Source organism: Salvelinus namaycush, chromosome 25 (genome assembly GCF_016432855.1).
Source record: "Salvelinus namaycush isolate Seneca chromosome 25, SaNama_1.0, whole genome shotgun sequence".
Lineage (NCBI taxonomy): Eukaryota > Metazoa > Chordata > Actinopteri > Salmoniformes > Salmonidae > Salvelinus > Salvelinus namaycush.
In genome coordinates, this window is record NC_052331.1 from 27,993,878 (window position 1) to 28,100,917 (window position 107,040).

General features: G+C 42.5%; 1 protein-coding gene across 1 annotated transcript; it reads right to left on the minus strand.

The window, feature by feature from the left end:
* Positions 1–4,540: 4,540 nt before the first annotated feature.
* LOC120020553 (thymocyte selection-associated high mobility group box protein TOX-like) lies at positions 4,541–93,894 on the minus strand. The gene is made up of 10 exons (XM_038964261.1): positions 93,434–93,894; positions 50,848–50,913; positions 38,685–38,792; positions 27,987–28,232; positions 24,742–24,993; positions 19,098–19,325; positions 15,957–16,037; positions 15,397–15,825; positions 6,574–6,716; positions 4,541–6,091 (listed from the first exon to the last, which is right to left on the minus strand). The coding sequence occupies exons 1-10, from the start codon at positions 93,533–93,535 to the stop codon at positions 6,055–6,057; spliced, it is 1,692 nt and encodes a 563-aa protein (XP_038820189.1). The 5' UTR covers positions 93,536–93,894; the 3' UTR covers positions 4,541–6,054.
* Positions 93,895–107,040: the final 13,146 nt, after the last annotated feature.

Below are 107,040 nucleotides of genomic sequence, written 5' to 3' on the forward strand. Positions count from 1 at the left end.
GGGTTGGCAAGGTTATCGGTGGAGATGAAGGGTCTTGCAGGTGTGGAGGAGAGTGGACTGTTCTCCTGGCTGGGTGGTTGGTTTGGTGAGTACACTGTAATGATGGTTACTGGATTTCTGACCCTAGTTGTTGTTTTTCTTACACTCATGTGCTGTGCTGCCTGTATCATACCTTGTTTGAAGAAGTCTGTGACAGATGTGGCAAGGGCCTCTGGTATGATGCTGTTGCTTGATGCTCCAGTTGGAGAGGCTGATACGGAATCAAGCTTTCGCAGGAGAGTGGGCCTGACAGAGGAGGACCCTTGGTTTGCTGTAGTTGATGTTGTCGAATGAATAAAAAGTGATGTTTGTCCTCCCTGTTGTGAAGGTTTGAAGTTCCCGGGTGGCGACGAGCCCACCTGGTACAGGTTGTATAGAGGGATGGACCTGAGGGTTTAACATTTTCTCGTTTTTTGGTTACTAATGTGTGATTGGCCAATCCAGGTGTAGCACTTGGAGTGGTCTCCTTTTTGTCCTTGCTCATTTACCTCGCTTCGCTGCATACTTGAGGGGGCTTCTTGTTTTCGTTATATCCTTATTTTTGTCTCTGCTATAGTTTTCACGTCTTAAAAGACGTGAAGAGGGGGACTCAAAAATTTGGTTTCTACCAAATTGTTTGGTTGCTTTTATTTTTCACGTCTAATAGACGTGAAGAGGGGGATTTGTCATATATACATATATTCAAATACGTGGCCTAGGGCCCTCCGGCTGCTTTACAGCCTGCTTGTGACCATAGGATTAAAAGCTTGCACAACACACCCCATGACTAAAACACAAGACTGCTGTTGCACAGAACAAGGTTCCCCATTGTCACAAGGATGCTAACCGCACAAAACAATTATAGAGCGCCAAACTAATCCGCCTGACTTAAGTAATTGCTCACATCCCTCTAATCAGGAAACCCCCTAGCCCCAGACAGTAACGGCCAGTTACAGTTCCCCTTATCTCATGACTCCTGGACACACAAACATTTCATCATCGCATGAACACACACACCTCACTCCCCTCTCTACTGGTCGGGTGCCAAGAGCAGAGGACTCTGCTGTGCACCAATGGGGCTACTGCTATGGCCAGAGCAGACCCGCCTCCAACTCTTCAGGACCAGTCAGAAGACCAACACGAAGAGACTCTACCTACATTGTTCCATGTATAAAATCTGCTGTAATCTCTGTTTAGGCTACCCTTTTTCAGCTGACTCCTTAAGAGTCATATGATTAGGTCCGTGTCGCGCTAAACTGCAGGACAAGATATCTTTGACTTTAATAAACTGCCTTTTGCTATACTTGATTCCACTCTGTCCAGTGTCCATGATTTGGTCTCACTCTCCAGTAATTGAAACACCAACAGTACACCCTCATGGTCATTGTGAAGCAATGCATTTCCTTCTCCATCCACATTACCTTACATGCATCCTCCACATGCGCCGTTTAGCTAGCTCATCATTTACAATTGGAAAACTTTCTTCTTCTGTCTGTGTCATATTTAAAAAAACAAACTCAATAACTTGGAAGCCCTGATTGCTAAGGTCATTTTAAGATGTCAGGCTTGAAAATCCGTTCAGCCATTTTTACACAGTGAATCCCTACCGAAACCAGACGCAACTGGTTTCAAGTGGCCAAGAGACATCATGTGATCTCCTACTACTATCTAGTGGACGAACTGGGAATAAGACAGAGGATGTACAGTATGTACATCAGTGGATAGGTAGAGACTTCAGCTTTCCCATATGTATATCATTCCTGTAAGACGGAAAATGAAGGTATGCACAAGCCCTGCACTTTTAAGATGTCTGTGTTCCAATGGGAATTTGCGCATGTTTAGAGCGCCACCATTAGGTTAAAGATCTGGTGTGCTGTATCTCGGGTTCTGTAGTAGTCGCATTGTTTCTGACACCTTTATCTGAATTCCACAGTTCTTACATTTCTAACAGTACTAATTTACTTTATGAGGGTAGTATACACTATTATGCCTAAAATGCTACCAGAGGGTGCCAGAGTTTAACAGCGTAAGAAATGTTATCAACAGAATCGGCAGAATGAATACAAATCAAATTAGCAGATGTTAATGCGAGTGTAGCGAAATACTTGTGCTTCGAATTCCGACAGTGCAGTAATATCTAACATGTAATCTAACAATTCCCCAACTACCTAATACACACAAATCTAAAGGGGTGAATGAGAATATGTACATATAAGTATATGGATGAGCGATGGCCGAGCAGCTTAGGCAAGATGCAATAGATGGTATAAGACACAGTATATACATATGAGTAATGTAAGATATGTAAACATTATTAAAGTGGCATTGTTTAAAGTGACTAGTGATCCAATTATTAAAGTGGCCAATGATTTGAGTCTTTATGTAGGCAGCAGCCTCTGTGTTAGTGATGGCTGTTTAGCAGTCTGATGGCCTTGAGATAGAAGCTGTTTTTCAGTCTCTTGGTCCCAGCTTTGATGCACCTGTACTGACCTCTTCTTCTGGATGATAGCGGGGTGAACAGGCAGTGGTTCGGGTGGTTGTTGTCCTTGATGATCTTTATGGCCTTCCTGTGACATCGGGTGCTGTAGGTGTCCTGGAGGGCAGGTAGTTTGCCCCCGGTGATGCGTTGTGTAGACCGCACCACCCTTTGGTGGGAGAGCCTTGCGGTTGAGGGCGGTGCAGTTGCCATACCAGGCGGTGATACAGCCCGACAGGATGCTCTGTGCATCTGTAAAAGTTTGTCAGGGTTTGGGGTGACAAGCCAAATTTCTATAGCCTCCTGAGGTTGAAGAGGCGCTCTTGCGCCTTCTTCACCACACTGTCTGTGTGGGTGGACTATTTCAGTTTGTCTGAGATGTGTACGCCGAGGAACTTAAAACTTTCCACCTTCTCCACTGCTGTCCCTTTGATGTGGATAGGGAGGTGCACCCTCTGCTGTTTCCTGAAGTCCATGATCATCTCCTTTGTTTTGTTGACCTTGCCTGAGAGGTTGTTTTCCTGACACCACACTCCCAGAGCCCTCACCTCCTCCCTGTATGCTGTCTCATTGTTGTTGGTGATCAAGCCCACTACCGTTGTGTCGTCTGCAAACTTGATGATTGAGTTGGAGGCGTGCATGGCCACGCAGTCATGGGTGAACAGGAGGGGGCTGAGCATGCACCCTTGTGGGGCCCCAGTGTTGAGGGTCAGCGAAGTGGAGATGTCTCCTACCTTCACCACCTGGGGGTGGCCCGTCAGAAAGTCCAGGACCCAATTGCACAGGCCGGGGTTGAGAACCAGGGCCTCCAGCTTAATGATGAGCTTGGAGGGTACTATGGTGTTGAATGCTGAGCGGTAGTCGATGAACAGCATTCTTACATACGTAGGTATTCCTCTTGTCCAGATGGGATAGGGCAGTGTGCAGTGTGACGGCGATTGCATCATCTGTGGACCTGTTGGGGCGGTATGCAAACCGAAGTGGGTCTAGGGTGGCCGGTAAGGTGGAGGTGATATGATCCATGACTTGTCACTCAAAGCACTTCATGATGACAGAAGTGAGTGCTACGTGGCGATAGTCATTTAGTTCAGTTATCTTTGCCTTCTTGGGTACAGGAACAATGGTGGCCGTCTTGAAGCATGTGGGAACAGCAGACTGGGATAGGGAACAATTTAATATGTCTGTAAATGCACCAGCCAGCTGCTTTGCGCATGCTCTGAGGATGCGGCAAGGGACACCCCTGATCACTCACAAACACAGTTCACTTTCATAGCAGCCACATACAAACAGCATAAACACTTTGCTCGTTGTATAATTTCTTCTCGCATCTACGCGCTCTCCTCCTCTCACCTTTTCCCTTCGCAATTACTCAACACATTTTCTGCACTGCAGTGCTAGCTAACTGTAGCTTATGCTTTCAGTACTAGATTAATTATCTGATTCTTTGATTGGGTGGACAACATGTCAGTTCATGCTGCAAGAGCTCTGATTGGTTGGAGGACATCCTTCGGAAGTTGTCATAATTACTGGGTGAGAACCATGAGCCTCCAAGGTATTGTATTGAAGTCAATGTACCCAGGGGAGGACGGAAGCTAGCTGTCCTCTGGCTACACCATGGTGCTACCCCAGAGAGTGCTGTTGAGGCTGCTGTAGAACTTCATTGCAAAACAGTGTTTTAATTATTTGGTGACATTTGAATATATTTAGTATAGTTTAATCAAAAAAGGTTAACTTTTTAATGTTTCACTATTTAAATTTTTATGAAATTCACTGAGGAGGATGGTCCTCCCCTTCCTCCTCTGAGGAGCCTCCACTGGTAGAGACACTGAATTTAAAAGTATTTTTCTTCCCTGAAATTACCATAACTTCTAGTTTACAGTACCAAAACATCTTTGTAGGAATATTTTTATCTTCAAGATAAAGCTGAAATTGTTACTTCCAGTCAACACATTCCCACGGACTTCTTACAGAATTAGGACTCAGTTGTCTGTTCTCCCAATCCATCAGGCACTTCAGGTTGAAATAAAAACACAGGGAATCAAAAAGTGAGTGATTACTGCACAAAAATGCAGGTTTGACTTTATTTCTTTCAAACACATTAGAAACTAAAAATAAGAACACAATTCTTCACATTGTTGTTGCCTGGAGACGTTTTTCTGCCAAAGAGAAAGGAACCCAGATGGAACAGAGAAGACAGCCATCATCAACGCTATTAAACATAAGGACTTTATAAAAACACCTACAGTTATTGTTTCATAAATAGGCGCAGCATGATGAAGAGACTTGGAGAAAGAGAGATGGGAGTGATCAGAAGAGTGACGACGAGCCAGATGTCAGGGTTGTATATATTGCCACTCTACCAATCTGTCTCTACCATTCTCATTCTGACGCTTTCTACTTCCTAAAGAGGAACAACCTCAGACACAGGATTGGGATGTTTTCCAGGTAAAGGGCAGCCAAAGTTTACGACTTTATTTCAGAGAATGGAAACTACTGATTTAGCAAGTTTTATCTTACAAATATCATGATATTGAAAATGTTTACGCCCCAATAAAATCCAAACAACTATAACAGCCGTTTAATCAATTTCCCTTCTTTGATAGTTAAATTAAAACCAGTGTGATCCAATTCAAAATCACACTGCACTTGAAAAAAGCATTTGTTGTTATACCCAATGAGCAAGAGTAACACAAAATTCTATGTACAGCTTGAGGGGATGTCTATACTAACCAGCCTCGACATAGTCCACAGAGGATCCTATGAACATGATCAGCATCAGTTTAGAAAGAGCAACACAACACTGCTCAAAGACACACAACAGTCTCTAAGGCAGTCCAGTAGCAGAGAGAGAGAGCCAGAGATTAAGAGAAAGAGGAAAGAGGTATAGAAATATAATAGGTGTTCTTTATTTATTTTTTCAAATGATAAAGATCTTGTTTTTCCTTTCAAAATAAAAGTAATTTTGGGGTTTTGGTTGACATCTTGCTATGTGTGGAAAAAAAAGACCCAAGAGCCCCTAAGTGCTAAATTAACTTCTGGGATTTGAACAATGGTCTTAACATAACGCTTTTACGTCACCAGCTTGTCTTCCTCAAAACACAACCCAGTGACATATCAGTAACGATCCAATGACACGTCAGTAGAGAGGACAGTACTGCCTATTCTTTCACATCTCTGAACACATTTATTTGTGCCTTTATGGGCATACATTGCAAAGTCCAAAAACATTAACTTGACATTTGTATCTAATATCAGGTGAGGGTAGAGTGTGGGTCACAAAGAATCCAAAACCCACTCATGACATCAGTATGATTATTTTCAAAGTAGATCACAAAGAACCAAAACATATCAAAATATGGATGTTTTGGAAAATGTGCTTCTGCCTTTCTTGTTTGAGTGACGGTCAGATGGTTTGGCCAGAGTGGGGGGTGGTGGTCAAGGAGTTTCTGCTGGGGTTGAGGGCAATGCCTTGGTCCAGTGAACGCAGAGTGGGACCGAATGTGGACCGGGTCAGGTTGCAGTCTGTTCCGGGGGTGGTTTTGTGGAGGTTAGAGGTCAGATCAGGTCAGGAACAGAGGCTTGTCTCTCTGAAGAGCTCTGAAAGAAGAGGAGATGGAGGAACCATGAGGAATAATAATAAAATAATAATCAATCAATAATAATCAATGTCTCTTAACATGTGTTGAGACCCTTGCATTTGTGTTGTGAAATACAATTAAAATAGAGTTTGATTGATTGCAACTTGGGTTCAGACTGGAAGAGTGAAACAAAATCACCTACTCCTGGAATACAGAGCTTGCTCAATGGAGATTCTCCATTCAAAGTACTTCTTAGTTCATAATTGGACCTCATCTATTTCTGGGAAACCTGCCCTAAAGGTCACACAGAGTATAAACTCTGTTCATACTCTCATATCTGCTGTGTTTCTCTATTGTCATACTATATAATAATGATGAGTATTCTGAGTGTTTGTGTGAATAGAATAATGGGTGTGTGTAGAGCTGTGGTGGTCATGAAATCTTGCCAGCCAGTAACTGTCATGGAAATAACTGCCCGAGTGAGTGAGAGTGAATTCCTACCCGTTGCCGCAGTATTCGCTGGTCCAGTCGAGGTGCTGGCTGGGCCCATTCCGACACACCTGTCTGTAGTCCATGGATGGGGACAGTCCCTGCCCACCGGACGAGTTGATCATGTTCTGGAATTCTGACTGGAGAGGAAATCCCTGGAAAAGAGAAGTCTAGCATTAGAGTCCATGTTTTCCAGTGTTATCCTACTCGGAGATACATTCAATTACTAGAGTGGCCTAGGTCATAGATTCTAGAATGTGCCGCTAATGGCCGCCATCTTGTTCATGGATACATTTCAATTCACACTAATTGGAATGAATGGCAGAAGAGGCACAGGAGTTGCATCCAACCTTGGGAGCATGTATTGCAGTGCCAAAGTGCATCTTAGTAGCATGTACAGTACATAGTACTTTCCATGACATTAACTGACCAGGTGAATCCAGGTGAAAGCTATGATCCCTTATTGATGTTACTTGTTAAATCCACTTCAATCAGTGTAGATGAAGGGGAGGAGACAGGTTAAAGAAGGATTTTTAAGACTTGAGACAACTGAGACATGCATTGTGTCATTTAGAGGGTGAATGGGCAAGACAAAAGATTTACGTGACTTTGAATGGGGTATGGTAGTAGCTGCCAGGCGCCCCAGTTTGAGTGTGTCAAGAACTGCAACGCTGATGGGTTTTTCACGCTCAACAGTTTCCTGTGTGTATCAAGAATGCATTGGAGTCAACATGGGCCAGCTCTCTGTGGAATGCTTTCGACACCTTGTCGAGTCCATGCACCGACGAATTGAGGCTGTTCTGAGGGCAAAAAGGGGTGCAACTCAATATTAGGAAGGTGTTTTGTACACTCAGTGTACAGTCGTTGCGAAAAGTTTTGAGAATGACACATATTAATTTTCACAAAGTTTGCTGCTTCAGTGTCTTTAGATATTTTTGTCAGATGTTACTATGGACTACTGAAGTATAATTACAAGCATTTCATAAGTGTCAAAGGCTTTTATTGACAATTACATGAAGTTGATGCAAAGAGTCAATATTTGCAGTGTTTTTGCACTGTTGACCCTTCTTTTTCAAGACCTCTGCAGTCTGCCCTGGCATGCTGTCAATTAACTTCTGGGCCACATCCTGACTGATGGCAGCCCATTCTTGCATAATCAATGCTTGGAGTTTGTCAGAATTTGTGGGTTTTTGTTTGTCCACCCGCCTCTTGAGGATTGACCACAAGTTCTCAATGGGATTAAGGTCTGGGGAGTTTCCTGGCCATGGACCCAAAATATTGATGTTTTGTTCCCAGAGCCACTTAGTTATCACTTTGCCTTATGGCAAGGTGCTCCATCATGCTGGAAAAGGCATTGTTCGTCACCAAACTGTTCCTGGATGGTTGGGAGAAGTTGCTCTTGGAGGATGTGTTGGTACCATTCTTTATTCATGGCTGTGTTCTTAGGCAAAATTGTGAGTGCGCCCACTCCCTTGGCTGAGAAGCAACCCCATACATGAATGTTCTCAGGATGCTTTACTGTTGGCATGACACAGGACTGATGGTAGCGCTCACCTTCTTCTCCGGAAAAGCTTTTTCCCCAATCGGAAAGGGGATTCATCAGAGAAAACGACTTTACCCCCGTCCTCAGCAGTCCAATCCCTGTAACTTTTGCAGAATATCCGTCTGTCCCTGATGTTTTTCCTGGAGAGAAGTGGCTTCTTTGCTGCCCTTCTTGACACCAGGCCATCCTCCAAAAGTTTTCGCCTCACTGTGCGTGCAGATGCACTCACACCTGCCTGCTGCCATTCCTGAGCAAGCTCTGTACTGGTGGTGCCCCGATCCCACAGCTGAATCAACTTTAGGAGACGGTCCTGGCGCTTGCTGGACTTTCTTGGGCGCCCTGAAGCCTTCTTCCCAACAATTGAACCGCTCTCCTTGTAGTTGTTGATGATCCGATAAATGGTTGATTTAGGTGCAATCTTACTGGCAGCAATATCCTTGCCTGTGAAGCCCTTTTTGTGCAAAGCAATGATGATGGCACGTGTTTCCTTGCAGGTAACCATGGTTGACAGAGGAAGAACAATGATTCCAAGCACCACCCTCCTTTTGAAGCTTCCAGTCTGTTATTCGAACTCAATCAGCATGACAGAGTGATCTCCAGCCTTGTCCTCGTCAACACTCACACCTGTGTTAACGAGAGAATCACTGACATGATGTCAGCTGGTCCTTTTGTGGCAGGGCTGAAATGCAGTGGAAATGTTTTTGGGGGATTCAGTTCATTTACATGGCAAAGGGGGACTTTGCAATTAATTGCAATTCATCTGATCACTCTTCATAACATTCTGGAGTATATGCAAATTGCCATCATACAAACTGAGGCAGCAGACTTTGTGAAAATACATTTTTGTGTCATTCTCAAAACTTTTGGCCACGACTGTATACTGTATGTGCACATATCATGTGAAATAAGCCAGACTTAGTTAGACACTTATCCCTCAGAAGAAGATGAGCACCTTGCATTTACAGTGCATTCAGAAAGAATTCAGACCCCTTGACTTTTTCCACATTTTGTTACATTACAGAACATTATTCTAAAACGTATTACCCCATAATGACAAAGCAAAAACAGGTTTTTAGATTTTTTTGCAAATTTATAAATAAAACCCCCCGGGAATATCACATTTACACAAGTATTCTGACCCTTTGCTATGAGACTCGAAATGGAGGTGTCTCAGGTGCATCCTGTTTCCAATGATCATCCTTGAGATGTTTCTACAACTTGATTAGAGTCCACCTGTGGTAAATTCAATTGATTGGACATGATTTGGAAAGGCACACCTCCCTATATAAGGTCCCTCAGTTGACAGTGCATGTCAGAGCAAAAACCAAGCCATGAGGTTGAACGAATTGTCCATAGAGCTCCAAGACAGGATTGTGTCGAGGCACAGATCTGGGGAAAGGTACCAAAACATGTCTGCAGCATTGTAGGTCCCCAAGAACACAGTGACCTCCATCATCTTGGTTTTTATTTTTAATACATAACAAAAAAAAAATATAATAATGTTTTTGCTTTGTCATTATGGGTATTGTGTGTAGATTGATGAGGAAAAAAATGTATTTAATCAATTTTATAATGAGGCTGTAACGCAACAAAATGTGGAAAAAGTCATGGGGTCAACAACCTTCGGAAAGTCTGAATACTTTTCTGAATGCACTGTACATACAGATGGTTAGAATCTCACAAGTTGTTATGGAGTCTGAGTCCACAGCACGCAATTCCCATGACACTGATGTCTCTTACAAAACCTATAACAGCCAAATCAAGTCACGTGCAGGGATGTGTAAGAACATCAGACCATCTCAGGATGGTAAGTTGGTGGTTGAAGATATCCCTCTAGTGGTGTGGGGGCTGTGCTTTAGCAAAGTGGGTGGGGTTATATCCTGCCTGTTTGGCCCTGTCCGGGGGTATCGTCGGATGGGGCCACGGTGTCTCCCAACCCCTCCTGTCTCAGCTTCCAGTATTTATGCTGCAGTAGTTTGTGTCGGGGGGCTAGGGTCAGTCTGTTATATCTGGAGTATTTCTCCTGTCTTATCTGGTGTCCTGTGTGAATTTAAGTATGCTCTCTCTAATTCTCCATCTCTTTCTCTCTTTTTCTCTCTTTCTTACTTTCTTTCTTTCTTTCTTTCTTTCTTTCTTTCTTTCTTTCTTTCTTTCTTTCTCTCTCTCTCTCTCTCTCTCTCTCTCTCTCTCTCTCTCTCTCTCTCTCTCTCTCTCTCTCTCTCTCTCTCTCTCTCTCTCTCTCTCTCTCTCTCTCTCTCTCTCTCTCTCTCTCTCTCTCTCTCTCTCTCTCTCTCTCTCTCTCTCTCTCTCTCTCTCTCTCTCTCTCTCTCTCTCTCTCTCTCTCTCTCTCTCTCTCTCTCTCTCTCTCTCTCTCTCTCTCTCTCTCTCTCTCTCTCTCTCTCTCTCTCTCTCTCTCTCTCTCTCTCTCTCTCTCTCTCTCTCTCTCTCTCTCTCTCTCTCTCTCTCTCTCTCTCTGAGGACCTGAGCCCTAGGACCATGCCTCAGAACTACCTGGCCTGATGACTCCTTGCTGTCCCCAGTCCACCTGGCCGTGCTGCTGCTCCAGTTTCAACTGTTCGGCCTGCGGCTATGGAATCCTGACCTGTTCACCAGACGTGCTACCTGTCCCAGACCTGCTGTTTTCAACTCTCTGGAGACAGCAGGAGCAGTAGAGATACTCTGAATGATCGGCTATGAAAAGCCAACTGACATTTTACTCCTGAGGTGCTGACCTGCTGCACCCTCTACAACCACTGTGATTATTATTATTTGACCCTGCTGGTCATCTATGAACATTTGAACATCTTGGCCATGTTCTGTTATAATCTCCACCCGGCACAGCCAGAAGAGGACTGGTCACCCCTCATAGCCTGGTTCCTCTCTAGGTTTCTTCCTAGGTTCTGGCCTTTCTAGGGAGTTTTTCCTAGCCACCGTGCTTCTACACCTGCATTGCTTGCTGTTTGGGGTTTTAGGCTGGGTTTCTGTACAGCACTTTGTGACATCAGCTGATGTAAGAAGGGCTTCATAAATACATTTGATTGATTGATATAACTTGGATAACTGATCCGTGGATACTATGGATGGGAAAGTATTGTAGAATTCTCTATAGCAGTACTGTACACAGATACACTATATAAGAATCTGTGAATTAAATATTCACCACCCATATTAAGTTATAGTATGACACAAATAGGCTCTGATAGACATGAGTGCATCCTAAGTGCTCCTGGGGTGCTGCTCTGCCGTAGTCCCTGTGCTGCACCCAGCCTGTGTGTGTCAGGTTGGATACTGCAACTACAAAAAATTAAGAATATCCATGCAAATGGACCAATAAAGCAAGTATTGTAGTATCCTCAATGTACGAGTTGGTTTTTGGACGGAGCTGCCCTGTAGAGAGTCCATGGTAGAACTGAGTGTACTCTGAGGAGGTGGACCCTAGCTAGCTGGGGTAGGGGGAGAGACAGAAGGTGGGAAGTAAGAAAGTAGTTATTTTAATTATGGGAGCAGATATTTTAATGTTGGGGTTTCTTGAAGAGTTTTTCTTTTTTCTTTTGTGGGAGAAAGGGAGGAGTGGGACAGATAGAGGAGAGAGAGAGAGAGAGAGAGAGAGAGAGAGAGAGAGAGAGAGAGAGAGAGAGAGAGAGAGAGAGAGAGAGAGAGAGAGAGAGAGAGAGAGAGAGAGAGAGAGAGAGAGAGAGAGAGAGAGAGAGAGAGAGAGAGAGAGAGAGAGAGAGAGAGAGAGAGAGAGAGAGAGAGAGAGAGAGAGAGAGAGAGAGAGAGAGAGAGAGAGAGAGAGAGAGAGAGAGAGAGAGAGAGACAGCGCGTATGAAAGGGAAGTTAATCTGGGCGCTACGCTACAAACCCTTCTCTAAAAGAGAGGGGACAGAGAGGGGACAGCAGGTGGCTGAGTTCTCTTCCCCCTCCTCAGACTCTCACCTATTCAGGCATTGTTCCACAAATTCTTCTCCTTCACTCCATCACAAAGGCCCCATCTGCCCCTTTTGTATCTCTCTCTTTCCCTCCCTCTCCCCCTTTCCCCCACCTCCTCATACCCCCCTTCCCCTACTCTCTTAGCTCAGGGGAAAAGTTTGAGCCCTGATGTTTTTTTTTGTTTGCGCTCTCTCCCTAACAAAATATGCAAAATTGAGTGAGGAAGGATTATTACTCCCCGCGGGATTTAAAAGTCCCCAATAAAAGAGGGATCTGAGCGCTGGGGGCTTAGTGGCAACCAAACCCAAACCTCCGTTTAACCATTCTTCCCCTATTTTCTCCACGGACTGACACAGCCATACAGGCAGCCCCATACAGGCAGCCCCATACAGGCAGCTCATCTCAAATTGGACTTCAGACAAATTCATATTCTAATCCGTATGAAGACTTAGGCACCCCTCCACAACCTCCTCCCCCTCTCCTCAAATAAATGTTCGATCAGCCACAGCAACAGTTCATTTGCCTGCTGAGCAGAGATAAAGAGACAAATGGCAGTTCCTCTCTTTAAAAAAAACAACAACGATTCCCACAATGCTTACTGAATACCTAGAGTCCACAATCTCAAAGCTACAGCATAAAGACACTATCTTTCCGTTATGTTCTTCTAAGAAGGTTAAGTCATCTAACACATTGGACAGGTGAGTGGTAGGACACAGTCTAATCTCTCGTGGACACTGGACAGACTACGTAAACATAACCAAATTCCGTGAGCTTTTAGTTCTGGGTTAACCGAGATTAGACACAGTCAAACTACCAGGATAGGTTGAGTAGCCTTTTCTATATTGATATAACTCGTCTAGGACGTGAGTGGCATAGAGAGTTAGGCTTGAAAGCCACATCACAGTAAAAAATGATAATTCACCCCATCGCCTTTACCTAGAATCTCCCACAAACCCTCCCCCGGGTCCTGTGTTGCTCAGTTGAGCATGGCGCTTGCAACGGCAGGGTTTGGGTTTGAATCCCACAGGGGACCAGTATGAAAATGTATGCACTCACTACTGTAAGTTGCTCTGGATAAGAGCGTCTGCTAAATGACTCAAACGTAAATGTTGTTTTGTTGTTCATTCTAGGTAACACGGACAGGAAATCAGAAGGTATGTTTCTTTCTCACTGAAGAGGTCTGTCACCTGTTCCCCTGGATAGATTTTTCCATAACGACCTGGTCCCCTTATCAAACTAATGTCCGTCTCAAACGACACCAACCTATTGAGCTCTGGCCAAAAGTAGTACACTATAGGGAATAGACAGTGGGGTATGTTAGATGTGTCCCTCCCACAGTCCTCTCTCTAACACAACTGTTCTGTGGTTGTTGATTGGTATATTCATTATTTTCTTTGTTTGTTGGTGTGTTTGTATTTTATTTCCAGGACAATGCACAACTTCTCTGTTGCATTAGTGAGGAAATTAGCCCATTGAGCTCCATTTTGTATTCTTGTATGTATTCTCTATATATATGAGAGAGAGAGAGAGAGAGATGCTCTTCCAATCTGTGTTGTTGACTAGCCTCTACAGAGAACTCATCTCATTTCCTGTGTGTGTGTCCTGTCCTGTCTGCTAGACTGGCTTCATCAGATAGCCCTGCCTGCCTGGCGTTTTGTCTCCACCACTGATGCATTCATCAATCTCAATGTGCTGCTGTTGGCGTCCTTATATCACATCATCAGCCTAATGCATTTGTTTATTACTGGGAGAAAATGGGAAATGGGGGATTGTGTGTGTGTGTTAGGGATGGATAACCTACGGTTATGGATAAAGACCGTCATGAAAATAAAACAACCTTCAGAACCATTTCAAAATATACCCAACAACATTTTGTGAAGATGGGAGGAACAGCTGACTGAAGATGGGAGGAACAGCTGACTGAAGATGGGAGGAACAGCTGACTGAAGATGGGAGGAACAGCTGACTGAAGATGGGACAGCTGACTGAAGATGGGAGGAACAGCTGACTGAAGATGGGAGGAACAGCTGACTGAAGATGGGAGGAACAGCTGACTGAAGATGGGAGGAACAGCTGACTGAAGATGGGAGGAACAGCTGACTGAAGATGGGAGGAACAGCTGACTGAAGATGGGACAGCTGACTGAAGATGGGAGGAACAGCTGACTGAAGATGGGAGGAACAGCTGACTGAAGATGGGAGGAACAGCTGACTGAAGATGGGAGGAACAGCTGACTGAAGATGGGAGGAACAGCTGACTGAAGATGGGAGGAACAGCTGACTGAAGATGGGAGGAACAGCTGACTGAAGATGGGACAGCTGACTGAAGATGGGACAGCTGACTGAAGATGGGACAGCCGGGCATCTGTGTGGTTGACTCCATTTCTGGTATAACATGGACTCTTAACAACATGATGAAACTTTGTTGCCCCTTGCTGAAAAATGCAAGGTGTTGTAGCAAGCGATGAATAGAATGGAATAAACTCATGGGTACACTTGCAATGGCTGCCTGATATTGTGATGGAATAATTTCCTTGGTAATTGTTAACTGATGTGGCTCATGCAATGGAATGTATTTTTTGTCATGTCAGTTGAGTTGAATCAACAAATAACAGCATAGATTGATGGGTACACTTCCTGCTTTTACTTCCTGCTTTGCTCCTATGGGTACACTCGCAATGGCCGCCAGTCCACCCATTATGCCATCATTGACTTGAATGGGATTCCCATTCTATTTCTATGGCAGCACATGCGGTCAGAAGCGGAGGAAAGGAGAAAATGTGAAGAAGAAAATAATTGCTATTCTAAAGGTTATTATGTAGACCACGGTCATTTACCGTCATCCAAAATTCCATGACCGTGTGTGTGTGTGTGTGTGTGTGTGCGCGTGTGTGTGTGTGTGTGTGTGTGTGTGTGTGTGCGTGCGTGCGTGCGTGCGTGCGTGCGTGCGTGCGTGCGTGCGTGCGTGCGTGCGTGCGTGCGCGCGCGCGCGCGCGTGTGTGTGTGTGTGTGTGTGTGTGTGTGTGTGTGTGTGTGTGTGTGTGTGTACAGTATCAGGCTGGCAGATATGAATACATCCTGGCTTGCCCTCAATCTCTGGCCCTGAGGGAACATGAAGGGACCGGATGTGATTGTAAATACCATGAATCATATACAGTATAACATCCTCATCAACCCATAAAACACACACACACCACTTACACTCTCCATTTGATGTGGTTGCATCACGTATGCATGTTTATGTGAGTGTGTGTAACTGTACATGGTAGGTGACCATGTTTAAGCGTATTACCGCAATATGCATAATATGTACAGTGTGGAACTCACCTGGGCCATGAGTGTGTGTTTGTGTGTTGAACTCACCTGGGCCATGGAGGGTGAGTGCAGAGACAGCGGGTGTCCACCGAGCTGTTGCTGGTGGTGCATTCCTAGATGAGAGTGGGAGTGGAGGGGTGGGCTGATCTGGAGGGGAGGGGTTGTCGCCGCCGCCATGCTGCCCAGAGACACTCCTCCTGGATGGGGTCCACTGGCCCGGGGGGCCACCCCCCTGGAGAGACCCTGGAGGGGGGACAGGTGGGGGCTGAGGCCGGCCTGGTGCTGCTGGGACTGCTGTTGCTGGTGGTGGGGGTGGGGGTGGTGGCTCTGGTGGTGGTAGGGGTGGCTCATGTAGAGGCTGGGGTGGGAGTGATGGGGGTGGGGGTGCTGCTGGCCTGATCCGGGGAACACGGGGGGCTTGGGACCCAGCATAGAGGAGGCCTGGGACACCTTGACATCACCTGGATCATTGTAACTCTGGAAGGAGGGGAGAGAGAGAGAGAGAGAGAGAGAACAGGAAAGACAGAGTTGGAAGAGGGTAAAAGAGTGTAACAGTGTTACCTTATCAGAGTCATACAGTCATAGAGAATCAATGTCTGGGTCCCTACCTGTGAGACCAGGCTTGCTCTGTATGCAGCCAGCTGCTTCAGGTACTCCTTCTTGGCAGTCTCCGTCTTCTTTTTGTACACCTATAAAAACACCAAGAAAGAACAGTAAACATTTGCACTTTGGTTGCCCATTTTTTTTTTTTAAATGGGGTTAGTGTTTTTGTCATATGAATGTGTTATAATGTTTCATAAAGCATAATAGCTGTAGTTGGGGCATCTGGATAATACTCAAAAGGTTCCAATTTTATACAGGACTAGATTGTTCCTCTTCACTATCCATCCATCTGTTCGTCTTTGCCTGTCTGTCTGGGTGTCATTATTTACCGATAATAAATCTGGTCTCTCTCCAGGAAGAACATTGTCCTGTCCTCAGACAGACATCCACCCTCATTCCTCCACCCTCACACACCCCTCTGGAGGTGTGTGCGTGTTTGCATAAGAATGTGTTTCTGTGTGTGCGCGTGTGTGTAATAGGACAATAGCACAGCGCTTATTACAATAGAATAAATATGTAAAAGCTTGCTCTTCTATTTTCTTATGTCAAGAGGTCATTTGTTAGTCGAAACACACAGTAGCATGATTCACAGTAGCAGAGCCACAGGACCAGGGAGAGCCAATGACTTCTACTGTGAAACTGTGAAAAGGTTTGAAATTCCAAATTAAAACAAATAGCATTTTTGTGAGGACAATAAAGTTTTATTCTAATCTAATTAATATATTCTAATCTATTCTATAGCATCAGTGTTTAATGAAGTCGAACAAGGAAATGTACAGTACAGTCTCGCATTTTGGCCCTTTGTTCTGCAACCAAACAATCATGTTCTGCACTTTACCAACAACTTCAAACACCACTAATTTAGAAAAAAAGGTTGATTTGTCCTGTATTTCAGTCAGACATGACAACCAGTCACGTTGCGCTAATGAAAAGATATACACTGCCTTCAGAAAGTACTTACAAACTCTTGACATTCCCACATGTTGTTGTGTTACAGCCTGAAATTAACATGGATTACATTGAGATATTTTGTCACTGGCCTACACACAATACCCCATAATGTCAAAGTGGAATGATGTTTTTCGAAATTTTTCAAATTCTTAAAAAATGCAGGGCTGAAATGTCTTGAGTCAACAAGTATTCAATCCCTTTTATAGCAAGCCTACATAAGTTCAGAAGTAAACACAAGTCACATAATAAGTTGCATGGACTCACTCTGTGTGCAATAAGTGTTTAACATGATTTTTGAATGACTACGTCATCTCTGTACCCCACACATACAATTATCTGTAAGGTCTCTCAGTTGTGCAGTGAATTTCAAACACATTCAACCACAAAGACCAGGGAGGTTTTCCAATGCCTCGCAAAGAAGGGCACCTATTGGTAGATGGGTTAAAAAAAGGAGACATTGAACATACCTTTGAGCATGGTGAAGCTATTAATTACACTTTGATCAATACACCCAGTCACAACAAAGATAGAGGCGTCCTTCCTAACTCAGCTGCAGGAGAGGAAGGAAACCGCTCAGGGATTTCACCATGAGGCCAATGGTGACTTTAAAACAGTTACAGAGTTTAATGGCTTTGATAAGAGAAAACTGAGGATGGATCAACAACATTGTATTTACTCCTCAATACTAACATCATTGACAGTGTTAGGGGTGTGTACGGGAGGCGAAGTCAGGTGCAGGAGAGCAGAGTGTAGTAAACAGACGCACTTTAATTCCGGTCCAAAAACAACAGCACATAAAAACATAAACGTGCCAAAAACACGGAACATAACAAAAGTGTGGCGCCTGACAATATCCACATAACAATAAACAATTACACACAAAGACATGGAGGGGAACAAAGGACTAAATACATGCAGTGTGATTATGGAATGAAAACCAGGTGTGTATGTAACAAGACAAAACAAATGGACATATGAGAAATGGAGCGGCGATGGCTAGAAAGCCGTTGACGTCGATCGTCGAACGCCGCCCGAACAAGGAGAGGAGTCGTGACAGACAGAGTGAAAAGCAGGAAGCCTGTACAACAAGGCGCTGAAGTAATACTGCAAAAAATGTGGCAAAGCAATTCACTTTTAGTTCTGAATACAGTGTTATGTTTGGGGCAAATCCAATACAACACTTTACAGAGCAGCACTCTCCATATTTTCAAGCATCATGGTGGCTGCATCAGTTTATACTTGTAATCATTAAGGACTGCAGAGTTTTTCAGTAACTAAAATAAATGGAATAGAGCTAAGCACAGGCAAAATCCTAGAGGAAAACCTGGTTCAGTCTGCTTTCCACCAGACACTGGGCGATGAATTCACCTTTCAGCAGGACAATAACCTAAAACACAAGGCCAAATCTACACTGGAGTTAATTACCAAGAAGACATTGAATGTTCCTGTTTTGACTTAAGTCTACTTGAAAATCTATTGCAAGACATGAAAATGGTTGTCTTGTAATCATCAACAACCAATTTGACAGAGCTTGAAGAATTTTGAAAAGAATAATGGGCAAATGTTGCACAATCCAGGTTTGGAAAGCTCTTTTGAGACTTACCCAGAAAGACACAGCTGTAATCACTTTGTCAATATGCGGTATTGTGTGTAGATGGGTGAGAAAAACAATCAATTTAATCCTTTTATAATTCAGGCTGTAACACAACAAAATGTGGAATAAGTCAAGGGGTATGAATACTTTGTGAAGGCCCAGTATGTCATAAGGATGTAGTAGCCTACTGGTGATGTAAACACTTCTCCAATAGTTGCTGAGATTTGATATTTTGCACAGCCAAGACGAGACGTAGGCCAATGTCATAGGCCTATGGTCAACCAATCATATTTCTCAAATCCTTCCAGGCTAAATTCCAGCTAGAACAATGGGCCACCTACTTTAAAAAAAGTGTGCTTTTGATGAAAAGCTACAAAATTAAATAGCTGTATTAGACTGATAGATGGTCATTTTGTCAAATTTGTGAGGATCTCCATGCTCATTAGTTGCTCATTCAACATTTTCTGCTACTTCAATCAAGCCTGTTTTAAATGTTTTTATTCATGTAGGCTACACTGTCCTGCAAATGTACCGCTAAATCCTCCTTTTGTCCCACATTTAGGTATTTTAAATGTGGTCACCCTAACTATAGGTGTTATACCTGTTTCTGTTCCTCTCCAAGGCCGTCCCACATGGAGGCCACTATCTTGGATACCTCTCCAAAAGTAGCATTGGGGTTGGATCCCTTGATGGCTGCCTGGGTGTCTCTGAAGAACAGAGCGTAGGCAGAAACTGGCTTCGAGGGTTCGTTGGGATCCTTCTTCTTCTTCTTCTTGGGGGTCTTGGGTTTTTTGGGCGTCTCGACCGCTGCCGGTCGCTTCTCTGCCTGCTGGGAGGAGAGATAGAAATGGTCAGACTAAATGGGTTTCTGGAGAGAGAAGAATTAGTGTGGAATCGGTGTAATTGATTGATTAGATGATGGAACAGGATGGAAATGAAGGGTGAATATGCTAAACATACTGTAGGGGCCCAGACTTTTCCTGACAATAGGAGCTGAGCAGGAAAATGTAAAACTCATACTGTATGCTACCTAACGTACACTGAACATATAACTAGACACTTTTCTGGAACACTTTTTAAACGCGGCAAGGCATTTAGTACTTCAATGAAAATGCGTCACAGTGTTTAGATTGTAAAAAAATGTAAGATTCTAGCTTTAATATCTCAAATATTTTTCATTGTGCTCCTAAATGTCTTTGTGTGCGCACATGTGCTCCTTGTAAAAAAGGTCAGCGTAGAGCCCTGCGATTGAAAATATATATATTTTTCCTGTTCAGCTGAAATTTAGGTAAGGTGACAGACAACACTGATCTGAATAAAAGGCATGTAAAGTCACATCAATTTATATTGACTAAATGCACTCTAAACGGGACCATAGGAAGGTAAACAGTAGTGTTTAAAATCTGAACATTTAGGAGATACAGGTGTTCTCCTGGTTGGAAACTGACCGGAAAAAGTTGACTATCATGTTTAATCTTGGATTCTAAACGCCTGTGCTTAAGATGAGAAGACTTAATGGCAAGTCTAAATGCCTTATGTTTAAACACTGATGTTTGGTTATAAATGTGTGACATATTTCATGGTTTTACAGTGTATATACCAAAAATATTGCGTTACATTCTGAAACATTTCTCTCAATTTACATGATCTTGGTCAATAGGAATGTACTGTTTGAAACAATTTGCTTTTATTGTGAGATAGTCAATATGACCCTGAGTGTGAGAGTTTGGAAACAGATAAAGAAATAGTATCTGTATGAAAGCACCTTGACAGATGGTAGTACCGGTAGTTACAATCATGCCAGACTTTTCCTTCTCCATCACTGTGTTGAATATGTTTGTTTTATACTGATAACACAAAAATAGCCATCCAGCTGAATAGCGCACTGCACATTTCTGAAATGTTGACCTCATTCGATTTTATATTCCACTAAATTAAACATGATCATTTTCCCAGATAGTTTCATTTTCTAAAGGATTGTTATTTGCAGTTAAAACATACGGTGAAAATATGGGTGTGCAATATGGCAAAGGTGTTTGGGAAAAGTACCCTTTGGATTGATTTACATAGTATTGCATACGCGTGGCAAATGGCACCATTATATTAGCAATCACATAAGCATTAAGATAACATCTCTCCACGGTGACTTTTTTCTCCAGGGAAGAGGGTAAACAAATGCAATGGCGCAAAGGTTACAGATGACTCACCCATATACAAATGTGTGTGTGTGTGTGTGTGTGTGTGCGTGCGTGCGTGCGTGCGTGCGTGCGCGTGTGTGTTTGTGTTTGAATAGAATAGTGGGTGTGTGTGTGTGCGTGTGCGTGTGTGTTTGAATAGAATAGTGGGTGTGTGTAGGGCTGTGGCAGTCATGAACTTTTGTCAGCCGGTAACTGTCATCCAAATAACTGTTGGTCTCACATTAATTGACCTTTAATTAACATAAACACGTTTAGCATCTCCGACTTCCACACACAGCCTACAAGCCACTGATGCGGACCTTTGGAAGATCTACTTTTTAAAAGTCAAATAAATCCATTTAATATAGCCTACACCATCACACTAAATCCATTTAATATAGCCTACACCATCACAATAAATCCATTATTTATCTTAGGCCGGTCTAAAGAAACATTATGATATGAAGAAAATGTTTTTCAGAATATTCTGAGTCGTCCTTATGTTAAGGCCTTGATCTAGGCCGTATGGCTATGGGCTACATTTGTTTATTAGCGGACAAGATTTGCTAATAATTCCCGTGGCATTATTTTATATTCTTTTATAGTAAGAAGATTTCCAAGGGAGTGTGCACATGCGGCTATTCTGTGTTGAACGGTTAACAAAGTGATAATTTGAAACAGGTCCTACTAAATGCTTAGTTTAGAGTTATTTATGCAACTTTAGTTGGGATACAAACCTTAGAAAGTATTAGAAATGAAATAATATAGCCTAAGACTGCATGAGCGACTCTAATGATGACAGGCATGATGACACTCTGCTCTGTTTCATGTGCAGACTGCACACACTTCATCAGTCTCTAATTCACAATTTGACAAGCACTTGATAATATTCTCAGACTATTCTCAATTTAATCTGGTCTTTACAAATAGCCTACTAATATATGTGTGGAATTATTTTCTATTTAGAATGGCCCACAAAAAAAACGTCATCCGTAGCCTGCACTCTAATCGCAAATGGAGGAAGCGCTTCCCGCGGTGAGGTTTTTAATATGCCAGGTAGTAAAGCGGATTAAAGTGCTTAATTTTAAGAATTGAGCCATAAATATAGCAGACGAGAAAGATGGGATCCTCTTTTAAATAGTGGCCAGTCAAAACTCTGCCTTATAAAAACATGTTTCACTAGGGTCTGTAGGCTATGGGCTCTCCAACCGTGTTCCAGGTGTCCTAGGCCTATAGGCTAGGCTTAGAGATATTTGGCCACTTTAGTTGTGATACAAACCTTATCAAAACATAAAGGCCTATGGGCCAGGCTACATGATGCAAGCAACTATGATTTGAAAAAGTAACAAAAAAATGCAAGCAATGTTTCTTGCCTTAGACTGCACACGCTGGGCCTCATTCACAATTGATACTATTCTCTCAACTTCATCTTGTCTTTACATAAACTACATAATATATGTGAAATTAGTTTTGACTTAGAATAGGCCATTTTCATGCACCTGTCAGAACAGGGGCAAGGTGAAAAACTAATGGGAAAAAAATAGAATGGAGGACGCTTTTCCAGCTGTTCCTTTTCATGCCAGCCAGGTAGGCTACTCTGGTTGGAAAGCGAAAGCAATGTGTTTAATATTAGGAAAGGTGAGAAATAAATATAGTAGGCCTAGCCTATTGAAAGCTGATTGGATCCTCCTCTTTTTAATAGAGGCCATCAAAACTCTATTTTCTCACGCAATTGCATACCATAGCCCAGTGGTTCCCAACCAGGAGTACTAGGACCCCTGGGGGTACTCTGCCCATCCACAGGGGTACTTGAGAAGACTCATGAGACCATAGGGCTACTGGTAAAATACACATGAGGAGTTACTTTAGGGGAACTCTGGGCAGAGCAAAATTCAGTTGGTGGTACAGTAACCGAAAAAGTTTGGGAACCACTGGCATAGCCTATAACACTTATTTCATTCCATGCATCAACCAGGTATGAGGAGCTGGCTCTCACTGCCCAACAGGTGATCTATTCCACTCAAACCCTGAATGCCAGGGCTCTCATGAAGTGTTTGATTTGATTTACGACTGCATTTGCATTGATGTCAGAGTAGTTTGAGGGACAATACAGCGCTGAGTACCAGACCATTAGGACCTGATGGAGGAACAATAGAGTACATTAGTGACCGGCCGTCAGCAAGTTTGGTAAGCTACTAATGAGCATCAGAGCGCAGTTTTGAAGGAGCCTAGTTACCGTGACTCAACGGTCACATGGAATTTGACTGCGGTCATGACTGCTGGTGTGGTGGTAATACGGTCACCGTAACAGCCCTAGGTGTGTGTGGGTGTCTGTATTATAAAGAAGTAAAAAAATGTTGGTGCTTGTGTATGTGTGCATATTTGTGTATGCGCGCGTGTGAGGGCGTCAACATCGGTGTGTGTGTGTACGAGGGCGTCAACATAGGTGTTTGTGTGTGAGGGCGTAGACATCAGTGTGTGTGAGTGTGTGTGTGAGGGCGTCGACATCAGTGTGTGTTTGTGTGTGTGTGTGTGTACGAGGGCGACAACATAAGTGTGTGTATGTGAGGGCGTCGACATCAGTGTGTGTGTGTGAGGGCGTCGACATCAGTGTGTGTGTGTGTGTGTGAGAGAGTCGTCGACATCAGTGTGTGTGTGTGAGGGCGTCAACATCAGTGTGTGTGTGTGAGGCGTCGACATCAGTGTGTGTGTGTGAGGACGTCGACATCAGTGTGCGTGTGTGTGTGTGTGTGTGTGTGTGTGTGTGTGTGTGTGTGTGTGTGTGTGTGTGTGAGAGAGGCGTCGACATCAGTGTGTGTGTGTGAGGACGTCGACATCAGTGTGTGTGTGTGAGGCGTCGACATCAGTGTGCGTGTGTGAGGACGTCAACATCAGTGTGTGTGTGTGAGGCGTCGACATCAGTGTGTGTGTGTGAGGACGTCGACATCAGTGTGTGTGTGAGGGCGTCGACATCAGTGTGTGTGTGTGTGTGTGTGTGTGTGTGTGTGTGTGTGTGTGTGAGAGAGTCGTCGACATCAGTGTGTGTGTGTGAGGACGTCGACATCAGTGTGCGTGCGTGTGTGTGTGTGTGTGTATGTGTGTGTGTGTGTGTGTGTGTGTGTGTGTGTATGTGTGTGTGTGTGTGAGAGAGGCGTCGACATCAGTGTGTGTGCGTGTGTGTGTGTGTGTGTGTGTGTGTGTGTGTGTGTGTGTGTGTGTGTGTGTGTGTGTGTGTGTGTGTGTGTGTGTGTGTGAGAGAGGCGTCGACATCAGTGTGTGTGTGTGAGGACGTCGACATCAGTGTGTGTGTGTGTGTGTGTGTATGTGTGTGTGTGAGAGAGGCGTCGACATCAGTGTGTGTGTGTGTGTGTGTATGTGTGTGTGTGAGAGAGGCGTCGACATCAGTGTGTGTGTGTGAGGACGTCGACATCAGTGTGTGTGTGTGAGGCGTCGACATCAGTGTGTGTGTGTGTGTATGTGTGTGTGTGAGAGAGGCGTCGACATCAGTGTGTGTGTGTGAGGACGTCGACATCAGTGTGTGTGTGTGAGGCGTCGACATCAGTGTGTGTGTGTGTGAGGACGTCGACATCAGTGTGTGTGTGTGTGTGTGTGTGTGTGTGTGTGTGTGTGTGTGTGTGTGTGTGTGTGTGTGTGTGTGTGTGTGTGTGTGAGAGAGGCGTCGACATCAGTGTGTGTGTGTGGGAGAGGCGTCGACATCAGTGTGTGTGTGTGAGGACGTCGACATCAGTGTGTGTGTGTGAGGCGTCGACATCAGTGTGTGTGTGTGTGTGTGTGTGTGTGTGTGTGTGTGTGTGTGTGTGTGTGTGTGTGTGTGTGTGTGTGTGTGTGTGTATGTGTGTGTGTGAGAGAGGCGTTGACATCAGTGTGTGTGTGTGTGTGTGTGTCTGTGTGTGTGTGTGTGTGTGTGTGTGTGTGTGTGTGTGTGTGTGTGTGTGTGTGTGTGTGTGTGTGTGTGTGTGTATGTGTGTGTGTGAGAGAGGCGTTGACATCAGTGTGTGGGTGTGTGAGGGCGTCGACATCAGTGTGTGTGCCAATCACTCTTCTCACCTTTATTGACTCTTCATTGTCATCCTCATGAACAGAGCTAGAAGGAGAGGGTGTGGCCGACTTGCTCCCAGGAGGAGATGGGGAATTATGGGTAACGTTGTTTCCGCTCAGTCCCAACTGGGTGTTGAGTTGTGATTGGTTGATGGTGGTCAGTTGACTCTGATGTCCCATGCCTGATTGGCTCCTGGATCTGAGTGCTTCCATTGGCTGATGGCTGCTGTACCGGGAATCGGAGTTGACCATTTGTTGCATCTGGGGGGAAAAAATGTAGAGTTGTTTTTAAATGACATTAAAATAGCATACAATAATGCTACTTTTAACTCTCTTTAACACACTCCTAGAAACGCTCTTGAAACAGCTCTGCTCAGTCACACTCACTCACATATACACTCACTAATGGTTCTTCACACACATCTTTGTTTCAACCATGACTGAAATCCTAACTAACATTCTTCAGCACAAGAACAATGTCATTTTTGTCTTTCCACAGGAAACACGGTTGTAGGTTTTGATTGAATAGCCTCTTCAGTGTGGCCCTCTGCCCCCCACCCCAGAGTGTGGCCCTCTGCCCCCCACCCCAGAGTGTGGCCAGGTCACCTGATGCCACAGGGACTGACAGGTGACCTGGGCGACGCCTCACACCTGATATTGTCCCCGACACAATGTCACACACAATGTCCCCAACACCATGTCATACACAATGTCCCCGACACCATGTCATACACAATATCCCCGACACCATGTCATACACAATATCCCCGACACCATGTCATACACAATGTCCCCGACACAATGTCTCCGACACAATGTCATACACAATATCCCCGACACCATGTCATACACAATGTCCCCGACAGGTGAGGCTTGGGAGGAGAGGCTCACCTCAACACCAGGACAGGTGAGGCTTGGGAGGAGAGGCTCACCTCAACACCAGGACAGGTGACTCCTGTTAACTCTATAATCTACAGAGATTAGCTCCTACCATCCATCCCCTCCACCTTCACCCCTTATATCACCAACGACCCCATGACCTCTTCTGCCTCTTCTCTCCTCTTTTTGAAGAACAGGTTAATAACACACTCTCTTTTTTCCTACAGGCTACTTCCTGTGCCCAACCACTGAACACCTCCTCTCCTTATACAGATGTGTGACTGTTGGTACCGCCAGATAGAGCACATCATCGCAAAAGTTTAGCAACTGTCGGTTACCGTGGAAAACAGCCTAATCCCCATGGTGACGTGAGGGAACTTTCCGAAGTATCGGAGAGGTGAGTCACAAGCCAGGTCATCATTATGACACTAATATGAATGGATACCAAAGATTCTTTTATCTTTGTCTGACTAACAATCCTACCTTATGGTATCAATAACGTGGGTGGATTTCATTGGGGGGAAAAAATGCAAACTAGTGCATTACGAACAGGAAATTGGCGGTAGTGGAATGCTGGTAAAAAGCTAGATGTTTAGTTTTTTTTTATATAAAAGAGATTGGGGTAGTTGGGCTCATGACTGGCTATGTGACATATCAGGAATTATTCTTTTTACAGCATCCCACCATCTCCCCCCTCTGCTTAGTACATTTTAAATTAAGGAAAAAGTAAACTACTTATCTCTAGACCTACATCATTTAAAAAATATATCTTCTCAATTAAAAAGGTTAAAAGATACACTGCTTTTATCCCCAGTTTCTGTGAAAAAAATCACATCCCAGAACTGAATTTCTCTTCGACAATTTCCCTATTAATCGAACACATACTCAAATGGAGTTGATTATAATCCCCTATCGGTGGTTAATAACAATATGGCCAGAGACTGAGAGAATGAAGGCTAAACGTATAGAAGACATGGTTCCATCAGTCCAGCCTCTTTCATTCCTTGCCGCGGCAACAAGCTCTCAGCCTCGTTGCCTGGCAACCATAATTCATAGCCACTCTAAATGGATGTTCTGTGAGAACATTAAGGTGAATGGGAACAAAATACCCTTTGTCAATCTGGGGAGTCTTTCAGCCAGCAGGTCATCCAACCCAGCTCCTTTTCCCTTCTTGCAAAAAACAACAACAACAATTTACGAATGTTGAGCAATAGAAAACTCTAATGTTTAAGTTACTTAGTGAATGTGAAACATAATATTTTTTTATTTTTTTATTTGACCTTTAGTTAACTAGGCAAGAACTAGAACAAATTCTTATTTTCAATGACGGCCTAAGAACAGTGGGTTAACTGCCTTGTTCAGGGGCAGAACGACAGATTTTTACCTTGTCAGCTCGGGGATTCGAGCCAAGATGTTTTAGCTACTTAGTGAATGTGAAACATAATATGGTCGTAGCCAAGATGTTTTAGCTACTTAGTGAATGTGAAACATAATATGGTCGTAGCCAAGATGTTTTAGCTACTTAGTGAATGTGAAACATAATATGGTCGTAGCCAAGATGTTTGGCCTAAAGTGGAAAATAAGCTGATATGTCCAGCCTTGGAAATCATGAAGTCCCACATTGAAAAGGGAAATTGGGTTATATGGTTTAAGAGTGGGGCTATGAGGTTCAATATCCCTGGCTAGTAGAACCCGGGGGCTAAACACACACAGCTACACAGGTCATGATTCATGGAAATAAATATGCACTAGGGAAAATCATAAAGACCATGTAGACCGCATACGGTGAAACCATGTAGCTCCTCAGTGGTGGAGGTGCTGATGACGCATAATATTGAATATGGTGAACATGGCCAAAGGCAGAAAGAATAATGGCTGAGAGCGGGAGGTGAGAAGTTTCACTTTGACAAGAATGGGAGATGATCTCCAATACCTATGCAGAGTAGTTAACCACGGTTAGTCATGACACCTATCACATTGTCAGGTTTCTGCAAGGAAAGACAAATCTAAAAGTTTAAGTTTCGTTTCTTCACTTTTTGAAAAGTGAAGACTTGCATTAAGTGTATTTCTTCTGAATGTCACCCCACCAGATTGTTTTCGATTTCTAGTGAATAAATATCAGGGGAAAACTCCCCATCAACCATCTAAAAACAAATGGATCATCCATTAGTACAGCGGAGACCCAATGGGGTGTCCAGGATTTTGTTCTATCCCAGCACCAACACACCTGATTGAACCAACCAACCACTCGTCAAGCCCTCGATTACTTGGATCAGGTGTGTTGTTGCTGGGATGGAACATATGCCTGCACCCACAGCTGCCCTCCAGAGCAGAAAATCGCACACTGCTTGCTAGTGGCATCAGGCTAGACTCACCACAGACAGGGTGCTGGACATCAGGCTGCCATTTTGGCTCAACAGCCCTCCATCCTGGCCCATCATGTCCATTCCCTGCAGGTGGAAGGGGTGTAGGCCACTCTGGGAGTGAACGGGAGCCAGCGGGTGGTAGGAGCCAGACTCCGACTCTGGTAGGTGGGGGTGCAGCATGTGTTCTGGGATGGTGGGAGGTGTGATGGGGGGAATGTTGAAGTCTTCATCCCCCAAACTGGGCACTGGGTAGGACTGCAACATAAGAGGAGCGGAAGAAACAGAATATGTTAGAGAAATAATAATATAACAATATTATCATTTAGGAGAAATGTTTTAGTGGATGCAAGTCCAACCAAACTGAGCACTCAAACACATTAGGCCTAAGAGCACAGTAGAGGTGGATGCTACACATTGGTAGTAGTGGAGTAGGTGAGTTTCCCTGTACAATGTAAAGCTCTTCGAGCATCTGAAAATCAATCTAATTCATTATTACTACAGTATTATATTACAGCTCAGCTACAGCACTGCGATGCAGAACATGCAGATGGCATCAGATAATTATAGTAGTCATTAATAGACTACTATAGTTCCATGAGTCTTTATTAAGACTGCAGTGGGACTTCTGTAAATACCTCCTAAATTAGTTATATTATTAGAAGGCAATTAGGATTAATGATGTACACTGCCTTGAACGATTCTTATGATCAACAATACCAAACAATGAGGATTAATCATCATCGTTAATGCAATCACGATGACTTGACTTAATTCATGCATACATGATCAACTACACATAGGAAACATATAAGTTAATTTCACATGTAAACAAATGTGTGTAAATGCATTAGGCATGTTTTTGAATGATTCAGGCTAAATAAAAGGGGGTTTGAGGGTATGTAAATGTATGTAAAAAAAGTCGCTCATTAAAGTCTAATTAAAAGGCTTATTTTATTCGTCTCCACAGTCAGTTCCACTTGGCTGTGCAGGATGATCTGTCTCCCTCTCAATCTCTTTGGACCCCTTTTTAGCTCGAAAAATGTATAGTAGACAAGGTAGATGAAAGGCAGTAAAAATCTGAAGCAAACCATAAATTATTCTGTAAACACTGCAAAAAACTGCACTCACCTCGAATCAACAGGACAATGTGTGTTAAGGTCTACATCTGTACCTCTCTCACGTAATGGCTAGAATGGAGTAAATGGAATGGAGTAAAACATGGTTTCCATATGTTTGATGTGTTTGATACCGTTCCATTCATTCCATTCCTGCCATTACAATGAGCCCATCCTCCTATAGCTCCTCCCACCAACCTCCTCTGATCTATACAGCTCTGAAATAGGAAGCATTTCCATAAAGAGAAAAATAACTATTCAACACATCAACTTGCTCTTGATCAATTAGACCTGCACAATTTATTTTTACTCGGTGAAGGTTTCCAAAAGACGACAGCACAACAAATCACACTTCTGATACAAGTTAAAATGTTTTATTTTTCTCTCTACCCCAGAAGTGTCTTTTTCCCAGTTTCATCAGAGGGCTCAGGAGTTACATTCTGCCGCTACTACCTCCTCGTTGATTCCCTCCAAGATTTTCATTACCACTAATTTACAGCTTTTATTTGCTGAAAACAAAATGGAGCTGACAGACAGCCAACTCCAGGCAATTAGGCAGAGAATCAGTTCCAAAACCCATCTCTACTGAAATACCAGAGAATCAGTTCCAAAACCCATCTCTACTGAAATACCAGCCCAACTGTTCTTTTAAAAGACGGTAATAATCGTTTTAATGAGCTTCCTTCAGCTCTCTCTCTCTCTCTCTCTCTCTCTCTTGCTCTCTCTCTGCTAAAAGCCAACATTTTGCATTCATTTGCATATTTGATTGTGTTTCCTCTCACAGATGTCGAAGTTGGTTGGTTGGTAGAAAATATGTTGGCACAATTCATACAGTAAGGTTTTCAGGAACGCAAAATGATTTTGCTGTCATAAAAAAAAAAAGATTGTCATAATGGTTGTTGCCTGGGGGTTACTTGATGATATTGATATTGCTTCAAATTTGACAAATGATTTTGTTTTGCTTATCACTTCTCTATACATAGGCCTACAGACAGACCTTACATTGGGACTTAAAAGGCCAAGTCAATGTTGTGTCAAAGGCGTTTCAAAGTATGGACATAAAACATTGATAATTACATAACAACAACAAAAATGACAGTTACATAACTAACTTCCTGTGCAGAGTTCTAATGTAGTTGTTGTTTTTAAACTCTGTGGCCCTCCTAGAAAAACACTCAATATACAGTATGCACCCATCTACTCTGGTTTTCTAATAACTCACACTGAAGAGAGTCATGGGAGAACTTGAGTCGAGGCCAGACACACAGCAATGTTACATGTGTAACATGAGAGTGATGGTTACCACGTGATCAAGAGGAGAGAAGAGAGACAAACCATCAATGGATAGAGAGAGAGACAGACAGAGAGAAAGAGATGTGCTGTATTGTAAACCTGTAAATCAGGGATGGGCAACTTTGACGGGTGTGGGGGCCACAAAAAATCTGAACTCTTTACCCACATCCATACTCACACATCCGGTCAGAGCCGGCCCTAGCCTTTTGGGGGGCCTAAGTGAAATTTCGTTGGAGGCCCACCCCCCAACCAAATTACTATTCTAACTCTCAACAGTAAGTTGAAACCCCAACTGAGTTCCAACATTTTAAAATGTTTTATTGGGAAATTAAAAAGTCTACAAAAGTGGAGCCCGGGCCGCCAGTTGCTCATCCCTGTTATAAATCATCCTGTCTATTAGTGACTTCATCATCTGTAATAAAGGTGAGGAATTGGATGTCCAGGGTGTCACGTTCTGACCTTAGTTCCTTTGTTATGTCTTTATTTTAGTTTGGTCAGGGTGTGAGTTGGGGTGGGCATTCTATGTTTTGTAGTCTCGTTTTGTATTTCTGTGTTTGGCCTGGTATGGTTCTCAATCAGAGGCAGCTGTCGATCGTTGTCTCTGATTGAGAATCATACTTAGGTAGCCTGTTTTCCCACTATGGGTTGTGGGTAGTTGTTTTCTGTGTCTGTGTTTTTTCCATACAGAACTGTTTCAGTCTCGTTCATTCTCTTTTGTTGTTTTGTCATTCAGTGTTCATGTTCAGTTGCATTTCATTAAAATGGACACTTACCACGCTGCACCTTGGTCCGATCTTTCATACTCGTCATCAGACGAGGACGAGTACCGTTACAGAACTACCCACCAAAAAAGGACCAAGCAGCGTGGTAACCAGGAGCAGAGGGTTCTGGACTCCTGGACTTGGGAGGAGATACTGGAAGGCAAGGGACCCTGGGCACAGGCTGGGGAATATCGCCGCCCCAAGGAAGAACTGGAGGCAGCGAAAGCTGAGCGGTGGCGACATGAGGTGAGGCAGCGCCACAGGCACGAGTGGCACGAGAGGCAGCGGGGAGATTGGCGGTGTCAGGCGATAGACCTGAGCCAACTCCCTGTGCTTACCGAAAGCAGCGTTGTACTGGTCAAGCACCGTGTTATGCGGTGGAGCGCACGGTGTCACCAGTACGCGCTCATAGCCCGGAGCGCTATAGGCCAGCCCCCCGCAAGTGCCATGCGAGAGTGGGCATCCAGCCAGGGCGTGTTGTGCCGGCTCAGCGTGTCTGGTCTCCGGTACGCCGTTTCGGCCCAGGGTATCCTGCGCCAGCTCTGCATGCTGTGTTTCCGGGGCGCTGGGAGGGTGCAGTGCGTCCTATGCCTGCGCTCCGCTCGTGCCGGGCGAATGTGGGCATTGAGCCTAAGGGAGAGGTGCGAGTGGTATGCACCAGATCTCCAGTGCTCACCCACAGCCCGGTTCAACCTGTGCCTGCACTCTGGAAGGTCTGGGCTAAAGTGGTCATCCAGCCTGGAGGAGTGGTGCCAAGGCTGCGCACCAGAGCTCCAGTGCTCCCCCACAGCCCTGTCCATCCGGTGCCTCCTCTACGCACCAGGCCTCCTGTAGGTCTCCCCAGCCTGGTGGGTCCTGTGGCAGCCCCACGCACCAGGCTGTCTCTCCGTCTCCTCCCTCCAGGTTCTCCCTCCAGTCAGGAGCTGCCAGAGCCACCCGTCAGTCAGGAGCTGCCAGAGCCACCCGTCAGTCAGGAGCTGCCAGAGTCGCCCTTCACTCCGGAGCTGCCAGAGTCGCCCTTCACTCCGGCGCTGCCAGAGTCTCCCGTCTATTCGGGGCCCGCTGCAAGGGTCCCCAGTCCAGGGTCGGTGGCGAGGGTCGCCGCTCCAAAGGCGCCACCTAAGTGGGCCAAGACTATGGTAGAGCGGGGTCCACGTCCCGCACCAGAGCCGCCACCGCGGTGAAATGCCCACAAAGACCCTCCCCTATAGGTTCAGGTTTTGCGGCCGGAGTCCGCACCTTTGGGGGGGGGGGGGTACTGTCACGTTCTGACCTTAGTTCCTTTTTTATCTTTATTTTAGTTTGGTCAGGGCGTGAGTTGGGGTGGGCATTCTATGTTTTGTAGTCTAGGTTTTGTATTTCTGTGTTTGGCCTGGTATGGTTCTCAATCAGAGGCAGCTGTCGATCGTTGTCTCTGATTGAGAATCATACTTAGGTAGCCTGTTTTCCCACTATGGGTTGTGGGTAGTTGTTTTCTGTGTCTGTGTTTTTTCCATACAGAACTGTTTCAGTCTCGTGCATTCTCTTTTGTTGTTTTGTCATTCAGTGTTCATGTTCAGTTGGATTTCATTAAAATGGACAATTAACATGCTGCACATTGGTCCGATCTTTCATACTCGTCATCAGACGAGGACGAGTATCGTTACACAGGGTCACAGCATCAGGGGGTAAGATGTCAATACAGCGACACTTGTTACTGTTCAGTCTATTTGATCTCGGAGACTATGATGAAGACAAACACAGTGTGTTGTTTCATGTTGTCCTCACTTTCTAACACATCTACACCATCTGCAGTGAATAAAAATAGAAAGATAAGTAACATATTGTACCTTTTAGTGTTACAAAAGCGACACAAAAGGCTCTTCGAATTTTTTGTAGTCAAGAAGGTGTTAATTAAGTTAAGAACCCTACAGTAAAGATACAGTATGCCCACACAGCAGTAGCCTTGTGATTAGGGGTACACATTTTGGGGAATATTCAGAGGTGGAAACTTTCCGTGTGAATTAACGGGAATATATGGGAATATATGGGAATTAATGGAAATATATGCTAATGAATATTAATACCATTTAAATGTAGATGTTTTTTGCATTGGATATATTTACCATATCATATGGAGACAGAAACATAAACCTTTAACCTTATCATATCAGGAATCAAGGTAAGACCCAGATGCAGACTGTCGAAGTAACAATGTTTATTGTAGAAACAGGGGCAGGCAAAGACAGGTCAAGGCAGGCAGAGGTTGATAATCTAGGGTAAGGCAAAGGTACAGGATGGCAGGCAGACTCAGAGTCAGGCAGAGTTCAGTAATCCAGAGGTGGAGCAAAGGTACAGGACAGGAGGCAGGCTCAGGGTCAGGGACAGGCAGAGAGGTCAGGCGGGTGGGTACAGGGTCACGACAGGCAAAGGTCAAAAACAAGGAGGACAAGAAAAGAGAGGCTGGGAAAGATAGGAGCTGACAGGAAAATGCTGGCAAGCTTGAACAAACAAGACAAACTGGCAACAAACAGACAGAGAACACAGGTATAAATACACAAGGGATAATTAGGAAGATGGGTGACACCTGGAGGTGGGTGGAGGACAGGTGAAACAGATCAGGGCATGACATATCATAAGTAGACATAATTGCAAACGATTAAATCCTTCCAATAGAAATTTAAAAAACAATTTAGTTACGAATTTAACTTTAATTAAATGAGTTGACTCTTCACATGGGATGATTACACTGAACAACAAAATAAAGGGAATATTGAAAAGATCCCCAATGATCCATCGCATCTCCCAATAATGTTTTCAACATACATCTGTAAAATGATGAGTCTAGAAACTAAAGCTTTGGTTGTCTTCCTCTCAGGCATCCATGTCTTCTCCCTGGACCTCCTCAATGTCCACCTCTTAAACATCCGACTCTGAGGCCTCATCTTCACTGTCACTTTCCAACCTGGTTGAGGATGGCTCGTTGTCAGGCTCAGAAAGCCTCAAATTTGCCCGGACAGCCACCAATTTTGAACCCTTGTATTGGTCAGCCTGTTGCGTGCTTTGGTGTGTGTGTTCCCAAACAAGGACCAGTTGTGCTCTGAGGCGGCTGATGTTGGTGGGATCTGGAGGATGATGGGGGAAACAGGGGAAAGAGCCTCAGATCCACAAAGTCCCTTCCACCAGGTGGCTGATGAGATATGTTGGCACGACTGCCATATTGCATCTCCATCCCAAAGCCCTTGCTTGGAAGTGTACTTCACCAGACTGCCAAGAACCTTGCCCTCATCCAGGCCAAGGTGGCGAGACACAGCAGTAATGACACCATAGGCCTTGTTGATCTCTGCACCAGACAGGATGCTCTTGCCAGCATACTTGGGGTCCAACATGTATGCTGCGGTGTGTATGGGCTTCAGGCAGAAGTCTTCACGCTTTTTGATGTATTTCAGAACTGCAGTTTCCTCTGCTTGTAGCAACAGTGAAGTGGGCAGGGTAGTATGGATTTCTTCTCTTACATCTGCAAGCAAAGTCTGAACATCAGACAGGATGGCATTGTCTCCCTCAATCAGTGCAATGGTTACTGCTATAGGTTTTAGGAGTTTCACGCTGCTTACCACTCTCTCCCAAAATACATCATCCAGGAGGATCCTCTTGATGGGGCTGTCCATATCGGCAGACTGTGATATGGCCATTTCTTGGAGCGACTCCTTCCCCTCCAGGAGACAAAAATGATGACAACACCACCCAAATGGGTGTTGCTGGGCAGCTTCAATGTGGTGCTCTTATTCTTCACACTTTGCTTGGTGAGTTAGATTGCTGCTATAACTTGATGACCCTTTACATACCTAACCATTTCCTTGGCTTTCTTGTAGAGTGTAACCATTGTTTTCAGTGCCATGATGTCCTTGGGGAGCAGATTCAATACTTGAGCAGCACAGCCAATGGGTTTGATTGGAGGGTAGGACTCCTCCACTTTAGACCACGCAGCCTTCGTGTTCGCAGCATTGTCTGTCACGAGTGCAAATACCTTTTGTGGTCCAAGGTCATTGATGACTGCCTTCAGCTCATCTGCAATGTAGAGACCGGTGTGTCTGTTGTCCCTTGTGTCTGTGCTCTTGTAGAATATTGGTCGAGGGGTGGAGGTGATGTAGTTAATTATTCCTTGCCCACGAACATTCGACCACCCATCAGAGATGATTGCAATACAGTCTGCTTTCTCTATGATTTGCTTGACCTTCACTTGAACTCTGCATCCAGCAAATGAGTAGATGAAGCATGTCTGGTTGGAGGGGTGTATGCTGAGTGAAGAACATTCAAAAATCTCTTCCAATACACATTTCCTATGAGCATCAGATGTGAACCAGTTGCATACACAGCTCGAGCAAAACATTCATCAGCATTTCTATGACTACGTTCCTACATTGAGCCAAAAGAACTTCTGATTCCAGGAGGACCATGAGCTGTTGCTATCAATAAGGTGTCTGATTCATAATTTTCACCTCAAATAGAAGTAGAGGGACTTTTGTCAGAGGTTGCTTGTTGTGAGAGCTGAGGGAACTTTATGCACTTGGCCAGATGATTCTGCATCTTTGTTGCATTCTTCACATATGATTCACATTAGCTGCAGTGAAATGTCTCCACACATTAGATAGTGTCCATGGCGTTTTCCTGTAAAGATTGAGATTTTTTTTGTAAAAAACCCCAAATACAATTGCATGTACAGATAAATAGTTAAGCAGTTAGATTAAATAACTCCTGTGTAAGATAAATGTTTTGAAATGAAACATGTATGGAAACAGGTGAATTAACACTCCTCAGTTAGCAGGCTCAAGCAAGCTAAAACCCACATGGTAGCAGAAACTGTTAACAAGTTATAAATTATTTTAAAACACTTTGCTGTAGGCTACTATTTACTAGTTAACAAAAAATAATGTATGTCATATAAAATATATTCACCCCACCCAGTACTGTAATCAAAACTTACCAGAAAGCATGTGGTCCTTGGCTCAGACAGTGTAGTAGTGTGGCCTCAATAGCATCTCATTAGTGTGCAAGATCTTGAGAATCAGCTTTACATGCGATAGAAGAGTGCACTGCACAGGTGATGGAAGCATGAACTGTGCATGCAGAGGGTTGCAATTCCATTGAATTGGGGATAGTTTAAACAAAATATGCCACAAGACCTAGAATTGCCTTATGTGTATCCCACAAAAAAAGTTTCACTGTTATAAGCTACATTTTTTGATGAATTTAAGCAAAATTCCCCAAATTCCTGGGCTTAACTTCACATGGAAAATATCCGGAATCATTCCGGAAATTTACCAAAAAGTTTCTGACCCTTTGCAACCCTACTTGTGATAATTAGCACTCTAAAGTAAAACAGTTTTTAAACTAACATTATCTGAAGGTCTTATTACAAAGTAGTTGTTTTTCATGCTGCCATTCATTTGTCCTTTAGAAACAAAGGCACATTGCCTCGTGAGCATATTTTCTAATATCAAGCCTTGTCCTGAATAAATTAGATTTTCTTCTTTCTGTCATTCTCTTCAATCGCCCATTGTCCCTTTCAGTTGAGAACAATGGTAAGTCCCTTTCTGCTCAGAACTATGCAAATGCCTGCTAGTGGGCCTATTTTGATTAACCCCATTCAAATATATTGTATTCTTATTACAAATGCACCATTCAAATGAAAATGTTCTCCTAACATTAGCCTCTAGAATGACAATGATTAGCAACAGTTTTCAGAGCCTTCACCTTAGTTGGAAAAAAAGACTAATGACTTATAAGTCAACTTCAACCAACATCAAATTATGAAATGGTTTTTCTATTTAAAAATGTGTAACAACTGATGGGTGCAGTGCAGACCAGCCATCTTCAAAATAATTTGATCATATTGAGATATTTCTCTCCTTTCATTTCACTCATATCTAGTTAACATATCATTATGAATGCTGTAAGATGTAGTGTGTGGTAGAGGGGTGGGAGATGGGGAATTCCCTCCAACCAAGTTAAGGCCCCCACACCGCCTACACATACAGTTTTTATGATGAATAATTCTTGTTTTATTTTGCCTAAAAATGTTCCACATCACTTGACCTACCCATAAACCATTGGCCCAATCTGGAAAGGTACTCTCTTATTACAGAAATATTTTTTTATCAGGGATCAACTGTTTCATTGTTTGAGATAAAAGTTGAGATAAATACAAAAAAACAAATGAAAATAGCTATTTTAGATTTGTCTAAGATAAGCCTGAGTAAAATAATCAACATGGACTAAAAAGCAACAAATAAATACAAATTAAATACTCAATATTTATTGTTTTAACAAAATGAGATCATTTTGCCTCAACAGCATAAAAAGCTTCCATATGAAACAGTCCCCCTCCCTTTCAATTCACATTGAAATATGATTTATTGGCATGACAATCTGCGAGCTGCAATGTTGCCAACGCAATTAATAATGAAACAACTTCTTTCTGCCTCTCTATTTTTCCTTCTATAATACTCTCACCAAATACTACAGAGCACAGACCTAAAAGATGTGAGACTAGTTCAGGTTTCACAATAAGAAGAAATCCACCCAACACCTACTGAACCAATGAAGGGGACATGCAGAATCAAACATACTGTACCTAGTGCTGGGACAGGGTTTCAAACATTCAAACATTTTGGATTCTACATTGAAATGTGTTTGAGTCATAACTCTATAACACCTTTGATTTTAGACTCGGATAGATGTTAGGGCTTTATACTCTATTCTGTGTTGTTTTTCTGCCTCGCCTGTTTGAGAGCAGCGCTGAGAGCAGTTGCTTAACCCTGTCTGCTGCCGAGATGTTCAAGGTGAACAGAACTGTTGCTGCCAATAAAACGAATTACCTGATCCCAAAGGTGTGGATCAGGTATGTGTGTGTGTGTGTGTGTGTGTGTGTGTGTGTGTGTGTGTGTGTGTGTGTGTGTGTGTGTGTGTGTGTGTAAACAGTGTGTGTGTGTGTGTGTGTGTGTGTGTGTGTGTGTGTGTGTGTGTGTGTGTGTGTGTGTGTGTGTGTGTGTGTGTGTGTGTAAACAGTATGTGTGTGATGTGAGTCTGAGTGTAAAGGAAAGAGAGATGAGAAAGGAAGGAAGGGAAAAACAGATATATGGATGGACAGACTGGGAGAAGGGGGAGTATTGAGGGAAAGAGAGTGGGTGTAGAAAAAAGCATTGTGCAAAGGTACTGTGTATGTGTGTGTGTGTGTGTGTGTGTGTGTGTGTGTGTGTGTGTGTGTGTGTGTGTGTGTGTGTGTGTGTGTGTGTGTTACAGTATCTTTCATAATGAATAACTCTTCAACTTCATCATCAATATGCCAAAGTAAAGTAATAAGGGATTTTGATTTGCAGTATGATGCAGGCCTGGGTCGAAACGTTGTCATAACAAACACACTTTGGAGAGATTAGATCGAAGTGTGTAGTCTTTCTTTTTATATGAGTGAGGATTTGAACTTTCATCAACTGACAAGTGCCTGCCTTGTGTCTGAGCCCTGAAACCCACTGGTGGTGAATTTGTTGTTGTGTATTTACCCAGGGTAGCCGGGGTCCATCGGAGTGAGCGGGGCCATCTCGTTTCCACAGGGGTCCAGTCTGTTTGGCGCTGAGATGCGTCTGGTGGGGGTTGGGAGGCACACGGAACTACCAGAGGGAACAGAAAGTTCAAGGGTCACCACAGGGTCATAGAAGGATGGAAGGAAGAACCCTTAGGCACAGATCTTGGATCAGCGCAGCATCCTCAAACTAGGCCATTAACCATCTGGGTGGGAATGTAAAACTAACCTTAGATTAGCTTCTAGAGAACAATGACAAACATGTTCTCTGGACAATCAGGATGCTTTACCTAACCATCATATATACAGGTTAGCCTCATTGAGATATTTTTCAAGAGACCTGAATGGTAAGACATTTACTATTGCAGAAATTAGGGATGATGGGCACGGTTAATCGAATATTCAAGTATCCGAATGGACATTACTATTTGATCATTTTTACATTTTAGTCATTTAGCAATGCTTATTTAGCAATTTAGCGACTTACACGATCACTTGCGAGTTTTAAATAAAAATACAATTATAGGCCTATTTTAACAATGAAAAGGCTTTTTAAATCAAATTACATTATCTAGATGACATTGCTACACACAAGGATATACCATGACATTTGAAATTCCTAATTTAATAAAACAAACTTTTGAATTGAGTTTTTATGACGTGCACCCCATAAAAAAGACATACAACAGGGAATGTGAATTACTGTGTGGATTATAATTCATGGACATTTTTGTATGGGTTGATACATTTCTTAGGGAAAATCAGGTCTGAAATGTCAAAGTGGAAATTACAAACTTCAGAAGCCTTTTTAAACCTCAAATCCACTAAACATTTTACACTTGCTTTGCAGGAAAGTTCTCCACCAAAAGGGTGACCAAATTAAGATCCTACATCTGTATGTCTTCACACCCCAGAGGTAAATATATGGGTGAAGCACCTTTGGCAGCCATTACAGCTGTGAATTATTTTAAATAAGATTCTACCAACTTTGCACAACTCTTAGGGCAACATATATCCATTGTTTTTGTCAAAATTGCTCAAACTCAGTAAATTTGGTTGGGAATCAAAGATGGATAGCAATATTCAAACATTGTCTCTGATTTTCAAGCAAATTTAAGTCAGGACTGCGACTGGACCACTCAGGATCACTCAACACATCTGGACCACTAAAGAAACACAACACCTCTTGGAAAGCCATTCTGGGGTGTTTTTAGCATTAAGATTTGTGTAATTGTCCCGCTGAAAAATAAAACTATTATATAATTAGGTTTTCAGAAGACTGAATGAAGCGGGTTTTCCTCTAAGTTTTACCACAGTCCTAATGAAAGGATTCTAAGTAAACCAGTATCAATATTTTCAGTAAATAAAATAACCGTTGTCATGGATATGGGAGACTGTGTGAGTGGCATGCAGTAGATTAAATGATGTCCAATCACAATTGATAGAAATTATGCAAATTGCTGATGTAGAATGGCATAGCAATGGTGGGCCATAACAGATGTATACAGCCATCATTCATTTTCATTAATTATTCACACTGACTGAGATAGTTTTGTAAGATATTGTGGTGATTGACTTCAGCATATTACTCTGATAACATGACTATGAAAAACATTAGAGAAAAAAAGACAAAAGTACCAGGCATGCTGTGCACACCTCAGTAAATGTGTTTCTGACTATAGTGAAGGTGAAGACACTTTCATATATGTGTGCAAAGGGTGTGAATTGCTCTGAAACGACACGTTCACACATTTATATGAGTCAGAACAGAAACCAAAAACAATCGTTCCCCAGCCCAATATTTTAGGAGCCTGACCGAAATGTTTATTTTTTGGATAAACGTAATTTTCTGTTGTATAACTAATTCATGACACTTCTACTTCGTAATGACAAGAAATGAAACCAAGTGAAAAAGGGTTAACTGCAACGTAAGCAATAGAATATGTGTTGCTACATATGATGCTTATTAGCTAAATTACCATTCCTTTCAGTGAGATTTGACCCATTTGCAGACAGTAAATATGGGATTGAAGAAGTTGAGCTTTAATGGAACAATTTGTCATTGTTGTAAATAAATTATTGGTATAATGTTCTTGAATAACATTCATATTGAGTGATATAGCATAGCGCAACTTGTTGTTAGACTGCACAATCATCCCTTGAAAATGCATGGGTACAGTCTCCAATTCGTTAGCTCCATCACCCTACAGCCCCGAGACTAAGGGAAGGGAGGGAAGCTATGGCTAATTAACACAAAGCCTTTAGTTAATTAATAAAGTAAGTTAATTACCCATTTCCTACAGACAGGAACACTGTGTTTGAACAAAAACACAATAAAGGTGAAATTAAAACATGAAATAATATTTTCATCTGGCCATGATGACTGCCTCAGGAACATACAATTCTTTAGAAATATTTGATTGTGTTATGTCCCTTAAAGCTAGAGTCCTTAACTGAAACACTAACAAAGCATCTCCCCGCTTCTTTTTTGGTAAAAAGCTGATGGAACTAGCTGCAGTAACCCATGAGGAAGGGGTCACACTCGGACAATCAGACTCGGACAATCGGCCCTGGTGGCACAAAATAATAAAAAGGTCTGACTGCACAGAGATGCTTGGGAAAATGGTCATAACAGGGGACCAGTGTGTGTTTCAGGGTGGGGGGGTATCTGAGCGCCTTCAGCTAGGACTTTGGGGACATTAGGGAGATTCAAATAGCTACAAAAGTCTTCTCTTGAGTTGGGCTCGGGGATGGAACAGCTGTTGAACATCTGAGCTTGTGGTTGTTTGTGGGGGAAAGGTGGGGAGTGTGTGTGTGTGTGTGTGTGTGTGTGTGTGTGTGTGTGTGTGTGTGTGTGTGTGTGTGTGTGTGTGTGTGTGTGTGTGTGTGTGTGTGTGTGTGTGTGTGTGTGTGTGTGTGTGTATGTATCCCACATCTGTTGATATGGGGTAAGGATGTTAGGGACAATACAGGTTGAATCACAATAATTGTTTGCCAAAAATGTAATTTTGTAATGCCAATCCTTTGTATGAACTGCCAACATTATTACACATATTATTATTTAATTGTGGAAATAAATAAAGATATATAATTTTAAATAACTGTATACATTACAATGGAGGTGAGGGCGTTGGAAATGCTTTTGTCAGTTAATCTGCTTCTGTTCTGTGGGTGGCACTGTGTGCTCTTTATAAAGAATGGGTCCCAATCTCTCAAAGGCCCTAGGATATAAGTGGACTAGAGTGGTCTGCCAGTCACTCAAGTGTAATATATTATAAAAAATTAAGTGAACTGGATGGAATATGGGGACTTTTTTAAATCTTCAACATAGAAATGCTACCAAAAAAAAAGAATTTACTGAAACTTGTTACAAATGACAAAGTAACCCATGATTCACCAAATGATATTTTGAAAGAGGAAGCAAAGTACTTTAAGCATATGTTTTCATTTAGGTCTCCCCCATCTCCGCTAACCGAAGTCAATTGTAAGGATTTTTCCCCTATTAATAATGTAAAATTAACAGCTGTACAGAAAGGCTCATGTGAAGGCCAAATTACAGAGGAGGAACTTCTTGGTGCAATTAAAGCCTTTAAGTCTAGGAAAACTCCTGGGCTGGATGGCATACCAGTTGAGGTATAGCACACCTTTCTTGATGTACTCAGGGGAGCTTTATAAGCATGTTTTAACCACTGCTATAAAAATGGTAGATTATCAGATACTCAACAAGGTGGTCTGAGTTCATTATTACTGAAACAGGACCCAAGTGGTAAATATAAAGATCTAGTTCATTTAAAAAATTGGAATCCCCTTAAACTTCAGTGTTGTGATGCAAAAATTCTAGCAAGGTGCAGAGCGCATAGAATTAAAAAAGTATTGTTGGATATTATTCATACTAATCAGACAGGTTTTTTACATGGATGATACATTGGAGATAATATAAGATAAGTACTGGAAACAATAGAACACTATGAAAAATCTGGGAAACCAGGCCTGGTATTCATAGCTGAATTTGAAAAGGCTTTTGATAAAGTACAACTGGAATTTATATATAAATGCCTGGAATATTTCAATTTTGGAGAATCTCTTTTACAATGAGTAAAAGTTATGTATAGTAACCCTAGGTGTAAAATAGTAAATAATGGCTACTTCTCAGAAAGTATTAAACTGTCAAGAGGAGTAAAATAAGGTTGTCCACTATCGGCATATCTATTTATTATAACCATCAAAATGTTAGCTATTAAAATCAGATCCAACAATTATATCAAGGTTCTAGAAATCCAAGTGTACTACATTACGTATTGGATCACAAAAAAATACAACTTTTACATTACCGTGTAGTTTACCAATAAAATGGTCTGATGGGGAAGTGGACATACTCGGTATTCATATCTCAAAAGAAAGAAATGATCTCAATACAATACATTTTAATAGAAAGTTGGCAAAAATAGATTAACTCTTTAGTTAACCCTAACCCTAACCCTGATTAACTCTTTAGTCATATCCCAGTTGACCTATTTGCTTAAGTCCTCGCCTACACCTAGCAACATGTTTTTAAATTATATGAGCAAAAAATATTCCATTTTATTTGGAACGGCAAGCCAGACAAAATGAAATGGGCCTATTAATATAATGAATATTAATTCAGAGATCATAAATTATTAAATATTAAAGCATTAGACCATTAGATTAAAGGCTTCCGTCATACAAAAGTTACACTTGAATCCGGACTGGTTCTCCAGCAGATTAGTAAGAATGTCTCACCCCATGTTAAAAAATGGCCTTTTCCCCTTTATTCAGATTACAACCTCTCACTTTTGGTTATTTGAAAATGAAATCAAATATAGCTATTTTTAAAACATGACATAGAAAGTTGGTTGCAATTTCAGTTTAATCCACCAGAAAAGACAATAACAAATATTACAACAAATATTATGGTTAAACTCAAATATACTAATTGATCAAAATATATACATTTTTGGAAAAAAGGTTTAAAAAAGGTATAATCTTTGTAAATTATATCATACATAGGACTAGTGGAGTTATGTCTCACATGCAGCTGACAGAAATATATGGAAATGTCTGCTCTACTCAAAATTACAAACAACTAATTTCAGCATTACCGCAAAAAAATGGAAGAGGCAAGTGGAACGGGGAGAAAGTAAGAACTTGACTGTCGGCCCTGCATTAAAGACCAAAATTGGCTAAAGAACATTGTGATAAATAGAAAAGTATACCAGTTTCATTTAAGGACCAAAACATTGACAGCTGTGCCATATAGATTGCAAAATAGTTGGGAAGAGATTTTCGATGTACCGCTTCCTTGGCACATGGTTTATGAACTGATACACAAAACAAAGCTGGATTCAAAACTAAGGGTTTTCCAATTAACATTTATATAAAAAAATGATTGCAACCAATAGAATGTTATATATGGGGGATACAACCATCCCATCTTTGCTAATAAGAGACAGAATCATTAGATCATTTATTTTGGTACTGTCGCTTGTTTTTGGTCGCAGGATCATGAATGGCTGAAAAATTGCAACATTTGCCTGCAGCATATAGCACTGCTGGGTGATTTAAAAAGTAATTGTCAATCGATAAATAATATAATAATACTATTAGCAAAAATGTTATCTTTAATTTACAATATGTAGAATCTATGAGAATATAAAGGTTCAGAACTTTTGTGAAACATCACAGCACTGTTGAAAAATATATGGCAAATAAACTGGATGGTGTTCAGAGATAGTTGGGAGCGGTTGAGTGGAGCTGAAGGATGGGACTAAAAACAAACAAAAGACAACTATTGTAAAATATACTGTGTCCGTAAAATATATATAGTATGTATAAGCTGGAAGTAGAAACCTAAGTGTTGTTGTCCATTAGTTTACTCCAATTAGGGGAGGGATGGTAGGGTTACGGGAAAATAATAAAGGAAAATAGATTTTATATACAGTATCAGTCAAAAGTTTGGAAATACCTACTCATTCAAGGGTTTTTCTTTATTTTTACTATTTTCTACATTGTAGAATAATAGTGAAGATATCAGAACTATGAAATAACACATATGGAATCATGTAGTAACCAAAAAAGTGTTAAACAAATCCAAATATATTTTAGTGTTGAGATTCTTCAAAGTAGCCACCCTTTACCTTGAGTAAAGTACTTCAACAGCTGCAGCCTGAATAATTGGTCTTTAGTTTGTAGATTTCTTAGCCATTTCGACGTGGGAACTCCCGTCCCGGCGTTTTTTACTCATTGTAAATTTTGTCATGGGTCCTTTTATTAACTCTGTGGAAAGGGGCGTTCCATGACGTTTGGGTATAGTGCCTGTGCTCACGGGGGCGTGGCCACTGACCGATCATAAGTTACTATGAAAAACAACTCTCATTTAGAAGACTAAGATCACATTGTTATCTTTCCAAAAGTATTCTTATGCCTAATCATTTATTTTATACAACATTCAGATGCAAACCCCATAATTGAGAAGTGTATACAAACAAAGACACAGTAATGTGTGTCTCCTGTCCTTCATGAGGTCACCAAATGAAACAAACTCGATATGACTGTTCCTTAAGTGTCCACGGACCACTCCAACTGCTTATCCTCTTGTCAATATAGGGGGTGCTGTTTCAACTTAGTAAAATATCGTTCTCAAATTAAACTGCCTCGTACTCAATTCTTGCTCGTACAATATGCATATTATTATTACTATTGGATAGAAAACACTCTCTAGTTTCTAAAACCGCTTGAATTATTTCTCTGAGTGAAACAGAACTCATTCTGTAGCACATTTCCTGTCAGGGAGTGAGATTTCAGAAATCGAGGTCCCTGTTCTGAGGTCAGTTTATAAGTCCCCATGTAAGCCATCGGGCTACATGCACTGCATACGTCTTCCTCTAGATGTCAGTAAGCGGGGAGAATTTGAATGGAGTGGATTGCGCAATCTGGGACCTTATATAAGACCGTGGAGCGGAAGTACCGTCCTTTTCAACGGTGCGCCTGACGCATGAAGACATCACAATGGCGTCCTGCAAACGCTTTCGTTTTAGTAGTTCTATATCTCCGGTCATGTTTTTATTCGTTATAGGTGTTAAAGACATCATAAGGTAGTTAATTTAAACCGACTTAGCAGTTTATAGCAGTTTATTGCGATTTTCTGGGATTTCTTTGCCATGCGCTTTCACGAGTTGGACACCTCTCCAGTTGGCGGCTAACATTAGCGGCTATTTCGACCGGACAAGAGGACATCTTTCAACCCAAAGACGATTGTTCTGGAGAAAGGACACCTTGCCCAAGATTCTGATGGAAGCTCAGCTAATAGTAAGCAGTCTTTATGCTGTTAATTCGTACTTATGTTGACAAATGTAAAATAATAATTCCGCCATGAATTATGGGGCGGTCTCGCTTTAGCGCACACTGTATTGCGCAGTAACGTTAATTTTAAAAATCTAACTCAGCGATTGCATTAAGAACTAATTTATCTTTCATTTGCTGTCCAACTTGTATTTTTTAGTCAAGTTTATGAATAGTTTTCGATTAGAATAGGTGCCTCTCCAAGATGGCGCCGGACAGATTGCTTGAATTTTTGGCCACTATTCTCATTGTATAACCACGATTTGTGCCGCTAAATATGCACATTTTCGAACAAACTCTATATGCATTGTGTAATATGATGTTACAGGACTGTCATCTGATGAAGAATATCAAGGTTAGTCAAAAATTATATATCTTTTGCCTGTTTGTTACGATCGCTAACCTTTGCTGCTGGTAAATGGTGTTGTGTTTCTGGCTATTGTGGTAAGCTAATATAATGCTATATTGTGTTTTCGCTGTAAAACACTTAGAAAATCTGAAATATTGGCTGGATTCACAAGATCTGTGTCTTTCATTTGCTGTGCGCTGTGTATTTTTAAGAAATGTTTTATGATGAGTAATTAGGTAATACACGATGGTCTCTGTAGTTATTCTAGTCGCTTTGGTGAGATTTGTGATGGTGGCTGCAATGGTAAACTATGATTTATACCTGAAATATGCACATTCTTCTAACAAAACATATGCTATACAATAAATATGTTATCAGACTGTCATCTGATGAAGTTGTTTCTTGGTTAGTGGCTATTTATATCTTTATTTGGTCGAATTTGTGACAGCTACTGATGGAGTAAAAAAATGGTGGAGTAAGAAAGTGGTGTCTTTTGCTAACGTGGATAGCTAATAGATTTACATATTGTGTCTTCCCTGTAAAACATTTAAAAAATCAGAAATGATGGCTGGATTCACAAGATGTGTATCTTTCATCTGGTGTCTTGGACTTGTGATTTAATGATATTTAGATGCTAGTATTTACTTGTGACGCTATGCTAGGCTATGCTAGTCAGCTTTTTTACTGATGGGGGTGCTCCCGGATCCGGGTTTGGGAGGAACTAGAAGTTAAAGTAATGATGGACTGTCATTTCTCTTTGCTCATTTGAGCTGTTCTTGCCAAAATATGGACTTGGTCTTTTACCAAATAGAGCTATCTTCTGTATACCAACCCTACTTTGTCACAACTTTTAACAAGGTACACCTGTTATTTGAAATGCATTCCAGGTGACTACCTCATGAAGCTGGTTGAGAGAATACCAAGAGTGTGCAAAGCTGTCATCAAGGCAAAGGGTGGCTACTTTGAAGAACCTCAAATATTAAATATATTTTGATTTGTTTTAACACTTCTTTGGTTATTACATGATTACAAATGTTTTATTACATAGTTTTGATATCTTCACTATTATTCTACAATGTAGAAAATAGTTTAAAAAAAATTAAAATATAGGGGATTGGAAATGATGCAGACAATGACATTGATGGAAGCCACAATCTATCTGCAATATTAAAGCTAATTAACCCGCTAAAAAATGTTTTCATTCAAAATAACAAAAATGTAATAAAATGAAAAGCTGATGGATGGACCTGGAGAAATGTCACCACTCTCAAATTAATAGACAGAGCAATGGATGTAAGGACTGGCCATCCATGATATCAAAATGATAGTTTTAACCATATTATGAGGCTATAGAGTGTTTGTTTACATTTACATCGTTTACAGACATTGCAGTAAAGAAGCTTATATTTTGGGTTCTGATGGAGTACGACAGTTGAACTAATCTCAAGAAGCATTTATAAGTTATATTCTTCAAGAATCAATGGGTACATATCATTCATTTAGATTAAATGAATGTAGCAACTGCTGATTGCCCCTTTAAGTTATATTCTTTAAGAATCTGTGGGTATACTATATTATATAATTCATTCATAAGTCCAAAAATGTATGTAGCAACTAAGGATTCTAGCTTTAAGGGCTTAGCACTAACCCCCCTCACACACGCACGCACGCGCACACACACACACACGTGCACACACATGTGCACACGCATGCTCATGCACACACAAACACAGTTAGTCTACACCTGTTGTCTACAAAGCATGTGACAAATAACATTTCATTTTATTTGACACACACACACACACACACACACACACTTCCAATCCCTTTGCTAACCATTAACTTGTGCACTGGGCCATATCTAAGTGGTATTTACACTTATCACACGGCCCACTGTTACACGCTCCCTGCTGAAAATGTGATTCACCTGAGGCCAACCCCAACAATAACAGAGACACACCACCAGTATCCTGAAATAATCTACCATCCTTCTAGGGCAGATACACTACATGACCAAAAGTATGTGGACACCTGCTCGTTGAACATCTCATTCCAAAATCATGGGCATTAATATGGAGTTGGTCCCCCCTTTGCTGCTATAACAGCCTCCACTCTTTTGGGAAGGCTTTCCACTAGATGTTGAAACATTCTTGCTCAGCCACAAGAGCATTAGTGATGTTGGGCGATTAGGCCTGGCTCGCAGTTGGCATTCCAATTCATCCCAAAGATGTTAGATGGGGTTGAGGTCAGGGCTCTGTGCAGGCCAGTCAAGTTCTTCCACACCGATCTCGATAAACCATTTCTGTATGGACCTCGCTTTGTGCACGGGGGCATTGTCATGCTGAAACAGGAAAGGTCCTTCCCCAAACTGTTGCCACAAAGTTCGTCTAGAATGCCATTGTATACTGTAGAGTAAAGATTTCCCTTCACTGGAACAAAGAGGCTTAGCCCGAACCATGAAAAACAGCTCCAGACCATTATTCCTCCTCCTCCAAACTATACAGTTGGCACTATGCATTGGGGCAGGTAGCGTTCACCTGGCATCAACAAAACCCAGATTCGTCCATCGGACTGCCAGATGGTGTAGCGTGATTCATCACTCCAGAGAACGCATTTCCACTGCTCCAGAGTCCAATGGCGGCGAGCTTTACATCACTCCAGCCGCTTGGCATTGCGTATGGTGATCTTAGGCTTGTGTGCAGCTGCTCGCCCATGGAAACCCATTTCATGAAGCTCCCGACGAACAGTTGTTGTGCTGACTTTGCTTCCAGAGGCAGTTTGGAACTCAGTAGTGAGTGTTGCAACCGAGGACAGACGAGTTTTACGTACTACACGCTTCAGCACTTGACGGTCCCGTTCTGTGAGCTTGTGTGGCCTACCACCAGTGGTGGAAAAAGTACCCAACTGTCATACTTGAGTAAAAGTAAAGATACCTTAATAGAAAAAAACTCAAGTAAAAGTAAAAGTCACCCAGTAAAATTCTACTTGAGTAAAAGTCTAAAAAGTATTTTGTTTAAAATATACTTAAGTATCAAAAGTAGAAGTATAAATCGTTTCAAATTCCTTATATTAAGCAAACTAGATGACATCATTTACAAACGAAGCAGGTGTGTTTAATAAGTCCGCCAGATCAGAGGCAGTAGGGATGACCAGGGACGTTCGGTTGAAAAGTGCGTGAATTTGACTATTTTCCTGTCCTGCTAAGCATTCAAAATGTAACAAGTACTTTTGGGTGTCAAGGAAAATGTACGGAGTAAAAAGTAAAATATTTTCTTAAGGAATAAAAGTAAAAAGTAAAAGTAGTCAAAAATATAAATAGTAAAGTATAGATACCCCAAAAAAACTACTTAAGTAGTAATTTAAAGTATTTTTACTTAAGTACTTTACACCACTGCCTACCACTTCGCGGCTGAGCCGATGTTGCTCCTAGACATTTCCACTTCACAACAACAGCACTTACAGTTGATCGGGGCAGCTCTATCAGGGCAGACATTTGATGAACTGACTTGTTGGAAAGGTGGCGTTGTATGACGGTGCCACATTGAAAGTCACTGAGCTCTTCAGTAAGGCCATTCTACTGCCAATGTTTGTCTATGGAGATTGCATGGCTGTGTGCTCAATTTTATACACCTGTCAGCAACAAGTATGGCTGAAACAGCCGAATCCACTAATTTGAAGGGGAGTCCACATACTTTTGGTGATGTATTATAGTTAACACTCCCAATAGAATACATGGAGAAACAGCCCTGCAAACATGTACACATGAAAGCTAAATGCCCCTCTGTTCAGTGATAAATGTTAATTTATAGGCCTTTTGAAGCTGGAATCCCTAATGGTGAATCTGCCATGTTTGTTTGGGATATTAAAACAACCTCAAGACACCGCAAACAATGAACACTGTTTTTTTCCCCTCGGACATCAGTGCACACGCAATGGAACAGCAGAATATGTTCCGCAAAATGTTTTTACCCCGCTGCTCACCTCCGTTTGGACGCTCCTCAACTCTGTTTCGTATAACAATAACAAAGGGACTGGGGGGAACAGTGGCGCTGGTTCCCCTAATGCGGATTCCATCTTTAAGCAGCTGTATACTCTACCAGAACTGGGTTCAGGTACTATTTGATCGTTTACAGTTTTGGGACTATTCTATTAGCTCATTAAACCAGGCAAGCTCAAACAGGCACAGCTTGGCTGTAGCTAGGTAGAACTAAGTTGAACTGGAAATAAAATAAAATCTCTCTAACAACAAAACAACTGTGCAGTTAGTGGCTTTATTTGATTAGGCTGCAACGAGGTTTAAATGCACTGTTTACATGTTATAATAGTCCCTGATTATGGTGGCGACTGATAGATGGCGCTAATTTAGCGATGCGTCAGCTTAAATGTGTCTAATTAGGATTTAAAACAAAAGCACAGGGAAGAAAAATTAACCCACCTGGTTGGTTGGCACAAAGTCCAGGCCAGCCTCTGGCATGCCCAGGAACATGGCCTCACTGTCGTACTGCAAACACACAGAGAACACAACAAGAGCACAGTTAGAATGGTGTTCACTTTACTTAGGAAAATGAGACGGAGACAGAGATGGAGGGGGAAGACAGAGAGGGGAGCGAGAGAGGGAGACAGAGATAGAGGGGGAAGACAGAGAGGGGGAGAGGGAGACAGAGATGGAGGGGGAAGACAGAGAGGGGGAGAGGGAGACAGAGATAGAGGGGGAAGACAGAGAGGAGGAGAGGGAGACAGAGATCGAGGGGGAAGACAGAGAGGGGAGTGAGAGAGGGAGACAGAGATAGAGGGGGAGAGGGAGACAGAGATGGAGGTGGAAGACAGAGAGGGGGAGAGGGAGACAGAGATAGAGGGGGAAGACAGAGAGGAGGAGAGGGAGACAGAGATAGAGGGGGAAGACAGAGAGGGGAGTGAGAGAGGGAGACAGAGATAGAGGGGGAAGAGGGAGACAGAGATAGAGGGGGAAGACAAAGAGGGGAGAGAGAGAGGGAGACAGAGATAGAGGGGGAAGACAGAGAGGAGAGAGAGAGAGAGAGGGAGACAGAGATAGAGGGGGAAGACAGAGAGGAGAGAGAGAGAGAGAGGGAGACAGAGATAGAGGGGGAAGACAGAGAGGAGAGAGAGAGAGGGAGACAGAGATAGAGGGGGAAGACAGAGAGGAGAGAGAGAGAGAGAGGGAGACAGAGATAGGGGGGGAGAGGGAGACAGAGATAGAGGGGGAAGACAGAGAGGAGAGAGAGAGAGAGAGGGAGACAGAGATAGGGGGGGAGAGGGAGACAGAGATAGAGGGGGAAGACAGAGAGGAGAGAGAGAGAGAGAGAGAGAGGGAGACAGAGATAGGGGGGGAGAGGGAGACAGAGATATATAAAGGTGAGTGCAATGTTTACTGTTAATTCCTAATCCTTTTTGTTGATGTTGTTAAATTCGTTTCTTCTCAGTTTTGTTTATTGTTTATTTCACTTATTTAGGCAATGTAAACATACATTTCCCATGCCAATAAAGCTCATTTGAATTGAATTGAGAGATAAAAAAGAAAGAAGAACATTACAAAAAAGAGGGGTAGAAGTAGAGAGAGAGAGTATTATATTAGTCATGCAAACTGATGTTTTCCTTTTGTTGTTGTCTTTGTTCAGGGTTATTGTCTTTCCCTTTTCGGACAACTTCCCTTTGAAGGCCTTGTTCTCATCCTTATCGACTCGAGATGTCAGCAATTTAAAGCAATTAGCACACTAGTAATTACAAGCCACAAAGGAAAGGCTTGAATGCAATCCTTTCATGTGCAATCTGTTATAAAACAGAAAAGCCCCTCTGTCTGTCTGTCTGTCTGTCTGTCCATGCTGCATCCCCACTTACACTATACTGCTTTGAGTTAGGCCTATAGTGATTCGCCAAACACGCGCGCGCGCGCGCGCGCACACACACACACACACACACACACACACACACACACACACACACACACACACACACACACACACACACACACACACACACACACACACACACACACACACACACACACACACTTTCTAAGCAACGGAAATGGAGATTTACGAGTATAGCTAAAATGCACATTCAAGTCTTAACATGAAAATGGACTGTAAGTGAAGGATGCTATATAACCGGTTAATGTACATTCCATACAGTGAGGCAAGCATCTGACATTCATGGATACACATACACTACACAGACACTACACAGACTACACACAGACTACACACAGACTACACATAGCCCTTATATCAGGTTGTAAGGAGACAATAGAATAAGACCAAGTGATCTGTGTTAAAATACTTGAGTGCAATTGATTCAAAGTACAATACATTCAAAGTCAATGTTTCTTGTGATTCCGTGCATATGTCCAGTATGATTTCATTCAGCCAATTGTTCTTGAATAAACACTGAGCCCCATGGTTTTGGCAGTGTTCCAGTTTAAATGTACGTAATGCATTGCCTTTTCCCCCTCTACCCTCTTAACATCTGCGATCTCTTAGTTCAGGGTGGCTTGCTCCACTTCTAACACATTATTAGTCTCAAAACAAATAAGCTACTTTTCTTTTGATGCCAGTATGTATTAGTGAAATGGGTCTGTAGTAGGGAACTGTTTTGAATCCCCAGCCCAACTTGTGGAGTGTTCAAAGAATTCTCTCCCTTTCTTTAAAGTGTGTTTTAGATGAGTCAATGGTAAAGGAGTCGTCCACCAGTCTTGCTATAACCTCACTCACTTAGTGTGAGAGTAGAACTAAACTGAGCCTGACCACAAATGGCTTCCAACAGACTGACATTTCCATAGGGTAATTTAACAAATATCATCTCCTTATAAGGGATTTGTTCATATCTGCATTGGATACAAGATACAGAGTTATGATTGGTGCTAGGACAGTTTTAGTTACGAGCTGATTGGACAAAGAGCTCTGTCTCAACCTCAGCAGTAGCATCCTGTTCTAACCATCCCATGCACCTGTCCTGTCCTACAAGGGACCACACTGTCCGTAAAAGACGCAACCTTTAGAAAAAGCTAAGCCCATCCACACAGGTAGACACTGGACAAACGACTGCTCACCATTCGCCAGCTGTCACACCAATGCAAATGAGTGATCGGATGACTAAATCAACAAAAAGCCAAAACAGGGTGTCATGGCTGACCTCTTGTAAGACAATCCCCCCCCCCCCCCCCCCCCCCCCCCTCTCTCTCTCTCTCTCTCTCTCTACACAGAGTTTGGAATGGAGCATCTGCCTGGCAGTCCAAGGAAAGGGGAGGCTGTAGGGTTAGTAACACAGACACTCATTCCTCCAAATGAACCAACACCTCTGCATTATTAATGATTACATGGAACAGACTCACAACAGCAGCACTGGAAAAACAATCTATAGAAGTTCTATGAGACCTGACTCTCTTGCACAGTATAACATGTGGTCTCAACAGTGTTTTTCTCTCTCTCTCTCTGAATTCAATTCAAAGCGCTTTATTGGCATGGGAAACATATGTTTACATTGCCAAAGTAAGTGAAATAGATAATAAACAAAAGTTAAATAAACAATATAAAATTAACAGTAAACATTACACTCATAAAAGTTCCAAAGAAATAGAGACATTTCAAATGTCATATTATGGCTATATACAGTGTTATAACGATGTACAAATAGTTAAAGTACGAAAGAGAAAATAAATAAACATAAATATGGGTTGTATTTACAATGTTGTTTGTTCTTCACTGGTTTCCCTTTTCTTGTGGCAACAGGTCACACATCTTGCTGCTGTGATGACACACTGTGGTATTTCACCCAATAGATATGGAAGTTTATCAAAATTGGATTTGTTTTCAAAATCTTTGTGGGTCTGTCTAATCTGAGGGAAATATGTGTCTCTAATATGGTCATACATTTGGCAGGAGGTTAGGAAGTGCAGCTCAGTTTTCACCTCATTTTGTGGGCAGTGTGCACATAGTCTGTCTTCTCTTGAGAGCCAGGTCCGTACATAGTCAAAGCTTAATATTGGGTCAGTCACAGTGGCAGAAGTACTCTCTGTTTTTGTTGTTGATTCTTTCCAATGTGTCAAGTCTAATTGTGTTGCTGTCCTGGGGCTCTGTGGGGTGTGTTTGTGTTTGTGAACAGAGCCCCAGGACCAGCTTGCTTAGGGGACTCTTCTCCAGGTTCATCTCTCTGTTGGTGATGGCTTTGTTATGGAAGGTTTGGGAATCTCTTCTTTTTAGGTGGTTGTAGAATTTAACAGCTCTTTTTGGATTTTGATAATTAGCGGGTATCGGCCTAATTCTGCTCTGCATGCATTATTTGGTGTTTTACGTTGTACACAGAGGATATTTTTGCAGAATTCTGCATGCAGAGTCTCAATTTGGTGTTTGTCCCATTTTGTAAATTATTGGTTGGTGAGCAGACCCCAGACCTCACAACCATAAAGGGCAATGGGTTTTATAACTGATTCAAGTATTGGTATGTTGAATTTTATGTTCCCTTTGATGGGGTAGAAGGCCCTTCTTGGCTTGTCTCTCAGATTGTTCACAGCTTTGTGGAAGTTACCTGTGGAGCTGATATTTAGGCCGAGGTATGTGTAGTTTTTTGTGTGCTCTAGGGCAACGGTGTCTAGATGGAATTTGTATGTGGTACTGGCAACTGGACCTGTTTTGGAACACCATTCATTTTGTCTTACTGAGATTTACTGTCAGGGCCCAGGTCTGACAGAATCTGTGCAGAAGATCTAGGTGCTGCTGTAGGACCTCCTTGGCTGGGGACAGAAGCACCAGATCATCAGCAAACAGTAGACATTTGACTTCAGATTCTAGTAGGGTGAGGCCGGGTGCTGCAGACTGTTCTAGTGCCCTTACGAATTTGTTTATATATATGTTGAAGAGGGTGGGGCTCAAACTGCATCCCTGTCTCACCACACGGCCCTGTGGAAAGAAATGTGTCTGTTGTTTGCCAATTGTAACAGCACACTTGTTGTTTCTGTACATGGATTTTTCCCCCAACACCTGTCATACGATAGTTTGGTAAAAAGCCAACTTGACATTTGCTAAGTATATTGTTTTCACTGAGGAAATGTACGAGTCTGCTGTTAACGATAATGCAGAGGATTTTCGAGAGGTTGCTGTTGACACATATCCCACGGTAGTTATTGGGGTCAAATTTGACTCTACTTTTGTGGATTGGGGTGATCAGTCGTTGGTTCCAAATATTGGGGAAGATGCCAGAGCTGAGGATGATGTTAAAGAGTTGAAGTATAGCCAATTGTAATTTGTGGTCGGTATATTTTATCATTTCACTTAGGATACCATCAAACCATAGGCCTTTTTGGGTTGGAGGGTTTGTATGTTGTCCTCTAGTTCATTCAATGTAATTGGAGAATCCAGTGGGTTCTGGTAGTCTTTAATAGTTGATTCGAAGATTTGTATTTGATCATTCTTCATCAAACCATTTCTCTCTCTCTCACTCACTCCCCCCTCTTCTTCTATAAAGTTGCATAAGGATGGGAATAAACTGTAAACTGTAGAGCAAAGCCAACATAAACACCCAAGCTAATAAACCAATACATTGACATGCTGTGAGAAAAAACAAACACATGGGGGAGTGCTACTTTTGTTAGCCTCAGTGACTTATGCTAGTGTTAGATAAAGCCCAAATGTGTTCTGCTTTTGATAAATATAGGCTAACAGCCATATCATGTAATAAGTAGGGCATATAGAAACTCTGACCCCTATAATGATTGGAGTCATCTGACCCCGCCCAGTCACTCAAATATACCAATAGATGCTCTTTGCTGTCAACTATAAAGAGTGTCAGTGCACGAGACAGCATCCCATTGTTTGGTTCAGGAGTTCCTCCCAACAGTAATAGTCAGTCAGTCAAAGTGGTCGTTGTGACAACAGTTTCTCCCGCTGCCTTTTTTCAATATACTAAACACTGTTGCGCTGTGGGTGTGGCATCTTCCTCATCAAATATACAGTAAACATTGTAAAAGGCAAAACTAGAGAATAACCCAAGCAGACTAGACTAGACCAATGAGAGAGAACCCATTTGATCTGAATGTATTTCTGTTGAACAGTTGGGTCATTACCGTGATGTTTATAGCCCCTGACAGGTCTTGTAGATTCCATTTTTTATTGGATGGTGTATATTGACCCCTTTGTCAAATTGGCTTTATCCATTTGCTTTTCCTGGCGCGGGATGATATGTGCCGAACTGACAGATCTCCTGCTCGCTGATACATACTGTAATGAAATAGAGTGAGTTCTATTTTTTGCCTCTGCACCTGTGCTCTTTCCTTTATTGCTTGGTTGTACTCGATAGGCTCCTATGACGCAGATGGGCATCTCCTTCATTGTTATAGTCTTTTTGGTCATAGAGGTGTAGAGGGTGATTAAATGTTGTGACATACACACAGTGTCGTACCATGGAAGCTATGCTAACTTGCTAGCTTGCTAAGGCTAGTTTTCAGTGCAGTCTCTTCAATGTCTGCAAACAGACCGACGCAGAGGACGTACCTGTCTAGAATATCAGTCTGACAGAGTCCAAAAAAAGAAGTGGAAATTGTGATGATTTTTGTCATTTTCTTTCCATCTTACGCGTTCAGATGTGAATCAGACGGCGGAACCTATTTCACTCTTCATCGGTTTTTCTCGGAGAGGCCGGAGAAGAGGAACATAAGAGGCTCCTATATTCTGGGAGCTTTTTATGTTGCAACCAAAGGCTTATTTTAATAAAGTATGTCTCTATATGCAGTGGGTAACATTGAATTTTCACTACCGACATACCCAAAATAAAAATTAGGCCCAAATACTACTACAGGTTACTTTGTGTGGACTGCAACTCAAGATCTAAAACACTAATACATTGCTTGATAACACTTTATTTTGCTGTATGCACACATCCTCATATCTCAAATGTATCATCCCACTGCTGGCTTGCTTCTGAAGCTAAGCAGGGTTGGTCCTGGTCGGTCCCTAGATTGGAGACCAGATACCGCTGGAAGTGGTGTTGGAGGGAAATTAGGAGGCACTCTTTCCTCAGGTCTAAATCAAATACCCCAATGCCCCAGGGCAGTGATTGGGGACACTGATTGGGCTGTCTTTTGGATGGGACGTTAAACGGGTGTCCTGACTCTCTGTAGTCACTAAAGATCCCATGGCACTTCTCGTAAGAGTAGGGGTGTTAACCCTGGTGTCCTGGCTAAATTCCCAATCTGATCCTCATACCATCATGGTCACCTAATAATCCCCAGTTTACAATTGGCTCATTCATCCCCCTCCTCTCCCCTGTAACTATTTCCCAGGTCGTTGCTGTAAATGAGAACGTGTTCTCAGTCAACTTACCTGGTTAAATAACGGTAAAATAAAATAAATAAAATTAAGTATTAGTGTCTTCACATACTATTGCAGCATGTTAGCATCCCCCCCAGCACCATGTGCAGTGCTACGTCAAGATCCTATCCATCACCATTACCGTCCATTCATTCTCTATCTACAACACTGCACATCTCTGTGGTCTTTCTCTCTATCACTCTAACATCACAGTGGGTCTGATCTGATAGTGTTTCATTTCCAGCATCACATGTGGCTGTGTGGGGAGGGCTGTTGATATCAGGCAGCCCTACCCTGTGAGGAGCATGACTGGGTTTGTTGTCAAACCAAATTACACACACTCTCTCCGTGGATAAACCCTAGTCTGAATAACAAGCAGCTAGCTAAGTGGGTCAGGGTCGCCATGGAGAGAGAGAGAGAGAGGAGGGGAGTGGGGGGAAGGGGGGAAGAAAGGAGGGGAGTGGGGGGAAGAGGAGAGAGAGAGAGAGAGGAGGGGAGTGGGGGGAAGGGAAGAGAGAGGGGGAAGGGAGGGAGAGGGGGAATAGAGATGAGGGAGGGGAAATAGAGAGAGGAATAAGGGTAGAGTGAGAAATAAAAGAGGAAAGGGAAGAGAGAGGGGAGAAACAAGAGAGGAAGGAATGGGGTAGAGTGAGCGAACAAGGGGGAGAAAGAGCAAAAGGGGGGATGAAAAAGAGAGAGGGGTGAGAGAGGGGGAAGGGGGAGGAGTGTGGATCTCAGTTTCTGCTCCCCCAGTATTCAATATCAAGTGTGGCATTAATCTTGGACTCCAAATCATAGCCTTGATGAACAACCTCTGTCTGTGGCACATTACATCTCCAAGTGATTCTCTCTCTCGCTCTCTCTTTCTGTCTCTCTCCCTCCCTTCTTTTTTCCCAAATGCCAATTTGGTGAGGGTCTGGAGTAAGGCTGAGTGTGTCTTCTTCTATGTCCCAGCACTGTAATTGATGACTATAACAGCCATGCCACTTTCATGACTACATATCTGACTATAACAGCCAGGCCACTTTCATGACTACATATCTGACTATAACAGCCAGGCCACTTTCATGACTACATATCTGACTATAACAGCCATGCCACTTTCATGACTACATATCTGACTATAACAGCCATGCCACTTTCATGACTACATATCTGACTATAACAGCCAGGCCACTTTCATGACTACATATCTGACTATAACAGCCAGGCCACTTTCATGACTACCTATCTGACTACAACAGCCAGGCCACTTTCATGACTACCTATCTGACTTTAACGGCCAGGCCACTTTCATGACTACATATCTGACTATAACAGCCAGGCCACTTTCATGACTACATATCTGACTACAACAGCCAGGCCACTTTCATGACTACATATCTGACTACAACAGCCAGGCCACTTTCATGACTACCTATCTGACTTTAACGGCCAGGCAACTTTCATGACTACATATCTGACTACAACAGCCAGGCCACTTTCATGACTACCTATCTGACTTTAACGGCCAGGCCACTTTCATGACTACATATCTGACTACAACAGCCAGGCCACTTTCATGACTACATATCTGACTTTAACGGCCAGGCCACTTTCATGACTACATATCTGACTACAACAGCCAGGCCACTTTCATGACTACATATCTGACTACAACAGCCAGGCCACTTTCATGACTACTTATCAAGCCCTGCTGTGGCTCATATCACTGGGTAGAGGGAGAGAGTGAGTGAGAGAGGGAGTAGGGATTCAGGCCTATATAAATCATAGTCTGGTAGCATTTCACTCTCTCTGGCACTGCCTCGTAAAGACAGGAGTGAGTGCTGTAAGGAGCTGTAATTCATAGTGGTAAAAATGTGAGTTTATAACGACAGAGGATAAGGGGGGTTTAATGGCAAAAACGATAACGATGTTTCATATAATCAAAACATTATGATGATTTAACACCAGTGTTTGAGTTATACCCTCAATCAGGATTTGACACTTTCCTTTTAATCTGTGAAGAAAATTAGGTTTGATATCACCTTTCAATTTCATGAACGTTTCTCAGACCCTGCATAATCTAAGATACATTTTTGATTTGCTTGTTTGATCTTGTAAGTACAGTACATGTATTTCCTATTTTGTGATTGTACCTGCTGTAGTGTGAGGGACCACACTGTGCAGCGTGTTTAGACCAAGGTAAAGTTGATCAGTTTATCTCAGGATCCTACAGCTGAAAGTTGATCAGTTTATCTCAGGATGCTACAGCTGAAAGTTACATCAGTTTATCTCAGGATGCTACAGCTGAAAGTTACATCAGTTTATCTCAGGATGCTACAGCTGAAAGTTACATCAGTTTATCTCAGGATGCTACAGCTGAAAGTTACATCAGTTTATCTCAGGATGCTACAGCTGAAAGTTACATCAGTTTATCTCAGGATCCTACAGCTGAAAGTTACATCAGTTTATCTCAGGATGCTACAGCTGAAAGTTACATCAGTTTATCTCAGGATGCTACAGCTGAAAGTTACATCAGTTTATCTCAGGATCCTACAGCTGAAAGTTACATCAGTTTATCTCAGGATGCTACAGCTGAAAGTTACATCAGTTTATCTCAGGATGCTACAGCTGAAAGTTACATCAGTTTATCTCAGGATGCTACAGCTGAAAGTTACATCAGTTTATCTCAGGATGCTACAGCTGAAAGTTACATCAGTTTATCTCAGGATGCTACAGCTGAAAGTTACATCAGTTTATCTCAGGATGCTACAGCTGAAAGTTACATCAGTTTATCTCAGGATGCTACAGCTGAATGTTACATCAGTTTATCTCAGGATGCTACAGCTGAATGTTACATCAGTTTATCTCAGGATGCTACAGCTGAAAGTTACATCAGTTTATCTCAGGATGCTACAGCTGAAAGTTACATCAGTTTATCTCAGGATGCTACAGTTGAAAGTTAGATCAGTTTATCTCAGGATGCTACAGCTGAATGTTACATCAGTTTATCTCAGGATGCTACAGCTGAATGTTACATCAGTTTATCTCAGGATGCTACAGCTGAAAGTTACATCAGTTTATCTCAGGATGCTACAGCTGAAAGTTACATCAGTTTATCTCAGGATGCTACAGCTGAAAGTTAGATCAGTTTATCTCAGGATGCTACAGCTGAAAGTTACATCAGTTTATCTCAGGATGCTACAGCTGAAAGTTACATCAGTTTATCTCAGGATGCTACAGCTGAAAGTTAGATCAGTTTATCTCAGGATGCTACAGCTGAAAGTTACATCAGTTTATCTCAGGATGCTACAGCTGAAAGTTACATCAGTTTATCTCAGGATGCTACAGCTGAATGTTACATCAGTTTATCTCAGGATGCTACAGCTGTAAGTTACATCAGTTTATCTCAGGATGCTACAGCTGAATGTTAGATCGGTTGATTTCTAGTGCTCTTTTGTTATGCTTCTTTGAAGTGGTGGGGGTGGTTTCTGTGCTGCTTTATGCCAAGGCACAATGTGGAGCAATATGGCGATATACCTTGTGCTAAAAGATAACCTGCATACTATATGTCGGATCTTCATTTGAGCCAGTTTGCAGCAACAGGTAATGTGAATTATTATGTGGATTATAATAATGGACATTTTTGTAGGGGTTGATACATTTTATGTAAAGGAAAATCAAGTCTTAAACTTCAAAGTGGAAGTTAAACATCTGTAGGGGCTGCCAGAGATAACAGATGAAAACACAAACACACAGACACACAATCAGAAATAACAAAAAAAAGTACATTTAATCACTTACAGTATGATGACACACACGGGATATTACAAAACTATTTATACAGAATACCAACTATGACCAACCACACTGCGCAAACACACAATCACTACTTGGTACAATGGACAAATACCAACCCAGGGACATGATAACAGGCTGGTAACTAAGTTCTCATTTCAGCCATTATGCTTCCCCAACATAACCCTTTGTCAATGTCCCATTAAATTAATCTAAAATCTAACTTCCAGCCCAATTAATTCAGATGTTGGGTGAATCATTCTCTTAGCAAAACACCCTTGCACAGTGCCTCATTAAAATATGAATCAGCATCCCTTTCAATTTAGATGCCCTCTCTTTCTCTCCACATCTCTCTCTCTCTTCACCTCTTGTGACACCTGCTTAACGCAACAGGTAAAATGCTTATTAGATCATTAACACACATTTTTTTCCGTCCCCAATGCAACAAACTGACAGACCCCACATTTCCATCTTCTCAAGTCTGATTTACAGAATCTGAATTCTGAATAGAAAATAATTCCACCATCTGTTATGAAGATCAAAACTGACTTCGGGAGTCTTGTTCAGTCATTAAGCTTTTAATCAGGAAATCACCATGGGACAATTATAAACACATCTCCACCAGAATTAAGCAACTGATACATCATTTAACCTGAGACCATACTGACAGACAGTTGCTGATATGTATAATCTTTATGATTATATTTTCTAGTACAGCGGGAGACAGGTAGTAGGGGCATAGACAAAGGTTTGGAAGGGGGTATATGTCACGGACACCGGCGTCACGCTTCCAGACAAACTAAACGCCTTCTTTGCCCGCTTTGAGGATAATACAGTGCCAACGATGCGGCTCGCTAACAAGGACTGCGCCCTCCTTCTCCGAGGCCGACGTGAGTGAAACATTTAAACGTGTTAACCCTCGCAAGGCTGCTGGCCCAGATGGCATCCCTAGCCGGGTCCTCAGAGCATGCGCAGACCAGCTGGCTGGTGTGTTTACGGACATATTCAACCAATCCCTATCCCAGTCTGTTGTCCCCACATGATTCAAGATGGCTACCATTGTTCCTGTACCCAAGAAGGCAAAGATAACTGAACTAAATGACTACCGTCCCGTAGCACTCACTTCTGTCATCATGAAGTGCTTTGAGAGGCTAGTCAAGGATCATAGGGAGCACCCCCATATCCACATCGAAGGGACAGCAGTGGAGAAAGTGGAAAGTTTTAAGTTCCTGGGCGTACACATCACAGACAAACTGAAATGGTCCACCCACACAGACAGTGTGGTGAAGAAGGCACAACAGCGCCTCTTCAACCTCAGGAGGCTGAAGAAATTTGGCTTGTCACCCAAAACCCTGACAAACTTTTACAGATGCACAATCAAGAGCATCCTGTCGGGCTGTATCACAGCCTGGTATGGCAACTGCACCGCCCTCAACCACAAAGCTCTCCAGAGGGTGGTGCGGACTGCACAACGCATCACCGGGGACAAACTACCTGCCCTCCATGACACCTACCGATGTCACAGGAAGGCAAAAAAGATCATCAAGGACAACAACCACCCAAGCCACTGTCTGTTCACACTGCTATCATCCAGAAGAAGAGGTCAGTACAGGTGCATCAAAGCTGGGACCAGGAGACTGAAGAACAGCTTCTATCTCAAGGCCATCAGACTGCTAAACAGCAATCACTAACTCAGAGAGGCTGCTGCCTACATTGACACCCAATCACTGGATACTTTAATAAATGGATCACTATTCACTTTAAACAATGCCACTTTAATAATGTTTACATATCTTACATTACTAATATCACATATAAATACTGTATTTTATACCATCTATTACACCTTCCCTATGCCGCTCGGCCATCGCCCATCCATATACTTATATGTACATATTCTCATTCACCCCTTTAGATTTGTGTGTATTAGGTAGTTGTTGGGGAATTGTTAGATTACTTGTTAGATATTACTGCACTGTCCGAACTAGAAGCACAAGCATTTCGCAATACTCGCATTAACATCTGCTAACCATGTGTATGTGACCAATAAAATGTGATTTGATTTGATTTGATGTGGTCTGGAGTCGGGAGCTTAGACTGCTACTCCATTCCCGGGCACTGATATGTACAATCAACTGTCTGTCTGTTGGAACCATCATAAATGAAGGAGAATTGGGATAGTCTCATAGTGTTCTGTAACATGTACAGTATTAACTACTCATATGTGCCACTTCGACAAAGACAAAGGGGTCTCTACTAACAAGAAGTGACATCATTCCAAAAGGATCCGTTACAGAAGGATATGAGACCTCGTCATTGAGGTTACTGCTAAAAGCTATTCTTGAATCCGATTTAACTTGGGATGATCTTCATATGTGGTTCAGCCTCACTTACTTTAGTTGAATTGACTTATCATAAGTCCATCAGTATAGCTAAATGACTAGAAGACAAATGTAATACATTAGCTACAATGAAGCCTTAGCTAGCTAGTACCACCATAGTTTCACATGTACATTTTTTTACATGGGATTTTCCCTCATGTGAATTGTTTTTGTAATTGTTAACAACAAAAAAGATCATGTTTATTTTTCACCACTGTCAGCTACACCTGGTCTCCTATCCAGGACCAACCCTGCTTAGCTTCAGAAATAAACCAGCAGTGGGATGCAGGGTGTTATTTTGCTGTAATAAATGTGTCAAAACATGCAACTGGAAAAAAGGCAGAGAAAGCAAAGGCCAGGGTAACATAACCAAAGATAGGGAAAATTGCAGGAAAGAGGGAGGTGTTTTATTTAATTGCACAATCATAAAAAAAAACATTTTTTTACCGTCCATTTACAATTCATTTGCACTCGCATTTAAAAAATATTACCTTGCAATATTTTGTTTTACTATCAATACTTTTGGGTTTATGTTTTGCTTTCAATATCATTATTTTTGTTTGTAATAATAAGAATTTTGGTTATCGATTTCAGGCGTTTTCCTTGATATTAATGGCACAAAAGTAAGTCACACTAAAGGATTGCATCATATAATAACACTATTACTGGAACGCTTGAATCCTTCATTGAAATATTAACAAGGCAACAGTAAACATGTTGTTCCCCACAAATTATGCAGACACAATTAGTGACAACAATTCAAGCTCAAACAGGACAGGAGATTTGCTTGTTCAAAGTTTGGAATTTCAATTCATTACTATAGCACCTCCCTTGGGCCTATCAGTGTCATTTTGTAAATGCCTGATCTCTATGGCAAGACGCATTATTCACCCAAGTTTAGTCAAAATCAGGCCAGTGCTGACTGAGATATTTTTAGGCTATACAGTGCTTACTTTGTTTACAAACATTGGAGTAAATGTGGAGTTTTCATACATGTGAAACTACAAATTAGATTTTCACTTTCACATGTGAAAAACGTTTGTATGACTGCTAACCATGATTTAAAAAGGCAACAGTAAACATGTAGTCTCCCACAAATGATGTAGCGCCCCCCTTGGGCCAATCAGCTTATGGCAAGATGCATCATTCAACCAAGTTTCTTAAAAATCGGGCCAGTGGTGTCTGAGATATTGCTTGTGACTAACGTATGTACAGTTCATTATTATAATGCCCCCCTTGGGCCAATCAGTGTCATTATGTAAATGCCGGATCTCTATGGCAAGACGCTTCATTCACCCAAGAGATTTTCACATGTGAAACGACAAATCTGATTTTCACATGTGAATACTGCTCAATTCCGGTCTTGGAAGGCTGAAACACCTCGGTTTTTTGTTTCTACGTGGAAGTTAATTGCACTCACCTGGTGTCCAAGGTCTGAATAAGTCCCTGGTTAGAACGAGACGATGAAAACCGGAAGAGTTATGACGTTTTGTTCCTTTTGGTTTTTGTACATTTTTTTTTAGGCTGTTCGCGCACACAATTTTCTTTGTTTGAGGCAAGTCAAAGTTAGATAGCTGAAGTCTACGCCCCTTCGTCTGTGATTGGTCAACAGTACTACTCCTGGTAGGATTGGGAGCTATGGACAGGATTCTTCAACGAAGCTAGACATGTTGTCATTCAATAAGCGATGACTAGTTTTCATGCTATTTTTTTTACTTGAGAAATACTGCACCAAACATCTTAGTTAATTAATTACAGATTTCTTCATTAATCATAGATTCATTCTATCTATTCTGAGTAACACTGGCTATGTTGTTGCTATGGCGTCTCAAGAGGGACAAACAGTAATATTGCCACTTCTTTCTCATTTTTCAAGCAAAGAACTTTTAAGGGAGTATGCGAGGCATAGACATTTGCCGGGAGAAAACCGAACCTAGTATGCGGACGCCTTTAGTCCCTATCGCTATACGAACTGCATCATACCTAGTGTTTCATGCTTACATTTACATATAGATTAACATGTAGATGTAGATTAACATATAGACAGGTGTAATATAAACAGGAACGCATACAGATGTGATACGACTCAGTAGGGGTGTGAGACAGTGAGGAAAACAAACCCAGAGAGAGTCATATGCATCTGGGATAGCCTAGGCTACAATCACAGAGCTGGACTACAGCAAAATAACTAGACAATGCAAGGGCAGAACTTTCACTGGGGACAGGGGGGACATGTCCCCCCACAAATTCAGAAATTGCATTTTTGTCCCCCCCCAGTTTCATCATTGAAATGTGATACAAAACAAGGCGGATGCCTCCGAGCGGTCGGGTAGGCTGTCCCCCACACTTCTAAAACCAAAGTTGCGCCCCTGCTTTGATGTATAGCAGTCAAACTACTTAGTCTAAACTGAATCTGAGTCTTTTTAGATCCCAATCCCTTTAAACAAAGAGAACTAGGAAAAGGGAAAAAGCATACAGAACACCATAGCCACAGATCTAGAATTAGCTTTATCTTACTCGTGCACTAATCAGTAATTTTTGTAATATTTGCAAATCAAGCATTTTGCCCTGGAAATTCTGACATTTTGCATGGCAATTTGCGATGATTCTGTCCAATTTGTTGCAAAAATGCACTGACGAGGTAAAAGGTTTGCTGACGTGTGGCTTGATTGAACCATATTATGCAGTAAATGTGCGGTGATTGGTTGAAATACAGAGCCCTCTTTTTGTACTGTGATGGGTCAGTTTTATATGATAATGCTATTATTTGACAGTTTTATGCAGAAATAGTGCGGTGATTGATAAAATTTGCAAGTCCCCGTGCAATATGCAGAGAATTGTTGATTTAGAAAAATATGTGGTATCATGGAATGCTGGAGGGACTGAATAATGCAAAACTGACTTGTGCTCAGTGTCTTATTTGGGAAACTACATCCTATCAATTCACTCGTGAGCTTCAATAGACCTAATCTCTCCCTACACCTCAGGATCTGCCACTACAGTATAGTAACCAGACTCCTTTGTTTGTACGGGGTTCTCTCTTTTTAACCTGTGTTTAATTACAATAGTGCAGCTGTTGCTGGTTTACACAAAGAGGTAATATATCTGTCATGTCACCCTGCCTCCATGGCGCCTGCTGTTTATACAGAACAGAGTACAGGACAGAACCCATTACCCACGCTACAGCCATAGTCCCCGTTACCATGGCTACTGTACAGTAGACTACTGCAGGGGTTCCAAAAGTTTTTCACTCTGGGCCCCCCCCCCTTTGCACACTCACAACGTCTATTTCTATGGGCACAAGTTCATGACACAAACTGTTCACACCCCTCGTTGGTGGAGAGAATTCAGCACGTTTAAAGCTTATTTTCCTGCAATTCTATACATTTTGCCATGTCTAATGTGTATTCATGTGTTATTTGAGTGACAAAAAAATTACAACAAATCTAAGGGGCTAAAAAACCTACATTAAAAAATGTTAGCTGACATGGGCTAGTTGATCTGGACATGTCTGACAAGTTATAAATAGTTCTCTAAGGTATGCAATGACTAACATGACAATAGTAACTGATGATGACATGGGCTAGTTGATCTGGACATGTCTGACAAGTTATAAATAGTTCTCTAAGGTATGCAATGACTAACATGACAATAGTAACTGATGATGACATGGGCTAGTTGATCTGGACATGTCTGACAAGTTATAAATAGTTCTCTAAGGTATGCAATGACTAACATGACAATAGTAACTGATGATGACATGGGCTAGTTGATCTGGACATGTCTGACAAGTTATAAATAGTTCTCTAAGGTATGCAATGACTAACATGACAATAGTAACTGATGATGACATGGGCTAGTTGATCTGGACATGTCTGACAAGTTATAAATAGTTCTCTAAGGTATGCAATGACTAACATGACAATAGTAACTGATGATGACATGGGCTAGTTGATCTGGACATGTCTGACAAGTTATAAATAGTTCTCTAAGGTATGCAATGACTAACATGACAATAGGAACTGATGATGACATGGGCTAGTTGATCTGGACATGTCTGACAAGTTATAAATAGTTCTCTAAGGTATGCAATGACTAACATGACAATAGGAACTGATGATGACATGGGCTAGTTGATCTGGACATGTCTGACAAGTTATAAATAGTTCTCTAAGGTATGCAATGACTAACATGACAATAGGAACTGATGATGACATGGGCTAGTTGATCTGGACATGTCTGACAAGTTATAAATAGTTCTCTAAGGTATGCAATGACTAACATGACAATAGGAACTGATGATGACATGGGCTAGTTGATCTGGACATGTCTGACAAGTTATAAATAGTTCTCTAAGGTATGCAATGACTAACATGACAATAGTAACTGATGATGACATGGGCTAGTTGATCTGGACATGTCTGACAAGTTATAAATAGTTCTCTAAGGTATGCAATGACTAACATGACAATAGGAACTGATGATGACATGGGCTAGTTGATCTGGACATGTCTGACAAGTTATAAATAGTTCTCTAAGGTATGCAATGACTAACATGACAATAGGAACTGATGATGACATGGGCTAGTTGATCTGGACATGTCTGACAAGTTATAAATAGTTCTCTAAGGTATGCAATGACTAACATGACAATAGGAACTGATGATGACATGGGCTAGTTGATCTGGACATGTCTGACAAGTTATAAATAGTTCTCTAAGGTATGCAATGACTAACATGACAATAGGAACTGATGATGACATGGGCTAGTTGATCTGGACATGTCTGACAAGTTATAAATAGTTCTCTAAGGTATGCAATGACTAACATGACAATAGGAACTGATGATGACATGGGCTAGTTGATCTGGACATGTCTGACAAGTTATAAATAGTTCTCTAAGGTATGCAATGACTAACATGACAATAGTAACTGATGATGACATGGGCTAGTTGATCTGGACATGTCTGACAAGTTATAAATAGTTCTCTAAGGTATGCAATGACTAACATGACAATAGTAACTGATGATGACATGGGCTAGTTGATCTGGACATGTCTGACAAGTTATAAATAGTTCTCTAAGGTATGCAATGACTAACATGACAATAGGAACTGATGATGACATGGGCTAGTTGATCTGGACATGTCTGACAAGTTATAAATAGTTCTCTAAGGTATGCAATGACTAACATGACAATAGGAACTGATGATGACATGGGCTAGTTGATCTGGACATGTCTGACAAGTTATAAATAGTTCTCTAAGGTATGCAATGACTAACATGACAATAGGAACTGATGATGACATGGGCTAGTTGATCTGGACATGTCTGACAAGTTATAAATAGTTCTCTAAGGTATGCAATGACTAACATGACAATAGTAACTGATGATGACATGGGCTAGTTGATCTTGTCACGTTCCTGACCTGTTTTCTCTTGTTTTGTATGTGTTTAGTTGGTCAGGACGTGAGCTGGGTGGGAATTCTATGTTGTGTGTCTAGTTTGTCTGTTTCTATGTCAGCCTAGTGTGGGTTCTCAATCAGAGGCAGATGGTAGTCGTTGTCTCTGATTGAGACTCATATATAGGAGGCTTGTTTTGTGTTGGGATTTTGTGGGTGTTTATTTCCTGTCTCTGTGTTTGTGTTCTGCACCAGATAGGACTGTCTCGACTTTCACATTTGTTGTTTTTGTATTGTTGTAAGTGTTTCACCGTTTATGTTCAATTAAACATGTTGAACACTAACCGCGCTGCATTTTGGTCCTCTCCTTCACCCCTGGAAGAAAGCCTTTACAGAAACACCCACCAAACCCGGACCAAGCAGCGTGGCAACGGGCAGCAGCAACAGCAGCAGCGGTACCAGGAGGAATGGTCATGGGAGGAAATCATAAACGGAAAAGGACCCTGGGCAAAGGTGGGAGAGAATCGCTGCTCTCGGGAGGAGAAGGAGGCAGCCACAGCCCAGGAGCGGTGGATTGAGGAGGCAGCACGTAAGAGAGGCTGGAAGCCCGAGAGGCTCACCCAAAAATTTCTTGGGGGGGGGCTAAAGGGGAGTGTGGCGAAGCCAGGTTGGATACCTGAGCCAACTCCCCGGGCTTACCGTGGAGTGAGAGGGCGTCGTACTGGTCAGACACCGTGTTATGCGGTAAAGCGCACGGTGTCCCCAGTACGCGTGCTTAGCCCAGTGCGGGCTATTCCACCTTGCCACACTGGGAGGGCTAGGTTGGGCATCGAGCTGGATGTCATGAAGCCGGCCCAACGTATCTGGCCTCCAGTACGTCTCCTCGGGCCGGCGTACATGGCACCAGCCTTACAGGTGGTGTCCCCGGTTCGCCTGCATAGCCCAGTGCGGGTTGTTCCACCTCGCCGCACTGGCAGGGCTACGGGGACCATTCAACCTGGTAAGGTTGGAGAGGCTCGGTGCTCAAGAGCGCGTGTCCTCCTTCACGGTCCGGTATATCCGGCGCCACCTTCCCGCCCCAGCCCAGTACCACCAGTGCCTACACCACGCACCAGGCTTCCAGTGCATCGCCAGAGCCCTGTTCCTCCTCCCCGCACTCGCCCTGAGGTGCGTGCCCTCAGCCCGGTACCTCCAGTTCCGGCACCACGCATCAGGCCTATAGTGCGTCTCAGCCGGCCAGAGTCTGCCGTCTGCCCAGCGGTGCCTGAACTGCCCGTCTGCCCAGCGGCGCCTGAACTGCCCGTCTGCCCAACGCCGTCTGAACTGTCCGTCTGCCCAGCGCCGTCTGAGCCGTCCGTCTGCCCAGCGCCATCGGAGCCATCCGTCTCCCCAGCGCCATCTGAGCCATACGTCTGCCCAGCGCCGTCTGAGCCATCCGTCTGCCCAGCGCCGTCTGAGCCATCCGTCTGCCCAGCGCCGTCTGAGCCATCCGTCTGCCCAGCGCCATCTGAGTCATCCGTCTGCCACGAGCCATTAGAGCCGCCCGTCTGTCCCGAGCCATTAGAGCCGTCCGTCAGTCAGGAGCCGCCCGTCAGTCAGGAGCTGCCAGAGACGCCAGCCAGTCAGGAGCTGCCAGAGATGCCAGCCAGTCAGGAGCTGCCAGAGACGCCAGCCAGTCAGGAGCTGCCAGAGACGCCAGCCAGTCAGGAGCTGCCAGAGACGCCAGCCAGTCAGGAGCTGCCAGAGCTGCCCTACAGTCATGAGCTGCCCTACAGTCATGAGCTGCCCTTCAGTCATGAGCTGCCCTTCAGTCATGAGCTGCCCTTCAGTCATGAGCTGCCCTTCAGTCATGAGCTGCCCTTCAGTCATGAGCTGCCCTTCAGTCATGAGCTGCCCTTCAGTCATGAGCTGCCCTCCAGTCATGAGCTGCCCTCCAGTCATGAGCTGCCCTCCAGTCATGAGCTGCCCTCCAGTCATGAGCTGCCTTCCAGTCATGAGCTGCCTTCCAGTCCGGAGCTGCCACTAGTCCGGAGTTGTCCCTCTGTCCTGAGCTACCTCTCTGTCCTGAGCTACCTCTCTGTCCTGAGCTACCTCTTTGTCCTGAACTACCTCTCTGTCCTGAGTTGTCTCCTCTATTGTAGAGGGGAGTTGGTGAAGGTTCCTGGACCATGGTCGGGGGCGAGGGTCGCCACTCAAGGGACGCTAAGGAGGTGGACAAAGACAATGGTGGAGTGGTGCCCTCGTCCACCGCCGGAGCCGCCACCGCGGACAGATGCCCACCCAGACCCTCCCCTTGAGTTTTTAGGGGTGCGCCCGGAGTTCGCACCTTGAGGGGGGGGTTCTGTCACGTTCCTGACCTGTTTTCTCTTGTTTTGTATGTGTTTAGTTGGTCAGGACGTGAGCTGGGTGGGAATTATATGTTGTGTGTCTAGTTTGTCTGTTTCTATGTCAGCCTAGTGTGGGTTCTCAATCAGAGGCAGATGGTAGTCGTTGTCTCTGATTGAGACTCATATATAGGAGGCTTGTTTTGTGTTGGGATTTTGTGGGTGTTTGTTTCCTGTCTCTGTGTTTGTGTTCTGCACCAGATAGGACTGTCTCGACTTTCACATTTGTTGTTTTTGTATTGTTGTAAGTGTTTCACCGTTTATGTTCAATTAAACATGTTGAACACTAACCGCGCTGCATTTTGGTCCTCTCCTTCACCCCTGGAAGAAAGCCTTTACAGATCTGGACATGTCTGACAAGTTATAAATAGTTCTCTAAGGTATGCAATGACTAACATGACAATAGTAACTGATGATGACATGGGCTAGTTGATCTGGACATGTCTGACAAGTTATAAATAGTTCTCTAAGGTATGCAATGACTAACATGACAATAGTAACTGATGATGACATGGGCTAGTTGATCTGGACATGTCTGACAAGTTATAAATAGTTCTCTAAGGTATGCAATGACTAACATGACAATAGTAACTGATGATGACATGGGCTAGTTGATCTGGACATGTCTGACAAGTTATAAATAGTTCTCTAAGGTATGCAATGACTAACATGACAATAGTAACTGATGATGACATGGGCTAGTTGATCTGGACATGTCTGACAAGTTATAAATAGTTCTCTAAGGTATGCAATGACTAACATGACAATAGGAACTGATGATGACATGGGCTAGTTGATCTGGACATGTCTGACAAGTTATAAATAGTTCTCTAAGGTATGCAATGACTAACATGACAATAGGAACTGATGATGACATGGGCTAGTTGATCTGGACATGTCTGACAAGTTATAAATAGTTCTCTAAGGTATGCAATGACTAACATGACAATAGGAACTGATGATGACATGGGCTAGTTGATCTGGACATGTCTGACAAGTTATAAATAGTTCTCTAAGGTATGCAATGACTAACATGACAATAGTAACTGATGATGACATGGGCTAGTTGATCTGGACATGTCTGACAAGTTATAAATAGTTCTCTAAGGTATGCAATGACTAACATGACAATAGTAACTGATGATGACATGGGCTAGTTGATCTGGACATGTCTGACAAGTTATAAATAGTTCTCTAAGGTATGCAATGACTAACATGACAATAGTAACTGATGATGCGCTACCAAATATCGAAATTCCACCTTGTGCATTCTACTACTACAACTTTTAAGAGTACGTTTAAAGCTGGACTGAGTTCCTTTAAAAAAAAATGTTTTTGTGGGAGTAGGGAGAAATAGCCCCTCTTGTTCCGAGACACTGCTTTAAGGATTTGGGGAAGGTGAGCTGATACTAGGTCAGTGCCGAACTGCAACTTCAGACCGATGTGTGTCAGTGTGGAACAGAACTGACATGAGCAGGGTACAGGCCTTGTTGTTACTATGGAAATGGGATGGACAGTGTTATAAGGATGAAAGGCAGATGTTATCATCAGATAGCCCAGAGACCATAGGGCCAGGAGTTTTCCCTGACCACAGCCATATACACTGAGTATACAAAACATTAAGAACACCTGCTCTTTTCATGACATAGACTAACCAGGTGAATCCAGGTGAAAGCTATGATCCCTTATTGATGTCACCTGTTAAATCCACTTCAATCAATGTAGATGAAATGGAGGAGACTGTTTAAAGAAGGATTTTTAAGCCTTGAGACATGGATTGTGTATGTGTGCCATTCAGGGGTTGAATGGGCAAGACAAAATATTTAAGTGCCTTTGAATGGGGTATAGTATTATGTGCCAGCCGCACTGGTTTGTGTCAAGAACGGACACACTGCTGGGTTTTTCACGTTCAACAGTTTCCCGTGTGTATCAAGAATGGTCCACCACCCAAAAGACATCCAGCCAACTTGACAACTGTGGGAAGCATTGGAGTCAACATGGGCCAGCATCCCTATGGAACGTGTCCATGCCCTGACGAACTGAGGCTGTTCTGAGGGCAAATGGGGGTGCAACTCAATATTAGGTGTTCCTAATGTCTAGTATAGTCAGTGTAGATAGATGTCTTTTCAGGAAAAACTCCAGGCACTCGTTATAACCTAAAGAGTAGATATGGGCAGGCCACAGACATGGGTGGGTACATGTCATTTCAGGTCAGGCAGGGAAAATTTCACCAGAAAATGTGATTCTCTTTAAACCCCAAAATATAATTTCCCTCAACATTTAGCTACATTTAAAATGTCCAAAAACCCTAAAAGCAGTCCCATATAAAAAGTAAAAGCTATTTCATAAACAGTGAGCAAGAGCCCTATACTTATGCATGGATAAGCATCTTTCTTATGGAAGATTATCTTGTGTAGGTTAAGCCACAAGGTTCCTTTTTAAAGCAGCCTGGTTAGGAAGCCTTTTTCAGGCCCGGCTCTCGCCCTCCATACTAAACCACTGAGAGCCTCTGACTAATGCAAAACTAAATTGGATATGACTCTCAGCTGGTTTCCTAGTGAAATGCCCTATATGTTAGTCCTCTCTCTCTGTTTCCTCTTATCTTCATCTCCTTTCTAGTTCTTCTCATGATAATATAGAACATCATTATATATTATATTATTATTATAGCACACATTATTATCAAATCCTATCCTTTTCTATATTGCATAGTCACAGCATATAAATCCTTGCTTATTTGATTATGGCTGTAAATTGATATTGATGATGCCGTTTACATAATGCATAGAGAACAACATGGCAACCCAGTAAAAGGACTACCATACGTTGTTATCAGGTAACTATTGTATATAATACGGAAACAACCAGTTATACAGTGGTGCCACAGTAGGCAGTACTGTAGTAAATTCAGAAATATGTACCAATATATCAAGAAAAAACCTATTGACTGATCTTCTGGCTTTTGAAATTAAAGCGCATGGGTGCCTGACGCTTCGGAGCAGTGAACTCCACCATGAGCTCTGAATTACTGCAGTTTCCCTCAAAGTCAAACATGCAATTACTCTCTCAACGACTGCTATTCTGGCTCGATGTTAAGTTCAAATACAGCTGTTCAAAGGCCACATACTGTATATAGTAGACTAAAAACACAGAACGACAGCACACTTCAGAGAATTACAACTGTTCAGAATGAATGAGGATAGGGAAACAGATATAAGGGTAACTGTTCAGAATGAAGGAGGATAGGGAAACAGATATAAGGATAACTGTTCAGAATGAATGAGGATAGGGAAACAGATATAAGGGTAACTGTTCAGAATGAATGAGGATAGGGAAACAGATATAAGGGTAACTGTTCAGAATGAAGGAGGATAGGGAAACAGATATAAGGATAACTGTTCAGAATGAAGGAGGATAGGGAAACAGATATAAGGATAACTGTTCAGAATGAATGAGGATAGGGAAACAGATATAAGGGTAACTGTTCAGAATGAATGAGGATAGGGAAACAGATATATGGATAACTGTTCAGAATGAATGAGGATAGGGAAACAGATATAAGGGTAACTGTTCAGAATGAAGGAGGATAGGGAAACAGATATATGGATAACTGTTCAGAATGAAGGAGGATAGGGAAACAGATAGAAGGGTAACTGTTCAGAATGAAGGAGGATAGGGAAACAGATATAAGGGTAACTGTTCAGAATGAAGGAGGATAGGGAAACAGATATAAGGGTAACTGTTCAGAATGAATGAGGATAGGGAAACAGATATAAGGATAACTGTTCAGAATGAAGGAGGATAGGGAAACAGATATATGGATAACTGTTCAGAATGAAGGAGGATAGGGAAACAGATATATGGATAACTGTTCAGAATGAAGGAGGATAGGGAAACAGATATAAGGGTAACTGTTCAGAATGAAGGAGGATAGGGAAACAGATATAAGGGTAACTGTTCAGAATGAAGGAGGATAGGGAAACAGATATATGGATAACTGTTCAGAATGAAGGAGGATAGGGAAACAGATATATGGATAACTTTTCAGAATGAAGGAGGATAGGGAAACAGATATAAGGATAACTGTTCAGAATGAAGGAGGATAGGGAAACAGATATATGGATAACTGTTCAGAATGAAGGAGGATAGGGAAACAGATATAAGGATAACTGTTCAGAATGAATGAGGATAGGGAAACAGATATAAGGATAACTGTTCAGAATGAAGGAGGATTGGGAAACAGATATATGGATAACTGTTCAGAATGAAGGAGGATAGGGAAACAGATATAAGGATAACTGTTCAGAATGAAGGAGGATAGGGAAACAGATACATGGATAACTGTTCAGAATGAAGGAGGATAGGGAAACAGATATAAGGATAACTGTTCAGAATGAAGGAGGATAGGGAAACAGATATATGGATAGAGGCCCAACTCATCTTCTGACCTATATAATGTGTAAGTATGGGTAGATCATTCAATAAAGATCTGGAGTTCAAACAATAACAAAGCGGTCACCCAGCCACTGAATTTGGTCAACGACTGAGGGTTGGCACAGGTGGAAATATAACATCTCTCAAAGTCATAGACATAGATGCAAGTACTGACCATCCATGAGATCAAATGTATAGTTTCAGCCATGTTTTGAGGCTTTACAGTGTTTGTTTACAAACAATGGAGGTAAAAAAGCGTATATTTGGGGTTCTGAACAGGTACGACAGTTAAACTAAGTTCATGAGGTTTTCATAAGTTATATTCTCGAAAAATCAATGGGTAAACAACATTAATATAAAATTCAAAAAATTTATGTAGCAATGGCAGATAAAATGTAGTATGTACAGTATAAAGGACTGCTATATCTTTATCTCTATGTCTTTAGAATTGCAAAGAGAACGGCTCTGCTCTGTAGTATACTCTGTAACAGTAGTCAATACACTGAGCGTACAAAACATTAAGAACACCTTCCTAATATTGAGTTGCAATCTCCCCCCCTAGCCTCAACTAGTCGGGGCATGGACTGGCCCATGTTGGGAGATCCATGTTGACTTCAATGCTTGCCACAGTTGTGTCAAGTTGGCTGGATGTCCTTTGAGTGGTGGACCTTTCTTGATACACACGGGAAACTGTTCAGCGTGAAAAATCCAGCAGTGTTGCAGTTCTTGACACAAACGGGTGTGCCTGGCACCTACTACCATACCCCTTTCAAAGGCACTTAAATCTTTTGTCTTGCCCAATCACCCTCTGAATGACACACATACACAATCCATGTCTCAATTATCTCAAGGATTACAAATCCTTCTTTAACCTGTCTCCTCCTCTTTAACTACACTGATTGAAGTGGATTTAACAAGTTACATCAAAAAGGGATCATAGCTTTCACCTGGATTCACCTGGTCAGTCTGTCATGGAAAGAGCACAGCCTGTAGATGTACTGTATCTGGGTGTCGTTGCTATAGGACTATATGACAGAGAGCATAATATACAGTATGAGAGTAGTAGATAGTACTATAGTATGATAACGATTGGCAGGTGCATGCACGAACACACACACAAACGCACACAACATATATACACACACACAGCAGACACACACACACACACAAAGAACACATACAAAGGTAGTAATTTGACAGAAACACCAGCTAAGACAATGTCTAAGAAGAAATACAATATATAAATCATGGTTATGGCAAAGACAGTCTAAACACACAACACATGAATGTAGTCAGTAATGTTAACCATAGTAGTCAATAATGTTAACCATAGTAGTCAATAATGTTAACCATAGTAGTCAGTAATGTTAACCATAGTAGTCAGTAATGTTAACCATAGTAGTCAGTAATGTTAACCATAGTAGTCAATAATGTTAATCATAGTAGTCAATAATGTTAACCATAGTAGTCAGTAATGTTAACCATAGTAGTCAATCATGTTAACCATAGTAGTCAGTAATGTTAACCATAGTAGTCAGTAATGTTAACCATAGTAGTCAATAATGTTAACCATAGTAGTCAGTAATGTTAACCATAGTAGTCAGTAATGTTAACCATAGTAGTCAGTAATGTTAACCATAGTAGTCAGTAATGTTAACCATAGTAGTCAGTAATGTTAACCATAGTAGTCAGTAATGTTAACCATAGCAGTCAGTAATGTTAACCATAGCAGTCAGTAATGTTAACCATAGTAGTCAATCATGTTAACCATAGTAGTCAGTAATGTTCACCATTGTAGTCAGTAATGTTAACCATAGTAATCAGTAATGTTAACCATAGCAGTCAGTAATGTTAACCATAGTAGTCAATCATGTTAACCATAGTAGTCAGTAATGTTCACCATAGTAGTCAGTAATGTTAACCATAGTAGTCAGTAATGTTAACCATAGTAGTCAGTAATGTTAACCATAGTAGTCAGTAATGTTAACCATAGCAGTCAGTAATGTTAACCATAGTAGTCAGTAATGTTAACCATAGTAGTCAGTAATGTTAACCATAGTAGTCAGTAATGTTAACCATAGTAGTCAGTAATGTTAACCATAGCAGTCAGTAATGTTAACCATAGTAGTCAATCATGTTAAGCATAGTAGTCAGTAATGTTCACCATTGTAGTCAGTAATGTTAACCATAGTAGTCAATCATGTTAACCATAGTAGTCAGTAATGTTCACCATTGTAGTCAATCATGTTAATACTATAATAAAGCCATTCTTAAAATCTCTCCAAAAGCTCCAGTCACCACAAAAAGTCACTTAATCCAAACACTAAGAAAACAGAGGGAAGAATTATCTTCATGTGAAAATGATGGCAATATGTTTTGCTTGGAGATTAAACCAAACAATTAGGCTATTCTGGATCCGTTATTCACGCCCCATCTGTTTGGACTGTATTCTCAAACCAGGAGCCTAATCACTCTTTCATGTCTTTGGGCACACTCAAGCCAGGGAAGTGTGTGTGTGAGTGTGTGTCATCGCTCTGTGTGTGTGTGTGTGTGTGTGCATGCATGATTGTGCGTTTGCGTTCCCGCGCGTGTGCGGGTGCGTCCGCCTTTGTCGGACGGATCCCAATCACCATTCAGTGCCAGAGATTCTAAGTGTGCGATACGGACAGGGTGAAACACGGATAACCGCGCCAAACTGGAACCAACAGACGTCCAGATTTTATGATCATTATGTTCAGCGACTTAATTAGCTGATCCTTTGGCTTTGTCTATGCAACACTACATCCACCACAATGCCAGGGAGAAGTAGCTAATTATATAGGATTGAGGCTGTGTGTTTTGTATCACATCTTACAGAAGTTGGAAGTTGTCTTTGTGTTAGCGTCATACAGATAGATGTAAGATCTGAATCTGATCACCCTGTTGCAGGAGAACTTATATTTTATTTGTAGGTTTAAAAAGTCTTCTAAAGTTTGTAATTTCCAGACTTGATTTGCCCTTACGAAAAATGTATCAACCGCTAGAAAAATGTCCATAATTATAATTCACACTTTCCTTTGCTGCAGGTTTATTTTCCTGCTGTAGGAGACTGGATCAAATGAAGATCTGACACCTGAATGGTTGACAAAACGATATTAGAATCATTGTTGACATATTTAACATAGTCACAAAGATGGTAAACACACACAGGTGATTTTGACGGCTGACTTTTCAATGCAGGGATGCTGAATTTATGAATGCCACACTGTGCCATATCATCCATTCACTGTCATTTTCCAAATGTTCTGACACTCATTGACCAGAACGATCTAACTCTATCTCTGCTAACGTGCTCAAGATCACAGACACAGTAAAAAACTATTCTACAGTTACCTCAGCCAAAAGGAAATTCCTTTGACCATTAAAAAAGTCAGTTCCAGTTTCATTTGTAGTACTTAAAGCTAGAATCCTTAATTGAAACAATAACAAAGCAAATCAAATCAAAATGGCATTGACAAAAAAAGGCATTGACAAAAAATACAGTAGAATAGAATACAGTATATACAGCTGAAGTCGGAAGTTTACATACACTTAGGTTGGAGTCATTAAAACTCGTTTTTCAACCACTCCACAAATTTCTTATTAAAAAAACAATCTACTATCTACTTTAATGCATGACACAAGTCATTTTTCCAACAATTGTTTACAGACATAATATTTCACTTATAATTCACTGTATCACAATTCCATTGGGTCAGAATTTTACATACACTAAGTTGACTGTGCCTTTAAACAGCTTGGAAAAATCCAGAAAATTACGTCATGACTTTAGAAGCTTCTGATAGGCTAATTGACATCATTTGAGTCAATTTGTGTACCTGTGGATGTATTTCAAGGTCTATCTTCAAACTCAGTGCCTCTTTGCTTGACATCATGGGAAAATCAAAAGAAATCAGCCAAGACCTCAGAAAAATTATTGTAGACCTCCACAAGTCTGGTTCATCCTTGGGAGCAACTTCCAAACGCCTGAAGGTACGTTCATCTGTACAAACAATAGTACGCAAGTATAAACACCATGGGACCATGCAACCGTCATACCGCTCAGAAAGGAGACACGTTCTGTCTCCTAGAGATGAACGTACTTTGGTGCGAAAAGTGCAAATCATTCCCAGAACAACAGCAAAGGACGTTGTGAAGATGCTGGAGCAAACAGGTACAAAAGTATCTATATCCACAGTAAAATGAGTTCTATATCGGCATAACCTGAAAGGCCGCTCAGCAAGGAAGAAGCCACTGCTCCAAAACCGCCATAAAAAAGCCAGGCTACGGTTTGCAACTGCACATGGGGACAAAGATCGTACTTTTTGGAGAAATGTCCTCTGGTCTGATGAAACAAAAATAGAACTGTTTGGCCATAATGACCATCGTTATGTTTGGAGGAAAAAGGGGGAGGCTTGCAAGCACAAGAACACCATCCCAACCGTGAAGCACGGGGGTGGCAGCATCATGTTGTAGGGGTGCTTTGCTGCAGGAGGGACTAGTGCACTTCACAAAACAGGTGGCATCATGAGGAGGGAAAATTATGTGGATATATTGAAGCAACATCTCAAGACATCAGTCAGGAAGTTAAAGCTTGGTCGCAAATGGTTCTTCCAAATGGACAATGACCCCAAGCATACTTCAAAAGTTGTGGCAAAATGGCTCAAGGACAACAAAGTCCAGGTATTGGAGTGGCCATCACAAAGCCCTGACCTCAATCCCATAGAAAATATGTGGGCAGAACTGAAAAAGCGTGTGCGAGCAAGGAGGCCTACAAACCTGACTCAGTTACACCAGCTCTGTCAGGAGGAATGGGCCAAAATTCACCCAACTTATTGTGGGAAGCTTGTGGATGGCTACCCGAAACGTTTGACCCAATGTCTAGTTTCTTTATTTCTATGTTTTCTGTTTCTATGTTTTGGCCGGGTATGGTTCTCAATCAGGGACAGCTGTCTATCGTTGTCTCTGATTGGGAATCATACTTAGGCAGCCTGTTTTGCCACCTTAGTTGTGGGTAGTTGTCTGTGTTAGTGGCCTGTATAGCCCTAGTCAGCTTCACATTCGTTTTTGTTGTTTCTTGTTTTTGTCGGCGACATTTAAAATAAAGAGAAATGTACGCTTACAACGTTGCACCTTGGTCCGGTCATTTCCCTGACAACGTTCGTGGCACCCAAGTTAAACAATTTAAAGGCAATGCTACCAAATACTAATTGAGTGCATGTAAACTTCTGACCCACTGGGAATGTGATGAAAGAAATAAAATCTGAAATAAATCATTCTCTCTACTATTATTCTGACATTTCACATTCTTAAAATTAAGTGGTGATCCTAATTGACCTAAGATGGGGAATATTTACAAGGATTAATTGTCAGGAATTGTGAAAAACTGAGTTTAAATGTATTTGGCTAAGGTGTATGTAAACTTCCGACTTCAACTGTACATATGAGATGAGTAAAGCAGTATGTAAACATTATTAAAGTGACGAGTGTTCCATTATTAAAGTGGCCAGTGATTCAATGTCTATGGGCAGCAGCCTCTAAGGTGCAGGGTTGAGTAACCGGGTGGTAGCCGGCTAGTGATGGCTATTTAACAGTCTGATGGCCTTGAGATAGAAGCTGTTTTTCAGTCTCTTGTTCCCAGCTTTGATACACCTGTACTGACCTCGCCTTCTGGATGATAGTTGGGTGAACAGGCTGTGGCTTTGGGTGGTTGATGTCCTTGACGATCTTTTTGGCCTTCCTGTGACATCGGGTGCTGTAGGTGTCCTGGAGGGCAGACAGTGTGTCCCCAGTGATGCGTTGTGCAGACCTCCCTACCGTCTGGAGAGCCCTGCGGTTGCGGGCGGCGCAGTTACCGTACCTGGTGGTGATACAGCCTGACAGGATGCACTCCATTGTGCATCTGAAATAGTTAGAGGCCAAGCCTAATATCTTCAGCTTCCTGAGGTTGAAGAGGCGCTGTTGTGCCTTCTTCACCACACTGTCTGTGTGGGTGGACCATTTCAGATTGTCAGTGATGTGTACACAGAGGAACTTGAAGCTTTCCACCTTCTTCACTGTAGTCCTGTTGATGTTGATAGGGGTGTGCTCCCTCTGCTGTTTCCTGAAGTCCACGATCAGCTCCTTCATTTTGTTGACGTTGAGGCAGAGGTTATTTTCCTGGCACCACTCCCCCAGGGCCCTCACCTCCTCCCTGCAGGTTGTCTCGTCATTGCTGGTAATTAGGCCTACTACTGTTGTGTCGTCTGCAAACTTGATGATTGAGTTGGAGGCGTGCGTGGCCACACAGTCATGGGTGAACAGGGAGTACAGGAGGGGGCTGAGCACGCACCCTTGTGGGGCCCTAGTGCTGAGGATCAGCGATGTGGAGGTGTTGTTTCCTACCTTCACCACCTGGGGGCGGCCCGTCAGGAAGTCCAGGAGCCAGTTGCACAGGGCGGACCCAGGGCACCAAGCTTAATGATGAGTTTGGAGGGTACAATGGTGTTGAAGGCTGAACTATAGTCAATGAACAGCATTCTAACATAGGTATTCCTCTTGTCCAGATGGGATAGGGAAGTGTGCAGTGCGATGGCGATAGCATCGTCTGTAGATCTATTGGGCGTTAGGCAAATTGAAGTGGGTCGCGGATGTCAGGTAAGGTGGAGGTGATATGATATGATCCTTAACTAGCCTCTCAAACCACTTCATGATGACAGAAGTGAGTGCTACGGCAGTCACACCGCCTCTCTTTTAGTAAAAAGCTGAAGAATGAGCCTGGAGAAATGTAACCACTGATGAGGCATTCATATGTAATATTCTTCAAGAATCAAAAATGGATGTAGCAACTAAGGATTCTAGCTTCAAAACATGAGAAATTCATAACATCCCAAATCCGCATCTAACCTGGTATGACATCATCAGGTGATGATTCAGCTCAGTTCCATTCTATGGCATGTTGTTCCATGAGTCAATCATCAAACAACAATCAGAAACAGGCTGTCTTCCTATTGTAATGCTTAGTGGAAAAACTCAGCAATACGTCAAGCCAAAAACGGATATGGATAAACAACGCAATAACCTCTGATATGAATCATGTCCTTTTTAATCTTAATGACTACTCAGAATCAGATCAACTTCTGATAGCAACCTGTGTGTGTGTGTGTGTGTGTGTGTGTGTGTGTGTGTGTGTGTGTGTGTGTGTGTGTGTGTGTGTGTGTGTTTGTGCTTACAGTAGCACCACAGTACCATCATAGCTAGCCCTCTGAGTTTCTCTATCTGTCGATAGGCACACATGATGCGCAATTAAATCCTTCATTGCTGTTGGGCTGAAACTGTCAATCAGAGGGCCCTGCCTTCCGACAGCGCCCAGTGAACCGTGGACCGCTGGCCGCAGCACAGGGACACACAGCGTCCCTGCTATTGTTACCAGCAAGCACGAATTCAGACGCAATTAGGCCCGGCTTTTTAGGAAGCCCTCAGCATAGTGAGCCTCGCGCTCTGCTCTGTGGTAGCTTGTTGAAAAAGAGTGAAAGAGAGAGATAGAGACAGACAGACAGACAGACAGACAGACAGACAGACAGACAGAGAGACAGACAGACAGACAGACAGAGAGAGAGACAGACAGACAGACAGACAGACAGACAGACAGACAGACAGACAGACAGACAGACAGACAGACAGACAGACAGACAGACAGACAGACAGACAGACAGACAGACAGACAGACAGACAGACAGACAGACAGACAGACAGACAGACAGAGAAACAAATACACAATGAGATAGAGAGACAGACAGACTTAGAGAGAGACAAACACACAAAGAGACAGAAAGACAGAGAGAGACAGAGAGAGAGAGAGAAATGTCTCTAATCTTTTGAAACTTGTGAGAGTAATGTTTAATGTTAATTTCTGATTGTTTATTTGACTTTTGTTTATTATCTATTTCACTTGCTTTGGCAATGTAAACATATGTTTCCAATGCCAATAAAGCCCTTAAACTGAAATTGAATTGCGAGAGAGAAGAAGACTATATAATACTATATAACCAGGCACAAGACTTGTGTAACCAGGCTCATTATATTTTCTATTCTAGTATATCCTATGGATTGAATGATGGTAATACATAAATAAACACTTTCGAAGCATACTACATTCAGGAAAGTAACGTGAAGTAATAATGTGTCAGAGTTGACCTGATATCAAGCATTACTCATGACGTTAGTAGACAGGAAAAGCATCTAAGCAGAAGGAGCAGCCATAGTGGGCTATTTGTCATGTGTGGATTCTGTACCATTACTTAAGTGTGAATAGTATGCATAGCACCCAATGTAGGTTAAGTGAGAGCATTGCACTTACACTTACAGTGCTTAGCAACCAACACAACATGCATGTTGATTACGTATGTGGAGCAATACAACCCAGGTTTGATTGAGAGGGTGTGACTAAAGACTTTAACATACAACACATGTTACTTGCATAAACCCTGCACATATCAAATCAAATCAAATTGGTCACATACATATATTTAGCAGATGTTATTGTGGGTGTATACAAATGTATTTTATTCCTAGCTCCAACAGAGTAGTAGTATCTAACAACACATAAATCTAAAGTAAAAGAATGGAATTAAGAAATGTATCAATATCAGGACGAGCAATGTCGGAGTGGCATTGACTAGAATACAGTAGAATAGAATAAAGTATATACAGTTGAAGTCTGAAGTTTACATACACCTTAGCCAAATACATTTAAACTCAGTTTTTCAATTCCTGACATTTAATCCTAGTAAAAATTCCCTGTTTTAGGTCAGTTAGGATCACCACTTTATTTTAAGAATGTGAAATGTCAGAATAATAGTAGAGAATGATTTATTTCAGCTTTTATTTCTTTCATCACATTCCCAGTGGGTCAAAAGTTTACATACACTCAATTAGTATTTGGTAGCATTGCCTTTATATTGTTTAACTTGGGTCAAACGTTTCAGGTAGCCATCCACAAGCTTCCCACAAAAAGTTGGGTGAAATTTGGCCCATTCCTCCTGACAGAGCTGGTGTAACTGAGTCAGGTTTGTAGGCCTCCTTGCTCGCACACGCTTTTTCAGTTCTGCCCACATATTTTCTATGGGATTGAGGTCAGGGCTTTGTGATGGCCACTCCAATACCTGGACTTTGTTGTCCTTAAGCCATTTTGCCACAACTTTTGAAGTATGCTTGGGGTCATTGTCTATTTGGAAGACCCATTTGCGACCAAGCTTTAACTTCCTGACTGATGTCTTGAGATGTTGCTTCAATGTATCCACATCATTTTCCTTTCTCATGATGCCACCTATTTTGTGAAGTGCACTAGTCCCTCCTGCAGCAAAGCACCCCCACAACATGATTCTGCCACCCCCGTGCTTCACGGTTGGGATGGTGTTCTTGTGCTTGCAAGCCTCCCCCTTTTTCCTCCAAACATAACGATGGTCATTATGGCCAAACAGTTCTATTTTTGTTTCATCAGACCAGAGAAACAATTCTCCAAAAAGTACGATCTTTGTCCCCATGTGCAGTTGCAAACCGTAGCCTGGCTTTTTTATGGCGGTTTTGGAGCAGTGGCTTCTTCCTTGCTGAGCGGCCGTTCAGGTTATGTCGATGTAGGACTCGTTTTACTGTGGATACAGATACTTTTGTGCCTGTTTCCTCCAGCATCTTCACAAGGTCCTTTGCTGTTGTTCTGGGATTGATTTGCACTTTTCACACCAAAGTATGTTCATCTCTAGGAGACAGAACGTGTGTCCTTCCTGAGCGGTATGACGGCTCCGTGGTCCCATGGTGTTTATACTTGCGTACTATTGTTTGTACAGATGAATGTGGTACCTTCAGGCATTTGGAAATTGCTCCCAAGGATGAATCAGACTTGTGGATGTCTACAATAATTTTTCTGAGGTCTTGGCTGATTTCTTTGATTTTCCCATGATGTCAAGCAAGGAGGCACTGAGTTTGAAGGTAGGCCTTGAAATACATCCACAGGTACACCTCCAATTGACTCAAATGATGTCAATTAGCCTATCAGAAGCTTCTAAAGCCATGACATAATTTTCTGGATTTTTCCAAGCTGTTTAAAGGCACAGTCAACTTAGTGTATGTAAACTTCTGACCCACTGGAATTGTGATACAGTGAATTATAAGTAAAATAATCTGTCTGTAAACAATTGTTGGAAAAATGACTTGTGTCATGCACAAAATAGATGTCCTAACCGACTTGCTAAAACTATAGTTTGTTAGCAAGAAATTTGTGGAGTGGTTGAAAAACGAGTTTTAGTGACTCCAACCTAAGTGTATGTAAACTTCCGACTTCAACTGTGCATCTGAGATGAGTAAAGCAGTATGTTAACATTATTAAAGTGACGAGTGTTCCATTATTAAAGTGGCCAGTGATTCAATGTCTATGTACACGGGGCAGCAGCCTCTAAGGTGGAGGGTTGAGTAACCGGGTGGTAGCCGGCTAGTGACGGCTATTTAACAGTCTGATGGCCTTGAGATAGAAGCTGTTTTTCAGTCTCTCGGTCCCAGCTTTGATACACCTGTCCTGACCTCGCCTTCTGAATGGTAGCGAGGTGAACAGGCCATGGCTCGGGTAGTTGATGTCCTTGATGATCTTTTTGGCCTTCCCGTGACATCGGGTGCTGTAGGTGTCCTGGAGGGCAGGCAGTGTGCACCCGGTGATGCATTGGGCAGACCGCACCACCCTCTGGAGAGCCCTGCGGTTGCAGTGGTGAGGTTGCCGTACCAGGCGGTGATACAGCCCGACAGGATGCTCTCAATTGTGCATCTGTAAAACTTTCAGAGAGTCTTAGGGTCCAAGCCTAATTTCATCAGCCTCCTGAGGTTGAAGAGGCACTTTTGCGCCTTCTTCACCACACTATCTGTGTGGGTGGACCATTTCAGATTGTCAGTGATGTGTACGCCGAGGAACTTGAAGCATTCCACCTCCACTGCTGTCTTGTCGATGTGGATAGGGGCGTGCTCCCTCTGCTGTTTCCTGAAGTCCAGGATCAGCTCCTTTGTTTTGTTGATGTTGAGGGAGAGGTTATTTTCCTGGCACCACTCTGGCTGGGCCATCACCTCCTCCCTGTAGGCTGTCTACTACTGTTGTGTCGTCTGCAAACTTGATGATTGAGTTGGAGGTGTGCGTGGCCACACAGTCATGGGTGAACAGGCAGTACAGGAGGGGGCTGAGTACGCACCCTTGTGGATCAGTGAAGTGGAGGTGTTGTTTCCTACCTTCACCACCTGGGGGCGGCCCGTCAGGAAGTCCAGGACCCAGTTGCACAGGCCGGGGTTTAGACCCAGGGCCCCAAGCTTAATGATGAGATTGGAGGGTACTATTTTGAAGGCTGAGCTATAGTCAATGAACAGAATTCTTACATAGGTATTCATCTTTGTTCAAATGGGATAGGGTCGTGTGCAGTGTGATGGCGATTGCATCGTCTGTGGATCTGTTGGGGTGGTATGCAAACTGAAGTGGGTCTAGGGAGTCAGGTAAGGTGGAGGTGATATGATCCTTAACTAGCCTCTCAAAGCACTTCATGATGACGTAAGTGAGTGCTATGGGGCGATAGTCATTGAGGTCAGTTACCTTTGCTATCTTGGTTACAGGAACAATGGTGGACATCTTGAAGCAAGTGGGGACAGCAGACTGGGATAGGGAAAGATTTATTATGTCCGTAAACACTCCAGCCAGCTGGTCTGCACATGCTCTGAGGACACGGCTAGGGATCCCGTCTGGGCCGGCAGCCTTGTGAGGGTTAACATGCTTAAATGTCTTACTCACGTCGGTCACGGAGAAAGGGAGCCCACAGTCCTTGGGAGCAGGCGAAGAAGGTGTTTAGCTTGTCCTGAAGCAAGACGTTGTGGTCCGCGACGTGGCTGGTTTTCCCTTTGTAATCCGTGATAGTCTGTAGACCCTGCCTCGTCTCGTGTCTGAGGCGTTGAATTGCAACTCCACTTTGTCTCTTTACTGACGTTATTTCTGTTTGATAACTACACTGTTTGTATTGACCATATTCCCAGTCACCTTGCCATGGTTAAATACGGGGGTTCGCTCTTTCATTTTTTTGCGAATGCTGCCGTCTAGCCACGGTTTCTGGTTCGGGTAGGTTTTAATAGTCACAGTGGGAACAACATCGCTTATGCATTTCCTGATGAACTCAGTCACCGTGTCCGTGTATACATCAAAACAATCTTGAAGCATGGATTCCGATTGGTCAGACCAGTGTTGCATAGACCTTAGCACGGGTACTTCCTGTTTGAGTTTCTACCTACAGGAAGGGAGGAGCAAAATGGAGTCGTGAACTGATTTGCCCTGAGGGAGGGCGGGGGAGAGCCTTGTAGGCATCCCGGAGGGGGGAGTAGCAGTGATCAAGCGTTTTAGCAGTGTGAGTACTACAGTCAATGTGTTGATAGAACTTCGGTAGCGTTTTCCTCAAATTTGCTTTGTTAAAATCCCCAGCTGCAATAAATGCGGCCTCAGGATATGTGGTTTCCAGTTTGCACAAAGTCCAGTGTAGCTCCTTGAGTGTATCGGCTTGAGGAGGAATATACACGGCTGTGAATATAACCGAAGAGAATTATCTTGGGAGGTAATATGGTCGGCATTTGATTGTGAGATATTCTAGGTCGGGTGAATAAAAGAACTTGAGTTGCTGTACGTTATCACAATCACACCATGAGTAGTTAATCATGAAACATACACCCCTGCCTTTCTTCTTCCTGGAGAGTTCTTTATTCCTGTCTGCGCGATGTACTGAGAACCCAGCTTGCTGTATGGACGGGGACAGTGTATCCGGAGAGAGCCATGATTCCGTGAAACAGAGTATGTTACAGTCCCTGATGTCTCTCTGGAAGGAGAATGTATCAACCGAGAGGGATAGGCTACTCCATGACCCGTGTTCATGAGGCGTCTCAAAGTAAGAGTGCTGATCTAGGATCAGGTTCACCCTGTCCATATAATCTTATTCATTATGATCTAAACTGCAACACTGATCCTAGATCAGCACTTCTACCCTGATATGCTTTATGAATCTGGCCCTAGGACTGAGGATTCCCTCAAAGACAACTGCTGTCTTACTTTACATGTGTGCCTACAATGCCTCCTTTAAAACCACTGTGCATCCCTGGGCAGAGTTTTTAGTTTACGCGTTGGTGAAGATCATTCAATCCCTTCCAGCTTTACAACCAAAGGTCTGTTTGAGGATTGACCCAACCATAGGAGTTTACAAACTGATGACTATGGCAAACAACATAAAGAAGACTAACTGGGCTCCATCTACAGTTGGAGTTAGTAGTCAAGCATTCTGACGTATGAAATGTTGTTGATGTTTCCAATCTCTGTCAATGTCATTGCCTAAAGACAAAGGCACATTTCCACAATGTGTGGATTAGAATCTGTCGATAGTATGTTGATCCACACACCTGAGTTTGTTGTTGACATAAGCTGTTGACTCTAGCCATAACCAGGTAGATATTCCTCAGTGTAATGTCACAGCTTATGAAGCCTTAAAAAGGTTTATAACAGGCTTCTGAAGCTTTATAACATGCTTATGAATCACAAAGTAACATTCATACAGCAATTTACTGTTCACAAAAGACGACAGGGTTATCTTGTGAATGTATCCATGTTGTACAGTAAATATATCTTAGTTGGGATCTGGATTCTGTGATTGGCAGATTTACAGCATTGCTTTGAAGTAGTGAAAAGAACAAACCAGATTGATATCTGGATATGTAGTCGGGTTTACATTCATCTTCCTCTCAACACATTTAGAACAGTGCAGTACACACATCTTAGGCAGTGCCTCCAGGTAAGTGTAAATGGAATGTAAGGTTTCTCCTGCATAGGAAACTGAGGCACCACCTAAGCCCTTTTTTGAGTCAGGAAAAAACCTGGAATGTTACTGTAGTATAACTTAATTGAATCAGAGACTACTGCTGCCACAGCGATGTACAGTGCCGTGAAAGAGAATTTGTCCCCTTTCTGATATTTTTGTTACTGAAGATCTTCAACCAAAACATAATGTTACATACCTGAGTTTACAAATAACAAAAAAATGGATACTTATTTTATTTATTTAATTAACAAAGTTATGCAACACTCAGTTCCCCCGTGTGAAAAAGTAATTGCCCCATTACACTCAATAACTGGTTGTTGTGCCACCTTTAGCTGCAATGACTGCAACCAAATGCTTCCTGTAGTTGTTGATCAGTCTCTCACATCGCTGTGGGGGAATGCAGAACTGCTTTAACTCAGGGACATTTGTGGGTTTTCAAGCATGAACTGCTTGTTTCAAGTCCTGACACAACATTTCAATTGGGATTAGGTCTGGACTTTGACTAGGCCATTCTAAAACTTCAAATGTGTTGCTTTTTAACCATTTTCATGTAGACTTGATTGTGTGTTGTGGATCATTGTCAAAAATATGCAAAAAAACTAAACAAGTAGAAATACTTTTTCATTGCAAGTTAAACAAGGAGGTCTGGAACTGTTGTCCTACATCAATCAGTAAGTTGCCTTACAAAGATTACTATGCTTGACAGCTACTAGGAGCTCAACATTCTCTCTGTAGGTAGGATGAGAAATGTCAATGCCATAAATGGACCAGAAATGTAAATATAGATGCAGATAATATTCAAAACGTGAGCCAGCTCTCTGTGGATGAGGCTGACAATGAGCCTAACTGCTGTGCTGCTGTGCTCCCTGCCTGTTCTAGGCCTGTGCTGTGCAGACCTGGGTTCAAATACAATTTGAAATCATGTCAAATACTTTATCTGTGCTCGACTGAACTTGCCTGGCTTAATGGACCAATAGAATAGTCCCACAACTGTAAACATTGCCCATCTGGCACTCCAAGCAAGCTAGAGCAAACGCTCAAAGATATCAAAGAGTATTTGAACCCAGGTCTGTGGCGCTGTGTGTGCTTGGTTAGTAAACACAAAGGACAGAGTATTAATGTCGGGGTCGACTTCCCAGAGCCCCTCAGAGTTCCAGGACCACCAAAGAGCTCAGTAATTTGGACTTAATTTAAAATGCCTGAGGCTAAGACAAACGCACAGACACACACGTAGAGAAATGACACACACGCACACACACAGAGCAATGATACAAACACTCACACTCATACAGAACGATGACACACACACGGACACAAACACACAGACAGACAAAGACACCACAGTGTCAGTACAACTGAGTAAAGTCCATGACAAGAATGCAGAACTGACATATCAGATTTATCATCTTAGATGAGAACCAGGAAGCAAAATGGCTGCACCCAGGGCACGTTGTAGAGTGTTACATGAAGCCACATTTCTTCAACCATCTCGGAATCAATGAAAACTGTCACAAAAACAAAAGTTACCCAGCCATCAATAAAAGCTCTGAAGTGTCATTCAGTCTTTCTGCAATTCTAGAAAATAAGAACAAACAACCCCATCTCCCATAGCAACTACGATTTGATGATGTTATTACATTACAGTAACATAATCATAACAAGACATCAAATTATGGACCACTCTCTCTTTCCTCAATTACTTTGCATCAACTAAATGGCAAGTGATCGTGAACTGATGTTCATGAATAACGTTTTAGACGAGGGAGTCGAACAGAATAGCTAATCAAACAGCCAATCTACTGTCAAGAGAAATGGGCCTGAATCAAACCATGATTCTGAATTAAACTAGAGGTGAATAAAACCTCTGCTTAGACATAGCAGCAGTCACAACAGTGATCCCCGGACAGAAATATTTGAAGTATTAGATGAATTGTTGCCGATAACAGTGCAGTCAGTATAGGACTGCCTCCATCTCTGGGTATTCACACATACAGATACCTCAAACAGCAGCACACAGGCCATCTCTGTCTGTTTGCACTGGACATACCTCACTCCCCTCTCACAATCACATCTCTCTTTCACCCCCTCTCTCTCTCTCTCTCTCTCTCTCTCTCTACCACACAGATTTATATCTCACTCTCTTTCATTCCCTCTGTCTGTATTTATCTTGCTCTGCACCCTCACTCTCTCCCTCTCTCTACCACACCCTCTCTCTCATTCCCTCTGATTCTCTCACTTTCCTCTCTCGTTCTCTCTCTCCCTCTCTGGATATAGCACACTTCTCTTTTCTCTCCTTTTCTGCCAGTCCATCTCTTTCTCTCTCTCTACCTCTATGAACCTCCCTACCCCCCATCTCATTACTCTGAATGCTAAAATGGAAAATCTTGGATAGTGTTTACACTACATGGACTTTCTCAACCAGTACAATTCAATATTTCGGATTATATCTATAGGACTTCCTCCATCTCTCTCTCTATCTCCCTCTCTTACATTTTCATTGCAGATACTTATGAGATCTTATATAAAAAAGACAGAGCAGTGAATCAAAAGGCATAGTACAACCCCCACTCTGCTCTAACCCTCCCACCCTCCCTTCAACATCCCTACCCCCATACGTCTCTCTCTCTCTTTCGCTCTCTCTCTCTCTTTCGCTCTCTCTCTCTCTTTCGCACGCACGCACGCACGCACACACACACACACACACACACACACTCAGGCGCAAATACACAAGCGCATATACATTCAAGCACGGTCTAACACACACACACACACACACACACACACACACACACACACACACACACACACACACACACACACACACAGATTAGTATTATTATGCAGGACAGGCCTTCTTCTGACAATCTTAACGTGAAAGTCAATTTAAACTGTGTGTTTGAAAGCAGACTGTAAATAACAATGGTTTTATTATAGTGAGATGATGTGTATAAACAAGACAAGGGTTCAGTTACAGTGCGTAATAGAGGCACAACTACTTCATATAACCAGAGGTATAGGATTGCATTGAACATAAGGCATTTTTGTAATGGTTATTATATCCTAAACCCTGTAAGTGATGCAATCACATAGAAACATCAGCCCATGTTGTCATCAACTGAGATAAAAAACTAAGTTGAGCACTTTGAAAGCAACTTCACTGACAGTGATGCGCTGCGTTCATCACCAGTTTATACGTACTGACAAAGGATAAACAAGCAATCATTTTTTTATATAACATATGACATTAAATAACTATACATTTTGAGCATGAGTGTTTGTTCCTGTTATCACTGCTTTGAAATGAATGGACAGAAAGTCATTTTATTTCAGGGCAATGCGTAACGGCTATAAACAGTGTTCACTTTCTGAACAGCGTTTTTACGCATCTCCATAACATTGTGAACAATGAAACCAATAACCTAGGTTTCTATAACCTTGTCCAGATGCGACTCACCTTATTGCAGTACGGGGAATCGGGATACTGCAAGGGTCCCAATCGGGAAGAATCTGTTGCTGATAAAGACTGTGGTGGAGGTGGATATACTCTCACGTCCATTTCAGTAAAACATCAATCTCCACACAAGCTTTTCCACTCAGGCTTCTACTTTCGATTCCTCAAAAGTTGAAGGCTCTTTAAAGACTGATGGACGAAGTCGGAAAGAGTGTAGGGTTTGAATCTGAAAATGGCAAACTATTATGCTCTCACATGCGTTCGCGGTTTTTCAGGAGAAAGAAAAACTTATATTATCAACGCACTATGAACGACGGACTTGGTAAACGGGTAAACGCAGTTAAAATGTTGTAACTTTCAAAATATGTAAGCTATCACTCTATTGTTGAAGGAGTTATTGCGCGTCTTTCTCTTTCTGACAGATGCATTTGCAGCGACAGTAGTTGTTTCTATCCAGCGGCTACCGTCATCTGCAAGCGAATGGGGCATGGTAGGATTGCCTGTTCACTTGTGATTCATACAAAGGACTTTACAGACGGGGCAGGGGCAAGAGTGCGGTTATGGCGACGTGCTCCACCTAGGGGGTGCAATGGGGAATGCAGCGCCTGCGTCGGTTGCATGCCGCAGTACATTTGTTTTCAGTTTGGATAGGCTATTGGTTTGCTCCTCAATACCTCTTCGACGGAAGGTCCTATCATGATTATCGTGATATATCTAAAAACAGATGACGATAGAGAGCAAGGTACAGCCTTTTTTGTGCCTTTTTTCCCATTCTGTTTTCAAAAAGTGACTTTCAGTTGGTTTCAAGGGGAGAATACTATGTGGCTGCTGCCAAGGGAGCGTCTTAAAAGTGCAATCAGCTGAACATGGTGGTAACAGAAAAACCTTCAATTACATTAAAAAATGTGATCTTGTTTACCCCTTTTTCGTGATATCCAATTGGTTGTTACAGTCGTGTCCCATCGCTGCAACTCCAGTACTGACTCGGGAGAGGAGAAGGTCGAGAGCCATGCGACCTCTGAAGCACAACCCTGCCAGGCCGCACTGCTTCTTGACACACTTCTCACTTAACCCTGAAGCCAGTCACTCCAATGGGTCGGAGGAAACACCGTACAACTGGCGACTGAAGTCAGCGTGCATGCGCCCAGCCCGCCACAAGGAGTCGCAAGTGCACGATGGGACAAGGACATCCCGGCAGGCCAAACCCTCCCCTAACCCAGACGACGCTGGGACAATTGTGCGCCTCCTCACGAGTTTCCCAGTCGCGGTTGGCTGCGACACAGCCTGGGATCAAACCCAGGTCTGTAGTGATGCCTCAAACACTGCGATGCAGTGGCTTAGACCGCTGCGCCACTCGGGAGGCTCCAATATTGTTTATTCTTGATGTATTTTTTGTAAAAAATACTTGCACAAAAAACATGAATAGGCCTGTTATCTTTCTCATTCATACAAAACCTACTGTAGCTTACTTGCATGACTTACAGAGCTAAAATTACTTGTAGCAAAGTCACTGATGTCCCTAATCACTAAAGTCCCCCTCCTGTAATCCCAGTTCACCTACAACTGCGTGGCCACGCACAACTCCAACATCCTCATTAAGTGTTGGAGCTGATCATGGATCATGGACTACAGGAAAAGGAGGGCTGAGTACGCCTCCATTCACATCGATGAGGCTGTACAGGAGCGGGTCGAGAGCTTTAAGTTCCTCTGTGTCCACATCACTAAGGACTTATAATGTACCAAACACACTAACAAAGTCGTGAAAATGGATGACAACACCTCTTCCCCCTCAGGAGATTGAAAAGAGTTGTCATGGGCCCTCAGATCCTCAAAAGTTCTACAGCTGCACCATTGAGAGCATCTTGACAGGAGCAATCCAAGATGGCGTAGCAGTCAGACGTCTTTGTCTTTGTCCTGTCGTGTCCCTTGTATATATCTTTTTACATATTTTTCTTCGCATATCTTTTAAAAATATTTTCCTAAACCTCAACTTCTAAATACTCTCCTGCAACCCGCCTCACCCAATGTTTTTTCTAAAGTATTTCTATTTACTTCGGACCTGGAATCCCTCAACTTAAGCTAGCCAGCTAACTACCTACCAGCTATCAGTTAGCAAACCATTGCTAGAGGTCATCAGCTAACCTTTAGCTCGGAAAGCTCTCGCCAGTTCGAACAACGTGACTCAAACCAGAGCATAACGGACCTATTTCTCTCCATATCCCTGGATTCCTACCGCAAACTCTGAACACTTTCATCTTTTCATCTTCGCAACTAGCTAACCGCAATCCCGGGTGACCACTCCTGGCTAGCGTTTCCATCCCGGAGCAAGCACCAATTATCCTGAAGCTAGCCCAGCCAGGGCTCCTGTGCTACCACTGAAGCCCACTCCTGGGCTACAATATCCGGACCCCTTCTACTGCCGGTACGGGGCACGGAACCCCGCCGATCCTCTACGACTGGAATACCGACATAATCTGCACGAGGACTCCAACAGGCCCCTCAGGCGCGACGCCCGCTGAAGGTCCATTCTGCTAACCTGCTAGGCCTGCTAGCTACCTAGAGCTACCTGGAACCCTACTAATTCCACGACTGGTCTATCGACGTCACCGCACAAAGAGGCAAAAACAGACTTACCCCCATCGCGATGTCCCCCAAAGGCTAACTTGCTAGCCCCAGTCTGCTAACTGCTAGCTTGGCTGCCCCGGTCTGCTAACTGCTAGCTTGCCTGCCCTGGTTTGCTAACTGCTAGCTTGCCTGCCCCGGTCTGCTAACTGCTAGCCCCTGCTAACTGCTTGCTTGCTAACCCGGTCTGCTAACTGCTAGCTTGCCAGCCCCAGTCTGCTAACTGCTAGCTTGTTTAGCCCCGGCCTACTAACTGTTAGCTTGTTAGCATCGGCCTGCTAACTGTCTGAATCGCCATGTCCCCAGTCAGCCCAACCACTCACTGGACCCATATGTTCACTTGGCTATGCATGCCTCTCTCTAATATCAATATGCCTCGTCCATTACTGTCCTGGTTAGTGATTACTGTCTTATTTCACTGTAGAGCCTCTAGCCCTGCTCAATATGCCTTAACCAACCATGTTGTTCCACCTCCTACATATGCGATGACATCACCTGGTTTGAACGTCTCCAGAGACTATATCTCTCTCATCATTACTCAATGCCTAGGTTTACCTCCAATGTACTCACATCCTACCTTACCTTTGTCTGTACACTATGCCTTGAATCTATGCTATCGAGCCCAGAAACCTGCTCCTTTTACTTTTTGTTCCGAACGTGCGAGACGGCCAGTTCGTATAGCATTTAGCTGTACCCTTATCCTACTTCTCCTCTGTTCCTCTGGTGATGTAGAAGTTAATCCAGGTTCTGCAGTGCCTAGCCCCACTCCCACTCCCCAGGTGCTCTCATTTGTTGACTTCTGTAACCGTAAAAGCCTTGGTTTAACGCATGTTAAAAGAAGCCCATTAGAAGCCTACTCCCTAAGTTTGTTTTACTCACTGCTTTAGCACACTCTGCCAACCCGGATGTCTTAGCCGTGTCTGAATCCTGGCTTAGGAAAACCACCAAAAACCCTGAAATCTCCATCGCTAACTACAACATTTTCCGTCAAGATAGAACTGCCAAAGGGTGCGGTGTTGCAATCTACTGCACAGATAGCCTGCAGAGTTCTGTATTACTATCCAAGTCTGTACCCAAACAATTCGAGCTTCTACTTCTAAAAATGCACCTTTCCAGAAACAAGTCTTTCACTGTTGCCGCTTGCTATAGGCCTCCCTCTGCCCCCGGCTGTGCCCTCGATACCATATGTGAATTGATTGTCCCCCATCTATCTTCTGAGCTTGTGCTACTAGGTGACCTAACTGGGACATGCTTAACACCCCGGCCATCTTACAATCTAAGCTTGATGCCCTCAATCTCCCACAAATTATCAATGAACCTACCAGGTACAACTCCAAACACGGGCACCCTCATCGATGTCATCCTAACTAACTCACCCTCCAAATACACCTCTGCTGTTTTCAATCAAGATCTCAGCGATCACTGCCTCATTGCCTGCATCCGTAATGGGTCTGCGACCAAACGACCACCCCTCATCACTGTCAAACGCTCCCTAAAACACTTCTGCGAGCAGGCCTTTCTAATCGACCTGGCCGGGATATCCTGGAATGACATTGATCTCATCCCGTCAGTACATGATGTCTGGCTAATCTTTAAAAGTGCCTTCCTCACCATCTTAAATAAGCATGCCCCATTCAAAAAATGTAGAACTAGGAATAGATATAGTCCTTGGTTCACTCCAGACCTGTCTGCCCTTGACCAGCACAAAAACACCCTGTGGCATTCTGCATTAGCATCGAATAGCCCCCGTGATATGCAACTTTTCAGGGAAGTTAGGAACAAATATACAGTGGGGCAAAAAAATATACAGTGGGGCCACCAATTGTGCAAGTTCTCCCACTTAAAAAGATGAGAGAGGCCTGTAATTTTCATCATAGGTAGAGTTCAACTATGACAGACAAAATGAGAAAAAAAAATCCAGAAAATCACATTGTAGGATTTTTAATGAATTTATTTGCAAATTATGGTGGAAAATAAGTATTTGGTCACCTACAAACAAGCAAGATTTCTGGCTCTCACAGACCTGTAACTTCTTCTTTAAGAGGCTCCTCTGTCCTCCACTCGTTACCTGTATTAATGGCACCTGTTTGAACTTGTTATCAGTATAAAAGACACCTGTCCACAACCTCAAACAGTCACACTCCAAACTCCACTATGGCCAAGACCAAAGAGCTGTCAAAGGACACCAGAAACAAAATTGTAGACCTGCATCAGGCTGGGAAGACTGAATCTGCAATAGGTACGCTGCTTGGTTTGAAGAAATCAACTGTGGGAGCAATTATTAGGAAATGGAAGACATACAAGACCACTGATAATCTCCCTCGATCTGGGGCTCCACGCAAGATCTCACCCCGTGGGGTCAAAATGATCACAAGAACGGTGAGCAAAAATCCCAGAACCACACGGGGGGACCTAGTGAATGACCTGCAGAGAGCTGGGACCAAAGTAACAAAGCCTACCATCAGTAACACACTACGCCGCCAGGGACTCAAATCCTGCAGTGCCAGACGTGTCCCCCTGCTTAAGCAGTACATGTCCAGGCCCGTCTGAAGTTTGCTAGAGAGCATTTGGATGATCCAGAAGAAGATTGGGAGAATGTCATATGGTCAGATGAAACCAAAATAGAACGTTTTGGTAAAAACTCAACTCGTCGTGTTTGGAGGACAAAGAATGCTGAGTTGCATCCAAAGAACACCATACCTACTGTGAAGCATGGGGGTGGAAACATCATGCTTTGGGGCTGTTTTTCTGCAAAGGGACCAGGACGACTGATCCGTGTAAAGGACAGAATGAATGGGGCCATGTATCGTGAGATTTTGAGTGAAAACCTCCTTCCATCAGCAAGGGCATTGAAGATGAAACGTGGCTGGGTCTTTCAGCATGACAATGATCCCAAACACACCGCACGGGCAACGAAGGAGTGGCTTCGTAAGAAGCATTTCAAGGTCCTGGAGTGGCCTAGCCAGTCTCCAGATCTCAACCCCATAGAAAATCTTTGGAGGGAGTTGAAAGTCCGTGTTGCCCAGCAACAGCCCCAAAACATCACTGCTCTAGAGGAGATCTGCATGGAGGAATGGGCCAAAATACCAGCAACAGTGTGTGAAAACCTTGTGAAGACTTACAGAAAACGTTTGACCTCTGTCATTGCCAACAAAGGGTATATAACAAAGTATTGAGATAAACTTTTGTTATTGACCAAATACTTATTTTCCACCATAATTTGCAAATAAATTCATTAAAAATCCTACAATGTGATTTTCTGGAATTTTTTTCTCATTTTGTCTGTCATAGTTGAAGTGTACCTATGATGAAAATTACAGGCCTCTCTCATCTTTTTAAGTGGGAGAACTTGCACAATTTGTGGCTGACTAAATACTTTTTTGCCCCACTGTACACAGGCAGTTAGGAAAGCTAAGGCTAGCTTTTTCAAACAGAAATTTGCATCCTGTAGTACTAACTCAAAAAAGTTCTGGGACACTGTAAAGTCTATGGAGAATAAGAGCACCTCCTCCCAGCTGCCCACTGCTCTGAGGCTAGGAAACACTGTCACCACCGATAAATCCACTATAATTGAGAATTTCAATAAGCATTTCTCTTCGTCTGGCCATGCTTTCCACCTGGCTACCTCTACCCCGGTCAATTGCCCGGCAACCTCCACAGCAACCCGCCAAAGCCCCCACCATTTCTCCTTCACCAAAATCCAGATAGCTGATGTTCTGAAAGAGCTGCAAAATCTGGACCCCTACAAATCAGCCGGGCTAGACAATCTGGACCCTCTCTTTCTAAAATTATCTGCCGAAATTGTTGCAACCCCTATTACTAGCCTGTTCAACCTCTCTTTCGTATCGTCTGAGATTCCCAAAGATTGGAAAGCTGCCGCGGTCATCCCCCTCTTCAAAGGGGGTGACACTCTAGACCCAAACTGCTACAGACCTATATCTATCCTACCCTGTCTTTCTAAGGTCTTCGAAAGCCAAGTTAACAAACAGATTACCGACCATTTCGAATCACACCGTACCTTCTCCGCTATGCAATCTGGTTTCCGAGCTGGTCATGGGTGCACCTCAGCCACGCTCAAGGTCCTAAACGACATCATAACCACCATCGATAAGAGACATTACTGTGCAGCCGTATTCATCGACCTGGCCAAGGCTTTCGACTCTGTCAATCACCACATTCTTATTGGCAGACTCGACAACCTTGGTTTCTCAAATGATTGCCTCGCCTGGTTTACCAACTACTTCTCTGATAGAGTTCAGTGTGTCAAATCGGAGGGCCTGTTGTCCGGACCTCTGGCAGTCTCTATGGGGGTGCCACAGGGTTCAATCCTCGGGCCGGCACTTTTCTCTGTATACATCAATGATGTCGCTCTTGCTGCTGGTGATTCTCTGATCCACCTCTATGCAGACGACACCATTCTGTATACATCTGGCCCCTCTTTGGACACTGTGTTAACAAACCTCCAGACGAGCTTCAATGCCATACAACTCTCCTTCTGTGCCCTCCAACTGCTCTTAAACGCAAGTAAAACTAAATGCATGCTATTCAACCGATTGCTGCCCGCACCTGCTCGCCCGTCCAGCATCACTACTCTGGACGGTTCTGACTTAGAATATGTGGACAACTACAAATACCTAGGTGTCTGGTTAGACTGTAAACTCTCCTTCCAGACTCACATTAAGCATCTCCAATCCAAAATGAAATCTAGAATCGGCTTCCTATTTCGCAACAAAGCATCCTTCACTCATGCTGCCAAACATACCCTCGTAAAACTGACCATCCTACCGATCCTCGACTTCGGTGATGTCATCTATAAAATAGCCTCCAACACTCTACTCAACAAACTGGATGCAGTCTATCACAGTGCCATCCGTTTTGTCACCAAAGCCCCATACACTACCCACCATTGCGACCTGTACGCTCTCGTTGGTTGGCCCTCGCTTCATACTCGTCGCCAAACCCACTGGCTACAGGTTATCTAAAAGTCTCTGCTAGGTAAAGCACCGCCTTATCTCAGCTCACTGGTCACCATAGCAGCACCCACTCGTAGCACGCGCTCCAGCAGATATATCTCACTGGTCACCCCCAAAGCCAATTCCACCTTTGGTCGTCTTTCCTTCCAGTTCTCTGCTGCCAATGATTGGAACGAACTGCAAAAATCTCTGAAGCTGGAAACACTTATCTCCCTCACTAGCTTTAAGCACCAGCTGTCAGAGCAGCTCACAGATTACTGCACCTGTACATAGCCCATCTATAATTTAGCCCAAACAACTACCTCTTCCCCTACTGTATTTATTTATTTAGCTCCTTTGCACCCCATTATTTCTATTTCTAGTTGCACATTCTTCCATTGCAAATCTACCATTCCAGTGTTTTACTTGCTATATTGTATATACCTCGCCACCGTGGCCTTTTTTTTGCCTTTACCTCCCTTATCTCACCTCATTTGCTCACATTGTATATAGACTTATTTTTCTACTGTATTATTGACTGTATGTTTTGTTTATTCCATGTGTAACTCTGTGTTGTTGTATGTGTCGAATTGCTATGCTTTATCTTGGCCAGGTCGCAGTTGCAAATGAGAACTTGTTCTCAACTAGTCTACCTGGTTAAATAAAGGTGAAATAAAAAAATTGAAATAAAATTGACTGGCTGCAACACTGCTTGGTATGGTAATTGCTTGTCATCTGACTGCAAGACGCTACAGAGGGTAATGTGTACGGCCCAGTACATCACTGGGGCCGAGCTCCATGCCATCCAGGACCTCTATACAAGGCGGTGTCAGAGGCGTGACTTGACCAGGGTGGTTCATTGTCATTCAGCTGTCGGTCGACATTCTACTGTAAAATCCAAAATGCTCTTCTTCTCTCCTCTTGCTCTCTCTTGGTGGGATTTTCCAAAGATAAGACCTCTGTTGTGGTCCATTTTAATGACAAAGGACATCCAGCCAACTTGAAACAACTGTGGGAAGCGTTAGAGTCAAAATGGGCTAGCATCCCTGTGGAAAGCTGCCCCGACGAATTGAGGCTGTTCTGAGGGCAAAGGGGTGTAACTCAGTATTAGGAAGGTGTTCCTGATGTTTGGTATACTCAATGTATATACAGGCTTTAAAGAAACAGAAAAAGAGCGAGAGACAGAGCGAGTCAGAGAGAGAGAAATTGAATTGTGTGTGAGAGAGAGAGGAAAGTAATAAGATAGATCTGTCTTCTGCTCATTGTAAAGATTATATAAAGAGGCAGAGAGGTCAATATGACCTTTGTACAGTAAGCACCAGCTTAACTCCGTAGTGTAGACTTCCTCTTAGATCTTACCCATAATGCATTGGTTTATATATTGTGTTGTGTAATTGCCCCATTTCGGTCATTTCGGTCCTTATACTCATCTGAAGATACACATTCATACTACATAAAACACTTAAGTAGTGGTTGAGGCAGAGGGACCACGGAGTGACATATGAGTAGATAGATAAAGATTATGATATTGGTCAATGACTGTCAGATAAGATCTTCTAACATTTCCAACAGCATTACTACACAACACAGGACTGACATACATTTTTTTTAAATCATCACTTTGGTACTATTTTCACAAGTATGTAGTGAATTTTACAAAACTCCAAACTGGTACCACTTGTAACACAGCCAGTTTTACATTCAAAACCTTTCACTGTGCATTCATTTTGTTAGTAGACATCTTTCACCACATAACCATTGATCCGAAACATGAGTTTACTGTGAAATATAATGAGAACATTGGTTTAATCCCCAAAACACAAAATACTGTAATATCTTCCTGAATTTAGTTATTTTAACAACCAGTTAATCCAATCGCAAAATTTTTTAAATACGTGTTTCAAAATTGGCCTTTGAATGTAGTATGCTACAGTACTGTAAATTACAGTACATTGCACTGTTTTCACATTAGGCCATTAAAATTGACTGAATATAAAATGTCCATAATATCTACAGTATGCCATGTGTGATCATTGAAGACATATTTCACAATGTAATAATCTTATATTTTAGCAAACGCTATTATCCAGAGCAACTTTCAGTAGTGAGCGTATACATTTTTCATACTGGTCCCCTGTGGGATTCAAACCCACTACCCCGGTGTTGAAAGTGCCATGCTCTACCAACTGAGCTATACGGTACTACAGTTTATTTAAATGAAACATCATGTTTAGCAGGCACTAGTTTGCATCAAGCCTGTCTTGAGCATTTGGCTATAGGTTCTCATCAAAATCACAGTAAATATTCCCATTGTTCATGCACCTGGTGGTAAAGGCTGTTGGCATGGCGAATCCAAACCTGGCATAGGTCTGAATTTAAATCATTGCATGGCCTGAAGGAGGATGGTACGCTCATGGGGATGGGAATAATACATCTTTCACCTTTATTGTAATAGTGTATTGTATTTTACAGTATTGTATTGTACTTGTGTATTGTAGTGGTCCTGTACTTGGCTCAGTTCATAAGAGCATGGCACTAGCAATACCAGAGGGGTTGGTTTGATTCCCACTGCGGTCACATACCAAGATGTGTGGACTGTCGTCACATATAAGTGTCTGCTGCGTAATGGCATCTATTACGGTATTACAGTATTGTAATACCCTCCTGCCATCAATAAGACCCCAGCAACTTCATTTTGGATACATATGTACTGTATAGAGGATGCATTTTTCTTGTTTTGGACTTAATGGATTATTTGCGTATTGGTATTGTATTGATAGTGTATCACTGCACTGCTAGAAACACAAGCATTTCGTTGTACCTGCTGTAACATTCAGTAGTGTAAAGTACTTAAGTAAAAATACTTTAAAGTACTACTTAAGTTGTTTTTTGGGGGTATCTGTACTTTACTTTACTATTTATATTTTTGCCAACTTTTACTTTTACTTCACTACATTCCTAAAGAAAATAATGTACTTTTTACTCCAAACATTTTTCCTGGCACCCACAAGTACTTGTTACATTTTGACCGTAAAATGGTCCAATTCACACATATCAAGAGAACATCCCTGGTCATCTCTACTGCCTCTGATCTGGCGGGCTCACTAAACACAAATTCTTTGTTTGTAAATTACTGTCTGAGTGTTGGAGTGTGCCACTGGCTATCCGTTAATAAAATTTAAAAAAGACAATTGTGCGGTCTGGTTTGCTTAATATGGTTTGCTTAAAGGAACTTTTACTTTTACTGTTGAGTACATTTGAGCAATTCCATTTACTTTTGATACTTAAGTATATTTAAAACCAAATACTTTTAGACTTTTACTCAAGTAGTATTCTACTCTGTGATTTTCACTTTTACTTGAGTCATGGTTACTTTTTCCACCAATGGTAACATCTGCTAATCTGTGTACGCACCCAATAAACTTTGATTTGATTTGTTACATACAGTACATCTCTCATCGTGTCAATATCCAATAGTCATCATAGTAGTACATCGACTACATACGGTATCACACTTTTTATGTTTCTGCTTTACAGACATACATTTTCATTACGTAGGTCAAAACCTGTAGTAGACAAACCAGTTGACATGTTAAATTTATAGGTTTACCAAACGTTTACATGATCGTCAATTAACAGCAAGTCGGATTAAGCAATAGTAAAATCTATTTTAACAAAAGAAAGAGAATAATATCTAAAGTAATGTGAGTATTGCATTGTGAAAGGCAATTACTTTATATGAATATGTATTGCAATGTGAAACATGTATTTCTAGATGAAACACAGATTAAAATGGATGAAAAAGGGACTGTATGATTTTGTGTGTTGTACTTAGTCAAATAAAAATGTGTATAGAGTTTGGAAACAACTGCTTTTTTTATGATCTGTTTTGAGTTTTGTACTAAGAGTTGTGAAAATGTACCACATACCTGTGAAAAATGGACTAAAGCGATACAAAAACAGGAGTTGAATTTTAGTGACATCATAGTGATCAAAAATGACATAAATATTACTGGAATCAGATGTCAGGCTCCTGTATCTGTGCATGGTAAAGCATGTATATATACAGTGCCTTCAGAAAGTATTCACTTTCAAAGTATTGACTTTTAGTATTCACATTTCGTTACATTACAGCTTTATTCTAAAATGGATAATAAAAGTAAAACATCCTCATCAATCTACACACAACACCCCATAATGACAAAGCATATTTTTTGCTAATTTATTTAAAAAATAAAAACAGAAATGCCTTATTTACATAAGTATTCAGACCCTTTGCTATGAGACTCAAAATTGAGCTCAAATGCATCCTGTTTCCATTGATCATCCTTGAGATATTTCTACAACTTGAGTGGAGTCCACCTGTGGTAAATTCAATTGATTGTACATGATTTGGAAAGGCACACACCTGTCTAGATAAGGTCCCACAGTTGACAGTGCATGTAAGAGCAAAAACCAAGCCATGAGGTTGAAGGAATTGTCTGTAGAGCTCCGAGACAGGATTGTGTCGAGGCACAGATCTGGGGAAGAGTGTCAAAACATTTCTGCAGCATTGAAGGTCCCCAAGAACATAGTGGCCTCCATCATTCTTAAATGGAAGAAGTTTGGAACCACCAAGACTCTTCCTAGAGCTGGCTACCCGGCCAAACTTAGCAATCGGGGGAGAGGGGCCTTGGTCAGGGAGGTGACCAATCAAATCAAATCAAATCAAATCAAATCAAATCAAATTTTATTTGTCACATACACATGGTTAGCAGATGTTAATGCGAGTGTAGCGAAATGCTTGTGCTTCTAGTTCCGACAATGCAGTAATAACCAACAAGTAATCTAACCTAACAATTCCACAACTACTACCTTATACACACAAGTGTAAAGGGATAAAGAATATGTACATAAAGATATATGAATGAGTGATGGTACAGAACGGCATAGGCAAGATGCAGTAGATGGTATAGAGTACAGTATATACATATGAGATGAGTAATGTAGGGTATGTAAACATAAAGTGGCATAGTTTAAAGTGGCTAGTGATACATGTATTACATAAAGATGGCAAGATGCAGTAGATGATATAGAGTACAGTATATACATATACATATGAGATGAGTAATGTAGGGTATGTAAACATTATATTAAGTGGCATTGTTTAAAGTGGCTAGTGGTACATTTTTACATAATTTCCATCAATTCCCATTATTAAAGTGGCTGGAGTTGAGTCAGTATGTTGGCAGTGGCCACTAAATGTTAGTGGTGGCTGTTTAACAGTCTGATGGCCTTGAGATAGAAGCTATTTTTCAGTCTCTCGGTCCCTGCTTTGATGCACCTGTACTGACCTCGCCTTCTGGATGATAGCGGGGTGAACAGGCAGTGGCTTGGGTGGTTGTTGTCCTTGATGATCTTTATGGCCTTCCTGTGACATCGGGTGGTGTAGGTGTCCTGGAGGGCAGGTAGTTTGCCCCCGGTGATGCGTTGTGCAGACCTCACTACCCTCTGGAGAGCCTTACGGTTGTGGGCGGAGCAGTTGCCGTACCAGGCGGTTATACAGCCCGACAGGATGCTCTCGATTGTGCATCTGTAGAAGTTTGTGAGTGCTTTTGGTGACAAGCCGAATTTCTTCAGCCTCCTGAGGTTGAAGAGGCGCTGCTGCGCCTTCTTCACAACGCTGTCTGTGTGGGTGGACCAATTCAGTTTGTCCGTGATGTGTACACCGAGGAACTTAAAACTTTCCACCTTCTCCACTACTGTCCCGTCGATGTGGATAGGGGGGTGCTCCCTCTGCTGTTTCCTGAAGTCCACAATCATCTCCTTTGTTTTGTTGACGTTGAGTGTGAGGTTATTTTCCTGACACCACACTCCGAGGGCCCTCACCTCCTCCCTGTAGGCCGTCTCGTCGTTGTTGGTAATCAAGCCTACCACTGTAGTGTCGTCCGCAAACTTGATGATTGAGTTGGAGGCGTGCATGGCCACGCAGTCGTGGGTGAACAGGGAGTACAGGAGAGGGCTCAGAACGCACCCTTGTGGGGCCCCAGTGTTGAG

What these genes read in the sequence shown, in the direction of transcription:
- LOC120020553 (XM_038964261.1), bottom strand. Translation starts at nt 93,535, where the DNA reads ATGGACGTGAGAGTATATCCACCTCCACCACAGTCTTTATCAGCAACA. An exon ending in ACTCACCCTCCATGGCCCAG is followed by an intron (nt 6,717 to 15,396) that starts GTGAGTTCAACA and finishes TCTCTTTTCCAG; the next exon opens with GGATTTCCTCTCCAGTCAGA. An exon ending in AGCGAATACTGCGGCAACGG is followed by an intron (nt 6,092 to 6,573) that starts GTAGGAATTCAC and finishes CTCTTCTTTCAG; the next exon opens with AGCTCTTCAGAGAGACAAGC.